Source organism: Harpia harpyja, chromosome 17 (genome assembly GCF_026419915.1).
Source record: "Harpia harpyja isolate bHarHar1 chromosome 17, bHarHar1 primary haplotype, whole genome shotgun sequence".
Classification (NCBI taxonomy): Eukaryota; Metazoa; Chordata; class Aves; order Accipitriformes; family Accipitridae; genus Harpia; species Harpia harpyja.
In genome coordinates, this window is record NC_068956.1 from 2,604,525 (window position 1) to 2,726,095 (window position 121,571).

The 121,571-nt window shown below is 48.3% G+C and overlaps 3 protein-coding genes and 1 long non-coding RNA gene across 4 annotated transcripts in view; 3 read left to right on the top strand and 1 right to left on the bottom strand.

Moving 5' to 3' along the window:
- Window positions 1-758: 758 nt before the first annotated feature.
- MAP6 (microtubule associated protein 6) lies at window positions 759-44,099 on the bottom strand. The gene is made up of 4 exons (XM_052812851.1): window positions 43,390-44,099; window positions 16,057-16,270; window positions 13,948-14,144; window positions 759-931 (listed from the first exon to the last, which is right to left on the bottom strand). Exons 1-4 carry the CDS (start codon window positions 44,076-44,078, stop codon window positions 862-864), a joined length of 1,170 nt encoding a protein of 389 aa, XP_052668811.1. The 5' UTR covers window positions 44,079-44,099; the 3' UTR covers window positions 759-861.
- Window positions 44,100-55,874: 11,775 nt separating this feature from the next.
- On the top strand, window positions 55,875-79,896 carry MOGAT2 (monoacylglycerol O-acyltransferase 2). The gene is made up of 6 exons (XM_052812890.1): window positions 55,875-56,117; window positions 64,286-64,464; window positions 75,585-75,789; window positions 77,255-77,429; window positions 77,589-77,788; window positions 79,310-79,896. The coding sequence occupies exons 1-6, from the start codon at window positions 56,024-56,026 to the stop codon at window positions 79,462-79,464; spliced, it is 1,008 nt and encodes a 335-aa protein (XP_052668850.1). The 5' UTR covers window positions 55,875-56,023; the 3' UTR covers window positions 79,465-79,896.
- On the top strand, window positions 71,867-73,135 carry LOC128153486 (uncharacterized). The gene is made up of 2 exons (XR_008238972.1): window positions 71,867-71,971; window positions 72,768-73,135. It is a non-coding gene; the product is annotated as an uncharacterized LOC128153486 (long non-coding RNA).
- An 18,720-nt stretch (window positions 79,897-98,616) lies between the features above and the next one.
- Window positions 98,617-121,571, top strand: part of DGAT2 (diacylglycerol O-acyltransferase 2) — a 23,634-nt gene continuing 679 nt past the window's right edge. Inside the window, exons 1-8 of the mRNA XM_052812772.1 lie at window positions 98,617-98,749; window positions 106,412-106,531; window positions 107,555-107,662; window positions 108,537-108,607; window positions 115,488-115,692; window positions 119,029-119,203; window positions 119,804-120,006; window positions 120,836-121,571. The exon at window positions 120,836-121,571 is cut by the window's right edge and continues 679 nt beyond it. Coding sequence (XP_052668732.1) covers window positions 98,710-98,749; window positions 106,412-106,531; window positions 107,555-107,662; window positions 108,537-108,607; window positions 115,488-115,692; window positions 119,029-119,203; window positions 119,804-120,006; window positions 120,836-120,990 — 1,077 coding nt within the window. The 5' untranslated portion in view covers window positions 98,617-98,709 and the 3' untranslated portion in view covers window positions 120,991-121,571. The remainder of the gene's footprint in view (window positions 98,750-106,411; window positions 106,532-107,554; window positions 107,663-108,536; window positions 108,608-115,487; window positions 115,693-119,028; window positions 119,204-119,803; window positions 120,007-120,835) is intronic.

Consider the following 121,571-nt stretch of genomic DNA (forward strand, 5'->3'; position numbering starts at 1 on the left):
GAACTGCAGTCTGGGTACTTCATGTACTTGGCCATCTATAGGGGACAGCCTATAGGGCTGGACTCCATCTCCCATCACGTGCTGCGTACATCTTACGGACATAGGGAGCCTCACCCAGAAAAGATGTGCGTACAGAACAACCAGACCTGCTAATCCCATGAACCAGCTCCATTCCTCCTACAGCATTTCCAGTTCGTACTGTACAATTATTTCAATGAAACATTTTTGAAAAAAATGCTGAGAAAAAACACTAATTTGCCAGCAAGTTTTTGGTGTCTTGTACAGCCTTTGCCCTAAATGACAAATTGAATGTTAAGTCTCAGAAAAAGGCCTGAGATGTTCTTGGCTACAACACAATGACAAGAGGATCTGCCAGATGTTGCACAAGGTGTGCTTCACCTGGCGACATCCAAATGTGAGTTCCTCACAGTGGTTAAGAATTTATAGTGCCTTAAATCTTCCAAGGATTTTTGAGAAGAGCTGCTGATGCTATCAACTAGGCTTCTGGGATAATCACTGAAATCCAATATGAAACTTCCATGAGTTATGGAAGTGAATCTGATCTCTTTGTTGCCCGTGTAAACTAGAGAGACCATTGAAAACAGTGCCGTTTCACAGCTATGAATAAAGGGAGAATTGGACCCATTTTCTTTCTCTGACTTTACTGAATATAAATCAAGGCACAGACATGCTAACTGCATTACACAGATCCTGGAGACAGTAACTTCTCAGTGCTTGAGAGACAAGAGAAATTGTCATTCAGCTCTGCTCATCAGCTTTATTGTATGCCAGCCAGACGATACACATTTCATGCAGACTATATGTTTGCTCCAACCGCCACTCAGAAGAAAGTGTTCAACTTCATGTGCGTTGGTCCTGCACTAAGGTACTCGGTTCTTGGTCTGTAGCACCAGTGTTTTTTTCAGGGGTCCTGGAAGCAGAGAAAGAACATCATTGCAAAGCTGTCAGAGCAATCGGCTGGTGCACAAAACCAAAATGCCATCCCCGAGCTGGAATTTGCCCCGTGACAAGTGGCTCTGCAGAGCACTCCCCAAGCAGCCCGCAACATGTTTGGTATGTCCTCAGGCTGGTTGGTGAGCCTGGTCCTGGTTCAACACCCACGGATGTCCACAAAATTAGGAGGGCTGGAGCTCTTGACTTCTTGACGAGCCCCTGATTCAACTGAGACCAGGATCAGGCCCACCCACCAGCTATGAAAAATGCTTGCCAATTGATTATAACCTGCATCGAACGAGCACCTCGCTGTAAAATTCTCTGACAAAGAAGCAGTTTGTTTCCCTCAAGGTGGGTGGTGAAAGCCCTATAACGCGGGGGAGCCGAGCTCTTGTGCTGCTCAGGAAGCACCCGGTGCCTGTTAAAACAACCGACAGGAAAGCAAGGCCAGCTAACACATGCTAAAACCCCCATTGGAGAGCACCCCCTCTGCTCAATGCCCCCCAGGAGACACCAGGAGCTGATGGTGGCACCAAGGCGTTGGATGCCTGTTAGGATCAGCTCTGGGGCCAGCTCTGTACCCGGGGTAATCGTGGATGGGAGCATAAGAGAACAAAGCCTGGGAGTGAGGGTAGATGCTGCCAGGAGCTCTGGACGGGTGCTGGAGGGAAGGTCGGGTCTTGCTGAAGTGCAGAGGGAGAGTTGGGGAAGGAAAGACCTGTAGGGAACAAGGGAATCAATCTTCATTAGGAGAGAGAAAGAGAAGGAGGGTCTCCAGGGATGAGGAGAGACGTGTGATGGATGGGGAGGGATCTGTGAGGCTGCGGAAAGCAGATGGAGAGGCAGGAGAAACCTGCTCAGCTTTAAAATGGGCGGCTTTGCACAGCGGTTGCATTAAGGGACTGTGGAGATCCCCCTTCGTCCCCCAGCCTGATGTCGGCTTTGTGTAGGGAACGGTTCCAGCCTGCAGGTTAAGGGAAGGAAGGAGAGGCTGACACCATGGCCAGGAGAACAGGCACTAATTACCATCTCCTTGGCCCATGAAACCAGCCCAACCCCGACACACGAGTCTAACCATCCCCGCGTGAGAAGCTCATGGGGCAGGACCACGTGGAGAGCCCTGGCAGGACAGCTCTGGCTCAAATACTCACCGTCCTCCTGCCCTTCGTGCTTAGAGTGAAGAGGCATTTGCTGCCAGAAGCTGTTGGCAGAGGTTGGCAAGGCCTTTTCCCTGTGTCCCCAATGTAGGAAAACTGCTGAGTCCTTCCAGCCTACCAGTTCCTATGGGAATGAGGTGAGCCCAGCACCGTAAATCAAGGGATTAGGGGAAAATGCAGGGCAGCTCCTCTTTGGAAAGATGCCCCACTGTCAGGACAGACCAGGTCCATACTGCTGATGCAGACATCTGCTAGGACAGGACCCCTTGCCTGGTCTCTGGAGAAGGCTGGAGGTGCCCGCACGTTCTCACCAGTGGACAGTGTGCCCAAGGGCACTTGCACGTGCAGGCTGGGCAGGTTGAAGGCTGCCAGCAGCTATCCCAGATGCCAAGCCACCCCCTCTAAGCATGTCTTCTCATCTGATCTAGTAAGGGAGGATGCAGTAACCATGGGGCCTGAGCTCAGGTCTTCCTGTGCCAGGGTGCATGTGATGCTCCAGGTTGTAGGTGGGTCAACACCAGACTAATCCCACCTCTTCCTTGGTGTCCAACCCTGCTCTTGCTGCTGCCCTGCGTTTCAGAATAGAGCATGAAAGCCCCAAATCATCTCTTCCTGGAGCGACATTAACTGTTTGAAATCACCCTCCATCAACATTTCCCTTAGCCCCTGCTAGAGTCACCAGGGGAATTCACCCTTCTCAGCCGCTGTGATGGGGTACCTCTCTGTTGAGGCAGTCAAGAAAGCTGGTGCATGTGGTGCATCTTTGCATGGTGGATACTTCTTCATTTTAATCCATTGGCTCTTTTCTCATGAGTGTGTGCATCCTTCAGCCATGTGTTGCAGGCTGGGTAAGACCCAGCCTCCTGGAAGAGAAAGAGGCTGTGTCCCATCCCCATCCCCTGGCTTCCTCTTTGTTTGGATTGAGTACAGATAATTGCGTGATTGTCCTTCCCAGTAAAGCCGATTCCAAACCTGTTTTAAACTGGAAGGAGTGTGAGGGGGAGGTATTTACATTATTTCCCCCAGGAATCGGTATTCAGGGACAACACAGCATTGCACAGCCTCTCACCAGGAGGGGAACAGCCCTGGCTGCTCTCTGCAGGGCTGCACGGCCAGGTCTGGCCCCGGGTACCAGCCTTGGGAAGAGTGAGCTGGGAAGGTGCAAATCGGGGGGTTGAAAGGAAAGCCTGATCTTGAAAAGTAACAAGTCCTAACCCACAAGCAGCAACATTTACAAATCATCTTTGTCTTAGTCAAGCAAGGAAAGAGTTTGGACATCTTTGCTCTCACGAGGGCTGCTGGTTGCAAACTGTTGAGTTAATTATGTGACGTGACAAGGTGAGAAATGCAGAGGAGATGAATTGGAGGTGACAGATCATTACTCAGGTTACATCTGAGAGAGAGATGCAGAAAGAGTACGAAATTCAGCAGGGGTTCATTTCCCAGAGGCAGCACATGGTGTCTGGAAATGACCAACGGATGACCACCATGAGCACACGTAGCACAGTCTCCTCTTCGCTGGTCCTGGTATAACAACACGGAGATGGCATCTTGTGACTTGGGGTCTAAACTTGCCTCTGACTGTGATGGACTCCAGCAACTTTAGCCCATTCTTCACAGATGTGGAGGACCTGCTCACGGCTCATCTCTGTTCCTCTATGGATTCAGGTCTTGATGTTTTGGTGGCTTCAAAACAAAAAGAGCTGATGATTTTTATCCTCTTCTGCAAAATTATCTTCATTCAAAGCAGTTTATCTATTTGGGAGCTGTTAGGAGTCAGTATAGACAGACCCAACTCCAGACACACGGAAATTTAAAAGTTGCCTTCAAGAGCAACTAGAAGCAGCAGAAATCCTCTACTGGTGGCTCAGACACAGCAAAATAGCCCCAAGCACATATAGCTGTGAAGTTTGGTGCCAAAGGGCCATTTTTTAAAAAGAACCATGAGAAACCTGTCCTCTCTTTCCCAGAGAATTCAGGTGAGAAGATGGCTCACCTCTGTGAAGGAACTGACCTTTTGGTTAGAGCCCTCACCCAGGAGGACATTGGTAGGCTTATGTTCCTCAGAAGATACAAACTCATCGATTCCTGGGCAAATGCAATTAACGATTAGGTTGTAGGATATGGCGAGTCACTTCTCTCGTCTGAATGCTTTATTGCCCTTTATGCACTGAAGTTTGCTGTCTGTGATAACAGCGACAAAAATACAAGTCGTCTTTGTCCTGAAAAATGGCCTTAAGGTTGTACTTAGTAACTGCTCTCAGTTACATTCCCTGGAAAAGGCAACAGCATCAAATAGTGGGGCTATCACTGTAAGTTACAGCAGGGAAACGAAGAATTTCAGCCTGGGTCTGTATCTAAGCAAGCAGAGGGGCTGCTATTGCTTGCATAGGTTTGGTGGGCCCTGGAAATGTGCACAAATTTGGGGCTAGCAAGGCTGAAGGAGAAGAAGGTGTCTGGCTGTGAGATCTGGCCTGATGTAGGTGTGAGGCGAGCAACAAGGAGCTCAGCACTTCAGAGTTTAAACAAATGCCCACCTGCAAAGCAGCAGATATACAAGCTCTTACAAAGCTCTGGTAGCAGAAATTTAGAAGTTAGAAGACTTCAATCTACCTCCAAGGTCAGTTAGGGACCTCAGTGGCATGCAGGAATCTTGTCCTAAATACTATTAAGTCCCTAAAAATGTGCAGCTGAGTTTTTTGGCTGCTGTTTTAGGTTGTTCTAGAGGTTTTCCACTCTTGGAATCTATTGTTTGGAGGAGGAGGCAGCAGCACTGTGAAAGCATGGCAGGTGGGAGCAGGTCATGGTGGCACATAGGAAAGGATGCAGGGTATTACCTACACCAAGGCATCCTCCTTCCCACTGCCTCTTTCCAGTATCTACACTGAAATCCCTGGAGCCTGGAGATGTCAAGCACAACCCAGCTGCAGGTCTCGCTTGTCCTAGATGAAATCTCCAGATCCCTCACTGAGGAGGATTGGAGCTCCCCACACATTTCATCTCTTCTGTCTGCTTTTGCACACCCAAGGACAGGAACAGGCACTAAAAGAAGCCCAGGGGACCAAGCACTGCTTGATCCTTCTCCCATCCATCTCCACCAACCAGCTTCAGTTTGGCCTTGAGTTAGGTCTTCAGACCTAACCTCTGCAGATGGCCCATGAAACCAGACTGATGGCCATGCTGTGAGCTCAGCTGCTCACTCTGCATGATAAGGAGTCTCCTTTGCTTTCTGGCAGGGTGGTGTCACACCACTGGCTGTGAGGGTCACAGTAAGGGTAGATGAACTCAGCTGCTCCTGCAACTTTCCATGTGTGTATGGAGCACCATCTCCGTGTGCACCAATAGCTCCAGCCAGCACAGACCAAACTAGCACTTTCAGGCAATAAATTAGGACAAGGAGGCAGCAAGGAGCCACCTGGGACTTTGTCACAATTGGGTCCCTGCTGTACTCACAGGTCGAAGGGACCACGGGCAGGTCTACTCCTAGCCGAGATGGAGGAAGATGTTCAGGGCACCTTCTGAACCGCAAGAAGCCTCCTGGGCATCCATCCCTGAAACACGTCCTGCTGCTAAGCCAGCTTCTGCTTCTTCCCCTGAGAGGTGCATCTGCTTGGATTTCCACTGACACACTTCTGCCCACTGTTTTCTGTATTGCGCCGGAAAATGCGGTGCCTTTACCATCGGCTGCTTCTGCTCTCGGCTACAAGATTTCTCCTTCATTCTCCTCAGCTGCTGCATTTGCTGAGCCACCTGCCAGCCCAGGACATCTCTGCACGAAGCTGGAGAAAGGCCAACCTCTTTATCAGATGCGCCAGAATTGCAAAGGACAAAAGGTTATGCAGCTCTGAATACACCTGGCTCCTACACAGACAACAAAGCTTGTCTCTGTGGCTGTAAAAAAGAAAGAAAGGTACCAGGGAACAAAAACACGAGCAGAGTCATCCCAAAAGACTACGGATAGAGCTGCGGCAGCAAGACCGACCGCTGAACGGGCCACGAGGACAGACACACAGTGCACTTGCAGACACATCTACTGAAGCCACACCAAGAAACAAGAGAGACAAAGGGCAGTCGGTAGGTGAGGTATTGTTTATTCTACGAAGTGAGTGTTATCACACAGTACAGGCAAAGAAAAAGGCTTACAGTCCAAGAGAGACAGGACACGAGACAGTAACTTGGGGAGGACGGGAAGGAGAAGGTCCCTGGTAGAGCGATTTAGGATGACCTGGAGGGGAAAGGTGCTGGGGGGGGGAGAGGTGGGAGAAAGCAAAGGGTTGGAGAAGCAGCTGTGGGACAGACACGGAAAAGCTGGCAGGAAAGATGGAAGGAAAATGATTTTGACGGCAAGAAGGAACAGCAGCATGGTGGGCAGACGGGGTCTGATGGAATGGTGAGGGCATTGAAGACTGCATGGGAAGGAGTCAACAGGGACAAGAGAAGTCTGATCAGCAATGAGACTTGGGGAGACGGGTGGGAGCAGGGGCAACGGAGACAAGAACATCCACTGGCCTGCGACTCCAAATCACTATTTCATTAATTTAAAGGGGCCTTGCTGGCTCGTGTCCCTGCTGACAAATCTTCTGGCTCCAAACAAGGCGGCCACAGTGAATTGGTCCTCAGTTGGGTACTAAATCCTGAACCAGGCCAAGGAGCAGGTCAGTCCAATGACCAGGGACTGCTCTCAGGATTTTGCTATCTTGACCATTGGGTACTGGCACCATCAAGTGCTCCTGGGTGCTAAGTGATGAGGACAGACCCATCTGCCCCAGCCATCACGTGGTGAGATCCCCTCCACCACGCACTGTGGAAGGTGCTCCTCACCCTCTGCTGTGACCCAGCTCTCCAGACTTCTCTCAGAGCCGGGCAGGGCACGCAGGGCTCCGGCTCCCCACGGAGACATGGGAAGACCTAGCTTTGCTCAGGGGCTTGAGGTTGCTGTATGTCTCAGGCTAGGGTGGGCTGGGAGGTGGGCAGATGACAACGAGGGGGTTTCAAAAACGTTTCCCCCTTTCCACCTCTCAGCATTGAACTGCTGGCATTGAAGAAACGGTTATTTTTCCTCACTGCTTTCACATATCGCAAGATCTGTCACTAATCCTCATCCATCATTTTTCTGGCGGCTGGTCCTCGCTGTTGGTTTTCGGTGGAGCAGACTCCCTGCAGGGAAAGCTGGCATTTTAGAAAGCATAAAGATGCCTTCAATCCATTAGCAGGGTTTTCTTTTATCCTTGGGCTCACATCTCCTCCACACAACAGTCATGATTAGGGAGCTGTTACCAAGGCACCCTGCAACAGAAATTAAGACTGTTTACAAGCAATGCATAGTTTGTCATAAACCACCAGTCCTGAAGTACTCAGAGATGTGTTACCCCTCATTGCAGACCTCTGGGCTTGTGAGTAAACCCAGTGGCATTGGTGGAAATGCTTCCAACCCAGAAATCTCATGTGAATAAGGGTAAATAGAAGCAGGCTGTCAAATCCCCAATTGGATCAAACTTACCATGACACTGCTGGAAACAGGGAGAGCTGAAGCCCATGTCTGAACACCAGAATATTTTCCAACTGTGCAAAAGATACTGTTCTTAGTGCTGACCATGGCCATGTCATCACATTCATACTAGGGAATTTCTTCTTCCTGTACAGCTTCTCTTCTTTATTTGCTGTTGCTGTTGGGGATGGTGGTTATTCCTTGGATGTTGGGAGGTATCAGCTATGACAGAGACATCTTCTGAAAAAGTCCCTTTCTCTCCTGCACTGGCACATCTCTAAATAAACCCTAAATCCAAAGGATATTGTGACACAAGATGCTGTGTTCGTACAAGTGCTGACACGTCAGCTGATGAAATACCCGTACTCATTCTTTGACATTGCTTTACCAGTCAGGGATGTAATAATGATAACTGAGGTTTTTCAAAGGAAGCTCAGACATTTGGAAGTGGCAAAATCAGTAAATCTCAGTCCTGTGCCCAAGGCACTTAAGCTCCTGTCTGATGCATGGAGCGGGACGGAGGGATGGAGAGCATCAGGCAGGAACCTCTTCATCCACCCATGCACAAGGCTCTGGGGTGCGGGTGCTGAACCCCTCAGCACAGGATATATTTGAAAGCAACTGATTAAAATTGGAAACATGCAGGCTATCCTGCTCACACTGTGCAGCCAAAGTGACACCTCTGCAAAGCCGCACTCAGATGCTCTGTTATTTAGAGTGTGAGAAGCAGACTTGACTCTTTAAATTCCACACACCAATATTTTCTCTCCCCTCCTTGTCCTCACACCAGACATCAACACTGAGAATTAGGACTATTTTTACTGCAGCCAGCACCTCCACACTAAATGGTCTTAAAAGACAAAGCATTGCATTTTTAGTAACCCACCTCCAGTGCTTTGCATAGACATCATTCTCACAACAACCCTTGGAAAGAGGTGGGCAGTGCCAGTCACTAACGACTTGGCAAAGATTAAGGAGTGAGTCAGTAGCAGCGGGTTCTGACAGTGACGACTGGACCAGGGAGCCCAGGTCCCCATGCCTGTCACCAGCCCTGTAGGTCCTACTGTCTCTTAGAAATGCATCCTGCCCCTTTGGGTGTTTAAGGCTTTGCAATGCTGAGCAAGTTCAGAGCGCAATAGGGCAGCAAAGGCATGTTTTCCAGCACTGGATGTGGGCAGCTGGGTGGGACCAGATGGATTACGCTTCCATGCTGCAGCATGGAAAAGACCCCGTACCTTTGTGTCATGGGAGAAACATTTTGTTGGCCAACATGGATCGTCACAGATAAGCCCCATCAACGACCAATCTTTTAACAATGAACATTTTCTCCAATACCAGCTGCGGAGGGGTGAAATGATAAATCTCTGGAACTACAGCTCAGCTGAAACACTCTGAAGATCGTATAGTTATGTGTGATCGATGAATGGATGAAGCTGGTGGGGAAGGGAGAGGGAAGGCAGGGTGGTACGGCAGGACATCAGAAAGCAGCACTGTTATTAGCATGTAGTCACAGGTGGAATAAATTCAGAAATTGATTTGTAAACCAGGCAGGGATGAGACGTAGTACCCAGAAACCAAACAGGTAAGGCAGAAAAGGGTTGGTGCTCCATGGAAGTCAGCAGAGCTATGTTGGAGGAAAGTTTTCAAAATACAACCCCAATGCAGACAATTTTCCCTAGGTTGGTGGGGATGTTATTGGAATACCCATTAAAAGAGAAAACATGATTAAAAATAAAAATTGCAGGTAGGAGCTTACAGGCTAATTAAAAGAAAAAAGAGATGAAACTAAGATTAGGGTTCACCATTTAAAATAAAATTGTGCCCTCAGCCCTACTTTTGTCTCAGCCACCATTTTCTCCAGATAGCCAATGCTTTCATCAATATAAAATCAGTGCTTTGCACTTCCACAGACACTGCCAAGTGCTTGTTCAACGGTGGCTAGGCTTGCAGCACACTGGAAGTGCTCAATGCAAGAACTTGCCACCTCCTTTCAATGAGGATTTACAGGCCCTTGACCCCTCTCATGGGCCTTTCAGGTGGTTTGGGGCCAAAGGAAAAGCTGTAGGTAGTTGGAAAAAAGGTGTCTAATTAAGCAATCTCATCCACATCACCTCCCCTCCCTCCAGCTCTCGATGGGGCTCGGTTTCTGCTCCCTGACCCAGTGCAACGTGGACACAAGCAAGGTGCAGCAGCAGCCTGCACGCACCAACCTCCTGCTCAAGACACTGTATACGTAGAAAATAAAAGCAAACTACCTGCTCCATCCACATGACTTCATTGTCCATCTTCACATTTGCAAACGCTTAGCTCTCACGTCAGGCTAGTCTGAGGTTAGCGGCCATCTAAAGGGAGTCAGACTGTGACAGCTCAGTTGTCCCTACGGCAGGCATGGAAGTGGAGGCTCTAAGCAACACAAGTCTGATTACGGTTGGAAGGGTGTTTCTTTCACTTAACTGTGCTTCTTATCGAGAAAACAAGGTCAAGGAGGTGGTATTCGTCTTTAGCATTTATTTATCATTGGAAAAAAAACCCCTTTGAGCAAGCAAAGATCACAAGCACGTCACAATCAATTGGCTATACATTAATTTGTGTGTGTGTGTGTTTGTGTGTGTCATTCTCATTAGAACAGCAAGAATGAAAAAGCACCACGAGGAGGTGTGCTTAACACATTACAAGAGACAATTTGTGATATGCAACCAAACCCAGGCCACAAAATATTAATTAGACACTTCCTATCTGCCTCCAAGAGGCAAGAGTTTGTGGAATTCATGGGAGCCATGTTTTCACACTGGACGCGTTGCAAAATGAAGAAGCGGGTGATCGGTGTGCAAAGCAGTCAGAAAACAGGAGCTCAGTCAGCAGTTAGCACCATTTTGCAGAAAGGAGTAACAGTACAATACAGTGAAAATGAGAAAGCAAGCAATAGACAGCATAGGAACTTTCACAGGGCAAAAAGCAAAACATTTCTTTTTTTTTTTTTTTTTTTACAAGGAAAGCAAAACATATTACAAATTAGCGGTGAAACAGAATCAGCATTGTGGTAGCTGGAAACACAGAACAGCAGAGCACTCTTTCCCAGTGGGATCGACAAGCTCAGAGTCCAAAGTGAACTTGAAACGGCAGAGATTTGGTCTCCTTTCTGATAAACCTGAGTGGGTCGGATGGGCATAAAGTCTGTGGAAGGTAGAGCAATGCAGGATTTCACCCTGAGGCCTGACTCTGCTGCAGTTCCTGGCATTCAATGCAATGCTAAACTGTGTGCTTGGATGTATGCTGAGCACATGGAGCAAAGGCCAGGATTTATATCCCTATTTTGTTGCTGTCTGAGAGGGAGGTCCCCAGGCCCTACCAGTCTCCCAGGCTCTTTCTGCAAAGATTGAAACCTTCCAAGGATCATTTATCCCACCCAAAGAGAGGTGTCCAAAATAGGTCGCTCAATGGCCCTTGGAAAGTTCCTTCACTAGAAAGGGAATTTAGACCACTGGCTAGCTCTTCATACCTAGCTTTGCAGTTAGATGCCACCAAAAATCTTCACGCATTAAGGAAACATAAGGCCATATTCTGACCACTCACTGTGCATGTTTCATTCAAACACAGTGATGGATACTCTTCATTGAGAAGAAGCAATCCTGAAGCCCTGGATGGTGAGGAGTTGATCCAGAGTCATGAAGATGCTTGGATTAGGTGGGCTGAGCATCTTAATGCTGTTCCTTGGGCAAAATTTTGTTACCCTTGAAGTCAAGGGTTGAATTCCCATTGAATTCAAGGTGAAATGGTGGCAAGCACGGTGTCTCGTTCAAGGTGAAACTTAGGGCCAAAAAATAACAGGGCGAATTGTTTGGCATGGTCTTTCCTTACGTACAGTGAGATCGGTGTGTTGGGCTATTGGTAACTGTCTACGTGCCTTCCTGACATGTTCTGCCTGCTGTGACACGTCATCTTCACGGCTGTTGCTATATCCTGCGATAGGAAAGGACGTTACTGAAGAGTGTGAAGATGCATGAAGCATCTAAATGCCAAGGAATCACACCAAGTCTTGGAAGCTCAGGCTTCTCTGGCCAGTTGTCCCTTGTGCGACGGGGTGGGAAGAGCTGTGAGCGACGCTCCTCTCCACCAGCTCACCGCAAGCCTTTTGCCGAGCTGCTCTGGAGACAGAGCTGAGCTTTGCACTCGAGCAGTGCTGCAGGGGCTTCTGAGCACTCAGAAAAGCAATGGTCAATATGGACAGGTCAGCGTCTCCATGGAGCATGCACATCAAAAAATGCACTACATTCGCAAAGATTTCCACAGTTTTACTTCCTGGAGGATTTCCCTGGTTTCCTCCTAAACATTGGAGGTTTAAATATATATATTTCTATATATGAATATATATTTTCCACATACACAACCTGACTAGCTCATAGCACACAGTTCTAACACAGCTAAGCTTGGAAATACACCACTGAATTCAGAACACTACACTTACTTACACTCAAAGGTTTAGGCTGTTAGCGCAAGGCAAACAGGACAAATCACACAATACACTGAACTTGGCATTTATTCATTACTAAGGCCAGCAAATGTCACTATCTGTGTACCACAGAGCTTTCCTCCTCTTTGGAAACTTTCTCTCAGCCTTGTAGTCCACCACTCATTTATGTTTCCAAAAGATCCAATTCTAATTGGGTGAGACCCCCCAAAACAGGACTCCTCACCCTCCCGGCTCATCCGTTTTTCTGTTAGATAGTTTCACATCTCTAAAATATCCTAGCAGCAAGACTTTCCTCATTTGAACATCTCTACAGCAACACAGTTCTGATACTCTCCTCTTACACCACCTCCCTACCCTACTTCCCATCTCTCTTCGTTCTTCCCAATTGTCTGTTCTCTGAAAGTTTCAGGCTGGACTGCATGTTAGGATAGAAATATTGAGCTGCAAAAATAAAGAACAACCCTGCATCTTGACTTGCAGCTAATCTGCTAAAGGAGAGCTTAACAGCTCAGTTTGGTGGGATCAAGATTAATCCTTATGTATTTAGGACCCAATCCAGAAGTTAGGCACGTAAATTTGGATTGGGACCATACCTCTCCCAGCTCCCCTTGACTCAACGACCCAGAGTCTGGGATATGCAATGCCAGTCTGTTGGGCCAGTTCATACTCACTGACAAATGGTCCTGCTGTGTTTACAGCTTCGAAACTGGTCTTGCTAGGCATGGGGATTTCCTAGAGTAAGAGCACAGTAAATAGGACTGAAACCCTGAGATCTTGCCTGGAGGGATTCTAGGGATCCCAGCAACTGGTTTATGGCCCTCTTAGGATGCTCACAAGCCAACATGAACTCCAACAGCTGGTAGAGTCAAAAAAATGGGGGCTGACAGCTCTAGTCAACCTTGGTGACTCATTTCTTTCTACCCCTTGGAAGGTCACGTCTGCAAACTAAACCTCTTTCTGAAATCTAGCTCTGTCTACTGGCACCCCAGAAGTGAAGAAAGCAGACCAAGATTCAAAACAAACCCGGAATGACTAAAAAGATCCATAACCTAGGGGAAACAATAGGGAAGAACAGCCTGCTGATAACCTAGTCTGACCTGCCACATGCTTGGGAAGTCTTCACTGCTCTCTGTGCCTTCCCTCACTCCTTTTTTTTTTAAATCAACGACTTCCAAGTGGTGTTGATGGATGAAGCTGCCTTGATGCAGCTAGACCTAACCCCTAGCTACCCTGGGGGAGGATTTGGCCCTTTATTTGCACGGGATCTCCTTTCCCGTTGCTTCTTGGAGCGAAAGTCCCACCAGTGTCACCAGGGGAAATTGCTCTTGGCCACACCACTGATTCTAGTGGATTTACAGCAGATCCACAGCACCATGAATGAACTTCTGATCCTCTCTGCCTCCAAAAAACCTTCCACCTGCTGACACCAGTGGGAGATGGCTGAAGAACAGCCAACCCCAAAAGGGCCTCATGGGATGAGAGCACAGCCCCTTCATGGCTCTACGGGCACTTCCACGCTGTCAAAGCATTGAAGGACCAGGCCTGGGGAAAGGGACAGGCTGTTGGACACAATCACGGTTGATTCATGACCTTCATCTCCTACGACCCCACTTGTGCATTCCCACGTCCCTCACTCTGTGCAGAGCCGTGTTGTGCAGGCAAAGCAGAACAACGTGACCTCAGAAACAAGGATTCCCTAATCCTCCTTGGAAATAAAACAGAAAAGCTTCTAATACAGTCAGAACAAAAAGCAGATTAGAAGCCTCTAATTAATTTTGTGGCCTTTATTTAATCAAAGAAAAAAAAAAGGGAAGAAAGAAAAAAGAAAGAAAGAAAGAAAAGGAAAAAAAGGAGAAAGAAAGTGCAGTGACATTTACTCTTTTGCCTCAGCCAGTTTATTGTTCATCTCTTTACTTTTCTCCTTGTCCTCTGGCTTTGCTGTGTTGGAGTTCTCGGCGCTCTTTTTCTTGGCAGCCCGGCCAGATGCAATCTGCTTGTCTTTGGCCTTTTTCAGGGGTTTATGGCTTGTTGTGGTCTTTTTTGGTTTGGAAGGCTTTACGCTAGGCTTTTCCACCTGCATGGAGGGCAACATGCAAAACGACAACACAGAGATGGAGAGAGAGAGAGAGAAAGAGAGGCACAAGGACAGGTGGAAAACAGGATTTAGATCAGAAACGGCATGAATGTTACTTATCTACTCAGCTATGCCCTGCCACAAAGGGAGGGGAGCAGCCGGGTGCATGCTGAGTTGCAAATGGCCAACTCCTTTCACGGTGTTGATGCCCTGAAATCACTGTGCCCCTGAAGCCAGCAGAGCCCATTGTATCCCGATCAGGACACAGCAGGGTAAATAGGAGAGGGAATACTATCAGTCATTTTATCAATTCCTCCATCTTTCTCTGACTTCAGGAGGGGCTTTGCAAGCCCGCAGGGGATTGTCTCTCTCTGGATTTGAAGCAGAGAAATGATGCTCAGGACAAAGAGGCTGTTACAAATCCCCACCTTTCTTGCAGGACGTGACTCCTCAGTCTGTTTGTCCCTTAACAGATTGCCACAACGGAGGAAAATCACTTGGGGATAGATGGGGTGCAGGACTCCAGTTGGCACCTGAGCAAAGGCCACAACAGTGTCTTGTACCCACCTGTTTCTACAGCCCCCAAAATAGGGAGGACAACTTCAAAATTAAGGAGGAACAGAAGCCTTCAGCTCCTCCATGCTGGCCCTGCCATCCCTCTGAGACCTCTTATAAACTCTGGGAAGCACTTATAAACTCTGGGAAGGACTAATGGTCCTAGGTTTAAAATTGCACAGACTGACTCCTTTTATATGCAGATCCTCCACTGCTCCTAGAAAACAAGGCTGGAAGACATTTCAGCCTAGGCCCTTCTCGACACATGTCCTCAATCTGATCAAAGCCAAAAGTGCTTACTGTCAAAATCTGTGGAGTGCTCTGAATTAACTGCAGCTGAAGATCTGGCTCTTACCATGTTGTTCCTGGGATAAAGTGTAATGTGGGGTGCCTATGGTTTTGGAGGGAGGAAGAGAAAGCTGTCCAGATAATCACCTGGGAAATGACAATGCAAAAACCTCTTCATCTGGGGCCTATCGTCGCTTCTTTACAGTTTGACGTATTGTCTCCAAAGTGCATCAACCTGTACTAGAGCCCATAGAATCATAGAACGGTTTGGGTTGGAAGGGACCTTAAAGATCATCTCGTTCCAACCCCCCTGCCATGGGCAGGGACACCTTCCACTAGACCAGGTTGCTCAAAGCCCCATCCAGCCTGGCCTTGAGCACTTCCAGGGATGGGGCATCAACCACCTCTCTGGGCAACCTCTTCCAGTACCTCACCACCCTCACAGTAAAGAATTTCTTCCTAATATCTAATCTAAATCTAGCCTCTTTTAGTTTAAAACCATTACCCCTCATCCTATCACTACACTCCCTGTTAGAGTCCCTCCCCATCTTTCCTGTAGGCCCCCTTTAACTACTGGAAGGCTGCTATAAGGTCTCCCTGGAGCCTTCTCTTCTCCAGGCTGAACAACCCCAACTCCCTCAGCCTTTCCTCATAGCAGAGGTGTTCCAGCCCTCTGATCATTTTTGTGTCCCTCCTCTGGACCCGCTCCAACAGGTCCACGTCTCTCCTGTGCCGAGGACCCCAGAGCTGGACGCAGAACTGCAAGGGGGTCTCACCAGAGCGGAGCAGAGGGGGACAACGACCTCCCTCGACCTGCTGGCCGTGCTTCTTTTAATGCAGCCCAGGATATGACTAGTTTTCTGGGCTGTGAGCTCACATTACCAACTCATATTCAGTTTTTCATCCACCACTATCTCCAAGGTGGATCCCCAGATGCACCCGCTGCTCAGAAATGAAAATGCCACATAAGGGCAATGACAGCAGGCAGTGTCGAGCCCAGCCTTACTGTGTTGGACAAGCCCCACCAGGACCAGTGATGGCCCTGGGTCCCTTCTGCTGCGTTTCTCACCTTTGGCGGTTCTTTGTAGGGTTCGCTGTAGAGAGTGCGTATCCTTCTGCGCTCCAGGAATTTGTTATCAGCTGGAGCAGGCTTACTGGTTTCCCCCTTGAATTGAGCACTGTAACTGGTTTCATGGGTCATTTTCTCCTCTGGCGGCTTGTACTGGGCCTTCGCTTTTATAGCTTTCACAGGTTTGACGTCTACCCAGGGTCTGAACTCGTTTCTGAAGATCAAAAAAGAAAGGGGGGTTCAGGAATTAAACCAACAGCACAGTAGCGGTAATGTGGGAATGGAATCCCTCATTGCTCAACAAGGTCTATTTGGAAGGGCTTTAGCCGCCACCCAGTCAGGTTTACCAAAAAACTGGCTCCCAACAGCTCACTTTTTACCTCATCCAAAACCCACTGACACATTAGGAGAAGTTCAAATGAAATTTGGTCTATTAAAATCAGCCAGTCCCGGGCACCAAACAGTCTGCTAGTTGTGTGACAATGGTCACGTGCCCTCGGCAAATCTGGCCTCAGATGTGACTGCGATGCTTTTTTTGAAAACATAAGATGCTTTTCTCTCTCTACAGCTTCACCTCTGCACTGAAGCTACCTGCAAGCAGTTGCTGACTCTTGCAATTACGGTGCAAAAGAATATTTAGAAAGGAACATCAAAATTTATATTCTGCAACTCAACACAGGACACACACTTCTCAGCAAACTTCCCTGCAGGCAAGTGAGCCGGGGGATTCAGAAGTGTAAGGAGCCAAGATTTCCAAGACACCCCTTACCCATGCCTGTAAGTAGTGAATTGTATCATTTCGCCTATATTGCACCAAATTATGCACAACAGTTTGGTTAATTCTGTAAAGGATTAGTTTAAGATAAAATTGTCTTAGACGTAAACTCAAGCAGAGTAGGAAATGCAGTTTATCAGGTATTGTGAGCTATGGCTTCTCTTTATTAGCTGATGGTGAATTTCCGACTTACTGAAAAAATAATAACACCATCCTTCATTTCTTTTGGACAGAGCTCCAACTTTTTTGAGCAAAAAAAACCCCAAACACATTTCAAAGATTTTTAGCATCTGCTGGACACATTGTGGTTCCCATCCACAGACTCCTTCTCTTGCATTTTGTAGTTCTTCCCAACAAAGCACCAACATCTTTCCAGTTTTGAAGCAAACCAAATTGCCATTCATCTGAGAATGGGGATGGAGAAACCCCAAGTGTGTTGCTACCTTAAACAGGTTGTGCTCATAGTCCTAGGCAGTGTTTAGACCCTTAAAACTCCAACGCAAGCTAGGAGCTGTCCCAACGGTGGTGATCCAAGCCCTCCACAAAGGGGTGAATTTTCCATGGAAATCAAAGCCCTTGTCTTAATTTCAGGACCTTTGAGGCAATGGGACCACTAACTTGCAGACCCTGTTCCCCCCTGCCCCGTTCCACTCAACCACCTTTGGTTGTTTTCAGCCTGGTTTATTAGGGAAATGAACTCTGTGTGAAGGTACTGCCAGTCAATCCCTTCCCATAATAGCTTTGAACATCTTAATCAGCTTCAACCAAATTTGACAAATGGTCATGGAGATATTCAGCTTTTACTTTTATGAAGATAAGCAGTTGGACTAAGTCCAGAGACTCAGGAAAGCTTCAGTATGGACATGCACACTTCATCGGTCATCAGAGGATCTGCTTAGACAGGGAGGCTAAGCTGCAGAAGTCCATCTGTTGTCCTCAGGGACCAGTAATAAATGGTCCCTTCACGTGTAGGATCAGTGCAGCTCCCTGCCCACCCAGTATTACATTTCCCATTCACATAACCCCACTGCAAAGATGGAAAATACCTTTCCCTTCCAAAATAACTGCTGGTTGCAACAGTCTCCTGGGTGTGTTTCTCCTCCTAAGACACCTATATTAAGGTCTCACCACATCTGCAGGGTGACTGTGTCCTTGTGGTACTCAATGTGGACTGGCCAACACAGTCAGTGGAGCTTGGAAAGCCCTTCACCCTTCCCTGTCCCAGAGATGGGTGACTGCTTTAGGATGAGCTGAATGCCTCTTTGGGCTCTGTCAACCGACTAGATCTCCACTGATAGGAATACAAATATCTAGCACATGTGAAGACACTCAAACATACACCCCTAAATGTAGGTATCTTTATGAGCCAAATCCCACCTCCAACTCTCCATCCTTTCTTATTGTTGATTCTACCTACATCTACTTTTTATTTTCCCTGAATTTCTTCATTTCACTCCCCCTCTTTCACTATTCAGCCCTTCCTGGGCTTGGATAATAGTGCCTGTTTGAAGGATGCTGTTCTTCATGGAACTGAATGAGCAATACATGAATGGGCTCATTTGTGTCCTCTTGGTTCCTGTTCACTGAATGTCACCCATTTGTTCACAGATATTTCTCTGCAGTCCATTGCTAAAATATCCCTCCTGCAGGAAGAGCTGAGAGAAAGGAAGAGGAAACATCTTTAAAGAACTGGATTAAAGATGTGAACACGTTACTGACAAACTCAAAGTTCAACCCAAGCTCCTCAGACAATAAGAGGCTTCTTCCTAGGATCCACTTTTGTTCCAAAGTAGATTATATATTTTCAACTACTTTCCAAAGGAAATAAAATAATGCACTAATTCTCTCCACCCATGTCTATCTGTCACTCGGATCCCTCCCTAGCATCTTCTAAACCTGTTAGCTATTTTCTATCATTTGTGGCAGAGGTAGAAATCGCGGAGGTGAAAATCACACCACCTTTCCTCAAAATCACTGAGTGGCCACAGGAGGAATATCCAAATGGTGTTCTTCAGCTGAGGGAAAGACAGGTAAAGTTCATTTTCTTACTTATTGTAGGGCTGGCTGCCCAACCAGCCCACATGGACCACCATAAGCACAGCTTGCATCTACAGAACCAGAGACAAAGGATGGAGGCTGTAGTAACATGCACATAGGTGCTGGCCTTTAACACAAACCAGTATGTTTTCATTCTGTTGCTCATAAAATGCTGGTTTATATGGAGGTGAGCTTTGAAGCAGCGTGATCGTATTTGTTACCATAGCGCCTGGCAACCTCATTATGCATCACATTATGCAAACATACAGAAAGAGACAGGCTGCTCCCTGAAAAGCCTGTGATCTCTGTGGACAAGGCAGACACATGAGGTGGGGAAAAGGGAGAAAAAAGCCTTGTGCTACCTGTGGGCTGGCAGGGAATGCACTTCTGCGCTCCCATAGGCTGGTTGCTGAAATGCTAAAGCGAGAGATCGTGCAATACAGCTGGGCTGTTAATGCAACAACCAATCTCAGCTGACTGTTAAAAATGAGCATGAATTCCTCTGCTCTTCTCCATCCTTGCTTTGCTGGTCTTAATGCAGATGTAACAATTCTGTGAGTACTCAGCTCCTCTGTACTTGGCGACAGGACCCTTGACTACCCTGCATCTCCCAAGATGAGCCTGGCTTTGCAGGCAAAGGATAGACCAATAGCTGTTCTTAGGTGGATGCATGCTGACGTGCTATGTCCACTGGCTCTGAAATAGCTCACCCCCGATCTTCTCTGGAAGTGGAGGATAGAAGGCTATTAATCTTGAAATATTTTACAGTGTTGACAAAGAAGTTGTAAATACCAGGTATGTCACACGGATTCAGTGCACATCTAGAAATAACAGGTTGCCCAGAGAGGTGGCCGATGCCCCATCCCTGGAAACATTCGAGGTCAGGCTGGACGGGGCTCTGAGCAACCTGATCTGGTTGAAGATGTCCCTGCCCATGGCAGGGGGGTTGGACTAGATGACCTTGAAAGGTCCCTTCCAACCCAAACCATTCTATGATTCTATGGTTCTATTCTAAATCCTTTTCAGGCAAATGTGCGTGGTTTCACATCACCAGCTATTACACTACAGCCAGTCCCTTCAAGCATATGAGAGAGCATGGGCCACGTTCATATGGAGTCCTACCGCACCTGGGATGGACCAGCTACTCCAAACTGTGACCACGCTCAAGCACCCAGTGTGCCGAAATCTGCACATCTATTTATCCAGAGCTTGCAGAGGCAGTAGAAGAAGAGACTCAGACCATTTACTACAGCTACGTCTGCTGCAGCAAGCTGATCTCAGTGCCTGGTTTTGATATTCAGGCAACACACAAGCTGCAAAAAAAGTGTCACTAGAATAGACACAGGCTATTCTGTGCTGGTTGCATCAGTGCCCAGAAATTCAACTTACCATGGTTAATTAGCACAAAAGTGCTAATTCCTAAATCTCTCTGTCTCCATCACAGATGAGAGAGGGAAAACAGCCCACTGGGAACTGCCCCTGGAATATGCCAGCTCCTGAAGCCAGCTCAACAATTGCTTGGAAAAGTACTAGTTACCCTGGGCCAAAAATGTAGGAAGGAGTGTGCTAGCAACTTCACAGCCTGGATCACCACATTTGAGTGCCAGGCGCATTGAATTTACTAATGCAAAGTATGAATGAGGAGGCAGGTGCCCTGCTTGGGGTTTGCGTCTCTGTTAATTGTAGGGATGAGAGGGATGTCTCAGGAAGGTGACCTAAATCCGCCTTCCATCAAATGTCTGTCTGATACGGTCCTACGTCACCATGAGGTCATGTTGTCCAAACAGCGCACGGCACGGCTACACCCTCTCAGGGCAGTCGCACTGTGCTGTCTGGAACTCGCCTGATGCTCCAGGATATTTATGTCACTTGGAGATGCTGCTTTATAAATTGATAGACTCCTTATATGCAGCAAAGGCGTGAGAGGAAAAGCAGCAGCTTTCAGAGTTGATTTTCTTTTTTTTTGGTATTCTGGGATTAGTAAAAATATCTGTTCTCTAAGGTATTGTATTGGTTGCTCCTGTAACACTAAAACTAACCCTGGCTTGGGGACCCCCCTGCAGTTCTGAGACCTCCCTCATTACTATTTAACATCCCAAGGCCAATTTGTGGGGAAGGTGCCCAAAAATTACAAATTCCGTCTGCAATCTGAAAGAAGCCCTGAAAATGTTATTTCTCCCTGTTTTGAGAACAGCCAGTCATAGCGGCGTCTGGACCACCACAGACTGCTCCACACAAAATTAGCTCTGAAAGTATTTCAGGAGCATGCTAGACGCCATCCTAAAAGAGCCCAGCCTCAAAGCTCACCTAAAACCCGAGCAAAAGCCTTTGCTCACGCTGCTCGGGTGCGTCACGGGCATGGACTAGCACCAGTAAGGACATACCCCAGAGGCACAGCTTAGTCCAGCTCTGTAATTCTTTATCTAAGGGATTTCCATTGCTCTTAATTTTGCTGAGAAAGATTTTAAGAATTGCTACCTTGGCATGAAACAGAGGGGTTGAACTGAAATAGCAGCAAATTACACGTCTCCTAATTTTCTGTCTAGCTCTGGTCCCAGCCTTACAAAGAATAATTAGAATCAGTCGGGAATCCAGTGCTGACCTGAAATGGAAATGGAAATGAAACTCAACAAAAAGGAGTATATGAGGCATCAGATGACCTTTTGCAAGCCAAGTCCAACAGGAAAAATTCCCAGTGAAGATAAAAGGAGTTTAGCCATCTACAGACCCGATGAGAACATAGGGCTGCATAGGATGGGGCAGACGCCTTGCAAATTAATAGGTAGTAGATCTTCTTATAAGATGACAGCAGCCTGGGGAGGTGGTGGCCTGATCTATATCCATTAAAGCCAAGAGTTGCTCACCAGTGGATACCACAGTGCTCTCGCATGAGGCTTCATCCACCCTCTTTATTGTAATTGCATTTTCCCCTTGGCTGAGGATTGCTAAGGTGGTTGCAGGGGAGGGTGACCTTAACATCTCCCCCATCCCTGCCAGGGGACATGGGGTTGATGTGAGCTCCAAGCTAGGGCATGCAGCCGTCTCTGGAGATGCTCGCCAACACTCAGGTAGGCACTGATTGCCTTCATCTATTGATGCCAGAGCAAAGCCAAGAAGGGGAAGGAGGGTGAGACAGAGCCAGGTTCGACCACTTCAAAACTTACACTGAAGGACTTTGAAGAGCGGTTACATTTGTTCAGAATCAGCTGGATTCTGCTGACAGCAGTTTTACCGGCACTGAGCCACCCAATTCACTCATCGTGACGTGCACATATGAAATAATGAATGGTGCAGAAAAGGGAGACCAGGAACTTCATGGTGGAGTCCTGCACAGAAGGGATATTTCTAGCTTAATTTAAAAAACTATGGCTCAACCAAAAATGAAAAATATTCAGATTTTTCACTGGAAAAAAAAAATCCTTTATGAAATGTTTGGCCTGAAATGTTTCATTCATTCTGAAATTAATGTTTAACTTTCTTTTTCAGTTTCTTTAATTCTTTTCCATCCCATTTTTTACTTATTCTACTCAGGACAACATGAAAGGACTATGAATCCCCTTATGAAGCAAAACATCAAACTCCTTCACAAGGAATATTTCAGAACATCACATTTCTCCTTAGTATTCCTCTAAACAAAACAGCAATGAAAAAATATATAGGTATTGGCCAAACTAAGTACCAAATTTGTCTGGGATTTTCAAACTATTTCGCCTTTCTGGAATAAAGCATCGTTTGCTCCCAAATATTCTCCAGCTCCCTTTTCCCTCTTAATGCAGGAAAAGAGATGTTCAGTGAAATGAAACAGTGGGAAACCCCAAATCAATGATAACGCCTGGTCAAACTCTGGAACTCAATGCCAAAGGAGGTCATTGAGGTCCAGGATTTAAGGCGATTTAATTGTCATGGCTGTTTAGATGGATATTGAGAATATTCAGAGGTATCAAAGGAAATTTCAGCAACACATCCTCGAGATAATCATTACCACTGCTCTTCAGCATTTAGCTGTCCTCTACAAACTATAGGCCAAAGCAGGAGCTATTCCATACTGTAGGAATCTCCTCTAATCTCCCTCCGGTTGTCTGGTCCTGGCTGTGATCAGCCAGAAGATATTGGACTAGCTGGACTGCGAGCAAATTCTGCTCGCAAAGGATTGCTCATATAAGGAGCATGCACATGTTTTGATCATAAAGCTGTTCTCTTTTCTAATGTGAACAGAAAAATTCCATTTGGGCTCAATATAAACAGGCTGTGTATACTCCTGCAAACACAATTAATTTTAAAGATAAGCTTGATCAATGGTTACTGTTGTGCAAGAGCCAAAGCATGACTCCTAAGACATTTTCAGCAATAAAGGAACACTGTCCCGTGCTGAGGTCCCTTGTGCAATAGTAAATGGCACAATGTGTTCTTGCCTCCCAGAGAAATAAGTCTAAAATCCTGCACCTGGATGATTCCTTGCTGCTTCTGACAGCCTGACATGTTACTGCAACACAGTGTGTCCCCTGCAGCCCAAGAGAGTGGCTTCGACCATTTCATCCCATCTCCCACCCCAGTCCCCTTTAGTTAAAAGGTCAATTCCAACCAACTCCTATTGCAATGGTCTTGTCCACATACAAAATTCGCCATCGCAAGTGCAAGAACTACCCCCTCACTGTCTGCTGCATCAAGTGCCCTGTCTCCAACTCCTACGTGGATGCTTAATGACAGCTTTATCCTCTAATGCTCATGCTATTATCTTGTACACAATAATTTACTGTAAAGCTGCACTGAGACTGTGAATGGTATAATGAAGCTCCTGGTGCCCAAGATTATTTTTTCCCAAACATTAATAATCAGCCTCTAAGACATGCACACACACACACACATACATATGTACAGAGAGCAAGTCAGTTTGGATGAGCCAATATTTAATTGTGTACAAAGACTAAAACAATGTGATATATTAATGCATGAATTTGAAACTTGGACAATGCACAATGGTGTAAGTGTGAGCAGGGTGGGGAGGGACCAGTATCTGTGGACATCCCTGGTTAGGGCCCATCAATACAGCACTGGCATAGAAGAGGAGGAAAGAGCTGAGCCTTCAACAAGGTGACTTTAGCACTGGCTGAAGCAGGCTATGAGCAAGATATGATTAATGTACTGAAGAGGATGAAGTCAAGTCATCTGGCAGAGCAGAACCATGCTGCGATCCATTAATAAAAGTTGCTTGAGTCAGCAGCCCACAAATCATGGATATTGCGCTGCCTGAGGGCTATGGAGCATGGCCTTCCAAGGAGGCAGAATTATTGCACATGCTGTCATGTCTCAAACGTCACAAATACCTGACTGAAGATGACGGTGAACACTGCAGAGGGCCAAGGAGCTGAGAGAGCAACGTAGTTGTGGGAGACTAACCCCAAGAGTAACAGCCCTGCCACTGCTCCTGCCTCAGCACAGCGAAAAAGGAGAGTTGAGGACCATCCGTGAGGAATAGCCAGCCACTGGGATACTGAGCAGCATGAAGAGGTCCATGTATGACAGGAAAGGGTGAGATAAATCCCCACGCTCAGACTAGGTGGCACGTCTGGGCACCTTGGACACACAAAGTCCACTTTGTGGACCTCAGGGTAAACACCAGCACCCCCATGATCATCTCCTTCCTTCCACTGCTACCTTCACCTTAGCTCCACTCTTGTGCCCCACCAACCATGGGGAAAGCACAGTCCGGGCCAGATAAAGGGCATCCATCAGCATCTGCTACAGCCCAGCAGCCCAAGGTCCCCCCTACCTCCTGGTGGCTAAATACCCACCACAGGGAAAAGCGTGGACTCTCGGGAAGATAACACTGGGAGATCCCACTGCAGAAATGCCAGAAACCAGGGAAAGGTCCACCTGGAGATCTGAAGAGAGGTTAAACCCAACAGCAGTGACACCTCAGGAACCCTCCTGGTGTGAAGCGCAACCCCATGGAGGTTTGCCAGTTTATACCTCTCTGATTTTCCCTTGATGTTATAAGCTTATGGGTCCTGCTGATGAAGGGACACACGTTGGCCATTCCATACAGAAGGTGCTGTGCTTTCTTCGTACATGCTCAAGCCTGTAAAGTTGGTGAATTCAATGTTGGTGTCACCAATGAAGCCAGTCGATGCAGCCTGTTAGGGAAGCTCCCAGGGTGCGTGATCACAGCCTGACGTTTCTGAGCATGCTTGCAGAAACAACCCATCTGTAAATGTCATGTCCAGCCCTGGAAAATGGGTCAGGGCCAGGTCGAAGCTCTGCTAACATCCCATTTCGTGGCCCGTAGGTCTATTCTCCAGTTGGTTGGAGCAAGAGCAATGCCTCATCCCCCTTGTCCTCCAAATGAGCAGATGACTAAAATTTGCCACAAGGTTAAACAAAGCAAGTGGCTCATGTCATGGATGCTTTGACACAAAAGCATCTTTATCGACAGGGTGCTGTAGCAAGATTCAGATTGGGAGAAGTATTGCCACAGGCAGATCTGGATGGGCTGCAGAAACCTGAACAGGGGGAGGAGAGCCAAAGTGCCAAAGAGCATCACGTATCTGACTCCCTTGCAAGACGACATGCACAACTGCATGGCTACATCAAGGTATGGAGACATGAATTAGCTAGGCTCACCCATTAAGGTCCCAGAGGGAAAAACCCTTGAGAAGAAATCTTTGTATTAGGAAAAGTGGAAGAACTTGCAAAGACAACACAGCGTTGTAAATTCTGCTCTTCTTCAAGTGCAAAGATTTTTCAGTGCAATTCACGCTGAGTGCAACGAACTTATTCAAATATTCGATGGGATACAGAGAAACCGGCAGCTGCCTGCAGCGATGCTGCACGCTGGGTCTGTCTCCAGCTAAAGTCTGCCTGCCTCTGCCCATCCCCATGCAAAACAGCACGCTGAAGCTGTGCTCGGCTGGTGGCCTCGTGAGCCTTTAGCTCCAGTGGGATTCTTGGTGGAGAGACGTTTTCAGCACCTCGTTTCAAGTGTCTGAAGACACAAACAAGACACGAATTAAAAATGCATTATTTCAGTTCAGCAGAACGCTTGAGCACATGCACAGTGGCTCTTTGCTGCTCCTGACATGTAAATATGGGCAGAAATGACTACCTGAATCAGAACTTGGTGGACCACACTCCAAAAGCTATATGCGAAGCCATGATGTGACTTGTAAGAGGGGAATCTGGTGCAGCAAAATGTGCTAACTAAGGCTGGGGAAAATGAACCTTTTTAGGTCAAATGAAGCAACTGCATTTCACAAACTCATAGTATGATCAGACCACCCCAGAGATCCAGCAGTGGGATGGGGAGGGAGTCCAAAAGCATCACCTTTCAGCAACGACAGGCCAGACAGTTACAGAACTGAAGAGCTGCTGCCCAAGGAGAAGAAGAACAGTGCATCTCACTGACCAGCACTGCTGGCAACAGCTCTGGTCCAAATTGCTTCATTCACACTGCTGGGGGTTTTCATAAAGACCATTTTACTCTCGTAGCGCTGGGCAGGGACTGCTGGGGAAACCCTCCCGCCTTGACTTTCCTGGAAGCTCTGGTGTGAAGCCGCTTGAGCTCGTTGCCAGCTCCTGTTCCCTAGATCCTGGCCCTTCTCCAACCTGAGGATGCTTTAGTGATACTGCAGTTCAGCTGCATAGGAACCGCAAGGTCTGCCCTTGAGGCAAAAGATGGAGACGGGTGGTGCTGCGGACGACAGGTTAGATTTTGTCTGAATTTGTTCAATTATCATCCAAATCACGGATGCAGAAGGATGGGTCTCTCTGAAGGAAGGTCGGGACATAGCTGTTTGACATGAAATAGCTCTTCTGTCACAGCAATGTTATTCGACTAGCTGTATTCTTCTGCTCCCTTCAGGGAATCATTACTTCCCTTCTTTCTCTGTTTCTAATGCAGCTCAAAATCAGTGTTGCTTTTGATTTCATTTCTAGTCTCCATGACAGTGTAATTGCTCACCCTGGCATGGGAGTAGAAATAGATTCGGCAGTAAAGGAGGAAGATGGTGAAACTTAAATAGCAGCTATTGTTTTGCCACTGCATTGATGACTATTATTTGCTCCTCACTGTAGTAGCTACTATATGACTGTATCTGAATATCCTTCATATGCTGATTGGGTACCAGGTGTCCTAAAACTTAATCGTACACATGAAAAATGAAGACGCTAGTTAGTCACAGTCTGAGTTATGAAATGAAAGCAGTTCTGGTGTGGGCTTTAATAGAAGACCTAGTCACCTGATTTCAAAAGGTTTACATGTCCAAGATGGCAACAAGGCAAGTGCTAGGAAAAGGGACATCATGGATCAGGATCCCCATGAACATTCATGGAGGAGGCATTGAGGAACAAGCACCATGACCACTAAGTAAAAGAGCAGTAAGCCAAGCCCCATGGCAAATGTAGTGCCCAGAATATGTGGTATTCCGTTTTTTTCTTGCACTGGGCTGGAGCAGTAACATGCTGCTGAACATCCAAAGCAAAGAAAACCTTGAATACCACATATTTCTTCTGTACATACTGCCCACAGCAGGTAAATACATGGTCTAACCCTGCCGTCTCGTGGCAGCATCCCCCCTCCACCTTCAACGATCCTGCAGAGCTGATGGAGATGCTGATGCAAGGTCACAGCCTCAGCTGCTGCTCACACCAATGGATGTGTCTCCTAGACAGGAATAGAGAAGCCTGCAGCTCAGCTTAGAGGCCAAGCAACAAGGATGGCCTCTTATTTTCTGTTAGACCACTGAAAGCTGGGTGTTGTAACAACCAGGTTATCTCCCAAGTGATCTCACACTTGAACAGCTCAGAGCCTCCAAGCTAAAATACCGCCTGTGAAAGCAAAGCACACACATATGCTCAGGCTCCAAAGACACCCAATTTTATCCTATTTTAGTCTACAAAGTAAAATATAGAAAATAACATATAATCCTAACGTCTTATATATACATGCTTTGGATGCATAATATCTTATTCTCAGAAAAGGAAAGCGAATTCAAATCCATGACACTTTATACATCATCCATCCGCAAGGCATGTCTGCGAGTCGCATCCCTGCTTCACACAGGTTTGTCATTTCCCATTGACAGGTACAGTTATTTTTTGCAAGAACTACTCTGGCGGAAATCCCTTGAATCCATCAGCTGGGGTACCAGACCCAACACGATGAATATTTCAAAGCAAATGGTTCTGCAGCTTGACGAGCTGCTTTTCCACTGTGTCCCAAGTGTGTAACACAAAGCAGGTGAAGTCAGGCATAGGGAGACATGCTACACACCACATAGGCAGTGTGACAACCACACAGCCTCAAATAATGCCATACAGAAAGTGGATTAACCTACATTTGGTCGATTACCTGCCTCTGCGTGTGTGTGCGTACTTGAGCTTGTGCCATTTCTTTACAAGATTTTATATATATATGGAATCTAAAGTATTTTTTTAGCATTCAAAAGTGACAAGCCAGTTGCTGGCTTTGACAGAGGGCGGAATTCTGCTTTTCATTTTATGCCTTTCTGTGCAACGCACCCATTCAGTGTTTCTTTAGTTGAAATTAAGAGGTTGTAATTCTTTTTAACTGTAAGAACCATACTGAGCTGGGTGTGAACTAAGTAGATGAAAGAAAAGAGCTGAGGCTTGAGCAAGGATCTTAAGGATTACTGGGCTGAGGGAAAGCAATGAAAGGCTGAGTCGGATTTCCCCCCCCCCCATCTTTACCCTTAATACTGTTTTATTTCAAGGGCTGCAAAATCTAGATGTAAATTTGATTTGTGCTGTGGACCATAAGGTGCAGAGCTCCTGCTCCGGAGTTTGCATGACATATGTAGAATTACTGGGGAGGAAACACTGGGAAATTACACTGGAATTTCCCTGGGTGCTGCAGGGAAGGTTGCTTTAAAAGCACCACGGAAGGACTAAACTGGGCTGAGCAGATGGGCAGACAGTTTAGGGGGACAGCGTGGGAGAACTGGGAGGTAGGAAGGCTTCTTTGGAAAGAGGACAAAGCTTAATATGCCCATGCATCTTTTTAGGAAACCATAAAACACACCACCACAAGTCGCCGGGGCTGCACGGGTGTAGCGGGGAGCAGAATTAGGTCCACTGAAGTGTATCGCTTTTAACAGTGTAATACTCAAGACCATGCCACCTCCAGTTAACCCATCTTTCTTTAGAAGCTATCCCTGCCTGCAGGAGGATACAAAAGTAGAAGAATTGCGGGAAATGAGAAAATCAGTGTAGAAAATGCCTCCATTCCCCCACCCCACCTCTGCAAGCTTGGGAAACCATCCACATCACTTGTGCATCAATAACGAGGTAATGGGGAGGACTCGTTGACTCCAGCTCCCCAACAACTGGATTAGTCCCATGATACCATATCGGTAAATACTGGGACCATCAAAGCTGTCTCGGGGGAGTCTGGGAAAGAGACAGCACAAGGCACTGGAGCAGATGGCTGTATTGTGAAATCTCCTCCTAATTAGGTAAAACAAGGACTGATGTGAGTGAACGAAGCAATTACTGGTCACTGCTGGTACCACGCTATCCACACGAAAGCCATCATGAAATAAAAGAGGATAAGGAGGACTGTTGGAAAGCTTTATATGGGAAATGGTGAGAAAGTAGGTTCTGGAAAAAGGTTATTTTATAATTAATTGGTTTTTTTCAAGGGCTTCTCCAGTGCTTGCCAGGAGTGGGAAGCCCTGAAAGCGAAGCACAGACAAAATGGGTTGTGTCTTTACTTCAAAGGTGCTCGTGTTCAGAGGCCCCTCACTGTGCTTGATCAAAAGCATCACTCTGAGCACACTGACATGATCGGCGAAACACACCATTCACACCTGTGTGATGATGGCCCTGTGCTACCAAGGCACCAGCTCTGCTCCAAAGGAGAGGTGTGAAGGTGAAAGGATCCCCAAAATCAGAGTGTCTGGAACCTAAAGGCAGGGCACACAGCAATAAGCAGCATGCAAAGTGTAGAATCTACTCCCTTTGGAGGAGAAAGTGGAGTAGAGATGTGGTTTTCTGTTTCCAGACGCAAGGAGCCTGTGTGTAACATGCACTGGGGAGCTAAAACCAAGAAGAGATGAAAGAAAATCCCAGGGTATGTGCACGGCTGCCTGTGCCAGCAAAGGGGATTTAGAAATGCTGTGTGCAGAAAATGAAGCCCAAAAAGCTGCACAGGCTGGGACAAAACCCCAGAAACACCTGAGAGACTCGGAGACCATTCCTGTTTTCGGGAGCATCTTGCATCGACGTGGTTTTGGAAGCCGATGGGATGTTACCACCCAGGGGTCTGATGTCCTGGGGTCTTTTGGCACCTCCAGACCCAGCCTGGAGCATCTGGAGGAGGTTGCAAATGGGCCACTTGCTTTGACACAGTGCTGCATCGATGCTCATGTGTGCAGAGACACCCGGTCTGGCAGATGAAGCCATCATAACATGGCCGTAAATAGCCCTAAAAATATGTCTGGATCACGGAAACCCATTTCCCAAGAAGGATATTGTTAATGTAGGACTGAATAAAAATATCCCTCCACTGCACGCTCTCTGCAAGCATCTGCAATCACAGACCTACCTGCCAAAACCCAAACCCAGCTGCCAGTGCGCAAGCATGTGCACTGCAATCCCTTCCCTAAAGCACAAAAAAAAAAAAAAAAAAAGCTCCCAGGAAGTAAATCTGGGGGCTAAAAATTAAAAACACCAGTTTTATAACTTTTCTGCAAAGAACTGGAAGGAGGATTTGTTATTACCAAGCACTTCTGTGTGCGCAGCAAATGTTTACAGCCTCTCTGAGCCATTTGTATCCACTGGGTAAATAATATGCATTTGGAAATGAGATGATCTGCAAATACTTCTTCTTTTGGAGCTGCTCCAAGCTTAATCGAGAGATAAAACATGCTACGGACAAATGTATTAAGCAGGTACTTAATTGAGAGACGAGACAAGAGAAGGCGGCACTGTTCTTGTCTCCCAGGCAGAGCGTGCATGTTTTAAACACACTCCTAGATTGATATTTATTGCAACCGACAGCGCAGAAAGGCTCAGAAAAAGCACTCCTTCCCCTCCCATAAATAATTCACCCCTTGTAACAGTTCATGAAATGTTTATATTAAGTAATAATTAAATATTGCATTACAAAAAATAACTAACATTCCAGCCACGAGAAAAATCAACGCGAAGGAGGGCGGGGAAAATTATTGCCTTGAAGCTGTCATGTTGGGTTTTCTCTGCTGAGAGCAAAGCTAAAGCATTAAGAAGGGCGATTCTTGGCTGCACTCGATGCTCCCTCTGCTCTGTTGGATCAAATGCTGACCCTGCCCCAAACGACAGGGCTTTCTCCATCAACCTCTGTGATATTCACACGGAGCCTGCTCTCGTGTCCGTGCAAGCTTTCCCCACGCGGTGGTTTTCAGCCAGGCAGGGCAGGGTCAGCGGTCCCGTATTAACCTCTGCCGTTGAGCGATGATGCTTTTGACTTCAAATCACCAGCTATGCATGCATGTTAGCAGGCTTCGAGCCCACTAACGGGTGACTGGGTCTTGGTCACAAAGACACATAAGGCCCAATACGGGATAAGACTCCAACAGTCGGATCCCAACATAGGATAAAGGACCGGGAACTTGGCAGGGAGGAGAGAGGGTAGTGGGGTAGTGATTGAGGATCAGCAGAAGCCATCAAGGTAATATGAATCAAATGTCATCACGCATACACCCAGGCATCTTTTATTAAAACTGTAATAGCTTGATCCAACCTGTGCCCTGGGGAGCATAAAGAATAGCAAGCAGCACCAAGGTCACTGCAGACAGAAAATCAATGCAGGGAATGAATGGTAATGACTTATTTTTTTCCTAGTTTCAAAGAGAGGGACTGTGGAGATATCCTGCTGGCATCTCCAGCAATGCACAATATCCCTCAGACTTGCTCCAGCAAAGCACTTAGTACATTTTTAACTTTCAACATCCAAGTCTTGCTCCTCTTGACTGTGACTATAGCAGGTTCGAGCATCCCAATGGACCGTTGTGTTTCATATCTGATCTAGTGGAAGGTGTCCCTGCCCATGGCAGGGGGGTTGGAACTAGGTGATCTTTAAGGTCCCTTCCAACCCAAACCATTCTGTGATTCTATACGTGCAAAGACAATTATCCATTTCTCTGTGGCACTCTGTTCCCTATCCAAAACCATTTAGTACTTTCCAGCTTTCTGCAACGACCATGTGTTCTGCACTCCTGACCCTCTAATGGGTGTCCTCAGGACTTTCTCTGGTCCACAGCTATGCTGAAGTACAAAGCCAAAACCTGAATAAAAGAGTCTACCTGAGGCTTTACTACTGTGGAAGGATGTCACATCCTACATGTCAAATTCCTCTACATACATCTTGGTACGTTACTTGCCCCAAAGTATTTTTTTTCTTTTTTGAGTGGTTTTGTTGGTTGATTGTTTTTAATGAAATAACATTACTGACATGTGATTTGTGATTCACTGCAGCACTGCTCCTGCACCAGCTCTTCCGTCTGCACCGGTACCGCTGATGATTCCTACCTCTACGTCATGCCCTGCCCTCACCTCTCCTGAACTGCTTCTTCTTTATTTCAGGCTGTTTCTCCAATATGTCAAGATCTATTTGAATTCCAATTCCAGCATGAAAAATGATTTAGCCAAACAGAGGTGAAGGACTCAGCACAAGATAACATGGATGAAATACAGCGCTGTACAGGCTCACAGACAGGATAGTCCTAACGCCCCTTTCTGACTTTAAAAATCCCTTACCTGCAATTAAGGTATCAGTTACAACTACAGGAGGAAAGTGGTGCTGTAAATTTAAATTGCCTGTGGGATACTTAAGGCAGGTTGCGTTCTGTGCAGAAGGGATGAAACAGCTCCTTCTCTCCACTGTGCTGTGAGCCCGAGCAGACCTCAGCCCTTCTCCGACCCTGCAATGCCAGGTCCATGTGATGCAGGAGCTAAGTGAGTAGTATTGCTAGCCAAAACTGGGATGTTCATGCAGAAACGGATCCGTGCTCCAAGCTGAGATTTGCTCCAATGCCGCAGTGCTGCCAGAGGTTTTTACCCCACCGATGGAGGAAAAAGCACCGCAACTTTCAACGACAGCATCTCCCTGGCTCTCTGCACGATGATGCTGCCGAAACCCATCCCAGCTCCCTGGAGGGAACACGTGGTTTTCCTTGCGTCCTCCCTCCGTCAGGCTGCTTGCCAACACATCCCTCTCCGGGAATCCTCCGTGAAAGTTGCCATAGCTACTGGCCGACACCGTGACAAGCTCTGCCGCTCGGCTGAGACCGGCGCGTTCGTCCCCTTGATGCTCAGCGTACCTGGTGGGAGGCTGTCACCCAGCCATGGCACATCAGCCCCATGCAAACCCAACCCAGGGCCTGCCATACCTTCATAGAATCTCGCACTTGCAACCTCTGATCTTCCCCTTCGTCCCCCATCTCCGACCTTCTGCGCATCTATTTTATATCCAAATAATGAGAGCACAAAGCATGGTCGAAGTCCTGATCTGCATGCTGGCCTCCACTAATCCAGCAAAGCGGAAAAATCAGACCTTTGCAGCTAATTCCTCCCTTAGTTTTAGGAACTTCACCGATAAGAGAGTTTGCTCTGCTGCACTGGTAGTAAAGCCTGGCTCAGGCTGCAAAAGAGTTTGCAAGATGTCGAGCATCCTTTCAACCTCCTGCTGGGGCTCAGGTTGATGGAGCTCCACAGTCGAAGTGGATGTGAGAAGGGAAAGGGACCCCCCCTTCCCAGTGAAATGGCACCTTGAGGGCACCTGCAGCTTCTCCTTGAAGGTCTCGGCCAATAAACCAACCATCAGCCCCATTGCTGCCCAAATCTGGGAATGGGACCAGTCAGGGTTCACGTCCCTGCCTGTGTTTCCAGCCCACCAGAGCATGATGCACTGATTTCTTTTAGGCGAAGCTGCCTGCCCGAGAGCAGATGCGCAGCCTCCTTCAAGGTGAAAGGCAAAGTGAAATGTGGGAGGAAGCCTGAAGCTCAGCAATCAGGGCTGATCCTGAAGAATTTCCTCCTCCTACGTCTGGATAACCTCTCCTCTTGCCATTCACCCAGCACCGAGACACAAACCTGAGGTTTCTTTATTGCAACCCACCGGCTTGGCCAGCTCTGATCTTCCCAAAGCCGAGTTTTCAGCTGGTCTAACTGGATTTCTGGAAAACACAAACTGTCCAGCTCCCCATAAATGTGTGCTTTCTAAGATGTCTGCTCATCTTTGCTCTGGAAGAAATAGATTGGATCCCCTTCTTTGGGAGATGAGCTCTCTGCCCATTTTCCCCTCCACCTGTGTGGCCACGATACCTTCCGTAGCTGATTTAATGGGAAGGAATCAGGAGGAAAAGGACAAAGTGGGGAAAACACTAATTCACCTAATAATTAATTTCACATAATCATCATTTAATTGACAGCTAGCCCTTACACACGGGGTTCCCACAGAAGCATAGTGTTTGTACCTTGTGCAAGGGGAGCAAGATTAGGATGAGCGTGGAGAAGGAAATCTGAGGTATCAACACCACGGCATGAGCTTTTAATCCTACAGAAAGGCAGGGATCCTGCAAGAGGACATGCTGGTCCTGCAGGGCTTTGGGGAGAGAAAGAAGACCCGATATGGACTTTGGGTTAAGACCCCAGTGCCACTGCCAGCACTCTTGGGAATAGCCCTGTTGATTTCTACAAGCAGAATAACCCTGCCATTTGCAATTAATATATAGCTCCGCTCCAGAAGGCCACTGTTTTCTAATAAACACCACCTTCACTTTTTTTACCCTTTCTGAGCTAGATAAGAGCAAAGCACCTGCACAACGCCACATACCTTCAACCCTTTTAAAGAACAAGAAAAGCAAAGCAACAGCCAAACAACACTAGCAGGGCACCAGCGACCTTGCAAAGTATTTCAGTGAGAAATCTCTGGCCGCTTTCCAAGAGAGCACCTGCAAGGTTGGGTGGATAAACACCGTGCAAGAGCTAATTGACATGGGGAGGACGTTGCCATGCAGGAGAAAGCCGACTGCAGTCAGTGGGAGTCCGATGGATGGATGCGGGGCTGCCAGGAGCCAGCCCGCAGCTCACAACAGCCTGGATTTCCTTGCCCGTACAGTGGAGATGGAGTAACTGATGCCGAAATGGTTCGTTTACAGGTCTGTGCTGGTATTTTTAGAGTTAAAACCAGGTGAATGTAAAGCCTGGTGTTAAGCAACCACGCACCAGCCAAACAGCAAGGTTTTACAAATCTCCTGGCAGCAAGAACAAGCCGGGAGATGCTTTCACGATTATAAAATGATAAATAAACCCCCCCGCCGGGGATATTATTTTGTGCTCCTGAATTGCAGCTTGGAAGAGAGACCCTGGTGAGTCCCTGCAGGTGGAGACGGAGGGGGACGCTGGGGTCCCCGGGCTGTACCCCAATGCCAGGCTGTACCCCAATGCCAGGCTGTACCCCAATGCCAGCCCGTCCCTGCACGGGCCACGCTGCTCATCCCCTGCTTGTTTTGCACCACGCAGCACCATCCCCAGCCGCGCATCCCGGGCGGCCTGTGAAGCAGGAATATTTGCTTCCCTGCTCCACTGCAGAGCAGTGCAAAGTGCTTTCTGAAACAGGCTGCTCCCCTAGGACCACGGGTTACGTTCCCCTTTTCCAGGTGTCTTTTTGCGCAGCCGGCATCCTCACAGAAAGGGGCGGCTGCCCAAGGGCCGTATCCTCACCTACAAGTAATTCTGCTTGTGTCACAGGGGCTGCCGTGATTTTTACCGCTGGAGCCAGCCCCCTTCTTTCCTGGAATGACCGGTCCGTTATTTCAGATCACCCACTCTACGCATCAACCTGAGAACATGCCTCAAATGCGTCCTCCTTTGCAAAACCGAATTACAGCTCCACCAAAACAAAATTAAAAAAAAAATTTAAAAACATTAAAAAATTTAAAAATTTTAAAAACAGGGAAAAAAAAGCAGCCTCCCCACCTTCCCAGCACCAAAACACCCCGATTTGTAGTCTCAACAGCACGGCTTGCAGCCGGGTCCCCAAAGCAGCAGGAGTCTCTCCGTATGCACACCGTGTTTGCAAAGTGCTGCGGGGTCCCTTCAGGTGAAGGCACCGTTTGAGCAAAAGGAGTTATTAATAGAAAGCAAAATGTGTTCGCTATATAACACCCGCATTGTTGGACTTGAAGAGGAAAGATGAGTTGGAGGTTAAAGCAGTAACTTGATGAACAGCTTGGTTTGTGTGTGTGCGTATGTGTGTATATATATGTACATATATATATATATATAAAAAAAAAAATAAAGGACGTTGGAAGGATATCCAGAATGTTGAGTTATAAATCAAGAGAAATAAAATTTCCATCCTATAAAACTTTCCTAAAACTGCCTTTCCCCTCCTGGCTGGTGCCGATGGTCATGCTAGCAGGAGAGCATCCATGCTCTTGCCCCGGTGCGGTAAGGTTTATTTGAAGGTATCAGCATTAGTGCTATGAATACATTCAGCTAAGAGCAAAGAAAAGCAAGATTGATGTAGGATAGAGTGCAGAAGTACTTAGAAAGTGAAGGCTTGTTCAGTCGGTAGGAGACAGGAAAAGCAAAGGTCATGCTCTAAATGGGAGAGAAGACAAATTTACAATGGCTGTTTGTGATTTATTTGGCAAAGGACGGACAGGGAAAAGTCCTGCTGTCTAAATTAGCTGATCCTTCTCCTCTTCTCTTTATTTATTGTTTGTATTACAGCTGCTGTGGTAGCTTGAAGCTGCCAAGTGGAAGTGGGGTCTGCTCTACAGCATCTGCTCCAGCATCCAGGAGAAGCTGGTGGCCTAAACAGACATGGCAATGACCAGAAAGGGAGAAGAAGAGATGTTTGACATGTCCTTTGATAAGATAACTGACTTTTAACAGAGAAAAGAAAAGTGAAAATCTAGCTGGTTTCAGTAAAGCATTTGATACGGGGCCACGTGGGAAATGATTAAGCCAGTGAACGCGAACATCAGCAGAACGGGAAACTGGGTAAGGGAAATGACGATGATGAGCGTTGGAAGGCTGAGCTGCAGCCTGGAAGGAGGTTAGCAGTGTTTAACATTTTTAAGGTTGACTTTGGCACAAAAAAGTAGGGCAACACTGATGAGACCTCCTAATGACACAACGTCGTAGGCAGCACCAATACGGAGGAGGATCAGGATATCAGAGAGGAAGAAAGGGATTGACCTTGACTTCCCTGTTCAAAATGGGATGAAAATGATCAGTACTAAATTCTAGGCTCGGTACTAATCACCAGGATTTTTTAGTATGGGATGGGAGCTCCAAGGCTCTAACTGCCTAAGAAGGAGAATGACATGGAGGTCCTGGTCACCAAAGGGTAAGTGAGGCATTCATAATGCATCTGTGATGCCCACAAACATGACATGTGAGTTTCGGTAGAAATGGGGACATCATCTCCAAAGGGCAACAGTCTGCATCTATGTTTCTTAAACAGTGATTTCATCTAGGAAGAGCTGGAGAAATGGTTGATACAGGGAGTAAAAAGGATACCAAAAATCTTTGACTGCTAGCTACAGACCCAAACAATATGGATACTGTGCTTGGAGACACTGAGCACCAACCTCCAGATAGGAGACGAGCAGTAAGTAACCCAATGCCAACAAAACAGCAAACTATAACCTGTCTCTTGTCTCAGACTGGAAATGAGATGATGGCTGCAAACCATCAGAGACTGAGTTCTTGGCATACCCTTCCAGCTGGCATCATGCAACTAAAAATTCCCTATTTCTGAGACAGAACCTTGGGTCTTACTTGTAAAGACTAAATAACAAACTAAGTAATAGGACTTACTGGTTCAGATGGTCCCATCCAGTCTCATGTGCCTAAAGCTCCCTGCTGAGGTGACACAGCTGAGCAGGAGCAGAGGAAAAATTGCTCAAGTACATTGACTCCATCACCTGAATGCCACCTCCATCTCTTCCTCCTGCTCAACCCCGTCCTACGGCACGCACAGCCCAGCTCCACCTTGCACGCAAGTCAAAGCAGCAAAATTCAATATTGCCTACACTGCTGAGCAGCTCCCAGTTGGCTTTTGAGGCTGGATATTGTTCACCTTAACGTGATTGAAGGGAATACGTTGGCAAATACTCCAACTTGGAGATACTACCAAGTATCTCCAAGTTGAAGATACTACCAGCCTTTCTCAGCTGGTGGACTATATCCAGAGGCGATCAAGACGCAGAGTGCGGCAGGATAGCTGCCTGCCTGCATCACCCACCTCCATCCTCTTCGTGTCTTAGTAAATATGAGGGCTTCCTCCACACGTGGTTATTACATACTCGTACGACCGGTCCTTGTGGTATCAGCAGACATCGTGTCTCCTCCTGCTGCTAAAGGCACGTATCAAGCAACTGCTGAGCCAGAGCTCAGCCTTAGCCAAAGCTACCAAACATCTCTTTGAACAGCCTTTTCTGGATGGAAGAAAACATCCCGCTCCTTCCCTTCCAGCTGAGAGCAAAATTGGACCCACTTGCCTACATGGGTTAATTCTAATAACACACTCATCCAAATTGGGAGTTTGTAGCTGAAACGACAGTGGGAGATGATATCTGCCCAGGATTGTTCTCTGGCACTGGAGCCTGGGACAGCCCACACTCACTCTCTTAAACCCCTTTAACCCCCAAAACAAGGTGTTTACACCCAAGCTGCTTGTTGGGATCCGTTCTCGGCTCATACCCATGGCCAAACCCAGCCTGGGAAGTGGGCTGGGGACTCTTTCAACAACTGAAGAGTGTAGATGATCATGTCCCCATGCCCCGGAATGTGTCCTGGAACTGTTTAATTTACTAATACAGACCCAGCCTATGGATCTGATGAGAAATTTCCCACCAGGTTTGGCACACCTGACGGCACGAGCGGCGTTACCGAGTGTCTCACCAAGGTGGGACGTGTCCTCCACTGGAGATTTTCAAGGATAGGTTAGTTAAAATCAACCTGCTGTGGTCTAGATATATCACCCCCCTTCCCCAGAAATGGGATGTGGACCAGACAATCTTGGGAGGTCCTTCCAGCCCCACATTTTGACAACTATAATGATGAAATATGAATTCCCTGCCCTCGTGTAGCTTGCTCCAGCCCTCCTGTGTGGACACCCCTCCCTAAATTATCTCCTCTGTATCTCAGAAAAATACACAGCAAGTCTCCAGCGCTGACTCATTCATCTCTATAGCTACTACAGATTTTCATTTGCTCCACATCTTTAGCACCTCCAGGGCTTGAGATGAATGACAGAACATTAGCAACAGGCAATTCATTAATACTAGAGGCAGTCCAAAATTTTCCATTGAAGCCTTTCTTTGTTTGTTTCCTCTGATAGGAAAGGAAATTGGTGGGGAAAAAAAATAATCGCTTTGGTAAAAAAAGAGATCGCTCTTTGGTGAAGAACTTGAAGCCTAGGTTTCGCAATATTACTTCTCTGGAGAAAATTCATCACCTTACTGCTCATTTCGACACTCTGCAAAGGGGGTGAAATTTCCCCTTTCCCCTTTATATCTTTTTTCTTCAGGAAATAAAGGTAACAAAAGGAGAAGAATGCAAGACAAAGAAGAAGAAGGAAAAAAAACACCCAGGAAACACCCAATTCTAACATTTTTCCATCATTTTCAAACAAAAATGGAAAACATTCATTCCTTCTTGTGTTTTTGCCAAACGTGCTTCCAATTGTTCCACTTCCACCAGCAAACAGCACTGTCTGCACGTTTTACCACTTACTCTCTCTGTTCCCACACCCCCAGGGTCAACCCCTGTCCCCTCCATCCTTTGGTACAGCAGGGAGAAGAGCTCTGCCCATCCCTTCCAGGAGTTCAGGGGGCAAAATCCCCTCTCAAGCACTCGAGTACTGGGGTCACCGGGGCCACCTCTGGGTCCAAGACAGATAAAACCCTCAATGATGCCACCAGATCCTCCTATGGGACAGCAGATCATTGAGCAAGAAAAGGCTCCATCCAGCAGCAACAGCGTTCCACGGAGCCGAGAAGCCCCCAGGCTGGGTCCTGACTCCTATCTAGAAGTCACGTCAGCCCCATAAGCCGAGTATTCCTACTCACTGAAGGATGCCCTGTTCCTTACTTGGTCCCTCAGGGTCCAGAGGCCACCACGAGAAGAAGGACTGCAGGGATGAGGGGGGTGAAGCCCCTGCAGCGCTGCTTGGGCAGCACATGCTTTGTGGAGGGAAACTGAGGCACGAAGCACCTCGGTGCCGGAACCTGTGTCACAGCAGTGGCTGCCAGCACTTGGAGCCCAGAGGAACAACAGCAATCAGGAGAACGATGCCTCGGAGCTGCACCCTGAGCCCAGCCCCAGCCCTGATGGGCTGTGTAGGGGCTCAGGTAGGTCACTCAGCACCCCTGCCTCAGTTTCCTCAGAGCCAAAGAGGAATAGTCATAGGGCACTAACTGGCAAGCAGATGCCATCGTGCACGGCTTGATCACCTTCAAACCTACTTGCTACCGAGGGCTTCAAACCAGACGGTTGCCCTGGGAGTCCCTTAACTTTTGGAGACCATTAGGAATGAGCATGTCCCCCCATTGTTCCCCTTGGTTTGCCAAGGGGATTTATTTGGGCATAAGTACATAAATAAATCCTATATATAAACAAGTATTTAATAAATGGATATAAATAAAGATGAATAATATAAAGATAAAGATGAATAATATAAAGATGAATAATATAAAGACGAATAATAGAAATAGTATAAATAAATCCTAGTTATTCTGTAGGATCTCTGGGCATAGGCAGTCTCTTGCAGACATGCACAGCCCTGCCATTGCTGCTCTGGCCTCGCTGAAGGCTTCTGGGCTCAAATGCTAATGCAAACAAATCATCCATCCCTCGGGCTGGCAGTAGCCTCCATCCTCCGTGGCCGTCACCGCCAGGCATCATCTCTGCTCTGTAGGTCCGGGCAGACCTGGGAGGAGGTCACAGGCACATGGTCTCTGCAATATTAATTTGTCTTGGTATAAAGAGGTTAGAAAAGGGAATTCCTCCCTTTAGCATGGACTTCCCGATGACCTTGGGCTAGCTGCTTACTCTATCCCATCTGCTGCCTCACCTGGAAATAATACTCAGGGGGACAGAGCGAGTTTAAAAACCATTACCAGTGTGCTATTTGGTTTCATCAAGGAATTGTTTCCCAGCCTTGGAGCATCACATTACGCTGATTTGCAGCGGTGGCAGAGGAGTGTAAGGAAATCTCCCCCTGCTCCCTGCTGCTGGGGAGCCTTCATCCATGCACAAGCCCAGCAGAGGCCACGGAGGACAAGCCCCACGCGAGCCATCCTCGTTCCTCTGTAGCAAAAGGTCACTAGGAGATAATTTTGGCTGCTGGGTGGCCCAAAAGGTTGCCCAAATAGGCTGCGGAGTCTCCATCCTTGTTCGAAACGCACTCCGTAGGGACTCCTGTGAGCAGCAAGGTTCTTGATAGTAATAAGGATTTGGAGAATTTGGCTTTTAAAAAGAACCCAAACAATAAACAACACTTACGAGATGCCTAATTTGAACGGAAAATGAGAACAATTAGCCACAACATCACTTATGCATTAATGAAGAGGCGCTTATGTTCCAGGGCTGAGTGTCAGAGCAAACGCTTCTCTTGCAATACGCTGCAAGGAAGAAAAACATGGAAGTGGAAGAGCAGATAAGGAGCCAAGGGGAAAGAGAGGCCCTAAGGCTGTTCTGAAAGTTGAGGAGCAACACAAGGAGGGCTGGAGCCTTCAAATTCCTCTTGGGTTCAACATCTGAGCTGACCCAACCCCTTTGCTCGGGGAGGAAACCCAGCCCAGCCCATCCTGCTGCAACAGCGGCCGTATGAATTTGCTGGAGCAGACAGGAGGGATGGTACGTGGAGGGACGGTAGGGTGAGCGATCTGCATTTAAATATGCAAGTAAATAAGTCTAATTATCCTTTGCGCCAGCAGAAGAGAGCAACACAACAGCTCTTCAGCTCTAGGACAGCTTTCTGCTTTAGTCCTGCGCTCACTGAGATAAGCCCAGACCTTGGAAGATGACCAGACAAAAAGCTGAGTCAAAAATCACGGCTGGCCAAAACAGATTAAAGGACTGTGTCACTTCTGGAAAACCCTTTCCCCACACCTTCCATCCTCGCAAAACAGAGACCCTGAAAATCCCTGGCCATTTTCTCACGTCTCAGCCGACCACCGCCGTCACACCTGGATGCACCTGAGCCCACAGCATCACTCGCATCCCCAGCAAGAGCCAAAGCTGCCGCCGAACTACAGCAAAAATCAAAATTTCACTGCTCGAACCGTTTCCCACCCGGGGACATGGGAAAGGGGATGACCGCCAGCTTTGCCGTGTCACACCGTCACCGGTGGGACAGAGGAGTCAAATCCCAGCTTCATTTTAAATCTGCATGAATTTACTACCTGTTTGATGGCAGGGTGTCACCTCTAAATCTCCCTGGGGAAGAAAATCAATCATTCAAAGGCATAAACGCCTCGGCATTCACATGGGTAAGGGGAGAAGCAAAAAGGCTGCGATTACACTTTTGCCACAACAAACCCCGGCTTTGCTCTCCGCCACCTCCACCCCGGCCTCGGGAGCGGTGGGCTCTGCCAAAGAAAGCTCTGGAAAACACAATCGCAGCAAATCCTCCTTGCAAATGTACGTGCAGGGCAGCCACCCCATCACTTTTGTTTTGCATTCCCGACGCATCCAACCCCTTCACCCGGAGAGAAATAACAACAGCAGCTCGCGGCAAGGAGTTTTCGCGCTCCGAATCCCCAAGGGGGTCTCTTCCTGGGGTGAAATAAGGGCACCCCTTTCTAGCCCGGGGTGGGGGGATGATGGGGGGGGGCAGAGGGATGTGCCACCCCCACCCACGCTGCGTTAAACATGGCAGCATCCGAAGGCTGCCCCACCCAAGCGGCCTAGGACGTGTGTCACCCGCATCCCACCACGTCCCCGGGATGCTTTGTCTCGGGGATGCTACCGGCCTGGGGTGCTGCGTGGGACTCTGTCGCACGTGGGGCACCCCACTCGCAGGTGGGGGCCCCCACCCGCGCCTGGGATCCTTGGGATGCAGCGATGCGGTCGGGATGCCGGTCCTTTGGGTTGGCCGCATCACGGCAACCAGGGATGTGCTCAGAAAGGACCAGCGTTGAATTGCGCGTCCCAGGGAAGCGAGCCAAACCTCTCTCCCTGCCGAAAACCAAGGTGGTGGGCGTCTCTGAATTTTGGGATGCGGGGCGGGGTGGGCAACACACTCGAACCTCCTGCAAACCCACCCCGATATAAAGGACCCCCGTACTCATTACCTGCACAGCACCTACTCACGCCCCATCCACGACACCCAGCGAGGTGGGGAATTTCAAGGACACCCCCCCGCACTATTTCAAAGCCTCATTCACCCAACTCCCAGGGTGGGATGTCCCTCCCGGGGACGGGCAAGAGGGGACCGCAGAAGGGCTGGCGAAGAGCCGGCAGGTTGCGGGGGGGGTTCGGGATGCTGGGGGGGGGTCTCTCACCTGTAGGACGAGCTGACCCCCGCCGCCACCTCCTCCTTGATCTGCCTGTTGAGAGCATCGGCGGCCGCCCTGCCTCCCCCCGGCTCCTCCGCCTTCTTGCGGCCCTTCTCTCTCCCCTCCCCGGCCCGCAGCGCTTTGGGTTGTTCATCCTCCCCGTCGGGGTCTTCCTCTTTCTTCTCGGACCCGAGGAGCACCTTCCGTCGCTTCTCTTGAGCCGGTTTCTCCGGGGAAGCGCGCTCCAAGGCGAGGACGGGGGAAGGTCCCGGTTTGGGGATCCAGGGATGGTCACCCCGCTTGGGGATGGGCCAAGCTCGGAAATCCTTCTGGTACTGGGTCTCCTTCTCGAAAGGTGTATCCGAGGGCTGGTACTCGCTCTTGGGTTTGCAGCTGGGCTCCGGTCGCTGGACCTTCCAGGGTTTGTAATCGTGGCGCATCACCGAATCGGCCGGCGGAGAGACGTGCGGGGCCGGGCCGGGCCGGGGAGGACCGGGAACCGCTTCCCCCGCCGCCTCCCCACCGGGCTGGGTATCGATGGGAGCGGCGGGGCGCGGGAGGGAAGCGGGGGCGGTGGGATGCTCGGTGGCCTCCGAGTATTTGGTGAAAACCAGCGGGACGGCGATGTCCGCTTTATCCAGCTGGTTCCAAAAACGAGCGATGCAGCAAGCGCGGGTGATGCAGGGCCACGCCATGGCGGCCCCCACCCCCCCCACCCCCCCAACCAAGACCTCCGGCGCCAAGGAGCGCGCCCGCTCCGCGCCCGTTTCCCCACCCGCTCCCACGGACCCACGCAGGGACCCGCGCAGCAGCGCGCAGCGCAGCGCAGCGCAGCGCGCCCCTGCGGCGCCGGAGGGGGCGGAGCCTGGCGGGGAGGGGGCGGGTGGGCGGGGCCGAGGGGAGGGCGTGGCACGGGGCGGGGAGGGGCGGGTGAAGCGCGAGCGCGTGCCCGTGGAAGCGCGCGTGGAGGGACGCGGGGGGGGGGGGGGCGGGGGAACGGAGCACGCGTGCAGGCGCGTGCAGGTGCACCCATCTGCGTGCACGCGCGCCCGCGCACGTGGGCGCACGCACGCACAGGCGTGCAATCGCACGTGCACACAAGTGTGCACACGCGAGCGCACGCATGCGCGCTGCACACGCGTACGAACACAGGAACGTATGCACACATGCAGGCACGCCTGCGCGTATGCACACACGTACACTCCCACCTGCATGCACACATACACACGCATGCACGCACAAGACGTGTGCACGCACGCACACGCACATACATACGCACGAACGTGGGCACACTCATGCACACAAATGTACGCACGCAAGTGCACACACGTGCGCGTGTGCGTGCACACAGAGCTGCACGCCTTCACACGTGTGCATGGACAATCACCTGCACACACAGAGTCACGCACACACGTGCGCACTAATATGTTCACACATGCGCGCACTCACAGACACACGTGCATACACATTTGCACACACGTGCACTCCCGCGTGCAAACAGGAACACAAGCAGGCACGTTGACACATGTTCATGTGTACCCCAGCGCACACACGTGAAACATACACAGACACTCTTGTGCACACACACACACACCTGCATACAGATGTGCCCTCAGGTACACGCACACACACACACACATGCATACACATACTTGCACATAGATGGACACGCATGCACACACACATGCACAGACACCTGCACATGTATATGTGTGCACACATACATGCTTGCGTGCACATTTATGCCTACCTACAGACAGACACGCATGCAGAGATTTGCACACACATTTATGTGCACGGACGCACTCGTGTGCCGATACACATATACACGCAGATGTACAGATGTGCAAGCACACATGTGCACGCAGACCCAGACCTCCCACCCATACACATGTGTGCGCACACACATGCACAGACGCGTGCACAGATCTTTACCGAGCTGCTGCATTGCCAGCCTGCTGAACCCATTTCCCCTCCCTGTGGGGTTTTTGTGGCTAAAGCCAAACCCACACGCGCGTGCACAGCCGTGCACATACACGCACACGCTTTATTCATTTATTTTAGCCGGGTTTTTTCATGTTTCATTGCAGGCTTGCTGCTGCAAAACCAACCCAAGCCCCCTCCAAGCCCCGTCTGCTGCAAGGCCGGCCGATGGCTGCCTCTTAATTCTTATTCCCAGGGCGGATTCACAACCCCAAATCCCAGCCCGTACTCCACTCCCCACCCTCCTTTCCAGCCTTGCCTCCACCTTCTCCCCTCCAAATTTCTTCACTCAATCCCTCCCTCCTCCATCCCTCCATCCTCCATCCCTCCATCCCTCCATCCTCCATCCTCCATCCTCCATCCCTCCATCCCTCCATCCTCCATCCCTCCATCCTCCATCCTCCATCCTCCATCCCTCCATCCCTCCATCCTCCATCCTCCATCCTCCATCCCTCCATCCTCCATCCCTCTATCCCTCCATCCTCCATCCCTCCATCCTCCATCCTCCATCCTCCATCCCTCTATCCCTCCATCCTCCATCCCTCCATCCTCCATCCTCCATCCTCCATCCTCCATCCCTCCATCCCTCCATACTCCATCCTCCATCCCTCCATACTCCATCCCTCCATCCTCCATCCTCCATCCTCCATCCTCCATCCTCCATCCCTCCATCCTCCATCCTCCATCCTCCATCCCTCCATCCTCCATCCTCCATCCCTCCATCCCTCCATCCTCCATCCTCCATCCTCCATCCCTCCATCCTCCATCCCTCCATCCCCCATCCCTCCATCCCTCCATCCTCCATCCTCCATCCTCCATCCCTCCATCCCTCCATCCTCCATCCTCCATCCTCCATCCCTCCATCCCTCCATCCTCCATCCCTCCATCCCTCCATCCCTCCATCCTCCATCCTCCATCCCTCCATCCTCCATCCTCCATCCTCCATCCTCCATCCCTCCATCCTCCATCCTCCATCCCTCCATCCTCCATCCCTCTATCCCTCCATCCTCCATCCTCCATCCCTCCATCCTCCATCCCTCCATCCCTCCATCCTCCATCCTCCATCCTCCATCCCTCCATCCTCCATCCTCCATCCTCCATCCTCCATCCCTCCATCCTCCATCCCTCCATCCCTCCATCCTCCATCCTCCATCCTCCATCCCTCCATCCCTCCATCCTCCATCCTCCATCCCTCCATCCCCCATCCCTCCATCCCTCCATCCTCCATCCTCCATCCTCCATCCCTCCATCCCTCCATCCTCCATCCTCCATCCTCCATCCCTCCATCCTCCATCCCTCCATCCTCCATCCTCCATCCTCCATCCCTCCATCCCTCCATCCTCCATCCCTCCATCCCTCCATCCTCCATCCTCCATCCCTCCATCCTCCATCCTCCATCCTCCATCCCTCCATCCTCCATCCCTCCATCCCTCCATCCTCCATCCCTCCATCCTCCATCCTCCATCCTCCATCCCTCCATCCTCCATCCCTCTATCCCTCCATCCTCCATCCCTCCATCCTCCATCCTCCATCCCTCCATCCCTCCATCCTCCATCCTCCATCCTCCATCCCTCCATCCCTCCATCCTCCATCCTCCATCCCTCCATCCTCCATCCCTCCATCCTCCATCCCTCCCTCTCCACCTGCATCTTTATCCTCTGAACCCAATAAAGTCCATTTTCAGCCCAACTACATCCACCTTCTGGTCCAACTCCATGAAGAAGACCCCAGATTCGAAGCTCGTGGGTCTTTATCGGCATGGCTGCGCTGCCACCGTTTCCACCAGGGAACATAAATCAGTAAAAATAAATAATAAAATAAATAATAAAATCCGTGATCCCAGTGCCTCCGAAATCCGTGCACTCCAATACTGAATTACAACAAGAAAAACCAATTCCCACCAGGCAGCGACTGCAGCTGCTGGGAGCGCAGTGAAAAGCAGGATTACTCCTGCCGGGATTGTTTCTTTAATCTAATGTTTTGTATCCCCTTTATTGAGTCTCGGACCCTAAGGGCTTGGGTTTTGGTTTGGTTTTTTGCTTGTCTTTGCCTCGATTTGCTTAATTTCATTCTTACCTGTAGGTAAATTGTGGAAACCCATTTTACGGATGGGATTGGAGCCCTCGCTGATAGGGATGGCTGAATGAAAAAGCCACCTTGGAGGAAAAAAAAAAAAAAAAAAAGACACCTAGAGGTGTCTATACACAGGCATTGCTTTGTCCCCAAGGATTGTATTGTCCCTGCTATTACATCCAGTCCAATTAAAAGGGGTGAATATAATTAAAGATTTAGGAAGCTCCCGAGCATCTCCTAGGTTGGGACAGAGCCACGATTTTCTGGGGCATCAATGCACTGCGTATTGCTTTTGTAAGCATGGTGGGTGCTCCTTAGCACCCATGATAGACGCGCTAATCACTTTTTAGGCCGATTTTTACCTTTAGAACCAGTATTATACGGGCACGTGGCTCTTGCTGCACTGCACCTTCCGTTTGCAGAAGTTAAAACCATCGGCTCATCCAGCTTGTGAAGCAAAGGTGAGAGAGTCGTCCCGAAACCGCTGGTGTCAGACCCCAGCCCTGCATTTCCACGCACGCTGCTTTCTGCACAGGACGACAGTAAACACCTTTTTACGCCCGATGGACTGTGGTATTAAAAAAAAAAAAAAGAAATATATGGGAACGGCAACAAGGAAAACTGGAAAAGTGTCACCCTACGATGGTGACCCAAGGTCTGCAAGGAAGACGTGCAATCAAAAGATCGCAGTGGGATCAAGCTTGTCGGCGGGTGGACCTCAAGGATGTGCTTATTTTTAAATACTCTCTGTAATTGCATTTATCTCAAAGCTGCCACGGTGATTTTTGAAGGCGTAAAACCCATCTTGGTCTGAGATCTGATGCCCACAGAGGCCCCGCACACGCTTGGGTGTTTCCTGCAGAAAACATTTTGAATTGCATCCGTGTCGCCGTTTTGGGGTTCGCTGCATTAAAGACCTGTTAGTGTAATTAATTGCTCTTAATATAAGGGGGAGGTAATATATTAGTGTGTTTCTGGTGGGTGCAAGCCCATACAAACCCATTGCAACAGCTCCCATTTGGGAGCTAAGGGGTGTCCCAGCTCTGCACCCAGCAGTGCCTTCACGCTGGGGTTTGCACAGCACCTCGCACCCATTTGGGGACTGGGGATTTCCACGTGCACAAACTGGTTTTGAACCTTTCTCTCAGCTTTCCCCATCTGCAAAGAGCCTGGGCTCATTTCATACAAAAACGCTCGGTCATGCACTACCTATCTTTTTTTTTTTTTTTTTTTTTGGTAAGAAAAGACATGGGCAAAACCGCTCTGTGAGGTTTTGCAGTGTCAGGAGACTCTTCACTGCTCTGCAGACATCAGGCAGACCTGGATGGAGTTAGAAGCTGCAGAACGGAAAAAATTGCTTAGCGTCTCCTGCAGTGAAACATATAGTTATATATAAATCTTGAAGCATGGCCGCTCATTCCCTTTCAGGAATCAGCTATGGAAATAATTTAATAGCTTACGTCAAGTAAAATCCATTAGCTCTAATCAGCCAAATTGACTTGCTGGCTGCAAACCTCTCTCAGAGAGGAAGGGAGTTAAATAAATAAAAACGTCTCTGTGTTTAAATTACAGCCACCACGGCAGAAAGCAGGAATAGCTTTCTCCTTCTCCAGCCTCTTCTGGGAAAAGGCCACGGTCGAGCGTGATGCCACGCGGTGGGACGTTGGTCTTGGGGATGGCCAAGGACACGAGTGTCGCTCAGCATCAGAGTGTACCAGTCTGGGGCACAATCCTGCCCAAAAGTTTGCATGATGCTAAGGGCACCATGGTGGAGTGTGAACCAGAGCGAGCCTGATATTTTGCAGCACCCAAAATCAGCATTGACTTTGGGTAGACGCCCCAGGCAGTGGTTCCCTGTCCCGTCCATGCTGGGATCCGCTGGCGTGGAGGCAGGGAATAGCTCCAAGCACCCCCTGTGCAATGATAGCCAGGATGTTTTGGGAGTTGATTAATAGGGGACCTGGGGAATCTTCTTCTCCTGGCATCCTCAGATGAAGCCAGGATGCCTTTCAGTCCAACTTAAGATACTGGAGACCATCCTGGGCCAGGTTTGATAGTCTCTCCTGCGTTTCGTGATGGCGTGAAGAGCACGCTTACTGCCCAGAAGATGTGAGTGGATGCTGCCACCATAAGAGCTCGCCCAGATTTATGTTTTTCTCTGCTGGATCTGATGATGAAGAGGGATCGGCTTGTTTTCTCGGACCCCCAGCTGACATCTCATCATGTGCTGCCTGTACACGTTCTCCCCGCCTCCCGTACACACAGATCCACCAATTATTGTAAGAAATAATGTTATGGCATTGTAGGAATGGTGTGGCAAAGCTCAGTACAAGACCTTATAGGAGGGGAAGGTGGTTTTATTTAGAAAAAAAAACCCTATACAGTGGTAGCCATCTCAAAGGGAGGCATCTGGCTCCTGGCTGATCACCGACCTTCCCGCAAGAGTCAGAGGAAAGGGATGGCAGCTCACCCCATTGCTCCCAGGAGATCACTGACAAGAGCTGTAATGAAGTGAAAATGAAGAAAAAAATCATAGCAAGGTGGAGCTGGTATAAGCCCCATATGTCCTTTGGAGCCTTTCTCCTCCGCTATAGAGGGACACTGGACATCAGCTTCATGGGCTAACGGTAAATAAGAGTCCAGCTCCAAAGCTGGACCTGGACCACACCTGGAGACCCCCGGTGAAGTGAGTTTAACTCCACACTGCCCCAGTTAGATGTAGGAAAGCGCTATTTACCTAGATTTATCTTCAACAGCACTGCTGCCTCTGCGTCCCTGCCATGGCAGGGCTGTCCCAGGCACTCACCCAGCTTTGCAGGCACTATCTCTGCACCAGTGACGCTTGTCTGAATTGCTCCTGTCCCCAACATGTATCACCACGGACGAGAGAACACGACAACACGGTGGGTGGCAACTTACAGGGGATTTTTTTAGTGGCTTCTCACATCTTAAATCATTTTATAATCACACACAACTGTTGGGAACGAAGATTTGCCTGGGGTGTTCTTGTTTTCCTTGTCAACTTTGTTTATGATTCATGTATGTTGGGAAGGTGCTTCAAGGCCAAATGGGACTGCAGCCAAAGAAAATCCATATCAGCACTGCATAAAGAGAATAATCGAAGTGCATGAAAAGAAGAATTCAACTGATAATTCAAGTACTGCAGAAGACATGAAATTCTGTAACAAAGATCACTGGTGTAAACCAGCCAGATTTCAGAGGTGATTTTGCAACAGGTAGAAGGGGGAGTAAAATCTGAAAGACTGCATTTTGAAAGAATTTGCATTAAAAAAAATAGCAGCAGGCAAAAATGGGCTTCTCTCACACCAGTGCTCTTACCCAGAGCTGGGGGCAGACAAAGATCAAGCTTGGTGCAATGGTATCACACAGGTTCGGTGTGGTGGGAAGATCCCCAACAAGGAGGACCTTGCAGGGGAGATGATACACTTACTGTGATGGGTCAGGAAGGAATGGGACTCAGAGAAACCACTGAACGACTACTAAAAAGATACCTTCAATTTCCTTCTGAGAATTTTGCCCACTAGTAGGGAAATTAGTTTGGTGGGAAGCTCTAGGAGTACATATGAAAGACTGAGAGGCTTTAGGGAAAAAAAGAGGGTTATTTATGATTAGAAGAGAAGAGCAGTGATCTGGAGAAAGCTTCCAGCTCTTCTGCCAGTGCATGAAGTCCCATAGGGTCTACATGTGGTGGGGCTTCAAGAAGGGACTCAACAAGGAGCCATGACAAATCTTCTCCTGGCAGGGCAAAGCAGGACAGCTATGCAGTGTCTTAGCTTCCCGTACATGCCACTGCATTGCCCCTTGCATACATCCCTTCAGGTCCCCCGTGTTAGGCTTTCTCAGCCCTGATCCTGGAGCGTGGCCAGGTCCCCATGTGCAACCTGCTCCACTCCTGAAGTCCCATGAGCACGCCCCATCGTGCTGACTTGCAAAGCTTGGCGATTTGCAAAGCCTACAGCTGGGTGACTCAGGGCTTTATGGGTTCCTCCTCCTACTTGGAGATGGACATTGATCAACGGAGTTGCAAGGGCCTCTGATAAAGGGATTACAGAGGACGACCTATTGAGGGATTAAAGGAACTTAATGTTCCCAGGCTAAACGCAAGCCGTAGGAGATCGGATAAATGACTATAAATACCTGAGAAGGGAAAAGCCAAGGAGAATGTAGTTGGAGCTATATTATGGGCCACATGTGTGCAAGCCCCTGAGTATGTTAGGAAATAAGGAAATGGTGAGAATCTTACAAAAAATGGAGAAAAATGAAGTTTTAAAGCCATGGAGGTGAGAATTAAGCAATCAGGGTAAATTAAATAGCAGCGAAATTTCCCAGGAGGTGCTAACATAGGACTTGTAGGGATTACTAGTGATCAGCACTGGGTGGTCCCTGCCATGCCTGCAATCACAGCTCAATGATGATCTCTCTCTGATGTTGCCAAGGAGAACGTCCACCCCAGCCTATCCGCAACTGAAACCCAAGTCAGCAAAGAGAACAAGAGAAGGAAAATGTAAAAGTGACCAGAGAAACATGAGGCTTCAGGAGAAATTAGATGAGCCTTTTGGTGGGTAGGTCCTGCCATGGAGAGGTTCATCTAAGGGCCCGTGAAGTTTTCTCTGCTGTTATCATTGCTCTCAAATAGCAAATCATCACCCAAGTCTAGACAGGGAGAGGTTGAATGACTTGCTGAAAGTTACACAGAAAGCCTGGGAATAAATCTGTATCTTCTCATTTCCCAGTAGAAATCCTTCCCATCCCATATAATCACTTCCCCCAGAGCAAGAAGAAGGGGACTGTGATACTACAAGGACAGATGCGATGTAAGGTAATACCCATAGCACGGTTCCTTTCTAGAAGGACACTGCAGGGTGCGGTGGTCCCTCACAGATGCGGCAGGATGACTCTTCACCTCCCCGTTTCCAGCCCAGACCCATGTGAAGTCACTGTAAAGCTGAAGTCCTTCTTCCTATTTTGACCTGATGGGTTTTATACCAGCCTAGCTCCATCATGAGATTGTTTTTTGGGTTTGGTTCTACTTCCTTCCAGTCCTCAAAGATGATCCCATGACTATTAAGAGTTGTGAAGGATGTTCCAACAGTAGCAAGACCCTTTAGTAAGGATGGGGTTGACCACGATGAGGCCAGGACCTATCTGCAATTAGTGCCAGAGCTGATGGATGCGCCTTTTTCGACTGTCACCCACATCTGCAGTTCCCCTGCCAGAAAGTAGATAGCGACAGGAAGAGAGAGCAAGAAAAAAGGAGCAGAGCAGGACAATGTGAGTGGCAAAGAACAAGGTGAGACCTTCAGAGATGGCTTCCTGCAGAGAAATGAGTGTCTGTCTGAGGCTTGGGTGTAGGCTGAGGTGCTAAGCTGGGCCAAAATAGGCCTTTCAGGTTCCTGCCCTTCAACCCCTCCTGCTAGATTAAAGTTGTCCTTGGAGAGATCCCAATACTTGCAGAGAGCAATTTGCCTCTTTCTGAGATAGCTAATATAAGTTAGATAAATTCACTGGGGAGGTTTGCGTTCCCTGCTGTGACTCTGCAGGGATCCTGGGCTGCGTAGTTTGGACTTCGGCATCCAACATTAAGATGCTGGAAGCCAGGTGAGATCATAGAGTGAGTTTGGATGGAAGGGGTCTCTGCTCAACTCCCTGGTCAAGGCCAACCAGATCAGGTTGCTCATGGCCACGTCCAGGTGAGGTTTGACTGTCTCCAAGGATGGAGATTCCGCCCTGCCTGTTCCAGGGTTTGACCACCCTCATAGGGAAAAACATGCTTCCTTGCATCTTATAGGAATTTCTTTTGTCCCAGCTTGGGCTGACACCTCTTGTCCCATCGCTGGGCATCTCTGAGGAGAGCCCAACTCTGTCTTCTCACCACCATCCCAGCAGGGAGCTGCAGAGAGCTGTATAAACCCTCTTTGCCATCACTCCCGCTACGTACACCCAGCTCTCAGCCTCTCTTTGCACAGCCCAAGCTCCAGCCCCGACCAGCTTGGTGGCCCCACGGGGCTCCCTCCCATCTGTCATGTTCTGCCTGATACTGAGGAGCCCAAACTGGATCCAGTGCCAAGATGGGGTGAGGAATCATTGCCCTGGCCATATTGTGGGCACTAGTAAGGGGTGGGTGAAAACAAGCCCTGTCCCAAGCCTGGGAGACCCACAAAGTTCTCAAGAACAAGAAATATATTGACCATGGTTGCTTTCTTCTTCATTTCCAAAGCACCAGGGGAGGCAGAGCGGGATATAGGGGCCCTGAACACTTTCCGAGTAGAGAAGGATCAGCTGGGGGCTGGAGGAGGTCTGTAGAGCCTGAATGGCTTCAGGATATCTGGCAGCACTCAGTTTTACCTCTTGATTCAACCATCTGTTGGTAACCAAGACCACCACGTGCATAAGGCTGACCTGGGTATCAGGACGTAGGCTGTAGAGATCAGGGCTCAGTATTTGGGCATGTCACCTACTGCTTAGCTAGTTTAGTACTTCAGAGACACAGCTGTGCTCTTCCCTAAAACAAGCCACAGGTTTTATTTTATCTACACACAGCAGGGAGATGCATCTCTCTCGGCTCCTCCTGACTCTCTGGAAATCTCTGATCCCTCTCTAATTTAAGCAGAAGATTTCAAAGCCCTCCATAAGTAGGTATTTTTCTCTCCTGATTTAAGGAAGTAGAAAGTCAAAAAGCAAATGGCATATCCACAGAAGAACAGGACATAAATATTTATTACCCAGCTGAGCCTTGCTTCACTCCTTGGTCAGCTCTTCCAAGGACCCAATTCGTTCATAACAAATCCAGAACACGGGGCTGTCCTTGTCGTAATAAGCCATAAGCAAATAGCTCAGACTCTTTGCAATAGAACTGCTTTGGGAACTGGCAATACAACAGCTCCAGGGCTTAGCCTGAAATTTCTGCGAGCAGAAAACGCTTCCCATGTGTCTGGGTGTCCCCAGGGCTCCGGTGTGACCCTTTGCACTCGCAAAAATCAAACGAGCTCCCTGGCATGGCTGGACTCTAGTGAGTGTAAGACTGCAGGATGGAAAACACCTTGAAACATCATTCCTGGACCAGGGATGTCCCTGCAAGGACTTTCCCCTCCTTGGTCCCACCGTGCACCTCCCTGACCGTGCTGGGGGTTGCACAGCCCAGGGAGACCAGGAGCCCTGGACGTGCTGATCTCCCCGCAGCATTTTGAAAATTGCTGGTGGTTTCTCACCAGGAAACATCTCGTCTCCAGGCAGCAGAGCTGAAAGAGTTAAAAGCCTCCTTTGCTTTCTCAAAGCAGACAGGGTCCTGACATTTGCAGCAGAAGACAAAGAATGGGGAGAGATTCAAGGGAGATCTAAGCCAGTTTCAGCTCAATTAAAGCAACCGGTGTCTTTAGGAAAAGAGCCCTTGGGGTTTCACCAGAGCCCTGTTATTACTAGCGACTCCGGAAAAATGGAGTCTAACAGATGTAAATTCCTCATAGCCCGGCATCTTCCTAGGGCCTGACAAAGAGGAGGGACTATTTTTCAGCTAACACCTCTGATTTGCATTTGCCAAGGGTTGTTTTTAGTTTTGTTCTGTAATTCTTCGGAGATTTGAAATGCCCCTTTGACAAGAGAGTGACGCCTTTGTATGCGTGCCGGTGCTTTAGCAGTGGATCGGCTTATTGTTTAATTCAGCCTGTTAGCGGTATTATTCTGTATCCTGGTTACAGCAAGACCCTTGGTTTTCTCAGGCCTCTCACGAGGTGATTTCTTTGTTTACCTGAGCGGCTTGTCAGTCCCCCTGAGGATTTTTTTCCCCAGGTTTCTGAATTTTTTTCCATCCAGTAAATTGCAGCTCTTTGCATGTGACTAGGCAGAGGTTCAGACCATGAACCTGCTTGGAGGTAGAAATGCGAAAGGGAGGTAGTATTTCCTTTCTCATACACCCACATAAACATATGCAAGGATGCACATGGACACTTGTCTGCCCCGTCCATCCATCCATCCATCCATCCATGTCCTGGCAGAGGCGTGAGGTTGCTCGTGTACCCCCGTGCTCAGCAGCGAAACACCCTCGCGTTGTTTGCCCACCTCCTTGGCTGAGACTGAAACCGATCCGCACCACATCACTTGCAAATACAAGTGACTTGCCCGTGCTTGTCCCTTCTGCTTGTCCTTCCCTGCCGTGCGCAGCGTGGTTTGTAGGGGAATGGGGAAAATAAAGCCTGGCTCGCACACACAAGTGCCTCATCCTCTCTGCGAGCATCCAAATACTGCACAATTTGAAAGAAACAGGCACTTGAAGGCAGGATTGGGATCTGAAGGGAGTTTACGTCCCAGATTTGGGTGGTAAAAGCATGCAAGCCTCGCCGTCTAACCACGTGGTGAGTCACATTGGCAGAAAGTCGGTGACACGTCCCAGCAGCGTCCCTCTCCTCCCCATACGGGAGGGTGGCTGCGGGCAGCCACCACCGCCACTGTACATTGCACAATTTCCTATACTGTAAGACTGGGTAAATATTGACGTGTGACTTTGCACTTTGCATTCGCCACTTGCGGAGCTTCCTTCTCCTTTCGAGACGTGCATGCAGAGCCCAAGATGAAGGTTGAGTTTGCTCCGCTCTCTGTGCCACTGCAGAGAAGGCTTCAGACGGCATCGGTGGTTCAATGGGTCTTCAGCTTCCTAGGTCTAGGTAAGAGACATCTCCTTGTCCTTCTCTGAGAAGCCAGAGCAGCTTTTGCCCCAACCCCTTCTCTCCCTGACCCCAAGGAAGACCTGGGACCGAAGGAAAGTGGCATTAAAGGCATCTTCTGGGAGCCTGCAGTGAATCCCAGGCCATGTTAGGACAAGTGATTAGCAGCAGACGTTGCACTCGCATGTCTCTCTCTCACTGTATGAAGAGCAGTGTGGGAGGCTCTGTCTCACTAAAGCAGTTCTTTTTTTTTTTCCCCCCCTTTTTTTTTTTTCTTTCTTCTCGCCACCTGATCTGACCACGGGTGGCACTAGGGAAGTGCAGGGCTGCGTGCCGCTGCATGGGAACATCTACGGGTCTTACGCAGCAGCTAAAGCCGTGCAGGGTTTCAGCTTCTCCTGCTCTTTAAGTTTAGTGTTTTCCTGGTCCAAGGTGCTGCCCTGCTCAGCGTTAGTTGTGAGAAATGGTATTCCCGTGCTTGAGGGATGGGGCAATGGGAAGAGAATGAGGGGCTCTGCTTTGCAACCCTGGGAGCAGACACTTCACTTTATACAGATGCCTCTGCACACCCCAAAAGAGCATTTTTCCATGAAAACCCAAGCAGGTTGGCGAAGAGACACATTAGCAAACTGGGACCCAGACAAACTCACTACTGTGTAGAGGGCATCAGGTGCTGATGGAAATGAGAGACGTGCAGTTTTGGAAAGGATGCACTGGGAAATTAGGAGATGGGAGACCCAGAGGCAGGTTATCAGAGAGTGCAAACTGTCTGGGGTGATTTACAGCCCATCAGGTATCAAGCTGGAAGGCGATATCCCAGAGTTTGCCATTGTCATGCCAATTCTTAATCGCAGATGGGATCTGCATAAAGCTTCTGCTTTATTGTGGGAGGATAGTTGTTGACTAGTCCCAATACACAGAGGCAGCAGATCTTTATGTATATATGGGTCCTGGCACACAAGCATCTCCAAAAGAATACCTGCAAAGAAAGCATAGGCTGTGCTTCAGAGCCTCGTTAAGTTTCTGAGACGGCTCCATCCAAACTCTGCTACAGACCTGGGGCTGAATGGCCACCTCTGCACCAGTATCTGATGGGCTGGAGCACTGGGCCATGCAGGTCCAAATAGTGTAGCTGTTTCCATGCTTCTTGGCATAGGTTTGACCCATGCTAAGTAGCACTCTGCCAAACTATATCTTGGCATGGTCTGGGCAATGGCAGAGGCCAGGGACCATTGCTGGTAGCCAGGATGGGTGAGGTTGCCCTTTACTGGAAGGGAAGAGACTTGGCAACATAGACACGACTGGGCAAAGCTGTTCACCTGCTGGGTCAGCAAATGGGCTCTGCTGAGCTCCTTCGGAGAGGTGTAACCGGTGTGGCCCCTTGGGTTGCTCTGGGACAAGCCGGAGGACATCCCTCTCCAGATGGAAGGGAAATCCTGGTGTGGCAGTGGTGGCACAGCCAGCTGAGCTGTCATGAAGCACAGTCATGGCATGGCAGAGTGCAGGGCACTTGGTGCCATCCTGTGCTTGTGTTATAAACCCTGGGGCTCTTCTAGTGCAGAAGAGATCCCAGCGATGATCAGTCTTCTCCTGCGCACCGGAGACCACCTTGCAGGAGGAGACATGGGTGTTATTAACAGCGCAGGGAAGGGGAGATCTGGCAAAAGCCATCCAGCCTTGGACCCAACTGGCCGGACTGGGACATACTGGGGTGCTCTGTAGCTCCCTTTCTGCCCCTGCACCCAGATTTCCCTCCACGGTGCCTGGATGGGACATAGTAGAGATGTGGCCGCAATGTTAACAAGGGAGACAACAACACATCCTCATTCCCAGCATGGACACAGCTGGGGTTTACAGAGCTTTAACAGTGTTTTCCAGCAAAACAACTTGTACTTTAGGTTCTTCCCTTCTTGGTATAGGGAGGAAGCTGGCACTTGACTTTTCAGTGATAGAGATGACTGCTGGAGCCAGCAGAAAGCCAGAAAATGGTTCAGGAGGGAGGAATCCTCCGCAGTGGAGCTACTTGAAACGCAGGCTCTGCCTCCTGCAGGGAAATGCAGCTTGTTCCAAATGAGGATGAGACCCAAACCCACACCTCCTCCGTGGCTGGCCGTCCAGATATTACTCTCTTTCCCTGGAACAGTTTTACTTTGATTTTGGTTCTTTTTTTTTTTGTGATATATTCTGAAACCAAGAGCAGTTAAAAAATGATTTAAGAAAGGCATTAGAAAGGTGATAACCAAAGCTTATGGAGCCATTCCAGCCGGTGTGATTAATTTTACAAAGTTTCTCTAAGCCTGGAGCTTTCCATCCAAAAGCTCCCAGTTGAAAAACAGCAAAAACTCGATGCTAAAGGCTACCCTTGACCTCATCCCACGAGCCGCCAAACACCCCGTGCCGCACTCCGTTATAACCCTCAGGCACAGAGATCAGACCTTCCGTGGGCAGGATTTGGCCACCATCTACTCCTTTCTCTCTGAGACAGGCTTCTGCTTCTGCTGCCAGAAAAAAGGGCTCCCGAAAACACACGGTCCACCGCTGCCAGACATTCGCACAGCCCTTTGGCTGGAGATCCCAGCAGCCACCGCTCAGCAGCACTGGTTGCGGGCAGCTGTTGCTATGGTTGTGCAAATGCATCCCTTGAGAAGCCAAGCACTGAGCGAGGGCCTCATTCATTCTCCGCGGGGTGCTGGATGAGCGCAGCAGCTTGACCCCGGTGCTGGCAGGGAGTTTTGCTGCAGCATCTCTCGCAACAGGCGGGCATTGTCCACGCTGCCGGTTTTCTTGAGGATGCTCCTGGGAAGGGCGCGGAGACAAAAGGTGCCGTTTGCTTCAGCTGCTGGAAGGAGAGTGCACGGTGCAAGGATGGGATGCAGGGCGTAGAGTGGGGACCCCATTGCCTCCCCGCTGCAGGATCCCAGTACTGACCAGTTCCTCCTCCTAATGCAGTGGAGCCAGGCTCCTTCAGGGCACCGAAATCAGCAGTCTGGTGCCCAAACCTGCTGCAACCGCTTTCCGCTGCTTCTCGTTCCCGGTCTCCAGGGACTTGGGCATGGGGTTCCATCCAGACACACCATGCAGAAGCATTAGCGTAGGGCTGAACCCATGCAAACACCCAGCCTTTGAACCCTTTCCATCAGCAGGGTTGGCTCAAAGGGCACGCCGTGCCAGCGTGAGGCAGGTCCCCTTGACAGCTGAGCGTAGTCCACAGCCCGGGACAGCCTGGCCAGGCTGCCAGGCTTGGCTGTGCCGAGGGGTACAGCCTCTGTGCAGGCTCTCACTGTCAGGGACTCTTGGTTGGCACTGGGGACCTCAGCAATGTGCATCTTCCAAACCCTCCTGACAACTGCAGTATGAATCTGACTCACCCTGGGGCTGCTGCGATGCCAAAAATCTCCTTCCACAGGCTGCTGTTTTCCCAATTCCAGGCTGAATGAGCAAATGCTGGGTTAGCAGCAATGCTGGGCCCAGCAGCACTTTGATGGGACATGGTCCCTGTTTGGACTTGGCCGGAAAAGTCCTCCGTGTGCTTTGTAGCCTGTGGCTCACTTGGAACCCGTGGCATACACGTGTGTGTTGTCTGCGATATACCCATGTTTTCACGCAGGGAGGGACTTGCAGCTCACAAAAAAACCCACTTAACACAAGATACCCACCACCAAACACTTCATTTTTGCTCTGAGCTTCTTTGAGGGAGCCCAGCCCAGGAAACCACTTGGCCTGTGAGGGGATCCAGGAAAGCCATCGCATCCACATGGATGTGTCTTCTCCTTGCTGACTCCCGTACGGCCATGGAGATGTGAGGTGCTGGGTCCTGGATCATGAAGAGCTGCTTCAGAAGCACCCCTGGTCAACAGGCTGGGTGCAGATCTTGGTGGCCCTGTGGTCCAGGAACATCCTACGACTGCTTCACCCAGAGCCACATCTCACCACGGACAACCACAGACAAACCTCCCTGCATCTGGCCTGAACAGAAAGTGTAAGATTTAGGGTCTGTAAGGAGCTTTCCTTCTTGTCAAGGGCCTTTTGGTTTTAGTTTTAGTTGGAAGGGGTCTCTCTTCACTTTCCATGACAGTGTAGACAGTGCAGCAGCTAATCCCAGCCCAGCCTAGGATTATCTGGCCATTTTCAGGTAACTGAACTAATGTGATTGCAAAGACATGCATGATGCCCTTAGAGTTCCTCTTGCAGCCCATGGTGATGTCTGCCTTGAAAGGGCTCTGTGTAAGGGCTTAAGCCATTTTACAGCAATTTAGCATGTGCAGTTGGGCTACCTCGCGAGAGTCCAGAGGGAGGAGATGAGGGTCACGTCTGTTTGCAACCACATCTCCAAATCTGCCTGTTCCTCCTGAGTGTACAACCGTGGCTTGAGAGATTGCAGCCTGAGGCTGGGAATCAAGGGAGTTATGGGGGCAGAAAGGTGGAAGGTAGATATTGCAGTGAAGCTATGGCTGAAAACTAAAGGTAATTCTCCCATTGTTTCCCTTCAAGAATACTGTAAAGGCAGCGAGGTAAAGCCACGTTATAGTCACATCGCATTGCCATCTGTGTGCCTGATGTGCCCGCAGCACCCATCCTCACCAGAGAGCTTGCTCCCATGGAGAGCTTGACCAAGCTGGGGGTTGGAACTAGATGGTCTTTAAGGTCCCTTCCAACCCAAACCATTCTATGATTCTAAGCTGGAGAGCTTGTCTGGCTCTGCAGAGCCCTGGCAGCCGACGGGCTTCAAAGATGGGTTTCTAATGAACCAGGGACTTGCAGGTTTCCTCCCATCCCCATCATGACACAGACTGCCATCTCTTCCAGCGGCATTTCTGAGACCCGACAGCCCTTTGCGGGTTGCTTTGTGGGCACGGCGGGTCGCACATAGGCTGGAGTTTGGCCCCAGGAGGGAGATATCTGCTGAGGTTTCCTGGCCAAGAGCCTAATGCCACGGTCGTGATATCTTTTAAAGTGTTCGCCTGGCAGGTAGCCCAGAAAATGACAGTTGTTTGTAGGAAAGCAGATGCTGAGGGAAATATGGCTGTCATCTGGGCAGCTCTGGAGTGGTCCCCAGTCCAGGAAGGAACAGGCAAGAAACCCTCATTGTTCCTCATTTTCCTCTTGGGATTCCCCTCAAGGAAAGAAAGCAATGATTATGGGGAACAGCCTCACAACAAGCAAATACTCCCACTTGCCACCCATCCCTTCTGCCCTGTCCTGCAGAAAAGAAGCAGAAGGGGCAAGGAGGTGGCTTTAGGTTGTCCTTGCTGCTCTGCCTCTGGGAGATAACCCGTGGAGGAAGGGGAGCGTGTGTTCCCCTCCAGCATGGGTTCAGGAAAGACTTGGGATTTGCAGGAATAGAAATAGATCTTGGCTCCTGGTGCACAGTCCTTCCCTCTAGCCCTTAGCCCAAATGGATGCAGGATTTGGCCCTTTCTTGGGTGGGATGTTATTTTTCAGCGGCTTGGAGAACAAGGAGACTCTAAGATGTGAAGAGTCACCTGTGTAACTTAAAAGAGGCCGGGTCGGTGCCAGTGAAGGGACCCTGGAGCCAGGCTGAAGAGCATGAAGTCCTGGGCAGTGGGGCTGGTGGTGGACCCAGCCTGGGGACCTGACGTGGCTTTCAGGAAGCAGCAATACAGCTCTGTGGCAAATATCTTCCCACTGGTGGTCCGGAAAGTCTCGGTGTCTAACCGATGGGATCGCACTGCCTCTGCTATGTTTTCATTGAAGAGTTTGAGGACATGACACGCAGATGTCTGCAAGAAAGTTGGAAGGGGGACAGTAATCTCCCTTGATCCAAGCAGCTACGGTGACTCCCCCTCGCATAACAGGCAGTGGTACAGAGTGCTCCCTTCTCACCAAAATACAGCCCATAAATAACCAAGTGTCTGCGTAAAGGCTGGGATTGGTTTGGATGCAGACGTTAATGTACGTATTAACTGTACATTTTCTGGAACTTTCCTGTCTCTTTGGTCCCATCAACAGCAACTTTCAGACTGAGGGTCCATTCTGGGAGAGGAATGGGCTCCTTTCCCACAGCATCCCCGACACCATAATATTTTACAGGCACACAAAAAGAAAAATCTTAAGACTGAGTGAAGGTCACTGTGTGCAAATTCTGCCCTGCAAAAAAAAAAGTTGAATTGCAAATGAATCGAGGGAGAAATTAATAATTATATAATTGCAAGATAAGGCCTCACTTGGATGATAAGTGCATGGATTTGGACCAGAACAACTCCTTCACTTTGCAGAATGTACTTTGAGCTTTGCACAGTATGATAGAAAGAGAATTAGGCATTGCACAGTTTTGCAGTAGACCCGATGACCTGGCTCCCAGGTGCAGTAAAATTGCAGCCTCCGCGTTGTTCCTCAAGCAGTGTTTATGTGTCATGTGGATCCTGGAGCTTCATTTCATGCTATATGCTATTTTCCTCAAGAGTTATAAAGACTGTGTCTGTGGCATTTGAAGGAGTGGCACCAGGTACAAGCAGTGGTTCGTTCTGGCCGGGAGGATGCATTGCAGGTTAGACCTGTTGCTCTGCCGAGAGCTGCAGCGTTTCCCCATGCTCTGTATTAGCGCCTAACTGGGCACCTGCCGCAGTGTCTCTACCTATACGAGGATATAAGATCCCATTTCAGCTTTCAGGAGATTTAGGATCCTGCTAGATTATTGCTTTTTTCCCCCCATAGGAATTATCAGTACCATCATGCCAGTGTTTTAAAAAGGGGCAGAGATTTGGTTTTACATGCAAAGCTCTAGCATCAGGGTAACTTATCGCAAAAAAAAAAGGACTACAAACCAGACCTACTTATTTACCCTTAAGTAAAAGCAAACAGGAGATACAAGGAGGTCTTAAATGAGAGCATCGTACACCTCTTCCCTGATAGGCCTTAGCTGAGATGAGCTGGAGAGGGCAGGTGCCGGGTGACTCCTAAAGATGAAAATCCAAGTCTCAGAGGATAAGGGCATGGGTGCATTTATCTCACAGCTGAAGCTGAACAGTCCATCCTCACATCCTTCAGCCCTGGGTGCTGGATTTGTGATGAAGACCCAGGGAAGGACAAAATGTATAACCCACCACACATGATGTTACCCATGAGCTGGGGAAAGCAAAGGGCTTGGATGTATGGGGCCTTTTTTAGCTTCTCAGACAACAGCAAGGCTTCCAGCAGGACAGACGAAGAGGACACAGGTCTTTCCAGGGACTTTTTAGGGCATCTGCTTTGCCAGGTGCCAGCTTGGTGGCCATCAGCGCTTCCCAGTCTCTGCAGAAAGACAGTGTTGGGCTTGGGTGGGATTTGATGTACCAAGTGATGCTTGCTCACACACAGACTTTTCTTCTCTTGTTTCTGTGCCAAAACACAGGGCATGAGGGAGGTGGGAGGTAGAGGGCAAAGCTGAGCACTGACTGGAAGCAGCTCAGAAAAGTCTTTAATGACTTGGGAAAGTCCCAAGCCATTAATGTCTTAGGGAATGAAATTCTTATAAAATCTTATAAAATCTGTGATGACACCGAGTTGAAAGGACTGAAAATCCTCTAGAAGCCAGGATTAGAGTTGAGAATGAACCCGAGAAGTGGAGGAAAAGGTCCAAAACCAATAAGAAAAAACTCAATAAAGAGCAAAATCTTATATATGGGAAGATAAAAAATTAAAAATCAAGGACACAATTAAAATGGGGAATTGATAGCTCAGAAAAAAGCTATTGGGGACTGTACAGACAGGGCATAGTGCCCTGCTTTGCTGCCACTGCAAAATGCCAGGTCTCATCAGGGGGTATTAAGAGGAGTTTTGGGGTAAAACACAGGCATTATTGTTGCAGAGATCAGCCTGACTCCAGAGAAAAAGCTAGAAAGCAAAGGGATAGAGACCTGATCCACAAGGACCCTCTGGATGCAGTGAGGTCCACCAGTCTTGTGGGAAAAGGGGGACATGGTGTCCTTTGGAGAAATAGCTGGTTGCTGCAGGGATCGTCCTTGGTTCCTCTCCAGGTTCCTGGGGCAGATAGGAAAGAAACCACCTCTGCATCAAAGGTGCCTTCACACTGATAAAGTAATTCAGCAGCAAGCCCAGTGAAGGCTTGGACTCCATCCCAGGACCAAACAGAGTCCCTTCAAGTGAATCATTCCTCTCCTAAAGTCCACCTAACCCAACCGCCAACTCACTGCTGGCTTTTCTCTCAGCACAGTGCTGCACAGTTGCCTTCATCGCCCTCTTCTTCACACGTTTTTGGCTGGTCAGTGCCCTCTATGCTGCATGGTGGTTCATAGACAGGGAAAAACCCAGCAAGGGTGGGAGGCGGATCCACTCCATCCGGAACAGCATCGTCTGGAGGTACATGAGGGACTATTTCCCCATCACGGTAAGTGCCATCGATCCCATCGGCTCTTGGGAGATTCAGGGACCAACTTTGTCCTTGGTGTTTGGAGGCGGGTCTGGGGTCAGCAGTTGTGGGTGGGGTGCTTGGAGGTCAGTGTTGAAGGATTGTCTTCCCAGCTCCCAGATTACTGCAAGACCCGGAAAAAACGTAGACCACCATTTTCACAACGGCATCTAATCATCTGCCTTTTACGCACCCATTTAACCTCCCTGCATTCCAGCAGCAAATGAAATCTCCCCTTGCCTGTTTTCCATGTCTACATTGCAACACTCTTGCTCTTCAGGTTGCTCAGCATTTAGCCAGTGGACACAGTGCCAAGTTCAGACCAAAATTCGAGAGGTCTTGGTGCCCTGCAAGGTCAGCAACCCCTTCTGCTGGGGAAGAGGCTGGATGGGTAAAGCTGGGTGTGCATTGGGCAGTCTCACAGAGTTGCTGTTCCCTTGAGAGGGAGTTCTGTGACATTTCATGATTTAATTTAATGCATGTGGCTGGTCTTTGCCCTTACTCTTTATCTGGTATCCCCTTGGCATGGCATGAATGCACGGACCAGCACGAAGTCCTGCCTTAGAGCCATCACAAGTCGGTATAAAGCTGAGCAATGCAGCAGAAGAGTTCACGAGCCATGCAAGGCAGTGAGTTTTGAGGGTAGACCAAGCTATGGGAATTTGTAAGATAATTCCTTTAATGAAACATTGCCTTTTGAGGGAACTCAGATGGGATGCACGCAGCTGGTTAAGAGATAGCCTGGAGTCAGGAGCTGGGTGCTGCAGGCCAGGTAAAATGATGGTGCCTAACATATGTCTTCTGATGTCACATCATCCCCTTTTGCAGGCCACAACTCAGTACAATATTGACCCTAGTGCTGCAGGTAGGACAGGGGCTTTGCCAAGCCACAACCTGGTTACACAGACGGTGTGTCCCAGCAAACGTTGCTCCTTTTCATCAGAGTGGAAACATCACTTGATATCAAGGCAAACCGCATTAGTCCAGTAGAGCAACACCATGGATATACTTAGGTCTGCAGTAAAGGCACCACCTCCAGGATACTCCAGAAGCAAATGTTGCACCAAGAAAATCAGAGCTTTTTTATTTCTCCTGATTTCCCCTCCTCTCATTTCAACTTTTATCTCATCCCCAATATGCCTTTTGGGTTGATGAAGGTGAAGGAGCAAAGGACAGTGTTGTCTGTGACCGTGTCTGGTTAGTGGAATACAGCACTGGGCAAGATGGGATTGCCTCTCAGAGGACCTGGGTGCAACTGGTAGAGATAGATGTGCTGGGTTGAACCAGACCACCACCCTCCCTTTCCACTGCTATGGACAATTCAAATAAATCCACTTAATTTTGTGCTGGAAGCTGGCATATGCTAGCCAAATTTCCCATGTCTCAGCTGGGTGAACTGCGTCTCCAAGGTGCCTCTCTACAAGACCATCCATCAGAGTAAGCCTACCTCGCGTGCGTCCTACCGCCATTGAGTTTCTTTGCTCAAAGGCATGACAGAAAGTGATGATGAGGACCTGCAGTGAGTTATTTTATGGCTAATCTCAGAGCTTAACTTGTGATTTAAGGCCTTCTGGATGAGCTTCAAAGGAAGGTCCCCAAAAGGTATATCATAGTCTCCTGGGGAGGAATGGGAACACATCCCAGGAAAGCTTGTGGTGAGTTTTACCATAAGGGACAGGTACTATTTTATGATGTTTAATAGGAAACACCAAGTAGGTGCCTAATAAATTATTCTCAAGATTGCCTTAGAAAATGCTAGAACCGCTATGAGCTATTTATGTGGCCGCAATGATTATATGCAATATATATCCTGTAAATTATTTGTGGCCATAAGCCGTTGCTTGGGCAGTGTCGGACCAACCTCTCTGCTAAAACTTAGCTGCCAGCTCAGCCCAGCGACAACTCTTCTCCTGTCCCTTTGAAAGGACATGGAAACCCTCTCCTGAAGGCCACACTGCATCGTCTGTCTGTCCTTCCTTCCCCGGGTGCCACTGCCAGGCAGGAGGACCAGTAAGACCAGTAGAGGGAGCACGGCTACTGGGTTTGGCTGGGTGAAGGCAGGGGGGGCGGGTCGGTGGAGCCTTTCTCCCCGCTGGTCTGGGAGAAGTCAGGGGGAGCTCCACAAAAGGACAGCAGAAAACAAAAAAATATAATAAAAAGTGGATTATAACCAAGCAATCACATCATACTATTTCCCCCAAACATTTTCTCAGTCTTCCATACTTTGTTTGCTCAAGGGCTTTCTAAGCCAGAATATAGGATTTAGCAGCCCTTGCTGAATGGATCTGCTACCGTTTGTCACTACAAGAGCATGGAAAAACACTTGGCATCCCCAGCATCCCACAGCGAGGATCTCCCCAGGTGAACCACACAGTGTGAAGACCTCCCTGCGCCTTTCACTAGAAACTCCCTGGTTAGTCCATGCTAATCCTGTCCCACCTACCCATGTCACTCCTGGTTTTATACTCTGTTATATCCCCCACCTGCCAGCTTTTTTCCTACCTAAAAACCCTGAAAAACCCCAAATACATTTGCTTCCTTGCATGGAAGGCATTTCATTTTGTACTGCCGAGCACGAGCTGATTTGTTTCCTAGCAGAGTGGAAGTTAAGCGTTGTAAATATTGCTTTAACCATCCTGTACGCTGCTCTCATGATGAACTAAGCTGAGCTTTTGGTCTGAATACGCACAGCTGGATGGTCCCATAGACCTCTCACTTGCCCAAAGCCCCAGCCAGAACAGCAAGTGGGATTTGGGGACACGGACCGGGTGGGCACCCAGCACGCCGTGCCGTATTTGTGTGTAAATTGAGTTTGTTCAGCCCTGAAGAATTAGTCATTCTGGGAAGATTAAATGTGGCTCCTAATCCTCCCAGATCCCAGCAGCAAACTTAGCGCGGCCAAGCACCAGTATTTGAAGGCAGGGAGAGCTGTCTGCTCTTTTATTTTAAGAAGTGGCTTTAAACGCTGCCTTTAAGGGGTCCCTGGGCATGTTTGCAGATGAGGAAGCAAAGAGAAATTGGGATAAGCATCTGTTTTCTTTGCTGCAGCAAGCGTCTGGCAGGTGGGAGTGTGCAGGCTCTGCGCCGTGCCTCCGCAGTGCATGCAAGGAGCACCCTCTGCCGATACCACCCTTGCACAAGTACCGCTTTGCTGCTTGGTTTATTCCCTTTGGAGCTGACTGTATTTTAATTAGGGGTTTGGGAAGTATAGGGTCAGGCAGGACCCGAATGGGTTTGGGTGATTTTAAAAGAGGGATGAGAAAAAAGCAGTGAGAATTCAAGGCGGGGTCCAGTGCATTGCCCAGGAAAGTTATTTCTGCTTCATCCCCCTGTACTTTAACCCTGTTCTAGTCCTTCTTTTTTTATACACCCTCATGATAGGCCTGCAATACATGGCTGAGCTGAGCTGCTGCTTAAAATTGTGGAAAATATACCAAAAAGTGCAAAATGAATCTGTTTGGGGCAAACTACACTTGAACAGATATCCAGTGATGCCTGCTGTGGGTTGATGTTGCCTCCAGAGATTTTGGATACTGTGGACTGCTCTACCTAGACTATGTTCAAAAAGCAGTCAATAATCTGTCTGCTGCTGCCAGGTCTCTGCCCAAACCCTTATCTCCGTTTGCACGGTCCCTTCCCCGTCATTTAGCAGCGCATCTTTATTATGAAGCATACACCCAGCACTACAGTAAAAACAAATTTCTCCATCACACGGCCAAGTGAATGCACATCTTCACTGCTTCTTCTCCCCATCCCCATCCCCTCCTGCCACTGTAAGACTGCTGTCACCAACCTTCCTCGTACAGCCCAGGTGCTTTGATAACCTCAGCTGAGGAGCACCATGGATGTGCAGAAGGTGAGGACGGGGGTGAAATGGGGAAAACATAAGCTTGACAAGATCCGTCTCTACCGTAGTCCTCAAACAAAAGTCACGGTCTTTCTTGCTGACTATAAATTGGGGCTGGACGCTTGGCTTAGACAAGATATTTCACCTTTAGATAACGCAACCTGGGTTAGAGGTAAATCTAGCAGTAGGAGGTTAAAATCAAGGTCTTAGAGGGACAAATTTTGTCTTCAGGTGCTGTAATCATTCAGAGCAACCCCAGCAGGCATCACCTTACCAGCCTTATTCAGGACAGCCTGACAAGTGCCTGCTATGTGGAGAAGGTTCTTGTGGTCTTCATTGCACTGTTTTCCCCTTGTGAAGAGCCACAGGACATTTCTTACTGGCCTTGGGGTTATCTAAGCACCAGGTGGACCTTATTATCTGTAGCAACTGGCAGAGTCCCAACCTCTGTCGTTGTGCCTGGGGACTTGCTGGCGTTCTTGGTTTTTTGTTAGGGTAACTAAAATGAGTTATTGGAGAATTAATTGACCCCTAGGAGCTGTGATTTGGGACGGTTCCATCCCATAGCTCATTCATTCTCATAATTGCATAAACCATGACGAGGGTTATTTGAGTGTGTTGCGGTTCAGAGGAAGTACAAGGTGTTGCAGACAGGGGACAGCCCAAGTTTGCGTGAACCAAGCCCTGCCAGGAATATTTTCTTTCTTTTCATAGAAGAGCAGTATTATTTGTAACTGGGGATTTTGTGTCATGGCCCATGACATTAAATATAATTTCTGATTTCCAGCAGTCTTAGCTTAGTTCACTTTGCTTCCTTCTGTTGGCTGGAGGAGAGAAGAGGGATTGTTAGGACAAAAGCAAGACATAGCCAAATGGCCCAAAGCCACCTCTCTCTCCTTCTCTGAGGAACTTCTCTGTCCCATGTCTTGGCCCTCTCTTCTCTGCCTTTGGGTGACCTTAAGTAAGAGAGAGGCCACCACCAAGGTCAGGTCTACCGGAGGACTGTGTCCCACCACCTGTACTGCCAAGCAACATGCTAAGCCACTGGATAAAGGACATCCTACAAGACCCCCAAAACCAGCATCACACAAGAGCAAGGGAGGACTTAGGCATTTTGGAGCTGCCATCCTTGCCCAACTTTGGGAGTGATGGTGGTGAAGTCCCATCCGAACTCAATTTAAACCCACCTGGCTGGTCAGACTCCCCAGTACTTGCCACAAACGCAGTTCTGACCTGGCATTGTGGCACCTGGAGAAAACCCCAGTGCCCAAAGCCCTCTATTTCTCCAGCTGTCCTTCTCAGCCCCTCACCATTGCTGGGACCTGAAACCCATCTTCCTCGGCAGCTGCCGGCAGTACTCAGCTATTTGCCCTTCCTTTGGTCTCCCATCCAGACACCCTTGGGTGGGCTACCTGCTTCTCTTCAGCTTGGCACAATTCCTCCTTCTTTGGATCTGGCTAGGTTTCTGGATTTCTCTGCTGGGTTTCATCCGACAGAGAAACTGGCTGCATGTGTCATCCTGTAAGAGATGCTCTTTGGAGGTGCCTGCAGACAGCAAAGGGACCTGAGGATTTGCTTGGGACAAAGTTGAAAGGAGGTTTATCCTACTTAAGAGCAGATTAATGAACATAACATCCTTGGAAACAGAGTTTGCAGCCAGAGAAGGATAGAAATACAATAGCAAGTCAATCTGGGAGACTTTAAATGAAGAAGGCAGAAGCTTGCTGACCAGCTTTCCTGACCACATCCTCCTCTGCTCTGTGAACGGCTGTGGGGGTAATGCCATGCTACTCCGTCTCCCACCACATGTTCATCGATCCCTAAGGATGCGATCTCACAGCACATCAGTGCCCTCCCTGACTACATGCCCTCCGGCACGGCAAGCACCGTGCAAAGCCCATACTTACCTAAACTTGACTTGATTAATTCCTCACTTAAAGACTTTTTAATCCCTTCAGCCCTGCAAACAATGCTGGCTGGGGGCCCGGGTATCGCTTCATCTCCAGGGTGTTGCTGGAGCACCCAGCCCTCCAACCCTTTGGACTCAGGGAGAATTTTACTTTCCTCAAGCATTAGTGCATCAGCCTTACACAGGGAACCACCCGTCCTCCCTCTTCCCATGGTTTGGGGCAGGACAGTCCAGTCTGTAGGGGACAACCAGGAAACCCCAGCCACATCTCAAGGGGTGAATTAAAGCAGCTTTGTTGAACCAGTGCTGAACTCCTGGGCTGATATAGTCACTCAGAAGCCCTAATTCCAATTAGCTTAATTCCACTCCAAAATGACTTAAAAAAACCCAGAACAAAACAAATACCAAACGAAGGCCACTTTAATACCAGCTAAGAGCATCTACTTGGGATGTTAATGCGGTTTAACTAATCCAGTTTAAAATTAATTTGGATTAATTTGCTTGAGATCCTCACCAGTACGTGCACTCTTATCAGAGCTCCCAAAAGTCTTGCGCATGCATTTCCCTAACACAGCTGACAGTGAATGGAGCAGGTCTCACCACGTCTCCGACAGCGCATGGAGCAGGTCTCACCATGTCTCCGTGGGAGCTGGGGGAACTGGGGCAGGGTCTTGGACTCATATTTGAGTAGATTTAATAAAGGGGTGTTTCTGCTACAGAGTAATCACCATGAGCACTGAACAACTGTGGCTATCAAGATATTTCTCAGTGAAGGAGAGGCATAAAGTAGGCCTCATCCTTCAAAACACAAATTGAAGTTCATTTGTTGGGAAGGCCAAGATGACCCCAGATCTGGAATCTGGAAAGCCTCATAACTCCTTTGACAAGGGGTCATTACCACTGTCAGCAGCCAAGACACCAGCCAGCATCCTGACCGTGCCAAGGGAAAGCTTGGGGAAGCCAGCAAACCCATGGCTGTTTGGAGAGCACAACCCTGAGCTGCTAACAGCTCCTTGCCTTCTGACCACAGATCATACCCATTAATTTGGCATCCCTTAGACGCTTCTGAGTTGAGAAACTCATCTTGTCTCACCAAGAAAACTTTGGGTCAAGCACTTGTCTCACTTAGATGTTTACGCACAGACCGGCTTGGCTGGACCCTTAAGTCCTTTGACAATTATTAAAGGTTCAACTCACCTCAAAAGAGACCGGAGGAGCAAATGCCATCCAGTGGGTGTGGAAATGACAACCCAGCCAAGGCAGGAATGAGGAGAGTCCCAGCCCTCTGCACCTCAACCCCAGCCCCGTTAAGCACTTTGGGGCTGGAGTGCAGGAGAGCCGGGCTGTGCGGTGTCAGGCATTAACTTTCCTGGCAGTTTGTGAACAGAGATTGACCTCTGGCAGGAGGAGAGGGAAGAAGCGAATAAACAGTGGGAACAATCCGGATGGGAGGATCGAGTTTCTGTGTTAAAGACTTTCCAGAAGGAGAAGGGTGGTTTAGAGTCCAGGGCCCCAGCCTATGGCATAATAGACTTTGCCTAAGTCTCTCCTTTGCTACAGATTTCCTTCTCAGTCTTGTACAAGCTCTTTGGTTTCTCTGTAAGTTCTGGCCAGATCATCCAAATGTGAGCAGACACTGTGACAAAATGGGGACCTTCTCTCCCCTCCTTCGCTTATGCCCTGGAAGGACCCCAGTCTACAAAGCTGAAAGAGGCAAATAATTCAACTCAGTCGCTAAGATGTGGTCAGTGCTAGTGCAGGGGACAGCTCTTGCAGAAACATTAACCAGATCCACCAACTCTTGAGTGACTGGACTCCTGCCCTCTAGCTACCCATGGCTTGGAGCAAGGAGTCAAAAATCACAGAATCACAGAGTGGTTGAGGTCGGAAGAGACTTCTGGAGGTTGTCTGGTCCAACCCTCCATGCTCAAGCAGGGCCACCCAGAGCCGGTTGCCCAGGACCGTGCCCAGACGACTTTTGAATATCTCCAAGGATGGAGACTCCACAACCTCCCTGGGCAACCTGTGCCAGTGCTCGGTCACCCTCACGGTGAAAAAGTGTTTCGTGATGTTCAGAGGGACCCTCCTGTGTTTCGGTTTGTGCCCATGGCCTCTGGTCCTGGCACTGGGCACCGCTGAGAAGAGCCTGGCTCCGTCCTCTTTGCACCCTCCCTTTGGGTATTTGTATACATTGATGAGATTCCCCGGAGCCTTCTCTTCTCCGGGCTGAACTGTCACAGCTCTCTCAGCCTTTCCTCACAGGAGAGATGTCCCAGTCCTTTGATCATCTTCATGGTCCTTTGCTGGACTCTTTCCAGTTACGTCCATGTCTCCCTTGTACTGAGGAGCCCAGAACTGGACCCAGCACTCCAGGTGTGGCCTCACCAGTGCTGAGCAGAGGGCAAGAATGACCTCCCTCCACCTGCTGGCAATATATCTAACACAGCTGAGGATACCATTTGCCGCCTTTGCTGCAAGGTCCCATTGCTGGCTCATGTTCAAATTGGTGTCCACCAGGACCCCCAGGTCCTTTTCTGCCAACTGCTTCCCAGCAGGTTGGCCCCCAACATGTACTGGTGCTTGGGGTTGATCCTCCCCAGGTGCAGGACTTTTTGTCCTTTTCCTTGTTGAACTTCATGAGATTCCTGTCAGCCAGATACATAGGATACATAGAGTGAGAGAGACAGATCATGATCAAGCTCCAAAATGCATGTGTGGTTTAAAAGGCCCAATCCAGAACCAACAGTGGGTGGTAGGACCCCAGACTGTAGTGGCATTGAGGCCACTAGGGAGATGAGGAATCATTTATCAGAGACAGATGTGCCATCCAGGGGCATTGTAAAACACCAGGGGTTGCATTTAGCTTTGTCTGTGGCCAGAATTAACCTCAACCCGCCCCCCCCCCCCAAAAAAAAAAAGCCTAGCAAATAGTATGGCAATGCAAAGCAAGATGAAAAATGCAGTAACTGAAAATAGGTGCGCACTACAACAAATAAAATAAATCACAAGGTGATCTCAATGGAAAACATCAAGAGAAAGTATGATGAACCAGAAACAGAGCTGGAAAGATTGCTGGTTGGTGGGTGCCCAGTCCTTTGTAAGGGGATATAACCTCCCTCTTCTCTTCCCTCACTTCTTCTCATAGAATCACAGGACGGTTTGGGTTGGCAGGCACCTTTCAAGGTCATCTCGTCCAACCCCCCTGCCATGAGCAGGGACATCTTCAACCAGATCAGGTTGCTCAGAGCCCCGTCCAGCCTGACCTTGAATGTTTCCAGGGATGGGGCATTGACCACCTCTCTGGGCAACCTGGGCCAGGGTTTCATCACCCTCAGTGTAAAAAATTTCTTCCTTATATCTAGCCTGAATCTCCTCTCTTTTAGTTTAAAACCATTAACCCTTGTCCTATTGCTACAAGTCCTATTCTTCATTCTTTCCCCTCCTGTCCTCCCCTTTCACTGGGGCGAGCACCAGCGCAACAGCTGGATGTGTCCTGGGAGCGGGGTTTAAGGATATGTGGTATTTTAGCACAGGTAAACTTTCCCATTGAAGCAGTTTGCGTAGCTCAGTGGATAACCTGAGTTCGGCTCTTCATTAGCAGGGAAGGTGGTGTGATCCTGGGGTGCAACCAGCCTGCTGTCACCCCCACTTCTTGCCACCCTGCGCACACAAAGGCAGAAATTTAGTGGTTTCCAACGCACCTGAGCATCTCGCCTCCCTGGTTATAAATCACGCAGAGATGAAAGGCTGTTTGGAAGCCGAAGATGAATGCAGGAAACATTGATGCAAGCTGAGATTACTCAAAAATGAGCAAATGGTGACAGAGGCCCTCAGCACTTAGTGATTCAGCCATCTGCCCCTCTTCCTCCCTAGGCACCTCTGCACCCAGGCAGCGGTGGGACTCTTGTTTGTCCGTTCCCCTCATTAGGAGCAGGCGCTTGAATGGGCACATGCGTACAGTCAACAGTGCCTTACGACAGATGGGAAATTAGCCACGACATAAGAAAGTAAAATGTACCCTTGTGATTAACCTGCGGTTCTGGCTGCTTCTAGGAAAACACATGCACCATTAGCTGCTCCCCGAGTGCGGATGGGACAGGGGTACTCGGAGGGGGGACGCACTGAAACGCACAAAGTTTTGGTTCTTCTTGAGCACAAGCGCCTTTGAGCTGTCTGGAAATTCGTGGTGACTCTGTGATGGCTAGCTTTGGAAAGGTTCATCCTTCCCTGGTGCTGTGAGCATCCTCGGCACCCACAGAAAGGGTGCTGGCTGATGTTGGCAGGGTCTTCTCGGTGGCATAGCTGGAGGATGAGTTTGTCACACTAGCCCCTCTGCTGCCAGGCAGTCCATAGCAAGTGTAACCCACAGAGTCCAAATCCTCGTTGTCCCTTATCTCCCTTTAATTGTCCTCTCTTCTGCTCGGGTGCCTGTTCTCCCATGTAGCATCTCCCAGGCTCCAAACCCACTTTCAGATTGGCCGAGAACTTCAGCTAGCGGCTTAGCCAGCCCTCGAGGGCTGGTCAGGTGCCGGACTGTATCTGCAATCCATGCTGTCCATCTCTAAAGGCTGGACATGGGCATCCCCCACTCCCTCCTCCCAGTAAAACTGCAGCAACCTTGGGCAGATATCCATTGCTTTTTTGTGGACTCATACGGAGTCTTTGATGGACGCATGCCCAGGACCTGGGCACCACAGGCACAGTTCTTGCAGGCTTTCCCCAATGGAAAGAAAACCGTCAGCTTGTTCTCTGTTAGATGTCTGGGAGCTGGATCTCACTTTACCATGTACAAAAGCATCTTTGAATCACCCAACACATACTTCGGGACAGGACAAACATTGGGTTCACACCGTGTTGTGGAGCAGGGACGTGTCCCTGCACCAGGCAGCAGCTTTACAGGGATCATTACCAGAGTGATTCTGCACTCCCTTTGCTGTTCTGGTTGTGGGGTGGAGAGGGGTAGGGGTGCGGAAATAATCACCCTAATCACCCTTTTCTCACTTTTTAGCTTTTTTTCCCCGTATTAGAAAATATATTGGAGGACATTTTAAACAAAGTAGGTTCCCAACAGCATCTAGGCCAGCTCAAGGCAACATGAGGAATTGTGCTATTGGAAATGTCTTTTTGGCTAATGGGTGGGAGGAGACGGAAATACAGGCAATGAAGCACATCTCAGTGAGAAATGATTGAGTCGTTCCAGTTGACCTTTTCCAACAGAAGGTACGGTGGGTGCTAGGGACCCCCCCTCCAGGCATCCCCTCCCTGCTCTCCATAGCCAATGCTCCATCCCCCAAGGGGCAGCACTAACTCATGGCCCCTTTTTCGTTCCATCTCTGTGTCCAGCTGGTGAAGACAGCGGAGCTGGACCCCAGGCAGAACTACCTGATGGGATTTCATCCCCACGGGGTCCTGGCAGCAGGAGCCTTTCTCAATTTCTGCACAGAGGCATCGGGCTTTTCCACTCTCTTCCCGGGCATCACCCCACACCTGATGATGCTCTCCCTGTGGTTTCGCATCCCATTCTTCAGGGACTACCTGATGAGTGGAGGTAAGTAGGGCAGCAGTGTGGGCCAACCCCTCTGGCAAGCGGTGGGATGGGTGGGTGCTTTTTGGGGGAGCAGAGAGTGAAGACACCAGGGGAAGAGGAGTCAAGGGTTTGGTTGTCCCCATCTGTGGCCGATTGGATCCCATGCATGGACACAGCTACTGGAGGTGGCACCCCAAAACTCTCTGAAGTTAAAAATTGCCCTACTAGCTGTTACCTCTGTTGTTCAACTTCATAGATCGCCTCCGAGCTCAGGGCATCGCTGTGCCAGGCACTGTGTAACAGCAAAATGCAGTGCAAATCTTAACCAGAAATACTGAGACCAGCAGGACAGGGTGGTCCTGTATCTCTTTCTTTCCATGCAATTAACATTCAGGCTTGAAATTGTGGTTGCCACTGAAAGAAGGAGAAAAATCTATTTTTCCGAAGCTGCTGCTGCTTTCAGGGAAGCAGCGTCCAGTGAGAGAGAATGCAAATAGCAGCTCATGCTGTTGCAAAACCACGTGGTAGGAGAGGAAGAAGAAATGAAAAGGAATAGGTAAAAACTAAGTGGAGAGAGGGGAAAGGGAGCCTGGAGAGATTTTTGGCAGGAGATGACCTCCATCTCTCACCGGTGGGCTTGGGGAATGGCCACTTCTCCAGCCGAATGGGCTCGTGTCGTGGGCAGGATTCAATAGACTAAACACAGGCATCCAGCTCTGTCTGAGATACCCCAGGGCATTCATCACCCTGTTTTCCACATAAACTCTGGCTCCTGCTGCTGAAAAAATATTTACACGGAGAGCGAGGAATTATAACAGAGAGATATGAGAGAGTTATGACCCAGGCGAAAGAAGGTTTAATCACTGTAATGTGAGAGTTCCGTGCATAGCTCATTTTCAGGTCGATTGAATCCATTTGACAAAGAGGTTTTAATTTGCAAATTATTTCAGCCCCTGAAACAAGGATTTTTTAAAAAATCAAAACAATGTTGTTTTGTCATTTCTGAATTAAAGATTTCTAACTTTTGCAAGTAAATAATATCAAGGGACGAAATTCTGCATTAAATTCCACTTTAAATTAGCAGCATCCACTGAAATTCGTGTGTGTTTTGACCGAAAGCAAATGTTTCACTGACTTTAGAATGATCCAGGATTGGACACTGTTTCATTTGACAATAAACCGAAACAGATTTTCCCTGGGGCTTAAGTGCAGCTAGTTCTCAGTTTACTTTTTCCTGATTTTTTTCCTGTTTCTCGCTTCTGGGCCAGACAGCAAAGGGGTAATTGTATATTCACACAGCAGACCTGTGCATGAATCCAGCACCTTTCAGGGGAGCTGGGCTGAGATTGCCAAAGGGTAGGAAAACTCTGAAAATAAAGTGTCTAGCACCCCTCCGGAACTGGATAATGGGGAAAAAAGGTACAGGGTAAACCACAGTCCTGTGGGTTTTAGAGATGCTCATTTTTTCTTCCTCTCTGCCCCCCAGGCCTCGTCTCCTCCGACAAGGAGAGTGCATCCTATGTGCTACAGAAGCCGGAGGGTGGGAACATGCTGGCCATCATTGTTGGTGGAGCGCAGGAGGCGCTGGATGCCCGGCCGGGATCCTGCACCTTGCTGCTGAAGAATAGGAAGGGATTTGTCCGCCTGGCCATCGAGCATGGGTGACGCAGGGGATGGGATCGAGGGGTGCTTGGGAAGGGATGCTCTGGTCTGTGGTCGGTTAATGGGGTGTTCCTGCTGGTTTTGGAGACGGGGGCACAGTGTTTTGGGGTGGGCTTTGTTAATCTTCATGCCTCTACATTGGGTTTGACTCCTCGCAGCACCCCACTGGTCCCCATCTTTTCCTTTGGGGAGAATGACCTCTTCGAGCAGGTGAGAAACCCCAAGGGCTCCTGGCTGCGGCAGCTCCAGCACCGGCTCCAGCAGATCATGGGCATCTCCCTTCCCCTCTTCCATGCGCGAGGCATCTTCCAGTACAGCTTTGGGCTGGTACCTTACCGGCGGCCCATCTGCACCGTGGGTAAGTCCTTCCTCGGCACGCCAGCACGATGCTGGCCACACTCAGCCTGGCCAAATTGAGGACCGGGGACAGTCCGTGGGTTGTGTCATCCTCCTGCCGGGCTGGAGCATCTTGCCAGAGAGCACAAGCTGTGGTGGGCTAGAAATGTGCTGGCAAAGGAGCATCCCTAACTGCTCACCTGTCACACTGGTTTGGGACACTGGCTTGGTCTTATGACAGAGCTCAGGTCACCTGGGCTGCGCTGGGAAAGCAAACACGGCCATCCCATCACCTCTGTGGGATGCAGCCAACCCCAATCCCAGTGCAACCCAGTAGTACAAACCACTGCAATAGCGTTGGGTTAAACTTCTTCCAAGCCAATTTTACAAACACAAGTAGGACAACACCTAAGCAGTTTGCAGGTTTGCTCAGTGTCCTGTGCAGACACAGCCGCAAACCCCAACCTATTTGCAGGTGAACAAATCAAGGCGTTTTGACCAGAGACCATGTCCATGGGAGACCAAATTTCAAGAAAGTGTTTGGTTTTGAAGAAGTTTTGCCTGGTTTCAACAACACAGAGCTTGGCCCACCAGCACGGCTGATGCTCTGTGAATTAGTCTAATTAAAGAGGCTGTTTGGAAAGGTCAGAGCTCACCACCCTGATTAGGTTTGACAGCCAGCAATTACTTCTAATTGTTTTACAACCTGTTTGGATTGTCTCAATGGTTTTATGAGCTGTGCAGTATCACAAGGGCTCTTCATTAGTCTGATGAGGAGTAGCGTTACATGATGATGAAACCCTCCATCACTTGACAAACACAATTTGAGTAAGAGACCAGAGCAAGGGAGGTATCTCATGGACTTCCCTGTCCCCTGCAGGCACCTGGTCCTGTTGCTGGTGGCTCTGGGAGATGGGAAGGGGCTTCTCCTAGTGCTAGGAATCAAATTAATTAGATTTGCCCTTGAAAAAAACATTATTTTTAAAGATAAGTGGGTACTTGGTTCCTAATAAAAATCAGATGTTTCAGAGAAGCTTTAATCTGAGCAAAGTGGACGCATCCCATTTGCTAATGTATTTAGATAGTCTTGGGCTCCTCTGTGCCTCAGTTTCCCCATTTGCAGTGCAGATTGCCAGGGCCATGTGGGAACAGCTTGGAAAGCTCAACCCAAATTTTAGGATGATGTTGTCTTTATCTGTAGCACATCTGAGTTGTTAGGAGCAGCTGTAGGAACTGCATTGGGATGCAGTACTTTTTACTTCAAAGACCTACACAGAGGGTCTTTGGCATTAACCAAATTTGCAGTTGGGAAACTGAGGCAAGGGCAGATGTGACCTTGGAGATCAACAGCAGAGCCAGGATCTGAACCTCCATCTCCCCACCTCCTCAGTTGTTCTGCCTCCCAAACTCCAGGACATGACTGGGCATATCAATCCGTCCACCACATCCTTGGAGAGGTGGACCCCAGCTCCGTGCTAAGATGTGCAGAGTGTTCAGAGGGACCTGACACTGGCTCCTCCTAATGCCTGTGCTTGTTTTCCAGTTGGGAAGCCAATTCCAGTGCCGAGGAAGCACAGACCCTCCGAGGAAGAGGTTGATCGAGTCCATCAGAAATACCTAAATGAATTGTGCAAGCTCTTTGAGGAGCACAAAGCTAAATATAACATCCCAGAAGACAGACACCTGGAATTTATTTAGAGCTCCTCAAGCAAGGGGAAACCATGGGGATCATGCTCCGAGTTTTCCCCTATCTCTGGAACTATTTCACAACCTCAACTTAGTCATAGTTAACATATGGTCCATACAGCGTAGGGAGAAGGACTTGATTTTCCCAGCACTTGCATGGGTGTAGGGACAGAGTTTTCATTTTTTCTCCCTGTAGGACACATCATAAAAGATATAGAGAAGAAGGAAAAAGAAAATCCCATCTGTGGTCAGCACTATTGAAACTCCCCAGCAGAAAACTCACAGTTCCAGGCTGCCTCGCAGGCCAGTTTTTCAAGATATTTCCAGGCAGATATGAATTATTGAAAGTTTTCTTTGCATTGTTTTCATTTGGAAATGGGATGATGAGCCATAATTTTTGCTGCATGCATATGTTTTTTAAAATATAATTTGTCTAGATCAACAGATGATCGTTTGCTTGATGCTCTTCATGTCTTTAATTGCTCTGGGTTCTTTTCTTGCCACCTGAAACACAGTTTATCAGAAAGCTCATACTCCCAGCATGGTGCTGGGCACCCTCAGCAGAAACACAATGCCATACCCCACTGGGGCAAAAGAAATAAAACATTTATAAAGGGCAAGGGCTTATCCAGAGGGTTTAACCTACCTGGGCTCCAGGAGTCCTGCTTATAACTTTATTAATTTAACCCCAGATGCCCCTGCACGGGAACACCTTGGACTAGTCACCAGCTATGGCAGCACTGTCACTGTGCATTTCATTTTACAAACGAGGCCATTTCGTAAGGAAAGTGCACGGCCAGGAGATGGGAGAAGGGAGAAGTGATTTGGGACAGGAAATATGGCTCATAAAGCCATGTTTGGCAGGTGATCAAAGCTTTAAATAGCTGCTGCTTCTTGATATCCAGAACTTTATTAAACTCTGCACTTAATGGGATTTCGCAACATGGAAGTTTTAGGTGGCAGGAAGCCATCTACTCAGATCAGCTTTACATTGTGCCTATAGAGCCCTTATACCACCACCTTCTCTCGCTCCCTTCATTTCTCTTTCTCTTCCCCATGTCCCATTCCACCAAAAAATCCACCAAAAATCCTGCAGAGCACGTGCACTTCATTGCACCCGGGATTTTTGCTACTGGAGCTGCAAGAATTGCATTTAACAAGGAAAACACACAGAACTGTTTATCAGCTCACAATACCAGGGCCATCACTGTGTTTTGTTTTTTTTCCCTTTCCTCCTGCCCTGATCAAATTACTCCACCGGACTCTTAATCTGAACAACCAGCTGCAAATCCCTCCTATTCCCAGAAAACAAGCAGCAACAGGGAAGAATTTGATGGAGCTCTTATCGACATTTCTAAACACTCCTGTAATCCCACACTTAATCCAGTCAAATAAAGCAGGTCACCTGCTATGATTTCTTGCTTAGTTTCTATTAATAGACTTTTTCTTTTGTCCTTAATTAAGGACAGAGGTGCCTAAGCAGGAGGAAGATTTATGCACCAGGAAAATAAAAATAATTCTCTCCCACCTTTTTCTTGTGTGTTCATCACCATCCAAGCTTTACCATATTTCCAGTTGTTTTTTTCCTATCCTTTCCTCTGCCTTCCCTGCTATTGCCCATGCCACCCGCAGATCCCAGGAACGTCGCCATGACCTTCTGCAAATATCCCGATGGGGATCAGTGCTGGAGGGGAGCGATGGGGATGTCCCCAGGAACACGGCACGGGGTGCTGTGGGGATGGGGGAGGGCTCCAGGGGTGACAACAAGAAGCTGAGATCTCGATGCGATGGGAAAAGGATCAAAGGTGCCGCTGTTGGAGTGGAAATCAGCAGTGCGTGAGGGAGAGGATTTGGGGAGATGTTGGCTGGGTGGTTGGATGGGGTGGTATTGTGGGGATGTAGGAAATGGGGAGGGAGGAGGATGCAAGGTCCAGTCCATGGCATGGACAAGGATGGGAAGTGTTGGTACAGACAAGAGGGGTTGGATCGGTAGGAGCGACATGACTCTGCCCCAACGTGATGGAGAAGCCGCATTAGAAGGTGTGCTCCCCAATTGTCCATGAGGTCCTCAGTTTTCCCATTTGGGGACCTGGCGTGGCGATGCCTCCGATGCCAGAGACAAACCTACCTGGGAGGTGGGATGGTCCATCAACTTCCTGACCAGTGATGCCATCCTGAAAGAGAGAAAAGGCAGAAAACAGGTGGTCGGGAAAAAAAATCCCGGAGAGGAATGGGGAGGAGGATGCTGGAGCTGTGTGAGGGCTGATGGGGTGGTCAGGGGTATGCAAGACCCAAAGGCAAAGGAAGACCACAGTGCTGGAGAAGAGGGGTCAGTGGAGGGCGTTGGATATATATAATTGGCTTCCTTCGAGGTCGGTTTTATCTCACAGGCTGGAACATGTCCTCGATCCCACAGGGACCTATATAACCCAGGAGAGGTCAGTGCCTGGGCTTGTGTTACGTATAACATTAAGAATAATAATTCATAGGCATCCTTGCAGCTGGGGCTATTCAGGGGGCTCAGCGTGATGACAGGTCTCGTCTTCTCGAGAGGCCAGAGCTGTCTCCAAGTGAAACGCCGTAAGATGAGAAGCTTTTGTGCTATTTCAGCCTCACGCAGAGCTGTCCGGAGGATTAAAACTCCTCCGATGCAACACAAGGCAGGAGAAACCTTAAGAAAAGAGGAGTGCCCGCATCAGCCAGTCAAACCAAACTACGTTTGGGTTTGGACTCTGCAGCTCGGAACGGGCTCAGTTGGAGGCACGAATGCTGGGACTGGAGGACATCCAAGCTGTCACCTCAAAATAAGGATCATTTAAAGCTAAAACAACACAGTATGTTTCCTTCCAGCATGTCCACTCCCTACTTCTGCGACTGGCTTTGATTTGAGAAACAAGCCCAAGGAGAAGTGATAAATCCATTGCCTGTCTTGCAGAAATTTCAAATTTCAGCCTTTTGGGGACTTCTGTGGAAATTCCAATTTGGAAAATATGGTAAAAAATAAAAGTGTAGTGATTCGGTATTCCCCTCCTGCCTGTCTTTTCCTCCGACTGCTTCCCTCACGATCTCTCCAGCATTTCTGTTGCGAGAGGCTCTAATCTGGATTTGCCTTACTTAGTGGGTTCAGATCATGAGGCTCAGAAGAAAACCTCCGACGACTGATGAATACAAAATACGAACTAATTCCCCAAGAGGAGGAAAGCCAAGCAAAATGGTTTTTTTGCCCTTCTGTAGCTCTAGTCCCGCAAAATTGTTTTACTGCCCTGGGAATGGGGTTAAAAGGTTGCTTGCTGTTGTGGCAAACAACTAGAAAAATGTGTGGGTTTCTGCTCAGGGAAAGATTTCCTGCTTTTAATTCAATAAAGACCCAAAATGTGGTACGTTAAACATCCCTCCCTCAGGCCGCAGAGCCTTTTCCTTTTCAAGAGAAGAAATAAAATTGCAAATGCATCTGAAACCCATAGCTTTGCTTTCAAAACTATTTAAAGCATTTAAAAATCAATCAAAAACACAGGTCTCCACAGGAATGTGGACACTTTTTTTTGCATAATCTTTTTGTTCTGACTGATTTGAACCCAATGAGCTGCTTTTCTGCCTCTCCCATCACCTGAGATCCCCTTTTGACACAGCCTTCCTGGGAGGAACCATCTGATACAGGATTTTGGCAGACCACCTTGTTCAGGTTATAAAAAACCACCAGCAGAGAAATAACCTGCAGTGACCGATGTGCTGCATGAGGCAAGCGCTTATATGTTGGATTTAAAGAAATACTGGATATGGCTGATCCATTTTTCAAGCTTGTGGCTACACTTACTTCTGCCCATGTCCCATCCCCAGCCCACTCAGAGGTGTTAAGCATATGACCATATGATGTCATGCTCAGCAGATAAATCTGGGGGAAGAAGAAGGAGGCAGGGGGGACGTTGGGAGTGATGGCGTTTGTCTTCCCAAGTCACCATTACACATGATGGAGCCCTGCTGTCCTGGAGATGGCTGAACTCCTGCCTGCCCATGGGAAGTGGGGAATGAATTCCCTGTTTTTCTTTGCTTGCGCACATGGATTTTGCTTTACCTATTAAACTGTCTTTATGTCGACCCATGAGTTTTCTCATTTTTACTCTTCCGATTCTCTCCCCCATCCCACCAGGGGGGAGTGAGCGAGCGGCTGCGTGGGGCTTAGTTGCTGACTGGGGTTAAACCACGACAAGTTATCAGCAAAGGAAATGTCTGTAAAATCAGGTAGTCACGAACCAGCATTTTGGATGTTGGGGTACAAAATAATGCCTGTGAGCCAAAGGGATTCATGTTTTATTAGATTGTATGAAGTCAACGAAAAGCATGTTTTCAATGAGCAACTCAAGATGCACTGAAAATTACATACAGAAAGCACTATGGAAATCATTTGAAATCACTTGGATTTGTGAAATGCTCGCAGAAAATGCATGCGCAGAAAATCGTGCATGCACAGAAAAAAACGTATGCACAGGAAAAAAAAAAAAAAGCACCGAAAAAAATGCACCGCCATCAGCAAGCACAGAACTTGGTTGCTTATTGCAAACAAACGATTCACGGCCAAGGGTAGGGGTGGATGCCGGAGGAATTCACCTCCACATCACAGAGTACTTTGAACTGGGAGAACAACGCTGCATTGCCAAGAGCACGTAAACAATGCTATACGATTCTTCCACCGAGGAGATACCGTAAGGTCAGGATTTTCAGATGTCTTTACAAAGTGCTTAGCTTCTACCTTCTGAAAAGGAGATCCTTTAAGCTGCTGCATGGCGGGATTTCCTAGCAAGGCTAAGCACCTCATTTTACTCATCAGCAACCCCAAATCTTGACTTGAGAGACTTGGTATCACTGCGTGCTCACTCGCTGGAGTCACAGTGTGTCCCTCAGATTAGGGAATGAGCTGGGTTACGGGTTTTTTCCATGTTGTATTTTATATCAGTCCCATGAAATTACCTACAAATCCCACGGTGTGCCTTGCTTCCAAGAACTGCCAAGCACTTTACGAGTAAATACGATCCATAATCCCCAGAGAGGTGGAGCGGGAGCTCCTTTAACCCCTCGGTTGATGCTGGGCTGCTGTCAAGCTGAGACCACGAGCGTCACAGTGCCAGAGAGCAAACATAAGCATGACCCTGTGGCCCAAATCCCTGGTGCATCTACACCCAGCTGATCTGCTCCAGCTCGCACGAAGTCTGTAGCAAAGCTGAGACCCGAATCCCCTGTCCCGTATCCCGGGGTCTTAACCATGGCACTGCCCTTCCTCTTGCAGTTAAGCCCCAAAGACAAGATTGGGGGCAGATATCTGACCCATTTCAACCACCTTTTGCAGCCACCAGATGCATCCCTTTTAATGTCCTCTGCTCGACGCTGCTCCTGCCCAACTGTCGTTTTAAGGTCTCGTCCCGGTGGCAGCCGGACAGCCTGGCTCCCATCAATGCCAAACGATTTGCAGGATGCAGGGGTACCCAAACTGCAAAGCCCTGACAAATAAACCAGAGGGGTGGGATGAACGCTTTTCCAGGTCCTCTGGATCTTACCCCCTTACAGGAAGGAGCCCTGAAAGACAGAGAGAGGTTGTCTCTTCCAAGCACTCAAGCAAGTGACAGTGTGTCCTAGCACCAGTCACATTGGCACCACCAGCTCCTCCAGCTATTAATCACTGACCAATGCCAGTAACATCCTATATATTTGTCTGTAGATGAGAAGTGATGAGTAACCCCTAATGATAGCAGGAGCTGATCGAATCAGAGGAGCCGTCGCAGCATCTCTACTTGCCTTTAGGATTGAAGTGCACAACACGCACTTTTGCTATCTTCAAATAGTCATTGTATCGGCAAGAAGGGGCCTCTGTATAAACACTGGCCAAACATGTATTTTATATGTGAACCCAGAAAATATCTTGGGTCTTCTTAAGTCATTATGAGACATCCTGTGGCTCTACAGGCCACACCATGGTTAAAGATGGGATGGAAATTAAGACTGTATCTTGAAATTGGGTTTTGTAAAATTATTTTTTACATGTTGTCCAACTCCAGAAGTTGAGATGATCATCAAAATATACATACATGCACACACATATATATGTATGCACACACAAGCACCCATACTAGTATAGGTGATTATGGAGGTTTTCCTGGATCCAGCTGAACAAATTAACATGGTATAGTCCGCAGAACTGTGGATTGAGAAGACATGATACATGAAGACGTGAAGACAGATACAGAGAAGGGCGTAGTCTTGTCTTCATGCTCATACTGGGTGGGAAAAACAGAAATGGGCCAAATTACAGCCAGGAGGATTTGGGTTAGGAATAGATTGACTGGAAAGGTTGTGGCATCTTCATCATGGAGAGTCTTTAAGAGCACGTTAACACTGTGTCTGCCTGGTGACATACGACATGGATGGACTTGATCCTCCCTTGAGATAAAGGGCATGGCCCTGATGACCTCTTAATATCCCTTCCCAGCCCTATTTCTCTATGATTGCAGTGTTGGGAACGGTAATATCATCTGCATTCTCACCTCCACTCCTCTAAGAGGATTTCCCCCAGGATGTGCCTTAGCTAATAGGCTTCGGCAGATCTTCCGTGAGGCCAGCTTTAGCATGACCTGCTAGGAAGTGATCAATACTTCTTCCTTCCTACTGACACCAGTGTCCAATGGTTTTGCCCATTATTGGGTTTCATTGCTTCTACTGCTCTGCGCTGCTCAATACAAAAAAAGTGAGGTGTTAGGGGGCCTCCTTACCAAAATAAAGCTTTCAATGAAGATTAAAAGTTTATTTCTGGACTGAGGTCCAGAATCCAGGCCCTCAGTGTGGGAGGTGAAAGCAGCTGGCTTTGAGGACTTACTGCTGTCTTCATTTCTTCAGCTCTTGGCCCTAGGATTGGCCTCTGTCTTGGGGCTTTCAAACTTATGTCCTGGGCTCCAGCACTCTGAAGACCACAGAGAAAGTGTCTGGGGTCCAGATCTCTTTTCTCCCCACACTGATGAGGTATGGGCAGGCCACATCATTGACTCAAATGTTACTTCTCCATCACATGCAGAGCATTTCCAGCTTCAACTCTGTCCTCACAAAGCTCTTCCCAACCACAGGTTAAGAAGATAAAATAGTTTTATTGGTTCAGAGCAAAGGTCCAGCTACTTCAGTTGCATTTCTCTGTTGGTCACCGACAGCAGATGCCTAGGAAGAATGAGACGAGCACAATGTAAAGGTCCTCCAAAACACTTCCCCAGCTCCCAGCAGTTTGCAGTCTGGGTCTTCCTGACCAGGTGATATCTTTGTATTTAACAATAAATCCCATGAATGTTTTTGCCCAGTTCCCTTAGAAGATTTTTTTCAAATCTTTCATCTTCACAGCTGAACTTTCTAACTTTCCTAAGTTAGAAACTTTCATGCGTCTGGACTTTAAATTTGGTTCACCATATGGGAAAGAGATCTTGGAGTCCTTGTGGGTAGTTCTCTGAAAAGGTTGGCTCTTTGCTTAGCACTGGCTAAAAAAAGCAAATAGGATGATACGAATTATTAGGAAAGGAATAAAGAATGAAAAAGAAAGCATCTCTACCATTGAATAAACTCATGATGTGAGTTAATATTCAAACAATGAGTGAAGTTCTGCTCTGAGGAGGACAAAAAAGGATAACCAGAGGTGGAAACCTCCTCCATACAAGGAGGCACACAGCAGGAGTCCTCAACCTGGGAAAGAGATGATGGAGAGGATGGCAGCAGCAGTCTGTGAAACTCTGACTGAAGAGGAGAAGGTGATGAGGCAATTGTTTCTTGGAGCTCAGGAAATGGGGAACATCCACAGAAATCTTTGGGCAGACAGTTTTGGAGCAAACTAAAAGAACTTTTGCTTTGTTTTCCCTTTTTCCAGAGCACACCGTCAGCAGAAGCTGGGGGGGCCAAAAGCATGCAGGTTCAAAAAGAATCAGAAAAAATTGTGAAAGATAAATCCACTGGACTCCTAAATGCCACACCTGAAATGCCATCTCCTGCTCTCCTGGGAGAGAAAATTGCAGCAATGCCAGTCTTCCCCTGTTTTGTAAGTACCCGTTATCGACCATAAGCAGAGACAGCACATGGGTTGATGGGCCATCAGGCTGACCCAAGACCTACGTAAGCACCTGTGTCCTTCAAAACACTGAAGCAAACACAGCAGCTCCTTCCTCAGATCCCGTCACCGCTTGGCTGCTTGGGCTATGCAGGAATATGGGAACAAAGAAACATCCTTACTTTTGTAGGTTTTCTGAAAAGTAGCTTCCCAAGAGCAGGAGAAGAAATCAAATAGAGATGATCTAGCATCAAAACAATCCCTAAGAATTGGGGTGCAGGATGTGCAATCCCTGCACAACTGTGTCAATTTAAATTCTCAGTTTCTAGTCGTCTGTCCTCTTTCTTATCCATGCAAGAGCAAACAGCTTGTTTGTATATACATGACCTCAAACGGGCAGCCTGAAATCCCACCCACATAATGAGAAGTGGAAGAGAACTAGCCAAGTAAAATTTTAAATCCCCATAGCAGAGCAAAGGGGAAAGAAAATATCTGGGACATATCAGGAAATCCACAGGCTTTATTATCCTCCACCTCTCACAGGCCTTCACCTTTCACTCAGTTGCCCCTGTATTTAAAGTTATAATGTATATTTGTCCCTGAAGACCTTCCACAAAAGGTTTGGGAATCCCAGAAGAGAGCTACTGCCTGTTAACTGGACCAAGTTGTTCATCCTACGGCTGGATACTGGTCTAGCAGTCTGCTGGGACCCGGTGTGAAGCGGTGGAAAGCCCTGGGTCGGGCTGGAAAAGGTGGCCTTTGGGGGTTACCACGAAGGAGAGCATTTTCTGACTGAGAGAGAGAAAGAAGCCATGGGGGAGAGGGAAGGATCTGGTGGTGGAGAAGGAAATGTTTTCAGCAGAAAAGTCCTTTCTACTGACCCCAGCAGGGACTAGATCTGGGCTGAGATACACAGGCGACCACACTCTTCCTTGTTTCACTGCCGTGCCACCTCTCCTGCTGCTCCGGCCATGCCCAGCCCTAAAGTTTGGCAAGGGAGAACCAGCAGCACGTCCTGGCATCATCGGTGTCGTGTGCCGGGGCAGCAGTGACCTCTGTGCTGCACACATGCTCTCAGCTAGATGTGAAATCCATCCCGTCTCCATCCTTGGCCGAAGGATGTGGACATCTCGGACACAAGGAGGTCCGATACAACGGGATTGCAAGTGTTTTTAAATGGGAGCTGAAGCCAACTAGACTGGCAGGTTAAGGAGGAATGAGAGGAGAAATGGAGACTAATAGAGAGACCCACCAAAAGAGGAGATGAGGCTGCAGGGACTCCTGAGCTACGGTATTAACACGGAGAGGACTCCTGCTTTATCTGTGTCATTTACACTTGCCAAGGAAGGGAACAAGTTTTATACAAAATACCTGTCAAATCCGATCATCGCTTCCTTATTTCTCATTTTTAAGTAAGAAGTCAGCAATTCTGCTTGCTGCTTTAAAATAATCAGTAATTTCAACTTGCTTGCTTTAAAATAATTCTAATTTCATCTTGTTTGGCCTATTTCTTCCTAGATTGATATTTTTCCTTTTCCCTCTCTCTCTGTACCTATTCATAGAAACCCTTCTTAGACACTCCAGCATCATGGGATGAGATGAAGAGCCATTTAGAAGCTCTGTAGAGAGTAAAGACAACCTAAGGTGACCACCTCAGGTTTTGAGCTTCAGCTGTAGATGCCACCAGCGAGTACCACCCTTATTCTGCATTCCCTGGCCTTATCCTGCAGCTGTGGGGTGCACAGAGAGCATTTGCAGAAACTCCCTGGGTGAGTAAAGGGTTGCAGGATTGGGTCTGTCTTGTGCCTGCTGCCCGCATGCATCTGTGGAACGACTCCGTTGCGACCCACAGGAGTTGTGAAACAAGGCTGGTACCTTTTCCCTGCAGACTTTGTTAATTCTGAGTTGGTTTATATTTGGCTGTGATGCAACCCCCTAAATTTAACACCATGGGGGACTAAGGCACCTCTAGTCCATTGAGCCATCACACGTGATCTCTACATAGAGCCCTGCAATTGCAGGACTGTAAAAAATATTGCAGAAATGATGTGCTTTTCATAGCCCGTGAACTGCAAGCTATTCTAACACGGTGGGAAAGCTCAGGTTATGGCTCAGATTGGCTGAGCCAGGAGCAATCAAAAGACAACCTGCTGAGGGCTGTCCGTACACCTTGCAGAATGCTGCGGGGATGGTTTGGTAGGGCGGTTCAGCTGACTTCCCAAGGGAAGGAGATGAACTTCTATTCCAAGATCCTCCTTCATTCATCAGGGGAGGCATTTTCAACTGTGCATGGATTCCAGAGGTGTGCTTTGAAATTCCAGAGCCAATATAAAATATCCAAGCGTGCATGAGAGTCAAAGTCCCAGAGACAAATGCATTTTAGTAGCAGAGCCCTGCCAAGCAGGGTCTTCTGCTTTCTTAGTAGCAAGTGCCTAAGAAGAAACCTCGGTAGCAGGAAAAGCATGAGGAGAAATGTCAGGCAGGTTCCAGGTCTTTGCTCTAGTGGTTTTATGCTTTTCTCTTTGCAGCTGCATTCCCACTTTTGTAATGGAGAACTTAACTCTTTTCCTTGCTAAAATAACCCTCAGTTTTAATCTGTGTTTACTGTTAACTCACATAAAACTGTTGGCTGGTGAGCACACTTGCTCTAAAACAGCAAACTGAAATATTGCAAACAACCCCTAAAACTTCCCTTCAGCTATTTCTGTAGCATAGAGAAGCAAAAACTTCAGCTTTTAATAGACAGAGGCACTTCAGGGCAAGAGCATTTGTGCCTTCTCCCAGACCACCAACAGTGATGCTCTCTTGCATTCACAGGGGAGAGCTCTGGGACAGGGTGAAAGGAGGGAAAACTACGTTTATAAGGCATAATTAGCAAGCATGGGTCTGATTGCAGCTTTTCTCAAAGGTGAGTGCTTCTAAATGAGTATCCGCAACAGATCTGGGGCCTCTTTTGAATGTCCTGGTAAACTTAAGATCATTATTACTGATTTGTGTTGCAGGAGCTTCTCACCCATGATCCGAGGACTATCGCAGTAAGTTTTAAGTCAGTTAGTACCACAATCCTGCCTTGTAGCTGGTGATGGAAGTTGCAGCCAGACTTAGCCAAGTGGGAAAACCTGTGAAAATACAGAAAAAAGGCAAAATCTCTGGTAGAAATGGTGGAACTTGGCATAGCAAAGGAGACCAAAGCCCTGATGCACACATGACGATGCTCACACCCAGCCAGACCTCCAATATGCTTGGTGCTGTGTGCGAGAGCATCCTTGGAAAGGAGACTCGCTTCATCTGAGTCCCTTTGGTTGGCTCCCAACCCCTTGTCAGCAGAAACCATTTGGTTCGAGACCTCAAGGGGCAGCTTGGACAGACTAACTTGGGCCTCTGAGCTATGCATAAAACACAGTGAATGACAGTGTGTCCCTAAGCCTGTGGGCAGACCCATACCTCAGGCAATGGGGAAAATGGTGCGGCAGATGCCATGGCCACCTCCTCTTGCACCTTTCCCCATGGCAAAGCAGCTCACACGAGCTCCGCTCCTGCAGACTGAGGATGGGCCAGGGCAGCTGAAGCCAGAGGAAATTCCAGTTGCGATGTTTCAGGGCTGGGATCCCTGTGCTCTCATGCCTACCTCTTTGCTCTTCTCCTTTGAGAGCTACATGCTTAGGGTCACCCACGTGGAGCCTTCATCTCCTCTCCTCCCGCTGAAACAAATCCCTGGAGGTAGATATGTGCATGGTCTTAACACCAAAGCAACGCCTGTTGCCTCCAAACTGACATCTCCCAGTTTGCAATCCTAAGAAGCCCTTTCTTACATCTTAGAAAGACCACAAGCATCCTCCCAGTTTCTAAGCAGCATCAGCTTTTCTCCAGCCAAGGGAGGAGACAAGCAGCAAATAACATGGGGCAGAGACCCACTGGCTAAAGGGACACAGTCTCCAAGGAAACAACCCAAAACCTCTTCTCGTAGAGCAGAGGTACCCAGAATATGTCATGGCTACGCCTTGAGAAACCAAATACCTGTGCAGCAGTGCTTAACTTGCCTCTCTGCCCTGTAGAAGGGTGATCTCTGTTCACCAGGGCACTGTGCAAGGATGGGGAGCATCCTTCCTTCTTCTCTGCTCCCCTAGCAGAAGTCATCCCGCGCTCTGTGCGGGGCTAAAACCCTGAGGGAGGATTGCAGGAGTCTAGGGCAAAGGGAGGATTTCCCCAGCCTCTGCTTTTCTCTGCACACGGGTGCTGCTGCTGGATGGTCCCCAAAGAGCTCGGGAAGTTTTGCTAAAATTGGTACAATCCTTTGAGGCTGGAAAGCACCAGAAATGGGCAAATCCCATGGGACAACTCTTGGTTATGTCCATCCAAACTGAGGGTGCTTTTACAGTCCATTTCTCCTTTTTTCATCCATTTTTTCCTTATCATCTTGGGACTTACATGGTGGAGAGCCCTCGAGCAGTCAGCCCAGCTGGAAGGTCACGGGGGGACGGACAGCATTGGCTAATAGCATTACAGCCTTCCTCAGTGGCCCTGGACGAGCCCAGGGGATGGAGGGTGTAAGAGGCTTTTGCCAGGGATTCTCCCAGCACGAGAACTGGGATGGAGGCAGGGAGGTGTGGAGGGGCCCTTGCCTTGGTTTCATCAGAAATGCGTGGTCTGGGTTTGGAGGGTTACCCTTCCAAGCTTCGTGCCTCAGTTTCCCCACCTGTGGTTGGAGGCTTGTGCTGTCCCAGGGCTCTCTGGTTGCAAACACAGAAGACTGAGGAATTCACAGGGAAGCCTTTAGGAAAATGCAGTCTTTGCCACAGGGGAAAGCTGAAAATGCTCAGTTTTGAGATGTATAACATGATTAACATGATGCTTCCTAAGAGAACATGGAAGTCTCCCACCTTTCTATAAGGGGAAAGTATTTTTTCCCTATTATATTTAACCAGTTTGCCATGTCTCATTCCCTCACACCCTTCTTAATGAAGGAAGCAAACATAATTGAGAAAAAATACTGAAGTAACTTTTTTTTTTTGGTACTAACTCTTGTTTTGCAAAAGCCTGGCAATTGAATAAAAAGTGGAGCTGGTTAGCTGTCTATTACTAATTCTCCAGTGCTCATTCAGCACAGGGACCAAAGTTCTTTAGCTGTACAGTTAATTTTTAGGTGCTCTAATTTTAGACTGTAGCTAGGCAGCTATACCCTGACTTGCTGCCAGGTGCCAAAATCTGGCTTTGCTCAGTGACTTGCATAAATCTTGTTATCTGTCTGGTAGGGAAAAGTGAGGGTGGGGCTTTTTTCTTTTAATTTATTTATATGTTTTATTTTGTTTTTAATGCCCTCCAGCACAAAGCTCGCTGTGAAGTCTCTCTTGCAGTTTTGGCCTGAACTTTGTTTCCACTTGTGAAAAAAGAGGTGCAAGTGCAGCTTAAAAGGAGAAGAAATGGCTATATTTCAAAACCTCTGTAATGTTAAAGAACTTTTAACTCCATGAACAAAAAACCAAGTGCTATGAAAATAGCTGACTCCATCTTTGGGCTCCAAAGTGGTTGTACCATTAACCAGTGAGTTGCAGAGGACATAACTCTTTGCCTCAATGCTATAAAAAATAGCGGCTATGTCTATACTGAACATGAGATGGGGGTTTGCAGCGTTGATGCTCCTACCCCAGACTGCACCTCGTATACGGTGAGCCATCGGAAAGGATACAGGACCAGCGTCCTACAGGTAGACTGAAGAAATGTGGGAGGCGCATTGGGGTTTGACCCTCTGCTCTTCCCTTCCCTGCACCGATGGGCTGCTCTTCAGTCAAATTTGCTTTTAACACAGTCTGCAAGCTTTGCCACGCTGGCTGAATGCTTGTTCTTTCTTTGTTTCTTTCCTGGGGATGTCCAGATGAACAAGTCCCAGGGATGTGTTGATGCATGCCTGAGGGTGCCCATACTATATGCAGAAATCCCTGCAGAGGAAAGGCTTTGCAAGGCTCTGTCTTGCAAACATCCCCTTCCTAAGCAAATTCTTTGAAGGACAAACCTGATAAATACCTGGGAGATAACAGCTCGGTGTGACACTGAGGTCTGGAGAGGGTGTAAAGCAGGACTTGCCTGAAAATCAAGCTGTGGGGTGGGGGCTTGGACGAGTCATTGGCCCCATGAGGTAGACCCAGCTCCAGGTGTAAGGGCCGACCAGTGCAATGACCGTGACGGTGCTCAGACATTCTGCAGGTATCTCAGTATGGGCTCTGCTGAGCTCTCCCGGGGAGGCAGGCATTGCTTCCCGCTCACTCAGCTCTTTCTGGCTCTGGACATGGTGGTGGATGTCTTTGCAGCCTGGCAAAACAGGAGCCGGCGTCACTGGACCATGCAAATGGCCTTGCCCAGAGTGACTTTTTGCATCTGTAACACATTGTCCTTTTATGCTCCAGTTAGCAAGCATATGATCCGTGGTTGTCGTCTGTGCAAGGAGGGATGGGCCATGAAGAGTTTGTTGATGGGTTCAGAGATATCCTGGTAGATTCTGCATGTCTGAAATGTGGCTGATTTCTGCCCACATGGAAAAGACTTCTCTGGGGATGGAGCATTGGAAAGGACCAGTCTGGGCTCCTCAAATCATAACACCTCACTCAAAAGTGGGCATGGTTGACGGTTGGACTTGATGATCTTGAAGGTCTTTTCCAACCTAAATGATTCTATGATTCTATGGAAAGCATGGACAGAAAATAAGAGTCCAGGCACTGCTGTGCACCCAGGGTGACAAAACGTTCCCCCCTCCAACATCAATGAACAGGACCTGCAGGATCCCACCAGAAGCCACAGCCAGGAAGCAGGAGGGACCAAGGGGAGCTTTGAAGCTGATGAATTCAAGACTAAGGAAAGGGGTGAAGGACGAAGCGTGAAATTCCTGCAACCACCTAAATCTGCAATGCTTCTCCAGAAGGATATGGCAGCTTAGCTCCCCAGCAAACTTGTGCCTCAGTTTCCCTCTCCATACCTAGTGCTTACACAGCTTTTGGGTTTATTTGAAGCTCTGTAGAGAAGCAGGTGACGTGTGGGGATGTGGGAACACACCTCCTTTAGCTCAAAATTCAGGTCCATCACTTGGGCAATGTATGAACCAACAGCACACTTCCATAAATACTACCTGAATTTCGAACTGTTCCCATCGACGAAGGAAAAAGGATGGAGGGACAGACGAAGCCTCCCGTGACTTTCTGCTACCTCTGTACAAAATGTTAAAAATGCCTTCGGGGAGGTGATGGATGGACTTTCGTCAAGGAGGGGGCAGATGACCGAGCAATGTTTTGCCAGCATCGCTGCTTGTGAGCGTCTCCCAAGTGGCACCTTGAGGCTCACGTTACATTTTGGGCTCATGTGAGCAGTTCCTGGGCTCCCATGGCTGAATTAACTGGCAAAAGAAGAGGACACAAGGCCTTGGAGGGAGAACAGAGAGCACCGTAGACGATACGCAACGCAAAGTAAGCATGGCCAAAGTCACATTTACGGCAGGTAGAAAAATAAGCGCTGCAGGAGTGAGAAAGGATCTTGTCGCTGTTTTGCCTGCTCGGCAATTTGACAAAGCAAATCTTGCTGGCTGGCTGACTCGGGTTCAAACTCCTCGTTAAATCCCAGCCCTTATCGTCTGTTTTCTCATTTACATCACTGATGATAAGACTTCCATCGCTCTCGGTGAGGGGATGATTACGGCTCAGAGGAAGAGGCAGGGATGAAAGCAGAAGCGATCTGGAGGTCCCTGTGGTCTGGTGGGAGCTCTTCGGTGGGGCACGATTTGGTAGCACAAACTTTGTGTGCTTGCAAAGTCCTCCTGCTCAACACATGGCTTTCCCTTTCCCTTTCCATGAGGATGCTCCTCATGCACCACGAGTGATGTGCAACGAGAGCAGACCTTATTTCCAACCTGAATTCATCGCACTGGAGACATCAGAAGAAATACACAGTGAGCTGGACCTCATTACGGTACCCGAGCTATGGTCTCTACCACAGAGATGGACCCATCATGTTCTTAATGGGTTCAGGAGGAGAAACTGGGGAGAAAAGGGTCTTTTTAGATGCTGTGGTTGCAGTCTGGGCAGACAGAGACGGCTGGATTAATGGACAACCCTGGCAGCTGTAAGCCCTCTGTGTTTAAGGCTTGTATCAGCCCTGGAAACAAAAATCTACTAAAAATAATACTGCCCGGAAAAAGAAAAGTTAAAAATCCATAAACAGAGGGTTAACCACAGGCAGGGAAATGACTCCACATTTTTAAGTCAGAGAAGGAGAATTACAAAGACAGATAAGCCCAACTTGAGTGCATGTGTCCCGACATGCCAGTACAGGCAGTTTCATACACACAGCCAAACACCTGGCCCCTGGGTGAAGGCACTGAACACTGACGCTTTGAAAATAGGGCATTTGCTGCTGCTAAATAACTGTATAGAAACAAAGCTACAGAGCTGTACGCCAGCGGCGGTCTCGGAGTGCTGTAAATCCACCCCACTCCTTACAAACAGTTCTCGAGTCCCTGAATAGAAGTGGGAAGAGAAAAATAAATGTGTCCTCAAAATCTTTATTTGATAGGCATCACCCTAAAAATTCAGTACGTGCATTAAAAAGCAAAAAAGTGACTGCGTAAGGGTGCATTGCTGCTTCACTGTGAGATTCAGTTGCTGTTAAAAAAGCAGAAATAAAGGAGCCTAAAACTATTGTGAATTGTTCTTGGCCGCGGAGAGCTGCAAGGCTGGCTCCTGCCCACGTTACTCTGTCCGCAACCCATGTTTTTCAGGCTCAGGTGAAGTAATAGTAGGGTATTTGAAAGGATGTTATTGTTCAAGAATAATCACGCCAGACACACGGGTTAATAATAGACAGGGGTTTATATCTCCTGCATCAATGTAAGCACCGAGCAAAGCAAACCACGAGCATTTCCAAAACCATCTATCAAATTAGCACCACAGTGCGTGTCTCCTTGGTGGGAAAATATATCCTCGCGGCGAACAGAGACAAGATATTTCTGATCTATTATTTGGGAGTGTTTTCTGATTTTCAGTGAGCTGAACGGGAGAGGGAAAAACCAGGTTGCAGAACAAGTACTGGTAAAACAAGTGAGACGGGAGCTGGGCGGCAGCCAGTTCCCTGCCGCTGCTCAGGTCGGGTGAAGGCAGAGGCTGTCCCAGGGCTCAGCCGTGGCGTCACGGAGCTGGGCTCCATTTTTCCTTCCTCCCAAGAAACGTGGTGTCACAATTTGCACCTGCAAGTCACGCGTTCAAGCTGCTGCTCACCCTCGGGCTACGGTGGTAATGGCTTTACTCCTGCAAAAGTTGTAATACCGCATTAAGCACTGAGGGGTTTTTTATTAATAATTTTTTAAAATTTATTTTATTAAAGCGTCCTTCCAGGCTGGGACCCCACTGCAGCATACGGAGCAAGATGATGATCAGGATTCTGAGAATTTGCACCCAAAATGTATGAAAAGGTGAGTATAGGTCAATAGAAAGATGATGGATCTGGACAGATGATGGTCCCAGCACATTAACATTTTTCTGTCTACCTCGCTCACGCTGTCACTACCTGGCAGTATCATTTTTTGCAGGTTTTTATTCCAGTTACAATAAGAAAAGCTACCTCAGTCCTTACTTCACTTGCAGATAACTCTATTTAAGTCAACAGGGGACACAGACAGGCAGGAGACCATTCCCCTTTCACTCAGCAGTACTGTAGTGGTGATTTATTTCTGTTCTGGGCTCCCTTTTGGAGGTCTTATCCAAGAGCTGTTGGGCAAGACCCTTTCTTCAGACAGGCTCTTGAAATTTTCCATTTTTATACATATTTCAACAGGCCACTACAACTGTTGGAAGACGGCCCTTTGGCCAAATGGGGAGCGAACAAGTCCTGGTGCCAGTTTGACTCAAAAAGATGGGCACTGGAATGCCTCAGGGGACCGAGAAGAAAAATAAATCACTCTTTCACCTCTGAATCTCTGACTTAAGCTCACCACAGCTGAAAATACGCCTTTTTTTGCGAAACACACTGGTAGACACGTCTCTCTGGGCCCAAAAGTGGATGTTGCAGCAGCATCCCCAGGAGCAACAGGAAAAAAACTGCTGGCTCAGCAAGGCATGATCCTGCTCCCACCCTAAAAACCAGGCAAAAGTTGAAGCATTTGGGGAGAGGGGGGGGTCGGTGGTGATTGCTACCTGTCCTCCGCATATGGGGAGCTTTACACGCTCCTTGCTTTCAATGGGCTTTTCCTTGAGGGATGTCAAAGTGCTTCTCAAATGCAGATTCTTTTTATTTTCTCCAAATTACAGGAGATGAAACTGAAATTAGGAAAGGAGCAGAGGTCTGAGCCTTTGCCCAGGGGTGTAGCAAAATCCCCCCCTTTAACCACAGGGCCAGACATGACCCTGTTATAAAGAATCTGGTTTAATGTCATGGGAGCTGGGACAGACCCATCTGTCCCCATCTGTAAAAATTCATAGGAATCTCTTGGCAAGTGCAGCTACGTTAAAACCTTGATGCAAACCTAAATGACCCCTGGTTTCTTATGGATGTCTTGAGTAGATCCTTAAACATCTTGTTAGGAGAAGAAAATGAGGCTTGGTCAGTGGTTGTGGCATACCTGCAGGCTATCTTAATGAAAATGAAACTTAATGAAACCATTAAAGCTTCCGTTACTAAAATTCCTAACATTTCCCCTTTTCTACCTTTTGTCTTAATTTCACGACGCTTTTAGGAACCCAGATCTCCCAAATCCCACTGGAGAAGCTAAAATCAGCCAAGAGTGGGCTGGGAGAGCATTTGAGCAAGAAGAGGACCACCATTGTCTTAAAATGCCCACGGCTAGCGAGGACTTGGGGGGGGGGGGATTCCCCCCCCATGGGGAAGAAGGAAAACAGGGAGGGAAACACCTCGCAGAGGGTTTGGGGGTGCCCCCCTTGCTTTGTCCTCCCCCCCCAAATTCCCATCCCATGCAACAAGCTGCATCACCGGGGCCAAGAGCTTTCTCCCCCCCCCTTCCCCGGACCCAGGCGTCCTGCCTGGACCCGCCCCCCCCGCCCTCCTCCTCCTCCTCCTCCTCCTCCTCCTCCTCCCGGGGCTATATAGGGATGCGCAGCCGGTTCTTCTCCCACTCGCCGGCTGCACCGGGGTTGGGGAGCTGGGTGCCCTTCTCCATCCCATGGCTGGGACCTGACCACCCCCCCATCCACCCCCCCACCATGAAGACCATCATCGCTGCCTACTCCGGGGTGCTGCGAGGTACCAGGGAGGATGGGGGGGGGATGTAGAAGTGGGTGCCGGGAGGATGCTGAGGTGGGGGAACAGCATCCCGGTGGTACAACAAGGTGTAGGGGAGGGTGGAAGCAGCACCGAAAAAGCTCAGCTTTATTTTTTTATTCTATTCCTTTTCTTCCTCCCGCCTGCCAGAGCGGTTGGTTAAGAGGGGGGAAAAGCAATGTGCAATGGCGGGGAGGCTGGCTGCAGCTTTTCTTAGGGGTGAGGATTACAGCTGAGCTCGTTTTGCTTTTTTAGCGAGCTCGGAGGGTCGGGCTGCTTTCCTGAAGCTGTTGCAAACGGCTCTGGTTTCTCGAAGTGAGTTTGCACCCTGGCAAAATGCGGGTGTGTGGCACTTGATTAAAAATCAGCCTTTTTTTTTTTTTCTCTCCTTGCACTGGTAGGAAGGACACTGTAGTAGTTTTATCAACGCTGCATGGCTGGTAAAATTCAGCGTTGCAGCCTTGTTTTGTAATACTGTGTTCCCCACACCTACACCAACAGGGGAGAAGAAAAAGCATTGCTATTTGTTGTTGCTTTATAACAGGGAGTCGAAGACTGAGTGTGAAAGCGAGGTTCTGTGTTAGGAAGTAGACAGCCAAGTTTGCTTTTACAACCCTCCATGCTGGTAAGTCATTTCCTCGTCGAGAGGAGCAGGTTGGGTGTCAGTCACTGACACCCATCATGGGCAGAGCTGCTGCAGACGCTGAACGCTTCCTGCTGCAGGCTGAAACACGTAGGTTAAAGATGTTGGAAAGACAGGATGGGAAATCCCAAACCACAAGGTCTCTTGCGTGCTTGTAAAAATAACTCTGGGGATCTTGCAGGAATAAATTCAACAAGTCTAAATATTTTGCTTGGTAGAGCCCCGTTCCCCTCCTGCAAGAGTGCTTGCCTAGAGAATTGTCAGGACTTGCAAATAGTGGGGGCTTTGCAGGAAAATGGCTTGGACAACAGTTTACCCTGTGGAGGGTCCCTGAGTGATCATTCTGTCTGTGTTGCAAAAGGCTTTCTGCCCTGAAAAAGCAAAATACTAATTCTTCCTGGGATGAAGAGACCTGTGAAATGGCTTGTTGGTTAAGTAAATCATTACCAGAGCTAAGAGGACCTGAACCTGGTGAATTAACCCCTAAGCTCTTGGGTTTGCACCATGCCCTGCCCAGTCCTGCATGTAGAGCTGCTGGTGCTCATCTCTGTCAGAAAGATGTGGTGCCTGCCGATATTCGAGATGGATCTGTAGGATCAGTTGTGAACCGATTGGAGAAGAGATCCGCATGTGTTTCCCACGCTCGGATCTGGTCCTTAAAGTAACTTAGCTTGCTTATGCAACTAGCTGAGGACAAGTGATGTTTTGAGTTGAGAGGTCATTTGAATTAACAGCATGTGAGCTGTTAAATTGAGAGTGAACTGCAAGCCAAGTACAGAGAATAAATCATTCAGGAGACCTATAAAATATGTAGGGCTGACCCGAGACCTCAGTGGCCACCTTGTTGGCTCTGGTGTGTTGATGATGGATCTAGGACATGTGCATAATTCAAAATGGAGTGTGGTTTAGGGACAGTGATTGGCCTCATCTCTGGATAATCCTGCTTAGTGATGGAAAGCTGTCTTAACTCTCCTCAGGTCAGTTTTCCTCTGAGGCACCTCGTGGGGGTCCTGCAGTGATATTTGTGCTTCCTTACTCATTTCTTCATGTGCTTCTGCCTGGGAAGATGGGAGATGTTGCCTTGGTGACTGCAGCATCCACCAACGCAACCCCTTGCCAGTTCTGTAGCCTGCCATGGGCAATAAAGTGCAGGACCAGCTTCAAAGCCTGCCTGTTCAAAGCAAAAGCCAGGTGCCTGCCAGAGGAGCTCAGACGCGGGCTGGGCTTTGGGGACGATGACGTGGGACCCTGCAGATCGAAGATGGGCAGAGGCGATGTGGTGCAGCGGTTCATGCACAGGACCTCACGTGCTGCTTGATCATGTTGGGTCACTTCTCCCACTACATAGGATATTTAGAACAAACCCACTAGACTTTTTTTTCTACCTCCCTGAATGTCTTTTCCAAATATTTTGCCTGTGCGAAGGGCTGACTTTTGTGGGGTGAGAGTCTGAATGGCTCATACTGTCCTTTGGCCTTCAGTCATCTTGCTTGCCTGGCATCTGGCTTTGTCCCAGTGCTTGTGAATTTGGCTGAAAGTCTGATCCTATTTAAAAATGAGGGGAAAAAAAAAAAAAAAGGTGCAGGCATCTGCTTCTCTATCCATCCCTGCGTGTATGCAGGGGAACTTTCCTGGACACCAACCCAGTACTGCAAAAATCAGAGCAGACCTTGGACCAATGCCTAGGGTTGGATGATGCTTTGAGACCCTTTGCTTGGGTAGAAGGGCTTGTCATCTCCTCATTTTGACCCGACCCACCTTGGCCATAGGTTGTCCAGGCACTGCTCCCCTTGTGTTTGGCAGAGCAGCAGGGAGGTGCTCAGCTCTCCTGAGGAAGGATGCTAGTGTGACCAGAGCATGCAAAGGCTGTCCTTTGCTGAAGTATCTCTTCTAATCTTGTTTCTTCTTACAGAAGTTTGGGGTGAGGAAGATGATTTTGCTTAACTTTACCTTGGAGTTAGTCTTATGCTGCACCTGAGGTTTGGCAGACCTCACTTCTGCTTTGGGGGGGAGGACCTGGGGGCTCCTGTTTTGGGAGTACAGCATCACTGCTGGCTGTGTGGTGCTGTCTCCTCTTGACAAAACTGCCTGGGACGTAGAGGTCTGGACTTGCTTGTGACTGAGCCCTTCTTACAGAGCTCCTGCATGCCTCCCCTGGACACACTGATGAGATGTAGTAGGATGGTTCCCTTTCTCTTGTCCAGAGCTATTAAGTCTTGGTGACTTAAATCTAAAACTGCTGGCTGGTCTAGGGCAGCTGGGTCTACATGCATGGTTACATCACTTTAACCTGCATACAGCTGTGATTGTCGAGACTGAAGGCCAAGTTCAGTGCTGTGAGTAAATGCGGATCTAACACCAGATAAATGTCATAACAGATTTGTTTATTTGCTATGCAGAAGCCCAGCCCCTTTCTAAAGGGGCTGAAATAATTGTCGCATGTCCCCATTAACTATGTTGTTGAACTCCAGTTGTAGGCATTCTTTACTGCAGATAATATGGGATTATTGAGTAGTCTCGGGGGCTTGAGCAAACTGCTATACAGCTGTGTACAGGGCGGGATAACTATACCCCACACTGGTCATTCGTTATTCTCTAACAAATGATTCACTATCTAGTACCACTAACAACAAAGCTGGAAGTGGAGAGAGCTTGTGCACTGCAGCTGGGGCATCTGAGTAAACCTAAGACACAGAATAACTTGTGTTGCTCAAGGGGTTTTGCAGATGTCATGTTTGATGTAGCAGCTTGCTGTGCAGACTCCTGCTCTTGCATGGGAGGCTGGGTGCTCACAAGTATCCTAATATTGGTCTGTTTATCTAATCTAGCTTTGTTACGCCTCCAATGTCAGCTTCTCTGCCAAATATGTAGCTCAAAATGTCCATTTGCACCTTCTGCTTTGGAGGATCTAATTTGGTTTTCCTCTAAAGCTGTGTGATGCAGTATAATTCTTGGCCAAGAATTAACATGCTAATTGTCTTGAAAAGGTAGCAGATGAAGCTTGGCTTTAACGAGCTTTCAGTGTATTTTTAACTATCTGTAACACTTGTACTTCCTCTCAGCCAATTTATTTGGCTGTTTCTTAATTAAGTGCTGTTGATTGGGTTTTCTGGTGCCCAAGTGTGAAGTTCTGTTTACTTCCACTCCTGGGACATTTGGTTCTGCCTCTCTGCTTAGATAAATCATGGTGTTTGAGCACTTTATCTGAAATAAACTGTGCTGGAAGTGCACCAGATGCTGTTCCTAGCTGAGTCTGTGTTGCAGGCATGAGTCGGGTGCTTGGTCACACCCTGCATTGACTCCAGGATCTTCTGGGTAGCATCTCCTGCATTTGATGGTTGCTGGAATTAAATGATAAAAGTGTAGTAAGCCCATCCACAGTTGGGGGACAGCTGGCTAATGTCACTGAGCTTCCTTGGAAGGCTGCAGATGGCTGCTGTCACTGAGCAGCAGTAAGGTCTCCTGGAGAAGTCACTGGCCACCTTGACAAGTAGCATCCTTGAGAGCCATGCATGGCTTGGTGCAGGGACCGTCCCATCAATACTCCAGGGCGTGAGTTGAGGGGCTCAGGATCTCATCTGAGACCAGGAAAGCTGTTGCTAAGATCTCTACCGTGTAGACACGGGTTGCTAAGGCTGTGACCCCAAACAGTCGGGCTGTCCAGTTCTGGAACAGGTACCTGGGAAACACTCCAGGGGCTGCGCTGGGTGGCCAGCACAGCGTAAGCAACTGTCTTCAACAGTAGAAGATGGAGGTCTGTGTTTCTCCAAGGTTCAGAATATTTCCTTGGGAAAAGACTGATACAAATGGATACCAAAGGCTGGGGTATACGGTGTCCTTTGCCTCAAAATTAATCATAGGTATGTCTAATGGGCCTTATTAAACTTGGTTATTAGGCTAATGTATTTCCTGAAAGTTAGAGAAATTGTCTTTCCCATGCTTAATTCTCCTTTGGGTTTTTAATAAGTGAACGATGCTTGGCGTGGGCCCACAGGTGAGCCCTTAAAAGGAAGGGTTTTCTTTAAAGAACTGAACCCAAGTTATCAGTGTTGGGTTACTCCGCTGTGGCTGAGTCCCCAAAAAACACACTTCTGTTGACTTGTCAGAGCTCTTCTACTCTGTGTCACCAGTAACCAGCCTGGTTCTCCAGAGCATGGAGGGTCTTCCCCAAAATGCCTCCTGGCTGAAGGAGAAAGGAGGCAAGGCTTGCATGGAGGGTTGAACGCACAAAGCGTTAAGTCTGACATGATGAACAGCAAGCTCAGGGCTGGCTGGAAATGGCTGTCTCAGCACTAAAATCTGTAATTGCCCAGCCTGCAGTTGATGCACTGGGTCCACGTGGAGCGTGCAGGTTGCTGGTGCAAAGGCAGACCATGCACAGGCAGATGCACTTGCCAGGTGACACCCCTGCCCATTGCCACTGGACTTCTTTTATGTCCTCAACTGGGAACTAAATGTTGCTATTATTCAGCCCATGGTAACTACGGGCTTTTCTGATGTTGGGAATCTTGATCTGTGTGAAGGATGTTTTTGCTTTCAGCAAATAACTGACCCAGGACACCACTTGTCCAAGGGCAGGTGCTCAGCTGCCTGCTCAGAGCTGTCTGCCAAACCTGTGCCTTCCCTCTGTCTGCTAGAGTTGAACGCTGCCACAAAAAGCTTAAAGTGGTTCAGGAAACAAGTTGACGGGTTGACTTACGCTACCCAATACCGGTCTATTTACAGGGCTAGCAATGCCTACAATTTGTGAAAGCATCTAGAAAATGCTGAAGTACAAATTCTCATCTGGAGGGATAAACAGTTGTTCTCTTTGGGGGAAGAGGATAGGGATCTAGCTGATCCAAGGCTGGAGTGTTGAATTCATCAATCCAAAGATGTTTTGGTAGTGTAAGTGCAGGTGCTGGAAGGATAAATTACATGGGGCTGGGCTTTTATTATGGATCACAGATAATCTGTAAGACTTTTGGCTTATTTTGAGGACAGAGAGATATGGCCAGTAACACCACTATTGCTAAAAGCTTCCTTTAAACTAGTATCTAGCAGTCCTCAGACCACATGAGGTCTGTCCATGTGCAATTGTGTAAACCAGGTTTTTGGGACAGCAAGTTCCTAGAGCTGCCGTAGAGGCTGCCTCGCGGTGGTGGCCCCTCGGCAGGAATGACAGGTTTCTCTTACCCTTGGACAGGTGACTCTGACTTTGTAAAAAATGGGGTGGAATTTATCACTCACCCCAAATTTGGGGATTTACTGCCAAATGTGAAGAGCTGCAGCATTGGATTTCTGAGCCTTCCTGCTTAGGTACTCCAGTGTCGCAAATCAGTGCATGGTGACAGTTTAACTCGACACACTCTCCTGTCTCATCCGAGAAATGGGAGAGATATACTGAATTCACTCTTAATACTGTACTACGTTAGCTTGTAAAGAACGGCCTTCAACTCTAGCTGCTGCTTCAGACTGGATTAGTGCTGTAGGCTTCAGTTTACTGGCAGTTGCAGTGACATGATCTATCCTTGACCAAAACTTGGTCTGCTCGGGGTAGTTAATGCCCACCCCATTGCTAGGATCGTTCATTCAACATAGACCAAGCAGAGCCAAGGGTCTGAGCTGGGTGGGCTGGCTCTAGGTTTAGACTGCAGCCTCTGGTATGGCTCCCTGCTGCTGTCCTTTATTAGCAGAAAACACTCAGGAAGGCACGTAGCTGTCAGCGTAGGGACCATGTGCAGGCTTAACGTTAAATGGCATTTAAAAGGGTCAGCGAAGAAGCTGCAAAGCTAATACAGCAATTCTGCAGGTGCAGAACTAGACTATCGGAAAGGGCAGGAGTTAGCAAAGACTGCAGAGATGCTTCGCATATTTAAAGGATGCATCAGTGAAAATTTCTTTGTAGAAACTATCAAAAATTTTAGTACCTGTCTGTATCTAGAGAAGAAGCTCTTTTCAATCACGTTCATTTGACTAAGTGTGAGCACTTGCTATGGTATCACCACCAACAGTGTCATGCCTTGCCAACAACAGCAAGGACTGAACCCATTCAATATAATAGCTGCTTAGCAGCATCACATCCCTTCTAATAACAGGCTGATCCTTAAACAGAAAAGGAAATATGTAAACACATCTCCTGGTTTGTTCATAGGCCAGCAGCTTGATTTGCATTTTAGCCAGTTATTATGGTGCTTGTAAAATAATGAAGAGAAACGAAGGAAAACCCACTTGCAAGTGCTTCTTTCTGGAGGTTGTTGAGCATATTGGCAAACACTGCAGTGGGTGGTTCCTCATATAGAAATCAAGTCTTTCACTTCAGTTTTTTACTTGGTTTTCTCCCCACTTGAATAGCTTAAACTTCTAAAAGAGTGGCTTTTGATTCCTCCCTTCCTCATTTACTGCTTTAGAAACACTGTGATAGTTTTCCTTACCCTTGGAGCTGTGGATCCTTGGGGTCATGGGTTGAGGTGTTGCTCAACCAGCCCTTGAGCTGCGTGCTGTGTAAGGCTGGAGTGCAGAGCTTTCCTTGAACACGCACGCCGGAGTTGTGCAACAGGCCTGGTGAAGGGCTGATGAGCAGCAGGTCAGACCACAGCCTGACGTGTGCTTGCCTCTGCTTTGGGGCACCTGATCTTTATCTTAGGGTGAACTCATGGGTTTCCCTCTTATCAAACACCACTTCCAGGAGCTGGCAGTTTGAAGTGGGGGTTTGTGTTAGGGCTGTGTGTTGATGTCCTCCGCACTCCTATGGTCAAGTGAATACAGGCTTGCTCAGATGGGAACTGATGTTACCCATTAAACCCCTCCAGTATCCCCAAAGCAGCTGGATGTTTGCAGATGGCAACCCTTCCCCTTCCAGGATGCTTAAACTCCGTGGGAAGTATTAGCCTTTGGCAAGCCTTGCTCTAAAAGCAAACTGCATGAACGTTGGTTTTAAAACCTCCTATTTGAAAGGAAAATATTGTTATCTTTGCTCAGTGTGCAAATGTAACTTTATTTCTTTTTTCTTTTACCCTTAGGCACAGGATCGAGCATTCTTTCTGCTCTGCAGGATTTGTTTTGGCTATCTAAATCCAAAGTAGAGAAACAACTCCAGATCATCTCTGTGCTGCAATGGGTTCTCACTTTCCTTATCATGGGTAAGTAACACCCTTTGGCCTAAAGCAAAGCTTTTTTTGCCTTAATTCTGGAAGAATTTTAAAGCAAAAATTTTAACTTTTATATAAGCATTAATTACTGGATGTGCACCGCAGCAGGACAGTTCCTGGGGTGGGTGGCTATTGTAAAGAACACTTCCATACTCTGATATTTTGGTAATAAATGACTTTACCTGGCTCTAGCAAAACACAGGAGCTATGGAAAGACCTACTGATATTTAGCTCACGTCTGTGTCTACCATACAAATAAGACTGAAGCAACTGGAAATCTCTTACCTGACTCACCCATGGGAATGCCCACAGAGAAGAAATTTCTTAGAAGCCAACTGGTAACTGATGCAACTGACTGCAACAGGAGTGCCTTCCTCTTGGCTTGGCCTCCTTCCAAGAGGTACCAGAGATGGGCGAGAAGTGTTTGTGTTAAACCAGTGAAATAGTAAAGACTGTCTCTGGGTACTTCTGTTATGTGAAGCCTCAGGCTTCATAGTATTGTTGATAATAAAACTGGAGAAAGATGCCAATTTCAGCCAGTCAAGCAAGTCTTGCTGTTCCTTCCCAATTTAGTTTGTGCTAAAATGGCAACGTCGCTTGTGAGTGGGATCTCTGGCACCCTGGTGGGGTGGCTGGCATAGAGCTGGTGTAATGTGTGGAAGACTTGTGTAGCTGTGGAAGAAACCCCCTTGGTGCGGGCCACAAAGAAATCTTGATGCTCATAAAGTCTTGTTCTTGCTTGGTGAAGCAGCTGCCCTACCTGGAGATAGTCTAGAAGAAAACCATGAAGGGAAGGTTGAGGTACTTCAAAGTGGGTAGCTTTAGAGGAAGCTGTCTCAGTCCTACATAAGGGGTTTTTAGCTAAATCCGATTTGATTGAGGATTAATGACATCAGATTGAGACTAAGACTTCAGTATAGAAGGGTCAAAAGGCAAGGGGCTCTTAATGCAAGTGTAAATGCAGACCAAAACCTGATGCAACCTTGTTTTCTTCTCTTTCTTGGACCTATCCAGGTGTTGCTTGCACTTTAATCCTCATGTACATACTGTGCACAGATTGCTGGGCGATTGCTGCTCTATATTTAGCCTGGCTGGTATTTGACTGGAATACACCAAAGAAAGGTAAATATTACAGAATAAATCGTTGCTGTTTAAGCGTCCCTGTCCTCATATTTGGACAAAAAAGCACTTCCTTGTAATGGGCGACCTCCCTTCTTAATGGGACTTGGCTGAATTGCTGACCAAAAGTATTATTCAGTGAAGCATACAAATGTCAGCCCTCAGCATAAGCAGTGACTGCACGTTTTGTTGATGCTGAGAGTAATACAAGATCACATTCACTAATATCATGCCATTGCTGGCTTTCAGCAATATATTTATAAAGCTTAGGTTCTTCCTGTAGGTCAGAAAGATCTGCATAAAGATTCAAGATCTTGCTGTCCTCTCCAGCTCTTGCAAGGTTCAGATTATGGTGTGACTATTAAGATGTGGCTCCCCTATGGAGTCAGTGTTGCTGCAAATAAAGCAGAAGACTATTTCAGAGAATACCCTGTAGAAACCAGCTCTGAGAACCCACTACAGCAATGACAACAAGCTTTGATGGCAACTCCTTTCATAGCCAGATTAGCACAATTCTCCATTGCTTCAAGACCACTGAAATCCTCCAGAATCTTGGTCTTTCCCAAAGGATGAATCTGAGGTTAACAGTGAGCTCTTTCTAGCTTGAATTGTCCATGGCCCAACTACAAGAGATTATCAAGTCAGATCCTACCCTGAATTTGTAGTCAGGCCTTAATTAGCTTGAAGTGCCCTGAAGTCCTGAGCATGGATGGTTTCACCTGATTTTAGTGAAAGATGCAGGTGTCTCACTTAGAGAAATCAACAATTTCATTCCTCTAGAGACAGCAAACTATCTGGAGTGTTCTAGGCTTCTTGGTGGGCACCCATGTGGAAAGAGCTTTAAAAACATGATTTTTTTTTTTTTTTTTCTCTTCAGGTGGAAGAAGATCCCAATGGGTGAGAAACTGGGCTATATGGAGGTACTTCAGGGATTATTTTCCAATAAGAGTAAGTAACAGTTTAACTCTATGCATTGAGACTTAACTGTTTTAGACTGAATTGTAATAACCCCTGCGGAGATGATGTTGTACCTACACTAGTCTATCCAAGATGCTGAACTGTAAGCAGGACATGGCTTGCTTACCCTTGCCATACTACTGCTTGGAGCAGCTGTGGTTATAAAATCTGAGATGCATCACCAGTGATGGTATCATGACTTGTAGAAGCTGCCGCTTCTGATGGTCTTATCACCAGACTTCTTGAGGCAATCTGCCCTGTAGCAGTAAGGCTCGCTGTTCATCTCTCCAACTTCTCTTCTGTGCTGCAGCACTCCTGTGTTGTGCCTAGCTCTCCCTCTGTTCCCCTCTTGTAAATCTAGCTCAGTTTTGCTGTTTTCCAGTTACACCCTAGGGCAGCAGTGCATTGGATAAGAATAGCTGGGAACCCTGTGCACCAAAAGCTCTACCACTTCACAGGGAGCAGTGAAATCAGCTCTGAAGTCTCGCTGCTTTGGGGAAGGGGGGTTTCCAGCAGTGGAAGTAGCTCCTGTTCTCCAGCTTGTAACTTGCTCACCTTCTGCTTGTATTTTCCCTGCTTATTCAGATGTGTTGCAGAGGACAGGGCTGCCAGTCTGCTCTGGGGACTGCAGAATTAGCTAAAGGACTTGGGAAGGGAGCAGGGGCCAAATTCAGCTGAGAGGGAACTTGATCCTCTTTGGAAGGACACAGGGCTGAAAGGGCTATTAGGTAAGGCTGTTGGCAAGTCTTACTCAGCCTGAGCAAAAGGGAAGGACCTTGCCATGGCTTTTGATGAGCTACCCATTCTGAAGATAGTCCAGCCTCAGAAGGCCGTAGAGAATCCAATTCCAGCAGGAAGCTGAAGTGGCATAGACTGGATTCCTCCTTTGCAAAGTCACTCGAGCTCTCAGGGTGCCTGAACATGCTGCTGGTGAACAAACCTCTTGCCACACTCTTGCTGCTGTTAACAGGTAATTCTTGGCAAGTGTAGGCATGCATGGAAAAATAGACTACAACAGCACAGGCTCCAAGTGGCTGGTTGACCTTGGTCTCGTAGCTAATGGAGAACAGAGTATGCTCTAGTGTTGAAGACGGGTCTTAAATGTGTTGTCTTCTAGTACAAAGTCCTCGGTACTGCAACAAACTCTGCCTTCTTGATATTGCTGAAGGCTAAAATGGGCTAGTTTCTCCTGGGGAAGAAATTAAAGAATAGATTCAAAAGGGTCATCAGTAACGGCTGGTCCCCTTGTTTCACCACTCCTTTGATGGCATATTTAGCCCCTGTCCTCATGGAAACATGCTCTGCACCAGCCATGTGGGTCAGATCTGCTGTAGATATTAGAAGTTTGTCAAACAGTTGGGTTGTTCAAGTAGGTTTAGAGATGAGATCGGGTAGATAAACTGCTCTGCTGTTTTTAGGTAAATACTTACTAGTTCATGCAGTCCATTTCCAAGAACCCCTTATGGCTGCAACTCTGCTGTCACTAAGGGGGTAGAGTTGTGCAGTTTGCAAAGCCCACTGGTAACTGGTATGCAAAGGGCAGAACATGAGGGCTGACAGCTGTGGGATAACTCCTGCACCTGCTATGGGGAACAGCCAGCTGGCTGCATGGTTGTTAAAAGCTGCTGCAGGGATCATGGGGCTGTGAGGTGTTAGAGGTGGTTGTCTCCAATTATGGGACTGATCTTACAGGATGAACCATGAGTATTATCTCTTGTAAGGAGTGCTACCAACCACCAGAATGGCTTTGGCTTGGACTCGCTAAGACTGTGGGAACTCCTTGGATAAACTATTTACCTGTCTTCAGTCAAGAGGAAGGCTGGTCTAGAGAGGATCACTTGTTTAAATCTTCTGTCTGCAAAATTCACCTTGACTGGATCCTGAACCGTCTGTGTAATGGCTTAGCAGGGCTTGGTTTCTCTCCCTGGCTCATGGTTTGTTGGGGCAGTCATCCCCTGCACCTCATCGTGTGCCATGTGTCCACGGAGCGCTGCGAGGACAGATCACACCAGTGACAATCTCACCAGTGGCACTTGTAATGCTAAACACAGCTTCTGCAAGCTCTGCACATAGAGCTGTGCTAGCTGCATCCATATCAGCGCAGGTACCACCTGCATTAGGATATTAGCTCACATTTTACTCCTATTCCAGGAAATAAATAGGAAGCAGTTTTGCAGATTTTTTTTTTTTTTTTTTCCCCAAACCCTAAGGCCACCTCCCCAGGAATAGGGACCCACCTCCCAGTGGGTGACATTTGTAGCACCAAAAACCTGGGAGGGGAGTCCTCTTAGTTAATGTCCTCAGTGGCTGCAGATCTGAAGGCCAGGGTTTCCTTGTACCTGGCTGGCGTGAGCTCAATCTTGAGGATGCAGGCTGGATCTGGCCAGACTGAAACGCCACCAGTATCGATGTCTGACGAAGCTGTATGCTAGAACTTGTGGCTAGGTCTGCTGCATCCCTCGATGGCTCTATGTGCTGGTATCAGGCTTGCTTCTCATGCGGTTACTCTGATAAAGCAGGCTCTGCTCTGATATTTATGCTGATTAGGCTTGGTCTCTGCCTGAGTCAGCAGTGCCTCCCACCCTGAAACAGCAGTAGGACTATTGTACCTGTATCTGGAGATACCAGGTCATATTTTGTAATACCAGGTGGATTTAGGAACCAGCCTGAATCTGGCTCAATTCCTCAGCATGAGCAGAGATTGTCCACATTCACTGGGGCTTCATGCAGCTGCTCTGACAGTAATAAGCTATTTTAGGGCACTAGAAGCTTAAGTTTGTCTGCTGCTTAGTGGCTGGCCTTGCAAATAGTGCTTTAAGCTAAGCAGTGCACGAAGCAGCTGAGGAAGCTTCCAGTGAGCTAAATCCTGGTGCTGGACTGCCATGTAAAGCCTGAGCTCTTGCAGGTGTGAGCACGGTGCTGTGCGCCTGGCTGGGCTCAACCCTGCTGCTGCAGAGGCTGGCAAGGTCCCAGCAGTCTCCCAAACGCGTCCTGCTGATCTGAGGATGTCACGTTGGGAGTGCCACAATCTAAAGGTCTTGTTTAGGTAAAGAAGCCATCACTTGAGCATGTGAGCAGAGCTACCGCTTATCTCCGTAGGCAATAGCACTTCAGATAGCAAGGGCTGCGGACCTTTGGCTCACCTTTGTCAAGCGGTGAGCGTTTCGGGTGTGTGCTGTGAGACCTTCTCAGTCTCCTGCTGAGATGGGAGAGTCAGCAGCGTGCCAGAGCAGGGGCTGGTGCAAGACAGTGACCTTTTTTGCAGCATTTGTCTTGTGTTCTGTGGCTTGGCTGGCTTCCTGACAAAGCTGCTTAGTTGTTGTAGATGACTTAGGAAGCAAAAGCCTCCATTTCCACTCTATGTATGGTGTAGCGTAGTGGTAATATTGAGAGCCTGGAGTGTTCTTCAGGTCCTGGCCTGCATTGCCGGGAAGGTGAGCTCCTTTCTTCCATAGTGCTGGTGGATGTGATGCAGGTAATTGTAATTGGTTGTTTTGCAAGCTTACATGCTCACTACTGCTGCTTGGATCCTGCAGGATGAGCTCTAACTTTCTGCTTTCTGCATGCTTCTGTGCTGCTTCAGCTTGCAGGTAGGCTGAGCACCCACTTAGATCACTTGTTTTCATCCTGCTCTTTGCTGGCTCCTGGTGCTGAGCAGCAGTGGCTCTGCAGTCCCCTTTCTCCACACTTGAATGTGCTACTTACTCATCCTGTTCCTACAAATAAAATTGGCAATAGTGTTCTCTGGGTGTATCTAGCACTCAAATATTAACACTTTTTTTTTTAGCGTAATTGCACTGCTTTATTGCTTCTGTAAGCAGGCTTAGATCTGTTTAAAGAAATCTGTTATTACTAGAGCAAATGGATGGACCTTTGCTCCCACTGAAACAGATTTGGTCTTGGATAGCAGGTGGGAACAGGAATGTTAGTGCAGCGGGGTGAAGGTCCAGCTTCAGTCCCAGCACTGTAATCATCTGGCTGGGATGCAGCAAGGACGTGCTGCCTCCGTCCCATCATGGGAGCACTGAGGCTTCAAGGAGCTGAGGGCTGTGTGGGACTGGAGAAGACTTTTGAGGCAAATGGAAAAACCTGTTGGAGGTTCAGAACAGAGTCGCAAAAGTGTTGTCAAATGACAGCTACAGCAATTCTTTAGGCTGACCTGATAAGGCAGCCCAGCAGCTCAGTGTTTGCTTGTCAAGGGGAAAGGTGCAAGAAAACTAGTAGTGAATGATCAGCCTCCTAAGGAAAGCTTCAGTCTTGCTTGAGACTAGAAATAAGTGATTACAGCACTTCAAAAATTCCTGTTTCTAGACTAAATTTAGGGAGATGTGAAGGCTCTACCTTTGGTGTTGGCAGGTCAGACCCCAGGCTGAGTTTTTCTCTGCAGATAATTGCACAAACCTCTCTGATGCCTGGCAGACTTTGGTTGTCCTGGCTTGACTTGGGTGGAGGAAGACCTGTTCACCTTCTGTGAACCCATCCGTTGTGGGACAACCTGTGGAGGGCAGCGACAGCCTGCGTGGGACAAACTGGGGAAAAGCAGACATGTATGAATGTCAGGCTGACCCTCAGACCTGTAAATCCCTGTTGTGAGCATTTGATTCTCGTTGAGTCTCCAGTGCTGCTCAGATATTCCCCTTCTGCCTTGCCATGCATGGGGTGTGCAGGTGGGTTGGTTCCCTGCATACCCCTCGCTTTGCTCCTGCACCGATTCTGTGATTCTATAAGTGGTGTGGGTGAGCGCGGTGGGTATCACCAACCCTGTGCCCCTCTAACAGGGGGTCTTGGAAAGCAGAGTGGTGAGGCTGCAGCTTGGCTGGGGGTCATACAAGGTATGCAAGCAACGGGCTCCACTGGGAACTGGGGGTCCTTGCACGTGGTGGAGGGGCTGGAGCAGGGTGCTTCCATGGCTGGTAATAGGAGAACAGCATATCTTCTGTATGAGAGCAGATGTGTGGCTCTGCCAAGCTCAGCTCACAAATGCCTCGTGCTCCAGAGCGACAAGGACAAACCTGGTTTCAGCCAGCTTGCTTTTATAGCAGCTGTGCTTGGTGCAGGTGAGGGATAAGGTTTGGAGCCTGGAAACCAGCACCCTGCTCTGACAAGAGCTCTGAGGAGGAGTGTCTGCCACAGGTTCAACCAAGCCATGTGTGTCTGTAGCCACCAGCCCTTGAGTCTCTCCTACAGCTGAGCAAGAGCTGACAGATGGAGGGGTTCCTTACAACATCATTGCTTTTTTTCCCCCTCCAGTCTTTCCTGAAGGGTGGTTTCCAGTCTAGTCTGGGAGCCCTGTTTCTCCTAACTGGTCAAGGGACAGCCTTCCCACCCTAGGGAGTGAAAGCAAAGTCATCCACTAACTGGGCAAGAAGGGAAAGGGAAGAAAGAAAGGATGATGTGGTGTGACACAGGCCACGGGGGTCTACAGAGCTGCTGCAACACACTTCCCAGAGCCCTGCGTGACCTCAAAGCTAGAGGGAAGCACAGAGAGGGGTAGTCGACTTCTCAACCCGCTGCTGTCATGCCTGTATTGCAGCTGCTGTCTTAAATAGCTGTAGCCTCGTCTAGGGACAGGGTTGGGAACGTGGGGAGGAGGGAATCAAATTTCTGGGCACGCTGCTTCAGTGTGTCGCAATGGCACTTCAGGTCCCTGTAGCATGATTCAACAAAATGGACTTGGTTGCTTACTGCCAAAGCGCTTCTTGGCCGAGACAGCGGGGTATGTAATGCTGATGTGACGTCTCGGAAATCTGCGCTTTTTCCTATAGGAGCTGACAGAGTGACCTTTGCATATACAATCTGAGAGATGGGGTGCAGGTGTTTAGCACCTCATTCTGAACGGGCAACTGGGGCTTGTAGGTCCTGTCCCAGTCTGAAAGCTGCTGGGGTGTTGCGGTCAGCAAACACTGGCACCGTTGCAGCCCGAAAAAAATTAAGTTTGACCCCTGCTTCTGAAGGGTGATGCAGCAGTCCTGTTGTATGCTTGCTCAGACCGCTTGTGTACTGCCAGGGGAAGATGCTCTGATGCATGGGATGCTGCTGCTACTTCTAACATCAAAAAAAATCCTCTGGCAGTAGTGGTACCAGGGCATGGGTTGTGCTGTGCATGGCTAAGACAGCTTTGGAGTGTCCATGCTGTGCAAGCAGGTGAGTAAATGGTTAGGAATATTGCACAACCCCAAACCAATACGATCGCTGCTCCTGGAGCATGTACTGCAGAAATCGGAGCACTGCTGTGGACGGCTTGAGGTGTGTTGTTGGCCTGTTGGCACGTAGGCCAGAGCAAAACCTCTTGAAAGGAGGGATAGCTTCCAATGGTAAACCACCCTTCTGTACATTTTCTCTCTTGGAGGGTGGCCAGCAGGCATATTAAGTGGTTGGGTCTTTTTTTCAGGTTTTAAGCAAACTTGCTTCTGTTACGGGACACTGATTTTTATTTTTTTTTTCCACCTCATACTGGGATGTGAGCCACTAATGTGCTGAGAGAGGGCCTGGAAGGAGGTGTAGTTGTGGTTACATGGCCATGAAGAACTTGGTTGGTTTGGGCAAGAGGCTTGCAAGAATACCTTTGGGAGGAGTAGAGAAACAAAGGGCACAGGCTACTGCAACCCAACCCCTATTCCTGCTTGGCTGGTGGTCTTTTTGTGTCCAAGAGCAGCCTGTTTATTCTGCTCCCTCTGCTTGGGGAACTGAAGTCCAAGTGGCTGCTCTTACCTCTGAAATCCAGGATAGCCCATAGCCCAGCTCTTAGGCTGTTCTCCCTGGTGGGAAGAGAGTCAAAAGCTGGGTACTTTGACTCTTTTCTCCATTTCTTTTTTTTCCTTATTACCTGAAAATATCTGTCTTCATGTGAGCTCACTCTTTTCTTTCCTAGCTGGTTAAAACCCACAATCTGCTGACCACCAGGAATTACATTTTTGGGTACCATCCACATGGCATCATGGGCTTGGGTGCCTTTTGCAACTTCAGCACAGAGGCCACAGGTGTCGGCCAGAAATTCCCTGGGATCCGACCATACCTTGCTACCCTGGCTGGGAACTTCAGGATGCCAATTTTGAGGGACTACTTAATGTCTGGTGGTAAGTGCAAGCGCTCTGCGTTCCTTCTACTCATGCCCTTGCCTCTGAGCTGTCTTCCCCTCTTTTAAGTGAAAAGCTGTGGCAGAGGCTCACATAACCAATTCTCTCTGGTAGCATCACACAAACATTCCTTTCATATAGCTGTCAAGAGGAAGCTGTGAATAGAAAGGTGACTAGCTTGGGCTGTGAGGACTGCTGCTCCACCGCATTCATCCTTAACTCAAGGATGCTCTTGTCCAAAGGCATAGTAAAGATATCTGGCATCTTTAGTTGTGGGTGTGGAAGATGGAGACATGGAAGCAAGTTGTCCTAGTTATTGTTAGGAGGTACTGGTAGATGGAGAAGTTGCACTTACTGAAAATATAAAGTATTCATTAGCCTTTGAAACATGAATACCATGGCTAGCTCTGCTTCTGTGCTCGCTACCACATGAGCTGTCGCGCATCTAGGTCTTAAGGCGGTGATAGATGCCCTCTTCATCTAACCACATTTTTAGGTGCCTGCCAGGAATAAAGGGTCTGGGGTATTGCATGGTTTCAGCTGTTCAGAAGAGTCCCTTCCCTGAATATATTCCTATAGATGGGTCACGGGGATTAGGCAGTGATATAAGTTTGCTGAATGACATTAATAGGTCTGTTCTAATGGATTCTGGTATTTTAATGATGGAAGGCTTGTAGGTTATGACTGGGCGGAGGAAGCAGTGTTGACAGTCTAAAGAAATGGTGTTCTTGCGTGGCCTGAGCTTCCTTTTCAGAGTGAGGATGCCTGTTGGTTAGGTAGATGTGAGGGAGTAACATTTAAAGACCATGAACTGAACAATCCAGTACCTTGTTTGCTGTTCCTTGGACAGACTCGCCAATAACTGACTTTAAAACAGGTATCTTAATACAGTATTTTGGCTGAATCTTGACTTGTGGCTGGGGAGAGGATAGAAGTAGCTGTACTTGGCTCTAACTTGCTAGGTTTGACTGTTTCCATGATTACTGCTTTAATTCAGAGAGAGAAAGGAAAACTAACTGGATCTGGTACAGAAAAGGCGTTTGTCCCTGCCTAGGGAAGGGCAGTATCTCAAGCTGGTTTCTGTCTTCCTGCACAGGTGGAAGTTGCTGTGTGAAGCCCAGAATTCTGATAATTTGGGAATTCCACAGGACAGCAGTGCATGAGAAGTTGGGATCTGCTTTCCAGTCTATCATGTCTGTAAACTTAGGTCATAGGTTGCTGAAGCTTCCACACAGCATCAGCCTTTTTGTATTTTTAAAAAAAAAAAAACATGTGCGTTCTGTTCAGGATGACTGGTAGACAAATCCTGTGGCCAGCCAGAGCTGCTTTCCTCTTTTTGGAAGGAAGGTGGGAGTAGACATTAGCAACATCATCGCTGACAGGGCTGGCTTGGCTATCCCCGAGCATTACAGTTAAATCAGTGGGAAATTCTGCTTCTCTGTACTTAGGATTTAAGCAAGACTATAGGTGTGATCTCTTGAGCAAAGTTAACTTTCTGAAAGCCATAATTTGTCTTCACTTTCCTGTACTGGAACTTCAGGGTGTCACTACAAAGGCTTTACCATCACTTGGGAAGTGCTGATTGTTTCCTCAATCCTTTGTTTTGTGGATGAACCAACCACTTCAAGTGAAATCCTAACAAATATTACTGTACCAATACACATACTTAGTTGGTTTATAACCAACTGATGCATATTACAACATTTTATAGCCTACTAGAGATTAGAGCTACAGCAAGGATCCTCTAAGGCATGAGGAGATGGCCAGAAAATCCCATGTACTTTGTAAATGTGCTAAAGAGCTCCATTCAGCAATTGCCACTCGTCTGCATGTCTCGTTGCATTTCCTGGAGGAAGGATTTCAATGCTCAGCGCTGTGAGCAGGCGTAATCTCCTTCTGCTAACAAGTGTGAAATGGCTGAGCATAAATCTGTGCTGCTCTGTTAGCCAGGGCTGTGTAGTCAGTGTGAGCCTTGGTGTGGAGAATGGGAGAAGTATGAAGGTTTCTGGCTGTCCTATGGAGCAGCAAGCATAGCCTGAGCCTCTCAAAGGAAACATGATCAGAGAGAGATGTAGCTGTGCTGAAAGAAGTGAGTTTTTCATCTTCAAATCTAGCTGATCTGTCTGTGAGGTCTGCTCCCTTGTGGTCTGGAGCTGGGATTAGGTGGTGACCTTGATGCCCAGATACACATGAAGGCTTGCAGACTTGCCCTGTATAATTCCACAGGACCCATTCATCATTTAGTTCTTGGTTCAAGTGATGACTACCATGAGATGTGCAGAATCAGCTTCTAAAATTAAATGGTGTAATACTGCCCTTCCTAGTGCAGTGACCTTAAGTACTCAACACAGCTCAGACGTGTTATGTGGATGGGAATGTAAATGATGGCATCGCACTTATCCTTGGCTTATCCTGGCTGAAAATGTGAGGCATAAGCAAGCTCTGACAATAACTGTAGGATAAAAGCATGAGTTTCAGGAGTAGAGAATCAAACTTCTTAGCATTTTTAAAGCAATAGAGTAGAAATTAAAGGTACCCTCTTTCATTGGGCTGAACGGTAAGTTCCCTGGAGTGGGGACTGGTGCTTTAGGGCAAGGATTGCTTTGTAAAGCTGAAGTGCTGTCACTGGTAGTGCAGTCCTGTCCCTTCCAGTGTGGGATAGAGGGAAAGACCTTCCCAGACACTTGTCTTAGAGTATGGACTTACCTGAGCATTCTGTCCCATACATCTCTTCCTTCCCAGGACAGCAAAAGATTGTGCTCTTGCCATGCAAGAGCTTGCTGTTATTTCAGAAAAATAAATTATTTTTTTAAAATTAATTCATAATAGATCTGTCTCAAAGGCTTGTCCATTTATTCTTTTTGTACCACTAAAGCATCCTCTTGAAGGAAGACCTATTCCACTACTTGGTTTTGCTGAGGAACTGGTCAAATTCAGACTCTCATCCCTCAAAACAACTGCTTTGCATCCCTCCCTAAGGATAAACCAGCTTCTACTGCAACCTTTACTTGGAGGGAGGATGTCTTAAACAATTGCCTTTGGCATCACTAAGCACAGAAAAAAATCCTTGCTGAAGTCTTTTGTGTTGAGGGCAACTTTTTGAGCTAGTGTTGGTGGAGTTTATGACCAAGGCTAGTGCTGGCTAGGTCTATTAACTGCTTGTTTAGTTGAGGAACAGGTTGCCTGATAATACACCCAACCCTCTATGACCACAGGGAAGCTGGACAACTCAATGTGCAATCAAGGCACAAACTTTTTGCTACAAGTATGGCTGGTGTCTTCAGGATCATCTTAATATTGCAGCTTGATCCTTTTGTCTGTCTCCTGGATATGCAGGTATATGTCCTGTGAACCGCGACAGCATAGACTACATCTTGTCCAAGAACGGCAGTGGCAATGCCATCATCATTGTGGTCGGAGGGGCAGCGGAGTCCCTGAACTGCACCCCAGGGAAGAACTCTGTGACACTGAAAAACCGGAAAGGATTTGTGAAATTGGCTCTACGGCATGGGTAAGAGGCAACCTCGATGCTAGAGCAGTACTGCTAGCATATGAAAGGTGCTCTCATCCCCTGAAGCAGCTGATGTCTTGGATGGATTCTGCATTCTGCGCTCTCGCTGTGTTGTGTGGATGTATGCCCAGGGCATCAGACACGTGAGCCTGTCCTCTGGCTTCTGCCCCTGAGCGGAGGACAGGGTAGGGAGATGCCTGGGACAGCAGGAAGCTTCCAAAGCTAAGGAGAGGGAGGTGTCAGTAACCTGCATAGGGCATCACCTGTGCAGCCCCTGTCATCTCCAGGGATCCCATGTGTCTGAAACGGGATGTCCATCAAAAATCAGAGATGAGAATATATGGAAGGATATTCAATGCCTGACTGGGTAGTGTTTCATGGGCCCATTGCCAGTACAATTCTCTTGCATGCCTTAACAGTATAGCTACTATACCATGTCAAGCCTGGCTGACTTATGTCAGTACCTTGTGCTGCAAACAAAGCTCTGGCCAATAAAATCTGCAGATGCGCAGCCTGAAAGAGTACACTGCAGTGAGTGTGGTGCTGTAGTATTGACTGCAGACCAGGGTGTGGGTTCCTAACATCTTTCCATCTTTCTAGTGCGGACTTGGTTCCTGTCTACTCCTTTGGGGAGAACGAAGTGTACAAGCAGGTCATCTTTGAGGAGGGTTCCTGGGGAAGATGGGTTCAGAAGAAGTTTCAGAAGCACATTGGCTTTGCTCCATGCATCTTTCATGGCCGTGGCCTCTTTTCCTCCAACACCTGGGGATTATTACCTTACTCCAAGCCCATCACTACTGTTGGTAAGGTCTTGGTATAAACATGCTATGTGCTTCTCTAGGCAGTAGCATACCTGAGTCTATATGCCATACCCCTACTCTAGCTTGGTCTTGGAGTCTTGACTATAAGACTCTGTTTTCCCTTCTATATAAAACCTTCCAGCACAGCTGAGAATGAGCGAGAAGAGTTTCCAGAGGCTACAAGCCTTCCATCATGCTCTACTGCCAGACAGTTTTGCAAGTGAGCTCTTTTGGGGAAAAAATGCTATAGCTGCTACCTTCTCTGGTCTTGGATGGCTAGTGTCAGAAGCAGCCTGTCCCCTCCACACTCCTAGGACTAGCAGCGTGATGCTGTCTGATAGCTGAGTCTTAAAGCCAACCCTAAAATTTGCCACCGAGTCTTCCAACCCAAAGCAGCAAAGCTTTGGGGGAGAGGGAAAAAAAGGGCTTTTTTTGCTTTTGTGGTGTGTATGGGGGAACACAGAAGAACTACAGCTTTTAGTCTTGGTTCCTGTTAATTGAGGAGGGATTTATCACTCTGCTGTAAACAGAAGCAAGTGGGACTTCACAACCACCTTGCGCAGTAGTCTCTGCGCTGCTGGCATTTGTGTAGCTAAAACAGCATGTTTGCCCTTGGTGTCACTGCAGGTGCAATGAGGATCCTGGTAGTGGGACAGTTGTGCTTCAGAGCCTGGCAAAACTGGGAGGAATTGGGCAAACCCCTGCTATAATGGCAAGCCACGCTATGCCAGGGTGGATGTGCTGAACTAGCATAGCTGTGGCCACAGAGGACAAATCTCTAGGCTGTACAGAGCATTCAACCTAACATGTGGATCTTTCCCTTTTTTATCAGTTGGGGAGCCCATCACCATCCCCAAAATCGATAATCCATCCCAGAGGGAAGTGGACTTCTACCACAGCATATATGTGGACTCCCTGATCAAACTATTTGACAAGTATAAGAGCAAATTTGGCCTGCCAGAGACTGAAGTCTTGGAAGTCAACTGAAGGGACTGACTTAGCAGCATCTCCTTCTCTCAGAATCAACACATCTTCTCCAGGAGTCCAAGCTGTCATCGTGTACTTGAAAGCATGTGTGGGTGTATGTGTCTTTCACAGAAAGTGTTTGAAGTATTGCTAGACCACTTTTTAAAAATAAAAAAAAAGGCTTTACTTTGGATAAATCCCATTACAAATGTCTTTCTATCCAAAAAAGCACAACTCCCCATTGCTGTGAGGATTTGGATGGGGGAAATGATTGCCTTTGTAATCTGCTATACAATGCTGTTGGATTAGAAGCATTCCTACAGCTACTGTACCCACTAGCACAAGCTATTTTGGGAGAGTAGGATCCATCTGGTTTTCAGTCAAAAAAGCAGCAGGTTGGTTTGACTGGGACAGCAGTAATACAGGCATGTTGCACGAGAGCCATGTTGAGACATGCTTACATAGCACAAGGGCATTTCTGCTTTGGAAAAGCCCCTTCTGAAAGCACAAGCAGGCTGCCAAATCCCCTGGTGTGGCACCTCCTGTGTGCAGTCCAGGAAACCAAAGGATACGAGTCTGGTGGACCTCAATCCGTACAGTGT

Bases quoted from the DNA above. Each gene is read 5' to 3' on its own strand.
- MAP6 (XM_052812851.1), bottom strand. From the start codon at position 44,078: ATGGCGTGGCCCTGCATCACCCGCGCTTGCTGCATCGCTCGTTTTTGG. The intron at 16,271-43,389 runs GTGAGAGACCCC...TTTGATCTTCAG, and splicing joins GGGGTCAGCTCGTCCTACAG to AAACGAGTTCAGACCCTGGG. The intron at 932-13,947 runs GTAAATGTCACT...CTCTGCTTCCAG, and splicing joins AAACTGGCTGAGGCAAAAGA to GACCCCTGAAAAAAACACTG.
- MOGAT2 (XM_052812890.1), top strand. From the start codon at position 56,024: ATGAAGGTTGAGTTTGCTCCGCTCTCTGTGCCACTGCAGAGAAGGCTT. The intron at 56,118-64,285 runs GTAAGAGACATC...CTTTTCTCTCAG, and splicing joins CTTCAGCTTCCTAGGTCTAG to CACAGTGCTGCACAGTTGCC. The intron at 77,789-79,309 runs GTAAGTCCTTCC...CTTGTTTTCCAG, and splicing joins GCGGCCCATCTGCACCGTGG to TTGGGAAGCCAATTCCAGTG.